Genomic DNA, 144,179 nt, shown 5'->3' with positions numbered 1-144,179 from the left:
CACACAATTGGCCCAGCGTCGTCCGGGTTAGGGTTTGGCTGGGGTATGCCGTCATTATAAATAAGAATTTATTCTTAACTGACTTGCCTAGTTAAATAAAGGTTACATAAAACAATTACTAGGGAAATTGTGTTTCCATAGCTAGGGCTGACAGTGAGGACTTGTGAAGAGAAGAATCAAAACAGTTGCTTTGTGAAAAGGTGTTGAAGGTCTAAGCCCATGTTCACAGTTTGCTTATTGTTACGTAAATGTTACATGAAAAGCCCCAGCAGCCTTGCCTTTGCCCCAAGTCAGTGCAGGTACACTGAGGCCATGGCCCAGTGTTCTAGGAGCCGGGCCGTGGAGGTGGAAACACAAAAGTCTTAACCTTTTTGTTAAAAAATGGGGTAAATCCTCAGTGAAAATGCACCATGAGTATTTTCCTCATTAGTCTCTGTTGGTCTTGTTCACACCTCATTGCCACCTCCATGCATTGCTATAGTTGGTGATAAGCTCCCTTTAGTAGGTCAATGGGGGCCTTTCAGATCTGCATTATTGCTCTCAAAAAGAATAAGACTGGGTAATGGTCAACTAGGTAGATACATTCTTTCTTGGGTTTTCTGTAACAAGCTTCAGTAAATACTACCTGCTCTAAACAGCCATACTTGTGGACGAGCCTGAAATTAGGTATTTGTCTTTCAGTAGCAGAATCTGTAGCATCTCTATCCAACCTGGACTCAGGGGTAGACGTAACATAGTAAATGTAAATCCGGAAACACTCCAATTAGTATGATATGTTACGTTTCGTATGGTATGTATTAATTTGTGGATTTCCATCGTCCATTTCATATGATATGTTATGAATTACAGTTCGTATGAGATGTTACAAATTGCAATTCGTACAATATGTTATGAAATGCAATTTGTTAGCTAGGTGGCTCAGTGGGTAACACTAATGTTAGCTATATGGCTAACGTTAGCTAGGCTAGGGGTTAAGGTTAGGGTTAAGGTTATGAGTTAGGTTAAAGGGTTAAAATTCGGGGAAGGGTTAGTTAACATGCTAAGGAGTTGCAAAGTTGCTAATTAGCTAAAATTCTAAAGTTGTCCGTGATGCGATTCAAGCACGCAACCTTTGGATTGCTAGACGTTCGCGTTATACGCCTACCCATCCACCCCGACCAACCAACCAAATGTTTGTTTTGCCTTACATAACCTTCTGTCTTATGTAACCATACCAAATGTAAAATATCATACTAATTTGAGTGTCCCGGATTTACATTTATTATGTCAGGTCTAATTGCCAACATATTGTGTTCTATACAGTTAAGCCTAAATGCCAAGCAGCTACTGTGATAAATAGAATGGTGTGGTTGTGTGTGTGTGTGTGTATATATGTGTGCGTCTTATATAATAAGTCTGTTCCGGGATAAATTCTGAGCATTGAAAAGAACATTAGCATACATGCAGTAATACAAATTAGGATAATTTCCTGTTTAAAAAAACCCAAACTGAAATGTGTTCAATCTGTGAGGGCAAAGAGCGCGCGTTTAGAACTACAATCCCATAATGCAAAGAGCGCTGAAAAACGTGGGTACAGAGGTGTTGTGGATGGCAGGGAGGCCAGGTTTGTTCAAACCGAGTGATGCGAATAGGCATTTGCTGCGATGGTCGGGGGGAAGGCTTCCACTAATCTGGAGTCTCGTTGTCTGTATGCAGTAATTTGGCCGGGGTTGGTCGAGGGCAGCCTGAGTTGAGAGAAGTTAGATAGACATGAACGCACAATTAAAACAATTTAATGTCGAGTCTTTCAGCCAGTAAAAGCCTAGCAAAGGAACTTTTGGAATCGGTTTGACTGTTTCTTCGTGAGCTAATGGATTTATGAAAACGACGAACGGATCTTCTATCGCTTCTAAAATCTCTTAGAATTGAAGTGGGGAATATTGCACACCTTTTCGTGCCGAAAGGTACAACTAGACTTAATCACATTTTATAGTAGCCGATGTAGTCATATCCTACTTTTTATTTTCTTTCTACGTTTTTACATTGTACATTTGGAAGTCTGGGTTTGGGGCAGACCTCTCCCTGGAGGAAGCTTTCTTTTGATGCTTTGCGCATTGTTTTATTTTCTTTTGGGCAGGTTGGGTAAACGTGGGAAAAGTATAATATATTGTAAAAGTTCTCGTTTAATACCGCATATTTTCGGGTTAAAATAAACTACGTTGGATATTCAAGCTTTTGTATTTTTATTTTTTTTTACATCAAATCTCGGAGTCCAACATTTTTCTACGCTGGCTGTTTCGTCGCCCCTCGAGGGTTTTGTCAAAAAGGTATGGATTTTTTTCAAGGTATAAATTGGAATAATTTGTATTTACATGTTCGGCACAGAGCGTGCTGCTAGAATTATTTTTGAGTGAAGTAGACCTATCTAACATTATTTAGATCAGTATCAGGTATCCACATTGTGACAGATGACTCTCAGAAAAAACACTTTTGTTTGTTTAAACATTTTTTTTCTTATTTTATAGCCTGTAGCACTAGTCCCCCTCCAAATGGAGTCTGGACATATGTTTCTGGTTTGGAAACCAACCATGCACCAATGATGTGATTGGACTTTTATTTTCCCCTTCAAGTTTTATTTTACGCATTTTAGAAAATTGCCTGTATATTCGGTTGAAAATTTTACATTTGGTGATGGTTTTGTAATTTAATTTGTTTGTCATGTGCTTAATTGGTTGGGAAGAGCATTTGGAGTAGTGGGGGGGCAATAACCATCAGGACGCTCAGTCACCTCTTCAAATACTTGGAACATTGGGAGAGAAGATTAAAGTTGTGAGTATTTATGTTGTAATTTATTTTGTTGCTTTTCCGGTTGATCTCTTCAATTAGCCCTAACATAGGCCTACATTAGGATTTAAGTTCCCCTTCCTCAGTGTGACATGCAAAATGTTATACCTTTGGTTAGAGGGTTTTGTATCAGTTTGCATTTTCAATGAAGAAATATTATGGCGTGGTGGCTATGCAGTGTATTTTACGGTCTTTAATGTTTATTTTGAAAATTAGTTTGTCATTCCCTTTTTATTAGATATATTATATTGCCTTTACCTCCGTCACCTGTGTTCCTGGCTAATTAAAAGATGCAAGTCAGTGCTTGTTTTGACATAACACGTTTGCACAAGATTTTGCTTGAGTGTGTCTTCAAAATAGCCCATCATTTGAAATTAACTTCTGAAGAAAACAAAAGTGTTCTTTGCATGATTTATTTACCTCAGATTAGAATTAGGTGCCCTTTTGCTTTAAAATAGCTATACTTTTGAGGGTTTCTAGGATCACACACCCCTGCTCTCTCTATAGCCTATAGTACTCTTATCTTTAATCTCCAACATTTCCAGAGGTCATCAGTAGGGCCTACCCATCCTGACATTCCCAAACTTTTCAAGAGGGAGGGATCCTGATTTATACCAGCCAAATCCCTACGCCCTCTCCTTCAGATTCAGTCTCTTTATATAGTTTTTAAGGAAAGATGCTTTAGTACTTGAGAGTTATGTGAAACAAACAAGCAAACAGGCTTCTGGGAATAAGCTTAGTCAACTACATTGACTTCCAAGAATGCACATGTCGAATGTTCACAACAAAAGTCTTTACAACGTGAAACAAAAATAAGATCAAGAGCATATTGATTGGAAGATGCTTTTTTTTGCTGTGAAATAATACTGCTTAGAAGTATCAGTTACAGGGTTTTGATTTCAGGCTGTCTGTTTACCCCAAGTAGTAAGCATACTTACTGGGAGAGTAGTACATACTGTACAATGCAAACGGGTAGCTGTTCTGCTTGCAGATTCATTCTTGCTTGTGGCTCTTCATGAAAACAACTGAGATCTACTGTCGATGTGGTGTGAGGAAAGTAGATTGCCCCATCACTTTTTATAGTACACACCTCTGTGAAACTACACTGAGCAGAAATATAAGTGCAACATGTGAAGTGTTGGTTCCATGTTTCATGAGCTGAAATAAAAGATCCCAGAAATGTTCCATACTCACACAAATATTATTTCTCTCATTGTGCACAAATTAGTTTAGCCTTGTTATTGAGCATTTTTTTTCTTTTGCCAAGATAATCCATCCACCTGACAGGTGTGGCATAGCAAACTGTATGCTCATTACATAGGTGCACCTTGTGCTTGGGACAATAAGGCCAGTCTAAAATGTGCTGTTTTGTCACATACAATAATGCCAGAGATGTCTCAAGATTTGAGGGAGCGTGCAATTGGTTACTGCAGGAATGTCCACCAGAACTGTTGCTAGAGAATTGAATGTTAAACTTCCCTACCATAGGCCACCCCCAACGTAAATTTAGAGAATTTGGCAGTAGGTCCAGACGGCCTCACAACCGCAAACCACATGTATGGCGTTGTGTGGGCGATCATTTTGCTGATGTTAATGCTGTGAACAGAATGCCCCATGGGGTTATGGTATGGGCAGGCATAAGCTACGAACAACAAACACAATTGCATTTTATCGACGGCAATTTGAATGCACAGATATCGTGATGAGATCCTGAGGCCCATTGTCGTACCATTAATCTGCCACCATCACCTCATGTCTCAGCATGATAATGCACGGCCCCATGTCGCAAGATTCTGTACACAATTCCTGGAAGCTAAACATGTACCAGTTCTTGCATGGCCTGCAAACTCACCAGACATGTCACCAATTGACCGTGTTTGGGATGCTTTGGATCAACATGTATGACAGCGTGTTCCAGTTCCCGCTAATATCCAGCAACTTTGCACAGCCATTGAAGAGGAGTGGGACAACATTCCACAGGCCAAAATCAACAGCCTGATCAACTCTGCAAAGGAGATGTCACACTGCATGAGGCAAATGGTGGTCACACCAGATACTGACTGGTTTTCTGACCCTCGCCCATACTTTTTTTGAAGGTATATGTGACCAACAGATGTGTTTCTGTATTCCCAGGCATGTGAAATCCATACATTAGGGCCTAATTAATTTATTTAAATTGACTGATTACCTTAAATGAACTGTAACTCAGTAAAATATTTGAAATTGTTTTATTTTTGTTCAGTATACATGAAATCATGTGTCCACCCCAAAAGCCTGCGTTGCCAATTTAGTCTTGCTAATGCTGACTTTGTATGGAAGCAGGTTTAGAATGGATAGTGTCAATGAGCCTTAAATGTTACTATCAAGTTGGTTTTAAATGGGAGGGAGAAGATGGATGGTTGAGCTAAGCAGCATTCCCTTAGGGAGTTCACCAGGAAAAAAAGTTGTTCTGTTGAGCTGTAGGAAAGGAAGTGAGGAATTGTCCTGCCCTCTAATTTACTAGGCTGCTGGGTTGGCACAGAGTTATTGTAGCTTACTGTTTCTGTGGAAAGTTGTTTCAGTGGTTAAATAATAGTTTGTGGTGAAATGTGGCATTGAATAACTTAGCCTACATTGAATATCTTATCTATAATTTATATGAAAAATACTCAAGTTGTACATCTTTTGAAATGGAGATGACCTTGTTACAATACTGAATGCACATGCATAGTAACTAAACAACATATTTAGAAACTTGGGAGAATTCATTCCTTTTATTTTAATTCCTTTTTATTTTACCAGGGAAGACCCATTAAGACGTAGGTCTCTTTTTCAAAATGTGCCCTGCACAATACAATACACACATATATGCAGGGTACATTTTGAAAAAGAGATCGACGTCTCAATGTGTCTTCCCTGGTAAAGTAAAAATGAATGAGTAGGTGTGTCCAAACTTTAGACTGGTACTATACATGCATACAGTTGAAGTCGGAAGTTTACATACACTCAGTTTTTCATAATTCCTGACATTTAATACTAGTAAAAATTCCCAGTTTTAGGTCAGTTAGGATCACCACTTTATTTTAAGAATGTGAAATGTCAGAATAATATTAGTGATTTATTTAAGCTTTTATTTCTTTCATCACATTCCCAGTGGGTCAGAAGTTTACATGCACTCAATTAGTATTTGGTAACATTGTCTTTAACCTTTCTGGCACAGGCGTTCCGCTAGCGACCCACCTCGACAACATCCGGTGAAATTGCAGAGCGCGAAAGTCAAATTACAGAAATAGAAATATTTAACATTCATGAAAATACAAGTGTCATACATCCAAAATTTAGCTTAATTTCTTGTTAATCCAGCCGCTGTGTCAGATTTCAAAAAGGCTTTACGGCGAATGCGCACATGCGATTATCTGAGGACAGCGCCCCGCATACAAAAGCATGAAAAACATTTTTCAACCAGGCAGGTGCGCCACGAATGTCAGAAATAGCGACATAATAAATGCCTTACCTTTGAAGATCTTCTTCTGTTTTGCACTCAAAGGTCCCAGCTACATCACAAATTATCCTTTTGTTGGATAAAGTCCTCCTTTATATCCCCAAAAACTCAGTTTAGCTGGCGCGCTTCATTCAATAATCGCCGGTTTCCCTCCTTCAAAATGCATACAAAATGAATCCCAAACGTTACCAATAAACTTATTCAAACAATGTTTATAATCAAACCTCAGGTACCCTAATAGGTAAATAAACGATACAATTTAAGACGGAGAATTGTTATTGTCTTTACTGGAGATAAACAACAAAATGCGCTCTCATCCACGCGCATGAAAACACTACAGCCAAAATGGGAGCCAAATTGAAAAACTACAGATTCTAGCTAATTTTTCCAAAAACAAGCCTGAAACTCTTTCTAAAGACTTGACATCTAGTGGAAGACCTAGGAACTGCAATCTGGGAGGTTTTCACCTCATAATAAACATGACAGCCATTGGAAACAGTGGAAGGCTGAACATTTTCTTTTTGGATGGTTTGTCCTCGGGGTTTCGCCTGCCATATCAGTTCTGTTATACTGACAGACATTATTTTAACAGTTTTAGAAACTTTAGAGTTTTCTATACAAATCTACCAATTATATGCATATCCTAGCTTCTGGGCCTGAGTAACAGGCAGTTTCCATCCAGATGTCAAAATACAGCCCCCTAGCCCGAAGAGGTTAAATTGTTTAACTTGGGACAACATTTTCGGGCAGCCTTCCACAAGCTTCCCACAATAAGTTGGGTGAATTTTGGCCCATTTCTGCTGACAGAGCTGGTGTAACTGAGTCAGGTACTTGCTCGCACACGCTTTTTCAGTTCAGCCCGCAAATTTTGTATAGGATTGAGGTCACGGCTTTGTGATGGCCACTCCAATACCTTGACTTTGTTGTCCTTAAGCCATTTTGCCACAACTTTGGAAGTATGCTTGGGGTCATTGTCCATTTGGAAGACCCATTTGCGACCAAGCTTTAACTTCCTGACTGATGTCTTGAGATGTTGCTCAATATATCCACATAATATTCCTGCTTCACGATGCCATCTATTTTGTGAAGTGCACCAGTCCCTCCTGCAGCAAAGCACCCCCACAACATGATGCTGCCACCCCATGCTTCACGGTTGGGATGGTGTTCTTCGGCTTGCAAGCCTTCCCCCTTTTCCTCCAAACATAGCGATGGTCATTATGGCCAAACAGTTCTATTTTTGTTTCATCAGACCAGAGGACATTTCTCCAAAAAGTACGATCTTTGTCCCCATGTGCAGTTGCAAACCGTAGTCTGGCTTTTTTATGGCGGTTTTGGAGCAGAGGCTTTTTCCTTGCTGAGCGGCCTTTCAGGGTATGTCGATATAGGATAGGTCTTGGCTAATATATTTTGATTTTCCCATGATGTCAAGCAAAGAGGCACTGAGTTTGAAGGTAGGCCTCTAAATACATCCACAGGTACACCTCCAATTGACTCAAATGATGTCAATTAGCCTATCCGAAGCCTCTAAAGCCATGACATCATTTTCTGGAATTTTCCAAGCTCTTTAAAGGCACAGTACACTTAACCTCTCTCGGGTATGTGGGACGAAATCGTCCCACCTAGTCAACAGCCAGTGGAATCAAGTGGCGCGAAATACAAAAACCTTAAAAATGCTAACTTCAATTTCTCAAACATATGACTATTTTACACCATTTTAGCCTCTATGGGCTAGGTGGGACGCAAGAGTCCCACCCGTGGTGCACTCCATCAACAGCAGGTGCATTTCAAGAGCGGCAAATTTGAATCCAAATAAATGTCAAAATTCAAATTTTTCAAACATACAACTATTTTACACCCTTTGAAAGATAAACATCTCCTTAATCTAACCACGTTTTACGATTTCAAAAAGGTTTTACGGCGAAAGCATAAATTTAGAGTATGTTAGGACAGTACATTTACAAGAGTTGTGTGTAATGTTTTGTCAATTCAAAGACAGGGTCACCAAAACCATAAAACCAGCTAAAATGATGCACTAACCTTTGACAATCTCCATCAGATGACACTCCTAGGACATTATGTTAGACAATGCATGCATTTTTAGTTCTATCAAGTTCATATTTATATCCAAAAACAGCGTTTTACTATGGCATTGATGTTGAGGAAATCGTTTCCCTCCAATAACCGGCAGTCAAGTCAGCAACACAAATTAAATAATTAAAATTAGAAAACATTGGTAAAATATTATATTGTCATTTAAAGAATTATAGATTTACATCTCTTGAACGCAATCAACTTGCCAGATTTAAAAATAACCTTACTGGGAAATCACACTTTGCAATAATCTGAGCACTGCGCCCAGAAAAATACGCGTTGCGATACAGACTAAGCGATACAGACTAACCGTCATGTTGGGGAGATCTAAAATCGAAAATACTATGTAAATAATCCATTACCTTTGATTCTCTTCATCAGATGTCACTTCCAGGTATCACAGGTCCATAACGAATGTAGTTTTGTTCAAAAAAGCTCATTTATGTCCAGAAATCTCCGTCTTGTTAGCACATGATCTAAGCCAGCCGGACTTCTCGTCATGAACGAGGGGAAAAAATATATTTACGTTCGTTCAAACATGTCAAACGTTGTATAGCATAAATCATTAGGGCCTTTTTTAACCAGAACATGAATAATATTCAAGGTGGACGAATGCATTCTCTTTTATAACGTATTGGAACGAGGGTACCCAACATGAACTCGCGCGCCAGGTGTCTAATGGGCCATCATCGTTCCATGGCTCTTGTTCGGTCAGATCTCCCTCCAGAAGACTCAAAACACTTTGTAAAGGCTGGTGATATCTAGTGGAAGCAATAGGAAGTGCCAAAATATTCCTCAGCCCCTGTGTTTTTCAATGGCATAGGTTTAAAGGTAATACAACACATCAGGTATCCACTTCCTGTCAGAAAATGTCTCAGGGTTTTGCCTGCCAAATGAGTTCTGTTATACTCACAGACACCATTCAAACAGTTTTAGAAACTTTAGAGTGTTTTCTATCCATATATAATAAGTATATGCATATTCTAGTTACTGGGTAGGATTAGTAACCAGATTAAATCGGGTACATTTTTTTTATCCAGCCGTGCAAATACTGCCCCCTAGCCCTAACAGGTTAAAGACAAGACGCTCCTTTATCTAACCACATTGTCCGATTTCAAAAAGGCTTTACAGCGAAAGCAAAACATTAGATTATGTTAGGAGAGTACCCAGCCAGAAATAATCACACAGCCATTTTTCAAGCTAGCATATGTCACAAAAACCACAGCTATATGCAGCACTAACCTTTGATCTTCATCAGATGACACTCCTAGGTCATTATGTTATACAATACATGCATGTTTTGTTCAATCAATTTCATATTTATATCAAAAACCAGCTTTTTACATTAGCATGTGACGTTAAGAACTAGCATACACACCGAAAACTTCCGGTGAATTTACCAAATACATAATTATTTAAAGAATTATAGATACAGAACTCCTTTATGCAATCGCGGTGTCAGATTTTAAAATAGCTTTTCGGCAAAAGCACATTTTGCAATATTCTGAGTAGATAGCTCGGCCATCAAGGCTAGCTAAACAGACACTCGCCAACATCGAGGCTCAGTAAACTACTAGTAGAAAAATTGGATAACCTTTGCTGTTCTTTGTCAGAATGCACTTCCAGGACTTCTACTTCAACCACAAATGTTGTTTTGGTTCAAAATAATCCATAGTTATGTTCAAATATCCTCCGTTTTGTTTGTGCGTTCAGGTCCCTATCCGAAGGGTGACGCGAGGACGCATGTCGTGACAAAACACTTCAAAATATTCCATTACTGTACTTAGAAGCATGTCAAATGCTGTTTAAAATCAATTTTATGCTATTTTTCTCGTAAAATAGCGATGATATTCCAACCGGCGACGTTTTCGTTCAAAGGCTGAAAGAAAAACATGGCCACTTCTCGTGGCCGCGCATCTCCTGTCTCTGAGCCACCAGCCTGACCACTCACAAACAGCGCTCCTGTACCTAGCCCAGAGACAGCAGAGATCTCATTCCACTTTCTGGCGCCTTCAGAGAGCCTATGGGAGCCTTAGAAATTGTCACGTTACAGCAGAGATGCTGTATTTTCGACAGAGATGCCACAGAATCACAAGAAATGGTCAGGGAGGGCACTTGTATGGAATCTTTTGGCCTGCCATATGAGTTCTGTTATACTCACAGACACCATTCAAACAGTTTTATAAACTTTAGGGTGTTTTCTATCCAAATCTACCAATTATATGCATATTCTCGTTTCTGGAAAAGAGTAGTAACTAGTTTAAATCGGGTACGTTTTTTTTATCTGGCCGTGAAAATACTGCCCCCTAGCCCTAAGAAGTTAATGTATGTAAACTTCTGACCCACTGGAATTGTGATACAATAAATTATAAGTGAAATAATCCATCTGTTAACAATTGTTGGAAAAATTACTTGTCATGCACAAAGTAGATGTCCTAACCGACTTGCCAAAACTATGTTTGTTAACAAGACACTTGTGGTGTGGTTGAAAAATTAGTTTTAATGACTCTAACCTAAGTGTATGTATACTTCTGACTTCAACTGTATATGTGTGTATATACTGTATGTATGTACCATCAAAAGTTTGGACACACCTACTCACTCATTCCAGGGTTTTTATTTTTATTTATTTTATTTTTATTTTTTCCAATAATAGTGAAGACATCAAACTATGAAATAACACATATGGAGTCATGTAGTAACCAAAAGTGTTAAACAAATCAAAATGTTTTATATCTGAGATTCTTCAATGCCACTCTTTGCTTTGATGACAGCTTTGCACACTCTCGGCGTTTTCAACCAGCTTCATGAGGTAGTCACCTGGAATGCATTTCAATTAACAGGTGTGCCTTGTTAATTTGTGGAAACTGGTTACCGTGAGGACTGCAACAGGAAAGGAATTTTCAGAGTTACCTCTGCTGCAGAGGATAAGTTCATTCGAGTTAACTGCACCTCAGATTGCAGCCCAAATAAATGCTTCATAGAGTAACAGACAGCTCAACATCAACTGTTCAGAGGAGGCTGCGTGAATCAGGTATTCATGGTCGAATTGCTGCAAAGAAACCACTACTACAGGCCACCAATAAGAAAAATATGCTTGCTTGGGCCAAGAAACACGAGCAATGGACATTAAGCCGGTGGAAATCTGTCCTTTTGGTCTGATGAGTCCAAATTTGAGATTTTTGGCTCCAACTGCCATGTCTTTGTGACGCAGAGTAGGTGACCGGATGATCGCCGCATGTGTGGTTCCCACCGTGAAGCATGGAGGAGTGGTATGGGTGTGCTTTGCTGGTGACACTGTCGGTGATTTATTTAGATTTCAAGGCACACTTAACCAGCGTGGCTACCACAGCATTCTGCAGCGATATGCCATCCCATCTGGTTTCCCTTACTCCCACTATCATTTGTTTTTCAACAGGACAATGACCCAACACACCTACAGGCTGTGTAAGGGCTATTTGACCAAGAAGGAGAGTGATGGAGTGCTGCATCAGATGACCTGGCCTCCACAATCACCCGACCTCACCCCAATTGAGATGATTTGGGATGAGGTGGACTGCAGGGGGAAGGAAAAGCAGCCAACAAGTGCTCAGCATATGTGGGAATTCCGTTAAGACTGTTGGAAAAGCATTCCATGTGAAGTTGGTTGAGAGAATGCAACTGTGTAAATCGGTCATCAAGGCAAAGAGTGCAGATTTACCTAGTTAGATAAGATGGAATTTGTAAAGAAATAGGGATTCATGTATAGATCTGTGGGTCTTTTATCAAAGTCCAGACAACCTTTTGATGCAGTGACGTGTATCGAAACTGTCACCTGTGACGAAGCGAATGGCACTTAGGTAGCTGGTGTCCAGTGGTTTGAGTAGTAGCAGCTGCACTTTGATAAATAATATCACCATAATAAAGAACAGATGACAAGATTGACTGAATTATCTGCTTCCTACTGCTTAGAGAAAGGTACGATCTGTTTCTGTAGAAATAGCTAACTTTAAATCTTAGCTTCTTAACCAGCTCATGTTTATAATTTTAACGTTATATCCATATCAATCCATGTGCCTAAGTATTTATATGCTGTAACATGTTGTTCATCTGAAACATTCTTACGAGAGTTTTATATAGCAATAAAATCTGTCTTTATAGTTCTAACAGCCAGATCAACAGTCGGGGCAATGGCATACTTAATGGTGAAAAGCAGACTAAACACATCTGACTGCTACCGCCTTGTGAAAAGCAACTTAACTGGGTGGAATGGGCAAACTGAGTAAGTCCCCTAAATTGAACTCCCATGGTGAGAAGCTTGGTGTCTCTGCTCTGTAGACTGGCTCTGGGAGGGGAGAAATGAGTGGGGTTGGACTACAGAATCTAACAGAGCTAAGGAATTTTATGCATGGATGGATACAGTAATTACGGGGCCATGCTTGGGCTTATACCCTGTCTCTCTACATGTTTAAATTCAACTTTATATTATAATAATATGCCATTTAGCAGGCCCTTTTATCCGAAGCGACTTAGTCATACTTTGTGAAGGCAGATCTCTTCGCATTCTGATTGCTAAAACATTTAACATTTTCAGATTTCTCTGTCTATTAAAACTCACAATTCTTGTGTGACCTGCATTATACATTGATCCAGCATCTCATTTCCGTCTCAAATGTGACTTGTGGATTCAGTGTGATTGTATGTTCAGTAGAGGCTATGTGACACTATAAGCAGGGACCCCACAGCTATTGTTTGAGAGATAATGTTTTTGTTTACTTGGATGAGTGTCTACTTACTTTTAGCGTAATTGTATTTTAGCAGCCTTACGGCCTCATTTCAAGAACACATATAACAATGCTAGTGTCAACTGCCAGAGACCACATCTCTTGTGACTGTATTTATTTCCAAACCCTAATGTTGCACAACATCTATGAGATGAAGGTATTTTACATGAGTCAAGCGGTGCTGCAGATGTGTAATGCATATGTCAGTATCTAGTGTTCTCTGTAGTTGTAGGAGATGGTGAGAATAAATTAACTGAACGTCTTGTTTATTTTGTGTGCTTTTCTCAAAATGTACCTGAAGAGTCTAGTGGACCACAAGATTAACAGTGTTTATTCATGTCAATAATCCCTTTTTGGGAATAGGTTTTTCACATTATATAATATTCAGAAAACATTCATTTAACCATTAGTGTGTTTTGTGCGGTATGTTTTTAGCATAGGCCTACAGTGAAAGTGCAGGTTGCACTTGACAAACTTGGAAATGGGAGTTGCGTGATATTTCACACTCTGACGACATCATTAGTTCCCTCATCATGGAGCGTTGTCTAAATGGTTGTGTAGTGATGAGCGCTCAGGGAACGTGGTTGGCCGTGTGCTGTGCGGACTTCCTTCTGTTTGGCAGCTGAAGTGGATTCTTGGAGCCTGACCAGGCACTGACTCACTGCTTACGGGTCTGTGCCGGAACACTAGGCCATTCTTGGAAAGTGAAATTGAATTTATTTTGACGACAGTACAGGGAACATGTTTAAGTGGAGAACGCTCATGAAGACCATTCAGACTTTGCCCATCATTATTGCCTGTTAGACAGCCAATCTGTTAACTCATATGGATTACCTGACCTCCCCTGGACGTTTCCCATAGATGTATATCTATATATTTTTGGGGGATCTATAGATTTTGGATTACTCCTACATGCTTTTACATCAGTGAACTATGTTCATATATGCATCCTATCTCATGTATATTGCTGATTTTAATTCCAAAGATGCTAATGCTTGATACTTTAGACAAAATTTATGTAGACTTCATTGTTTTCGACTAGGCATGTTCTCAGAATCCAGCACCCTACAACAACTTGACAGGGATGAGAACAAATTGTGGTTGGAGATTGCTTTGGGGTTGGGGCCAAAACCAACTATTGGGTGATAGATCTGCGAGTGTAATAAATAATAATTATGGCTTGGCTGCCTCTCTTCAGGGGTGTCACGTAGCACCCATGAGTTTTTGGGTCCTTAACAAATGCCTCTGGGGATTATGGGGGTGAGGGGCAAGCGTTAATCTCTTTGGCCAGATGCTGCAGGGTGTAGGGGCGAGCAGATGTGCATGTGAGGGTCAGCCACAGCAGTGTGCCCACATACAACACACGTCCCCAGCTTCAATTTGCCATCAACAGCCATGGGGGAGCAAGTCTGTGACATGAGCTCTGCCTGCCCAGTTATCTCTTGTCTTTTTTTGTATCCTCTCTTTATTCTTCTTAATTGTTTCCTCCTTGTTGTATCATGGCAACAAAGATGACTTTGTAGCACTCACATTGTTGCCTTTTTTAGAACAAGCTTATTTAAAGTTACTGCTTGTAAAGAAAGGTGTTTTAGCTACTCTTGCATATAAATACTTAAACAACTCTTTTAGAACTAGGTAATACAATTTCACTTGTTTGTTCAGGTATTCCAAAACAGTCTGATACATGCTTTGTATTTTCTTATCACACAGGGAGTATCTGCACATGCAAAAAATGCCAACACCAACCTTGAAATTCAAAAACAGACTTTTTTTAATCAAACAACAATGGAAAATCTGCTGTACTTGTTACACTGAACAAAAATATAAACGCAACATGTAAAGTGTTTGTCCCATGTTTCAGGGGCTGAAGTGAAAGATCCCAGAAAATTTTCATGCACACAAAAAGCTTATTTCTCTCATTTTGTGCACAAATATGTTTACATCCCAATAAGTGAGCTTTTCTCCTTTGCCAAGATAATCCATCCACCTGAGAGGTGGGGCATACCAAGAAGCTGATTAAACACCATGATCTGTACTAGTTATGCACTGAGATTACATTTTTGGCCGATTCCGATATTTTCCTTGCTCAAAAAATCTATACCGATATTTAAAATGTTAGTGGCCTTTTTAAGCATTCTAGTACAGTTAAATAGTTAATGCACACACATGAACGCAGCGGTCTAAGGCACTGCATCTCAGGGCAAGAGGTGTCACTACAGTCCCTGGTTCGAATCCAGGCTGTGTCACATCCGGCTGTGATTGGGAGTCCCATAGGGCGGCGCACAATTGGCCCAGCGTCGACCAGGGTAGGCCGTCATTGTAAATAAGAATTTGTTCTTTACTGACTTGCCTAGTTAAATAAAGGTTACACACACCACACTGACCAAAACGTTATTTTGTTGGCATTTACGTATGTCCCCATTACCAGAAAAACACAATCAAAACCTATTTCTTTCACTTACTTGCTGTGCTGTTTCGTTCAGTTGTTTCATTCTCAAACAGGATTTCTATGGAACACTGTTTGGGTCTTTGCCATGTCAAAAAAGATACACGTCAAATAACACTATTTGACATGTGAAATAAGCTTGTTGACCAATCAGGACCTGACTATAACTGCACGTCACATAATTTAACGCGTTCATATATTTTTTTTACGTAGGTATTGCACATTGATTACACTCACTCGTATTTCTTATGTCACAACGATTCATCGATACGTATGCTATGATGCTGGTAAAGTTGTCTCGCGCACCTACAGTGCTGGTCATAAAAAAACCGAGCTAGCTAGCTCATGGATGCAAACAATGTTCTTCCCCCGAACATAGCAAAACGACAAATGTTTCAGTAGCTATAGTTAGATAGCTAACTTTATAGCTAGGTGTCATCTAAAATAACCCTTTGATTTAATGGTGGTCGGACCCATCTATGTGAGGCTAACCACAATAGTGGACTTTGCAGTTAGCCTTCAAAATAAAAGTATGTCATTGACAGTGATGCAAATGAATACAAATACTATAATTATGCCATAATTGAATAGATCATGCTAAACGAGGTTGGAATGTTATATAAAATCAACGAAAGACAATTTTGTTAATTTGACAATCTGTTGAAATCACACTGGATGTATTATACTTTAGAATTGCATTGAGGGCATACTTATTTCACTCTACAGCCTTACCTATGGATTGTGGATCAATGACATGGGGTATGTCTACTCAGTGACACCTAGAGAGCATTAGCGTCGTAGCTCTTATTGCGGGACTCTGAAACAACTGTGAATTGAGCCACATTTATTGTCAATCTATGTGTATTGAACACTATTCCCAAGGAAAAACAATACTGCGTGGATGTTTTGGAGTTTAACTCTGAGGAGGACGTTGGGAAAAAAATATCTTGGGTATTGAGTAGACTGATACCCCATTTTTAATTGATCCCCAATCCTTAGGTAAAGCTGTACAGTGCAATATTAATGTCAATACACACAATAGGCTGACTGAGGAGGTGGTTTCACACAGTCACAATCCTGCGATAAGAGCTACAACGCTAATATTTGCATAAACTCTTCACAGTTGTGTTCTGTGGATGTCACCGAGTAGACCAGTGGTCACCAACCTTTTCTGAGTCAAGATAACTTTTGCAATCAAAAAGCAAACTGAGATCTACTGCTGAGAATTTTTTTTTACAATAACCTCACACAAACAGTTTTGTAGGAATGAGGTTTGGGCAGTAGGCCTAATACATTATCACAGCATATTAGATATATGATTGGCCTGCCAATATTGTTAATCAGACCATATTATATTTCAAAACTCGAGCTATGATAACAGCTGTAACCTACCGGCAACAGCTCAAAACAATTTTAAAAAAGGAGCGCTGGTCTTTATCGTTCGTTGGCTTTTCTACAGAAATATTTAGTGATCGACTAGGAATGCCTTGAAGGTCGATCTTGATCGACCGGTTGGCGACCACTGGAGTAGACTACTAACCCATTTCATTGCTTCACATTCCAACCTTGTTTAACATTATCTAGTCTAAATATGGCATGATTCCACCAATTGTAACCTTCTGCATCACTTTCAAAGAGGTACTTTTATGTTGAAGGAAATCTGCAAATTTCACTATTGTGCCTAATCCTTATTGTGGCTAGCTTCGGTCCGGTCGAGCCTCTCTAGCCACATGAAGCTAGCTGGCTGCTTATAACGTTAGTTTTGGGCAACAGGGTTAAGTAGCTGGCTAGCTATTTATTTTCATGAACTGAAATTCAATTTCAATAGGCGAACAAGTGGCTACCTAGCTAATACTTACTCACAAGGATTCCTAAATGAACATGACTGCAGTTTCTACTGGTCGTTGTTTTCAGGCTGGTTGTATTAGTGCTAGCTAGGTATCAAGCTAAAGCTAGCTAGCTACCCCAGAAGTTGCGGTCGAACAAATAATGCTTTCTACCAACGCGGTATTGTAAACACATCGTTCGTGGCCGATGTTTGCTGACTTTTTTGTACAGCTTTGACAGTGCTACTGATAGTAGTGGTGGCACTTGGCTTGCACGTGCAAATTCAGAACACACATTCTATAATAGAACTGTGTTATTTGACGTGTCAAATGTAAAAGCTTATTTAACGCTTGTTTTTTTTTTTTTTTTTTGACACGCGAAGACCCAAACGGTGTTCCATAGTATGCAGTGACGATATCACTGTGACTCCGGTAGGGCAACATCTGAGAAAGGGCGCACTTGATAGTGTGTACCGGTGCTCGACCAGTCGTGAAAGCCAACATCACCCCCGACAGACAACGGTTGATTGTCAAGGGCAAGGAATTCCATTATCTTGGCGTTAATGGATTTCACCTTTTGAGTTGCCTCTGAAATGTGCTTACTCTTTCAAATAACTGCTCGACTTGTTGACGACTCGATGCACAAAGCAGACGTGGGCTAGGTTAGGAATGCTGTGTTGCACGTGCAGGGCAAAATTTTACGTGGTCATTACGTCATGTGCATACCTAATATAACGTAGGTACGTCAGCTTTGACATCGGGTTTGCACTAGACAACAGGCCGATACGATGTTGGAATTTTTAACTAATATTGTCCGATTCCAATATGTTCACCGACATTTTCTGCATCCCTAATCATTACACAGGTGCCCCTTGTGCTGTGAACAATAAAAGGCCACTCTCTAAAATGTGCAGTTTTGTCACAACACAATGGCAAAGGTGTCAAGTTTTGAGGTGGTGTGCAATTGGTATCCTGACAACAGGAATGTCCAACAGAGCTGTTGCCAGAGAATGAAATGTTAATTTCTCTGCCATATGCCGCCTCCGTCGTTTTAGAGAATTTGGTACTACGTCCAACCGGCCTCACAACCGTATGGCGTCGTGTGGGTGAGCGGTTTGCTAATGTCAACGTTGTGAATGGAGTGCCCCATGGTGGCATTGGGGTTATGATATAGGCAGGCATAAGCTACGGACAACAAACAGAATTGCATTTTATCTATGGCAATTTGAATGCACAGAAATATGTGACGATCCTGAGGCCCATTGTGAGACCTTAAAAGAAAATGGCCATCTGTGATCAACAGATGCTTATCTGTATTCCCAGTCATGTGAAAACCATAGATTAGGGCCTAATTCTTTTCCATTGACTGATTTCCCTATATGAACCGAAACTCAGTAAAATATTTGAAGTTGTTGCATGTTGTGTTTTTCTATTTTCGTTCAGTATAATTCTCTGGTGTAGCGTTAGTCTTTCTAGGTGTTTGTTTTACATGAACATTAAATGCAACAGTTTTGCATTAAATGCAACAGTCATTGTGAGAGAAATCAAGCTGTGTTTCAGTTTTTAGCAAAGCTCAGCATCTACTCTTCCTCAGCATGCTAAAGGCATCTGCATACAGGTTCAGTTTGCTCCTAGCAGAACTCGACTAGGTGACGTGAATGTCTGTTTTTGCATACTCCCTTAAAATACCTTTGCTTGAAAAATGAGAAGAAATTGGCAATATTACTGTTTATCCCTCTTGAGATGCCGTACTCAACATACAGTAACTACCTCAATAATCAGAATCAATCTAAGATAAATCAAGAAATCTGTCATTAATTTTGATGATTTTGCCGAGGAGGTCTTAGTCAAGCAATTTTACATCTAAGACGTTTTGGTGCAGTATTTCTCAAGTGAAAATATTTGCATGAAAACTAGTCTGTCGCTGAATAAAAACAAACACTTCATTGAAGAATTCCTACTGTTGCCCAATCACCAACGAAGGGGCGTAGACTACAGCTTCCGAACTTTGGCTTGCATCAAGATTTTTTTTTTGTTCAAACAGCCGGGGGAAAAAACACAAACAAAAAAAGTGTCACAATTTTGTCTTCATATGCGCAGTCTGTTTCGAATGGGAAGCATGTGGGGTAAGCCCAACTCTCAGTTTAGGTCTCGTGGGTTTTCATGCAAGGCTCTCAAATCATAACTTTGCATTTTGTGTTTCACATGTCACGTGAGCACAGTTTCACCTTGTTGTTTTTGTTCCTCCAGTTTGGCACAGTAAATGGCTCAGTGCTGATGTCCCAGAGGTCCGGATGGAGTTCCAGTCACAGAGTAGTCAACAGCTGTAGCGCACCCCACAGGATGTTGGCGGTGCAGAGTATGCTGGTGGTTCTGGCCTTTCTTGCCCAGATTTTACCCTCCCAGGCCCGGCCTGCCATCCCAGATGAAGGTAAGGCTCCCCTCCCTGGCCCTTTAAAAAAATGTTTTTGGGGATTTTTTTTTTAAATATGGCGCCAGTCCATCACCTAAATTCTATGTCTACTTGTCACATTTCTCCTGATCATGTTTTTGTGGTCAAAATTAACCACAATATATTTGACTGGCTCTTATCCCAGACCCTTTTGAAATGGGTCATATGCTGCCCTTATTTGTTATTAATGTACTTCAGTAGATGGATTTAGAGAAGATGTAGTTACCAACATAAACGATGGTCTAAATTTTGTAATTTTATTTTACAAGCACTCCATCTTACCTGTAATGCTTTTATTCCTCTGGTTTCTATAGTTGTACTATAATCTAGAGACGTTTCCAATGTTTTAAGTTTCTTTGTAGTCTCAGTGCAGCCCCCACCCAATTCCCTGTATGATGTAGATGTAATGAGCCTAACTGGATCTAGTTTGACATGGCTCTCAGTATCTACTATGTTATATTGTCGTAGCACTGAAATAGCTATGTTTATAGGTTGCCTATGAAAAGTCAACCTAATGGTTGCACAAGCTGGGCTGAAAAAAAAGGAAAAGGGTCACTGAAACAGAATCCTGAAAAATGTGTATTTTGGATAAATTCCAATAGTGTAATGGCTGCCTGGATTTGTGGGTGTATAGTTCTGGATGCTTACACTCAGCAGTCGGAAGTAGAGTGCTGCAAAAGGAAAATAATAAAGCCCAGCATTATAATTAAAGTAATTATGAACGAGGGTATCTTGGGCTGTAAGCCTTCAAAATAAACTAGGCAGGGCTGTGTTTATCCCAATACAGAGAGTGGAGGGAGTAAATGCCTCCCATCTGTAGCCTCAGGCCCAGGCAGCTTCACTACCTAGCTAGCAGTCCCTACTCCTTTCCTTCTCTTTTGTAATGAAAATGTTTTTTTTGTCAGATGGAAGAGTAAACTACCAGGAAACTATAAATTAGCTGTTAAAAAAAGAAAAACACCCATGAGTCCTCTTGGAGCCCTTCCTAAACCAAAGAGAGAGGGTTTCTGAGAAAACAGTGTATATTCTTACAGCTAGAATGAGAAAGACTGGGGGATATATTGCCGGTGGAGTGGGGAGTTTGATGCATTCTCTCCACCCAGTTTTCAATCACCAAATGGCCAGGTATTATTTAGGGCCCCCTCTGCTTTTCTTCCAGCCCCCCTCTCCACACTACTTGGGAGTGCATCACTTTCCTCATGCTTCCCCGCTGGGTGACTAATCGCTTCAGCTGTTCACAAACAATCACGGCAGAATAATTTTGTCACATTCTTTTTGTCATGGGTGGAAAACAAAATTGCTTATTACGTGGAAATTGTCATGTTTTTATGCATGTCGCTTAGTTCCTTTAAAAAAAAAAGTGTCATTTTAGCTTACTCTTGAGTATTCGTTTGTGGCTTGTTTCTCTTGGAGGATTGGGTTGAAAAGGCCTTCCTCAAAGGAGATAAGTCTCTAAAGGAGACAAGATATTGAATGGTGGGGCCACATGGGAAAACTGTTTCCCGGTGGATTCCTTGAACTGTGAGATCTGCTTCCTGTACTGAGGCCTGTGGCAGTGTCAGTCAAAGCAGAAAAGACACTGACACTTCAGTAGAGGACTCAAAACCCAGAGCTGCCATGGACACCCTAATTCGGACTCTCCTCAGACATAGAGGGGTTTAGAGGCACTATACAGAGAGAGGGGTTTAGATGGAAATGTTGGCCATTACTGAAAGTTTTTCCAAAGGTTATCGCTTCCATGTAAACTTTTGGGTTTGCTAATAGACCGTGTTCTATCACTTCATGCAATTCCTGTCTGTTGTCACGATCAACCCTTCACTCACTCTGTCGGTCATATCAGTGGGGGGAGACTGGCCACCAAGAGAGTGGTCTTTCTGCTTACGCCATCTCCCTGCTTTCACTGGGATCTCTGTGCTGCACTCAACCATCACTTCGGCGAGAGCAGGAAATCCCAACAGTCATTCACGCGGCATATTGCTTCCTATCTGGAAGCCAGCGCAGGTTCTATAGACTGGAGCCAATGTGTTCAGTTTTTGGAGGCAGTCCTGTGCTCATACATAGACTCTATTTAATTTTTTTGTACAACCCCTGTGTTGCATGCATACTTCTCGGACAAAATCCCTTTCATGATTTTGTGTAATTAAGTTGATTTTCAGGGTTGTCAATCAATTTTTCCAAATGGTTGGAAGAAAGCATGCCAGCAGGACTATTCCAGCTGGGTTTCTTTCTGAAAATATGGTCCCTAATCCATCTTAATCCAACCATGGAAGTAGAAGGATTAACTGAGCCACAACTTCCTCATGGAAAGCTTACTACTTTGGTTTGACTGACTGTCTATTCACCTGTATTTTTAGTTACACACATTTCTTAATGAATGGAAATAATGATGGAATGACTGTAGACAATGTTAATGTAGGTCCCACTGTGACACAGGGTATACATTTAGATGACTCTTGATTTCTAAATACATAAACTAGACGTTGGCCTCAATTAGACATTGACTCAATGCTTCCCACTTGATTCTCCCATTTTGGAAGAAAATAAAAAACAAGGGTATGCAAAGTATGGCCTCACTATTGAGGGGCAGACAATGCTGCAACTTGTTGCTGTTTGTGATCCCAATTGTAATCATAAGACTGGATTGACTTTGCTCCACAACCGCAACAAGTCAATGGGTTATTTAAGAGCCGTCGGCAGCTAGATTGATAGCTGGAATGTTGACATAGCCTTATCAGCTTGATAGGTTTTTTTCCCTCCTAAAGTCTAAGCAAGATCATGGCCCCACATAGAGTGTGGTGGACCCCTTATGTTTTAGCCTGTCTCAATTAGATAGTTGTGGCCCATCCCTAAATGCTGCTGCTTCTTCCCGTTCCCCCCTTTGGTTTTTGAGGAGAAAGTTGATCCTACCCTCTGGCCCCTTTTTACTGCTGGGATTAAGGGCATGTCAGACATGTGATCCAGGAAATACCTTTACTAGGCTCAACTGGGGTCACCATGGCAACTGGCACAAGATCCTGCTGCTGCAGGCCCCCACTTGCTCTCTCTCCTTCTCTCTTGTGTACACGCTCTTGCTCTCTCACTCTCGTACTCCCTCTCCCCCTTATTGTTTAGAGCCTTTGTTGAGATGGAGTGCTTACCGTGATCAGGATTGCTAATGTTGTCCTGCGGGTATGGTAGACAGTATGGGTGTGGTCCCTGGTTGGAGGAAGAGCCTAGTATATGCTACATTGTACAGTGCATTCAGAAAGTATTCAGACCCCTTTTTCCACATTTTGTTACGTTACAGCCATATTCTAAAATTGATTTAAATATCATTTTTCCCTCATCAATCTACACACAATACCCCATGACAAAGTGAAAACAGGTTTTTAGAAATGTTTGTAAATTTATTACGAATAAAAACAGATACCTTATTTACGTAAGTATTCAGACCCTTTGCTATTATACCTCAGCTGCATCCTGTTTCCATTGATCATCCTTGATGTTTCTTCAACGTGATTGGAGTACACCTGTGGTACATTCAATTGATTGGACATGATTTGGAAAGGCACACCTGTCTATATAAGGTCCCACAGTTGACAGTGCATTTCAGAGCAAAACCCAAGCCATGAGGTCGAAGGAATTGTCTGTAGAGACCCAAGACAGGATTGTATCTAGGCACAGATCTTGGGAAAGGTACCAAAATATTTCTGCAGCATTGAAGGTCCCCAAGAACACAGTGGGCTCCATCATTCTTAAATGGAAGAAGTTAAGATCCACCGCCTGGCCAAACTGAGCAATCAGGGGAGAAGGGCCTTGATCAGGGACGTGACCAAGAACCTGATGGTCACTCTGACAGAGCTCCAGAGTTCCTCTGTGGAGATGGGAGAACCTTCCAGAAGGACAACCATCTCTGCAGCACTCCACCAATCAGGCCTTTGTGGTAGTGGCCAGACGGAACCCCTCAGTAAAAGGCACATGACAGCCCGCTCGCAGTTTGCCAAAAGGCACCTAAAGGACTCATACCATGAGAAACAAGATTCTCTGGTCTGATGAAACCAAGATTGAACTCTTTGGCCTGAATGCCAAGCGTCACGTCTAGAAAAAACCTGACACCATCCCTACGATGAAGCATGGTGGTGGCAGCATGCTATGGGGATGTTTTTAAGCGGCAGGGACTGGGAGACTAGTCAGGATCGAGGGAAAGATGACCTATACAGAGATCCTTGATGAAAATCTGCTTCAGAGTGCTCAGGACCTCAGACTGGGAGCGAAGGTTCAACTTCCAACAGGACAACGACCCTAAGCACACAGCCAAGACCATGCAGGAGTGGCTTCGGGACAAGTCTCAATGTCCTTGAGTGAGCCAGCCAGAGCCTGGACTTAAACTCGATTGAACATCTCTGGAGAGACTTAAAAATAGTTATGCAGCAACACTCCCCTTCCAACCTGACAGGGCTTGAGAGGATGTGCAGAGAAGAATGGGAGAAACTCCCCAAATGCAGGTGTGCCAAGCTTGTATCATACCCAAGAAGACTTGAGGCTGTAATTGCTGCCAAAGGTACTTCAAAGTACTGAGTTCCTCTGTTCTGCCTCGCCTCTGTTCTGGACCTGGGAAGATGCCAATTGCTTGAACAGACAGTTCGGTACCTTTTAACCCATCAACACCTTGCACAAAGACCAATAGTGATGCAGTCAATCTCTCAACTTTGAGCAATGAGATATTGACATCCATACCACTGACATTTGCTCTCCGTGTATACCTACAGTGCCTTCAGAAAGTATTCATACCCCTTGACTTATTCCACATTTTGTTGTTACAGCCTGAATTCAAAATGGATTAAATACACACAATAACCCCATCTACACACAATAACCCATAATGCTGAAGTGAAAACATGTTTTTAGAAATGTTTGCTTATTTATTGAAAGTGAAATACTGATATCTAATTTACACCCAAGTCAATAGATGTTAGAATAATCTTTTGGCAGAGTTTACAGCTGTGAGTCTTTCTGGGTAAGTTTCTAAGAGCTTTGCTCACCTGAATTGTACAATATTTGTCCCTTATTCTTTTCTAAATTCTCCAAGCTCTGTCAAATTGGTTGTTGATCACTGCTAGACAACCATTTTCAGGTCTTGCCATAGATTTAAGTAGATTTAAGTTAAAACTGTAACTCGGCCGCTCAGGAACATTCACTATCTATTTGGTAAGCAGCTCCAGTGTAGATTTGGCCTTGTGTTTTAGATGATTGTCCTGCTGAAATGTGAATTCATCTCCCAGTGTCTGTTGGAAATCAGACAACCAGGTTTTCCTCAAGGGTTCTGCCTGTGCTTAGCTCTGTTCTGTTTCTTTTTTTATCCTGAAACTCCCCAGTCCCTAACAATTACAAGCATACCCATAACATGATTCAGCCACGCTTGAAAATATGGAGAGTGGTACTTAGTAATGTGTTGTATTAGATTTGCCCCAAATATAACACTTTGTATTCAAGACAAAAAGTTGATTGCTTTGCCACATTTTTTGCAGTATTACTTGAGTGCCTTGTTGCAAACAGGATGCATGCTTAGATAATGTTTGTTCTGTATAGGCTTCCTTCTTTTCAATTAGGTTAGTATTGTGGAGTAACTTCAATGTTTATCCATCCTCAGTCTTCTCCTATCACACCCATTACATTATTTAACTGTTTTAAAAGTCACCATTGGCATTGTGAAATCTCTGAGGAGTTTCCTTCCTCTCCGGCAACTGAGTTAGGAAGGACGCCTGTATCTTGGTAGTGATTTTTTTTATTTATTATTTTTTAACCAATCGGTGCTCTTCTTTGCGAGGCATTGGAAAACCTTGGTCTTGTGGCTAAATCTTTGTTTGAAATTCACTGCTGAACTGAGGGACCTTACAGATAATTGTATGTGTGGGGTACAGAGCTGAGGTAGTCATTGAAAAATCATGCTACACACTATTGCACACAGTGTGTGTTCAACTTTATTATGTGACATGTTAAGCACATTTTCACTGCTGAACGTATTTAGGCTTGCCATAACTAGGGCCCTATGAAATGCGTGTTATTTTTTTCAAAATTCCTTTTTTTCCTTTTTAATTTCTGTGTTTTACGATTTACGGACATTTTATCAGAAAGCGTGTCTAAAAATGTGAATGAATAAAACGTCAACAATTTAATTTGTAATGATGCAACACAACATTGCACAATTTTTTTTATTAAGGCAAGTGCGTCAATAGAGTTCTAAGTGTTTCATTATAAATGGAAAAAAAGTAATGCAAGAGTCTAGTCAACATTGCAGCAAGCAATAGGCAAAACCTAGAGTTGTTATACTTATGTAAAAACAAAACGTTGCATTCATTGGTTTTTGTCAAATAAAGTGCTTCACAAGTGTTTCGTTTTAAATGGAAAAAAGAGTCATGTGATAATGCAACAATAGGCAAAACCTATGGAACTACCTTATGAGCTCCTATGTCTGTCCATTGTACGTTTTCCATCTATCACAGACATCTCCATTGAAGTACATGATTGTCAGCCTCTTTGTGTTGAGCTCGGTGAGTGCCTCTTGCTTGTCTGTGAGTCGAGTCTTGTATTTGGTGAAACTCCTCACAGTCGTCTGAGCTGACTGGGAAGTAGATGTAGGGCACTGCCACTTCTGCAACTCTTGGGAATCTCGCACTCAGGCGCCTCTAGTAATCAGCAAGCTCCAAAGCAGGTGAGGGCTCCCTGGACACACAGTGCTGATAGGCAATCCATTCTTCACTGAGCTCTGTTGATGGGCTTGCCATGGGTTTCAGTTGTGTGTAGGCTTCAATCTGCTTTTCCATGGCTGGGGCCTGCCTAGGATTGAATACCCTAGCCAACCTGTAGACCTCTCTGGCTGGATGTGTGGTCCCAGTGCTTTGAGAACTTTGACGGCCAAGTGGAATGCATCATGGAGATGGTCAAGCACCTCCCTCCTCTCTAAAATCCCCATCTTTCTCAATAGCTCATCTGCCTTGGCACCATACCCACATGTTTTTGCCGTTCCATTCACTAGGTAAGAGCCCAGATCCTCCATGACATTGTATGCAGACACTGCTGTGGGACGGTGGGTTCCTTCCAGGATTGACAGAGCTGTCATCAGTTTGGAGCAGCTCTCCGAGATCAAGGTTAGCTTAACAGTGAGGGCCTGCACCTTCTCCTCTGTTTCCAGCTGGCTGAGGATATTTGTGACTGCCTGGGATGACTTTTCTGCCAACAAAAACTCTGTACAGATGAACATGCTCTGCATGTTACTTCACTGCCTCAAAACAGCTATTCCATCTGGAGCTCACTGCTTCAGGAGGAGCCTTGTCCTGCACAAACTCCTTCATAATGAGGAAGCTCACCCGTCTTCCCTTTCTGGCAGGCTTCTTGAAGGAGACAGATCTCATCCATGTCACAGGTAATGCAATTTCAGAGAAGTATTTGTTGTGCTGCCAGGTCTCACCCACCAGATTGATGACATGGCAGAGACAGGTTATATGGACACTGTTGGGCATCACTCCTTTCAGAACCTCCTTGTATCTGTGACCACTGCCCAAGCATCATTCAGATGGTTGCTGTGGAGGGAGGCTAGTACAGCTTGGGAAAACGTTGAGTAGTTACATCTCTCCATGAAAATGACATCCACCAGAAAGTACTGGTTTTCAGCACCTGCAATGAAAGATGAGGAAAAACTTAAATTATGTTTCAACCAAAATAAGTCTTATTTAAATTCCAAGTGTAAACAGAATATAGATCCAGTCATAGTTAGCTAGATGGAGAGGCAGACAGCTTCTGACATTATGCATCACTATGTTTCACCACAATAGCTCGTCGTTTGGAATATCACAATTTGCATGTGGACAATTCACATTGCAGAAAGTAAATGTAGGCTATTACAACGGTATATTAATAGACTAACTCACCAATGACGATGTTTAGAACGCTGCAATCCCTTGCATCTGTTGTCTTGTCAGCAACCACTGCAAACTTCTTGCCACGGATCTTCTGTAGAATGGCAGTCATATGTTGGTCGAACACACGGGGCAGGTGAGTTTGACTGACACGGCTTTCATTTTCGGCAACGCTCCTCCCTGTTTGCAATACTTCACTAGAAACGGCCGTAGCTTAGCTTGTCAGACTCGGCGCACACAGCCACAAAGTCCTGAATAAATTCTCATCTTGAATCTGCTGATGTGCTTGCACTAGTAATGGTTGTTTGAAGAGGCATGCTCTGGCTAACACGGTGCTTTTCCTTGTTCTTAACATGGGCTTTACACTTTAAGTGGTCATCACACGTATTGTTGCGGGTCCAATCAATAGTATGTTGACAGAATTTGCAAAACAGCTTATCGCCTGACTCATAATAGTCCGTTGGGTATTGCTCTGCTCTGAATTTAGGGGTTAGGGTCAAATTGTTTAGTTTTTTTGACGACTTGGCCGTCTTAGACGGCCTCTGACATGTTTCTCAAAGTGACAGCCAAGTTGTGAGGTGAAAACTGAATTATTTCTCGAGGCCTACTCGTCTGTAATTTTACAAATATAAAATAATTTGGCTTACTACAATAATTAGGCCTACTTTTGATTTTAAAAAGTACCAGGTGGCTTGTCCTTATTTATAGACAATTTTTTTCCCCCTCTTCCACACCAACTTTGCGGAACCTACAGTGCTTGTCTTTCATTATTTGGTCCGTTATGCATGAATATGAAGGCTCAGCGTTTGTTGTTTGCATGTCATGCCTATCTTGTCAACAAAAAAAGTTATTCAAGTGGTTGGTAGTATCAAAGGGTTTTGTTATGAACAAGCCATCTGCCTCAATGAAGGATGAAGCTGAGCTAGCTTTTTTTTGTGCCTAGAATTTCATTTAAGCTACTCCAGAGATTTTTACTATCATTCTTTATATCATTTATCTTTGTTCCATACAGTTTTTCAATTCATCTATCAATGGGGATTTGGCTGTTTTAACAGTCACTTTCTTGATGGGCGCATGCCTATCAGTAACTGGAAGAAGCAGTTTCATAAATACTTCAAGTGTGGCATCAGGTTGATCCTCATTAAACATCAGACCAACAAATATTTTTCACATCTTTGACATAGGAATCATTGAAAAACCTCTTGTATGATCGCTTATACACAATTTCAGGACCAGTCATCGGAACTTATTTTATCTAGATATAGCTATTATGATTTACTACATCCGATAGGTGTGGATACTGCTTTAGAGCAGATTTCTGCCGCGTTAGTTAAGATGTGGTCAATACACGTGGATGATTTAGTTTCTGTTTTGTTTGTAAATACTATGGTATGTTGACTGAGCCTGAACCAGATTGCAGGCATCAGTTACAGATTGAAGCTTATTTTTGAATGGACAGCTTGATGACAACCAGTCAATATTTAGGTCACCCAGAAAATATACCTCTGATATTATTATCGACCATTTCACACACATAGTCGAAATACAAACTTTTAGCACTCAGTGGTCTATAGCAACTTCCTACGAGAATAGACTTTAGGTGAGGCAGATGAACCTGTTGCCATATTACTTCCATATATTCTGATATGAGATCCTCTCTCAGCCTAACAGGAATACTCTAAACATGTACTGAGTGTACAACACATTAAGAACAGCTTCCTAATATTGAGTTACAGCCCCCTTTTGCTCTCAGAACAGCCTCACTTCGTTGGGGCATGGACTCTACAAGGTGTCAAAAGCGTTCCACAGGGATGCTGGCCCATATTGACTCATGCTTCCCACAGTTGGCTGGATTTCCTTTGTGTGGTGGACCATTCTTAACAAGGCTTAAAAATCCTTCTTTAATCTGCTTCACCTACAGTAATTGAAGTGGATTTAACAAGTGACATCAATAGGGGGATCATGGCTTTCACCTGGTCAGTCTGTCATGGAAAGTGTTTTTTGTTTTTTTGTACACTCTGTGTATATAGCAACACAATTTGCATTTCAATATTTCCTGTATATATATATTTTTCAATTTTACCTTTATTTGATTAGGCAAGTCAGTTAAAAACAAATTCTTATTTACAATGACCGCATAGGAACAGTGGGTTAACTGCCTTGTTCAGGGGCAGAACATCAGATGTTTTACCTTGTCAGCTCGGGGATTCGATCCAGCAACCTTTCAGTTACTGGCCCAACACTCTAACCACTAGGCTTCTTGACATGGGCAGTCAATCCGGAACATTTTAAGAACTTTGAACGTTTCTTCAAGTGCAGTTAAGTGCAGCTGCACCATCAAGTGCATCCTGACTGGTTGCATCACTGCCTGGTATGGCAACTACTCAGCCTTCGACCACAAGGCACTACAGAGGGTAGTGTGTACAGCCCAGTACATCACTGGGGCCAAGCTTCCTGCCATCCAGGACCTCTATACCAGGTGGTGTCAGAAAGGCCCTAAAAATTGTCAAAGACTCCAGCCACCCTAGTCATAGTCTGTTCTTTCTGCTACCGCACGGCAAGCGGTACTGGAACGCCAAGTCTAGGTCCAAAATACTTCTTAACAGCTTCTACCCCCAAGCCATAAGACACCTGAACAGCCAATCAAATGGCTACCCAGCCAAATGGCTGCCACCCCTGCTACTCTATCTATGCATAGTCACTTTAACTCTATCGACATACTGCCTCGACTAACCGGTGCCCCTGCACATTGACTCTGTACTTGTACCCCCTGTATGTAGCCTCGCTATTGTTATTTTACTGCTGCTCTTCATTTGTTACTGGGTTGTTTTGTGTTTTTTATTTTATTTTTTACTTTACACTTTTTTTTCTTAACTGCATTGTTAGTTAAGGGCTTGTAAGTAAGCATTTCACTAAGATCTGCACCTGTTGTATTTGGCGCATGTGACAAATAAAATTTGATTTGAAAAACCATGAGGTGCTATGATGAAACTGGCTCTCATGAGGACCGCCACAGGAAAGGAAGACCCAGAGTTACCTGTGCTGCAGGGGATAAGTTCATTAGAGTTAACTGCACCTCCTCAATGGCAGCCCAAATAAATGCTTCAGAGTTCAAATAACAGACATATCTCAACATCAACTGTTCAGAGAAGACTGCTTGAATCAGGCCTTCATGGTCAAATTGCTGCAAAGAAACCACTACTAAAGGACACCAATAATAATAAGAAGAGACTTGCTTGGGCCACGAAACACGAGCAATGGACATTAGACCGGTGGAAATCTGGAGGGTGCTTTGCTGGTGACACTGTCATTGATTTATTTAGAATTCAAGGCACTCTTAACCAGCATGGCTACCACAGGATTCACCAGCGATACTCCATCCCACCTGGTTTGCTCTTAGTGGGAGAATTATTTGTTTTTCAACAGGACAATGACACAACACACCTCGGCTGTGTAAGGGCTATTTGTCCGAAAAGGAGAGTGATTGAGTGCAGCATCAGATGACCTGGCCTCAACCATCACTAGAACTCAACGCAATTGAGATGGTTTGGGATGAGTTGGACAGCAGAGTGAAGGAAAAGCAGCCAACAAGTGCTCAGCATATGTGGGAACTCCTTCAATACTGTTGGAAAAGCAGGGAACTCCTTCAATACTGTTGGAAAAGCATTTCATGTGAAGCTGGTTGAGAGAATGCCTAGTGTGCAAAGCTTTCACCAAGGCAAATGGTGGCTACTTTAAAGAATATAAAATATATTTTGATTTAACACTTTTGGGTTACTACATGATTACATATGTGTTATTTGATAGTTTTTAATGTTTTCACTATTATTCTACAATGTAAAAATAAAGAAAAACCCTTTAAGTAGGTGTGTCCAAACTTTTAAGTGGTACTGTATATTGAAAAAAGTCAGATTTACATGGTTATTAAAATGTCACGCCAGGGTAAGCCTACATGAAACACAGCCCTTATTTTAAGTGTTTATAAAATCCCCTATAGGAGTAATGTTATGGTGGAAAAACAAATGTAACCTTTTCCATGTTACCGCTAGGTTTTATGGGTATTATTACTCATACTGGGGTACTCTGAGACGAGAGCATGAGAATTTGTTTTGCTCAGTCATTGCAAAAAAGTGCTGAACATGTTGGTTCACTATTTAAGAAGAAGATGGAGAACAATCTTTTGGCGCAGCTACATTTACACTTTATAAATGTAGCATACGCTCGTATCCAGAGCGACATAGTAAATGCGTTAATCTAAAGATAGTTAGGTGGGACAACCACATCACAGGCATAGAAAGTACATTTTTCCTCAAGGTAGCCATCAGTAGAGCCTGAGCTGGGGGGCTTGATAGCACAAGTGTGGAGCCCAGCCAACAGTGAGTTGCAGTGTTGCGGTAGTCCAGACGGGAGAGAACAAGTGCCTGGATTAGGACCTGCGTCGCTACCTGTGTGAAGTTGGGTCGTACTCTACGGATGTTGTCAAGCATGAACCTGCAGGAGCGGGTCACTGCTTTGATGTTTGCAGAGAAGGACAGGGTGTTGTCCAGGGTCACGCCAAGGTTCTTTGCACTCTGGGAGGGCGACACTGGAGTTGTCTACCGTGACGGAGAGGTCTTTGAGTGGGCAGGCCTTCCCTGGGAGCAGTTCAGTTTTGTTGAGCTTGAGGTGGTGCCCTGGGGGACACCAGTAGTGAGAGTACGTGGTGCAGACGCATCCTCTCCACGTCACCTGGTAGGAGTGGCCTGCCAGGTAGGATGCAATCCAAGAGCATGCAGAGCCTAAGACGTCCAGTCCTGAGAGGGTGGAGAGGAGGATTTGATGGTTCAAGGTGTCAAAGGCAGCGGATAGATCTAGGAGGATGAGAACAGAGGAGAGTGAGTCAGCTTTGGCAGTGAGGAGAGCTTCCGTGACACAGCAGTCTCAGTTGATTGACCCCGTCTTGAAGCCTGACAGGTTAGGTACAGATGACTAGCTCTAACACTAGGCGTACATAGCAAATCGATACTTGGAGTCACGTATCTGAATAATATTGCAATATGTAACTATAAAAAAAAAACATTTCTCCCATCACTGCAAAGGATGATGCAGAAAATGTATTGTGACAGGTGTTTGTGCCAGACAATACCACTTGGAAAAGGCAAAGATGGCTTTTTCACTGTATAGCCAATCCTCAGCCTATAGCTAAGGTTTAGACCACGTTGTCCTCTAATGCTGTTCCAGTGTCTGGAACAGACAAATGTCCCCATAGACTCCCAGGAAAGTTTAGCTTGATGGACTATATGTCAACATAATTGGTTTACGCCCACCCCCTGGTCGTCTATGTCATCGTAGAAAACGGGACTCAGGTGTCTAGCTCTGTGTCTAGCTCGCCGCCTCCCCATTCCTCTAATCTAATTCCACCTTCCTCTCCCAAGGAGCTCCTTGCCAGCCTGACGATTGGCCCTTGACTAATTTGGGGTGCGATTGAATTTAATGGAGAGCATAGTCAGGGATTGGGTGGAGAAGGTAAGAGGCTGGAGCTCGATTTTCAGCTCTGCAAACAAGGGCTTAGATTCCAAAAACCATGCGTGACTGTGGATGATGGTTCTTTCAGGGACATCGAGGAATGAGCTGCTCCCTTGTCTTTTTTTGATTCCTTTTATCATATAGCTGGGCACAAGATTAAGTGTAAACCTCTGACATATGCCTTTTTTATCAATCAAATTGATTAGAACATAGATTGTTGCATCACAGTATGAGAGCTTTTTGTACATTTACACAATGTCAGATATGAGCTATATGCACTATTTAGATTTTTGTAATTTTTTTCCTCAAGACATTTTCTTATGACTGGTCATGTTGTAGATATTATATAATCTGTCTCCTGCTGTATACAGTTGCATACATTTTGATATGCATCTCCCAGTATCATATGAACAATTATTTTCTGTAGTTTTCCTATCAGCCCAGTGACTAAAGGGATACTTCAGGATTTTGGCAATGAGGTCCTTTGTCTAATTCCCCAGAGTCAGATTAAATCGTGGATACCATTTTTATGCCTTTGTGTCCAGTATGAAGGAAGTTAAGAGGTAGTTTCGCTAGCCACTGCTAACTGGCGTTAGCATAATTAATGGAAGTCTATGGGTATGTGCTAGCAGTATGTTAGTTGGAGCGTGCATGCTTTTTTTTTAATGTATACTATTGTACAGGAAGGTACTTAGCCCTCACTTTGCCCTGTTTTTTCCCCCTAGTCGTCCCTGCACCACCTGTGAAAATCCAAGCAGAGCTTTACACCCTGTACCCTGGAGACCGACTGGAGCTGAAATGTAACACTGAGTCAGTCAACTGGACCAAGGACGATGCATTGGTGGTGGATGGGGAGCACACACGTTTACGAGACGGCCAACTGGAGATCGAGGGGGTGGAGCCAGCCGACTCGGGCCTGTACACCTGTGTCACTTTTGGCAACCACAGCTCCTACTTCTCTGTCAATGTCACAGGTAAGGTTAAATATACAAAGCTACCACCTGAGCGCTCAAATCACTGGTCCCGTAGAGAGAAACAATTAAAGGTATATCAATGCAGGGAAGCCCAAGTCCTATGACATTTGTCCTCTTTTCCTATTCACCAGTTGATATCCTGGCATCCTCTGAAGATGAAGAAGAGGAGGATGAGTCTTCCTCAGAGGAGGCAAAGCTGTCTAGCAGTCAAAAGCTTTTGCGTAAGTGTCTCATCCTCCTAGTCCTACTACCTGTCACCATTGCTGTTTCCTTGAAATGGTAGAACAGAGCTTGGTCCAGATTCTGCTCCTGTTGAGGTTAATGCCTTAAGCTTAACATAACAAAGCCCTAACTAATTTGGTTATTTACAGTCTCAGCTACAGTTCGTGTGATTCACCTATTAGGCGTGTTAGCTGTTCATCTAAGAGTGATTTGTCCATGGTTGTGATTGAGGAACAATAGCAGCCCACAGTGGTGGTTACACTTGAGTAAGAAATGTCACGCTAGTGACTCAGCTCAGTCCATTCCAGACTTCCCCTGATTTAGTGTTTGAGTCTACGGAGCGTTATAAAGCCAGTCAGGCGTGGTCAGCTGGCATCTGGTGATTGCCTTGGGCCCACGGGGAAGTAAGCAGCTAGCGTGGCGGGCACCCCTTATGATGACCTTGGGGCCCCAGGAGACTAGTCAATCCTATACTGGTGTTTAGTATGTTTTTTTTGTTGTTGTTTTTTTTAACAGGAAATGGTCTTGACTGTTTTTGTGGTTTTATGAAATACTCCTTCGCCTGATGGAAACTACCTGCACACACAATTGATGTCAATTTTTGTCAGAAGAGGTGTTTAACTTTTCTGTCTTTCTCTCCCTTGTTCCTCAGCAATGGCCCCTCAGTGGGCTCAGCCAGAGAAGATGGAAAAAAAGTTGCATGCTGTCCCAGCCAGTAAGACGGTCAAGTTCCGCTGCCAGGCCAGTGGGAACCCTACCCCAACACTCAAGTGGTTCAAGAACGGCAAGGAGTTCAAGAGGGATCAGCGAATCGGGGGCTTCAAGGTAAACCCCCCCCCTGAATTCACCCCTTGGTACTAGACTGCCCAAAGACCATACTGTACATTGATCCTAATTGAATATCCCCAAACTCCTTGACCATGAGTGCAGGTGTGATGGTGATATCATCACTTTTAGATCACCAACCCTCACCCCACAGCATTAGATGCCTGTTAGATGGGTGTGAAACTAGCTCCTGCTTTCCTCTAACTGGGGAACAATGCAAGGTGAAATCCAATGCCACAAAGGGATGATTGTGCCACACAGCATTCCTCGAGGATAGCAATTTTAGCCCTCCTTAAGAGGCAGGATACACCTGGCTGTCCTCATTTTAATGCATCTGGGTAACTGCTGCTGCATTTGTTTTCCATCAAGATATATCTGCGTATAGCAAAACCAACTTCTCAAAAAGGGAACTCAATGTCATTTGTTTTTCATAGAGGAGACAGGATGAATCCTGCCGATTTGAGTTAAATCCATTTCACATCCAATTAAGTTTATTTTTTATATGTTTTTTTATTTGATGCCCGTTGACAAACTACATGTCTGACTCAATTGACATTAGGCAGTTTTCCTTCCATCTCTGTGTTGGAGAACAGAACAGAACAGGACAGCTCGCTGTCAGAGGAAGTGAGACCGTGTAAACAGTTCACAGTAATGGGCGTGGTGGTGATGAGTCCGTTTACTTATCTTTTCCCTGTTGCAGATAGCATCTGTATACTGTGCTTGGCTTTTAAAGTTGACCATATCCTCACTGCAGCGTGGACGGTTGTGTGTTGGCTTGCGACAGCCTCACGTGGTGTAAGATGTGCTGGGATATTGTAGGGGGCCATGGTCCTGTTCATCTGCTCTTCCCATCAAGGTGTTGTCCAGCCTTGTCCTCGGTAGGCCCCCCCCCAGCTGGGACACATTAAGGAGTTTCCTATCAGCTCCCTGCCTTCTCTCCCCCGCCCAGCTTTACCATCTGGCTGCTGTTTTTTCAGTCAAGGTCTAGATGGGAGGCTGGGGATGTCTATGAACGGGGCTCGCCAGCCACCCGGCGCTTTGGTTTTATGACCACGGCTGCATTGTTCATATAGTCTTAATGTATGGAGACGGCAGGAGGAATAATGCAGACCACATGTATTAACCCAAGCACAACACATCTGGCCAGAAGCAGCTGTAGAACCCCAGTACATTTTTAGCTAAATGAGAGAAAGCGTAATGCAGGGTCTGCGTGTTTGATGTTGCCATTGTCTGAGAGGTTTGTTCGAGTTTAATCACACACTACCGGTCTTGGCAGATTTATGGAAGAACAATTATAACTTGGAATATAGAGAGCAGGATTTAGCCTTAGATGTACATGGGCTGTAACCTGACTGTAGTCAACCGTAGGTTTTCCCGGAACAGATTGTGACATACAAGTCATGTAACCACCAAAAAAACAGTTTCCCAGCCTCAATATGTTTCCAATAGTGCATTAATGTACTATTCCTCAAGCAATGGACCACAATAGTTTTATACAACATGGGAAATAGTATCCTGATAGTTCCTCCTCCTTCCCATGGTGAATTTTTTTTAATCTTTTGATCTGGATTTCATTAGACATCATTGAACTCGTTAGTTATTTGTACAAAATGGGGAAATATTAACTAGCAGAATTAAATGTGCTCTTGAGAGGTTATGTAAATCCCAATGTCAGAAAATAATCATTCAAGAAATGAACTTATGAATCAGGCTGGCTTTACCACCTTCTTTATAATCTAAACAAGTCTCTCGCATTTTATAATATTGATAGGATGTCTTGTGAAAGTATGGGGCTTTGCGGATCTATTTAAGTCTTAGTGCTTTGGTTGGACCAGCTGTCATCTTCAAGTGCCTTCCATACTTCCTCCTTTGACAAAATATTGAACCTTCCTCTTCTCCAATTTGTAGGTTCGAGAACACATGTGGACCATCATCATGGAGTCTGTAGTGCCATCCGACAAGGGAAACTACACCTGTGTAGTAGAAAACCAACATGGAAGCATTAACCACACTTACCAGCTGGATGTTGTCGGTAAGTCTCTCTGATCGGGGTCGTTTTATAGGTGAAATTTCTTGCTAAGCATCCCGAAGCCTAACCCATTCCCCTGGTTTAATCATCAATTGGATATCCATGTAGCCTAAGTGTGTTGTTGGTTCAATATAGCTAATGGTTTACAACACTAGGCCCTAGTAATCGAAGTAATGGTGTCCCTTTTTCCAAGGAGAGTCACATGGTCTTTCAAATTAGTCTTTTTTTCCCAAATGAACCTTGTTTGCGTTGTGGCTCTGTCGATGAAGCTGTGTAAAAGGGTGAAATTAATATTCCCTCCTGGACCTGCCCTGTGACTTACTCACGCTCCATTGGTTCTATAAATCAAAGCTCCACCACAGACAGTGGTGTCTCCTGGGATATTTGCGGCTGGGCCTGGGGTTGGCGTGACTTCAGTCCCCAACCTTGATCAGCTGTGAGATCATTTTGGAGACGGAGTGTAATTCTACAAAATGTGTGCAAAGCACCACACTGATCTCTGTATCAGGAAAGCAACCGAAGCCTGACAAGTTGTTTCCCTGCCAGATGCTGGGCTCATTAGTACGGTTGGGGGAGTTATCAGTCATCAAAAGGGCGCCCAGAGAACATTTCTCTCAGGGCAGCGGCTTCAAACTTGTCTGCAAGCTTGTGTTTCCAGTCATTTGGGTCAAATGGCAACAATTATACAGGCGACAGAGTAGTAGGGGAACTGTTATATCCCTGGCTGTAAAGTATTTAAGTAGTGAAATGACATGAGATCAGGGTAACCTTGTAACCTGGCCTAGATCAGGCTCTACTCACAGAGCTGTCCTCTTCCAGTTGTCTGTTACTCTCCTAGTTCAGGCATGCCTCAATCCCTATTCATTACTGGAATTAACTAGAAACGTCACAAAATCATTTGCTGTTGTTTCCCCAATGGTAATCCATTGTTTTTACCAAGGTATTTCTGTTGCAATGACCACTAGGATTTTCCAAAAGTATGTGGTTGACATGTCTTTCAATGTGACTGACATGTGTCTGTGTGTATGTGTCGCAGAGCGTTCCCCCCACAGACCCATCCTGCAGGCCGGACTGCCAGCCAATAACACTGCGGTGGTGGGCAGTGATGTGGAGTTTGAGTGTAAGGTGTTCAGTGACCCCCAGCCTCACATCCAGTGGCTGAAGCACATCGAGGTCAATGGAAGCCGCGTGGGCCCTGATGGCTTACCCTACGTCCGTGTCCTCAAGGTAGGGGCTCGCAGTGCACTGACTGAGTCCACCACCAGACTGTACACACCACATGGCTGCAAGTATTATTTTCAGTCTGGAACAAAAGGTGATAAAATGTAGGTTATGGGTGCGTTCGTAACTCTGGCTATCTACTCCAGATTTCAAAGCACTCTAGTCTGACTGTGCCAGAGCGCAGAATAACTGCTGAATTTATGAACACGGAACACCCGTTGAATATGACCGGTGTCAGTAAACGTAGGCAAAACAATGTTATTAAATTGTTGTCAGCAGCACAGTTAGTCACCAACGGCTATAGATAACAGGACAACAGCCTAATCAGCTCTGCTAGGGCGCTTTGAACACTCTGAGATCAAAACGCACTGAATTTAGGAACAGACAATCTGCCAACATTCTGTATTTACGAATGCCTAGAGCGCACTCCAGAGTGAACTTACGAACACACCAAAAGTAAGAGATGGCACCCCATGTAATACTTGGGGAATACAGCCAAACAGTATTAGATTTCAATTAAATCTAGTTGATCATTTTCATTGTATCAGTTTCATTGTGTCTTCTCTATTTTATCAATTCAAGGCTATCTGACAAAGGAGGGAAAATAGTATCCCTCTCCTAGGATATGATCCCTCTATGTAAGAGGTAGTTTCCTGTGCCCTGTTGAGTAAAACTCTATGCTTGAGAGAGGAAAGTCCACACTAACAAATGATTGTGATCTCATTCAACAGAGACAACTGCTTTTTGACCCCTCAATCTGATTATTTAAATGTTTGTTACAACCTCATTGACTTCTTGCACGTGACTTGTTTTTGTTTGCAGCACTCTGGGGTCAATAGCTCGGACACTCAGGTGTTGACCCTCTACAATGTCACTGAGGAGGAGAGCGGGGAGTATATATGTAAAGTGTCCAATTATATAGGCGAGGCCAATCAGTCAGCCTGGCTGACCGTCATCAGGCATGAGGCCCAAGGTAACCGCCCCACGTAGCAGCAGTAGCTAAGAGCACACAGAGAGCCTCAGCCAGGGGCTGTTAGGGCCACCTGGAGACCTAGGGACTTATTTAGGGACAACCTCAGCTGTTTCTTTCCTCCCTCGCTCCCTCCCTCCCTCTATCCCGCCTCGGTGCTCCTGACTGTAAATGACTCTATGGAAAATTCCCAGCAGAGCGGTTGAATGTGTTTAGTCTTGGTTTATGTTGGACTGCTTTCTCTTCCCTGCCCCATGGCTCTCCTGTGCCATCCAAATAAGGGCTTCTCCTGCCATCCACTGCTATTACTTTCACTCCCTTGCACTTCAAAGTCTTATGCTCTTATTACTGCCTTGTTTTTCCCCCCACTGCTTTTCAGCTGTCTTACTCACCCATTCCATCTTTCAATGAGCTCCTTTTTTTCTTGTGGATTTGTTGTATGGTAGAGTGAGTGTGTGTGCTCTGCTGAGGGGTTTTCCATGTAGCTCATCTCTTGCATGTAGAGATGAGTCTATAGGGTATGGGATGTCTGTCCCTGCTTCTCCTCAAATGGTGATGGTACAGTGAAGGGGTTCAGTGCTGCGGTGCGGTCTCTACCTAACTAGCTCCTCCACTAACTGTCTGGAGGGCTGATTCTGTCAGCGCCCTCTAATGGCAGTGTGGGTTTTTACTCTTGGTAGGGGGGGGGGGATGGTGTTGGACTGAGAGGGGGGGGTGAACACCCCACCCACCCTCTGTCCTGTCCCCTCCACTACCAGAAGTTTTTCTCTTTTCAGAATCTTTTACTCATGCCTCCCTTTTTCCTCTGGGCCTCTTGTCGGGTCTGCTTCCATTGTTCTTTTCTAGACTGCTGGCCTTAACACCACGGACAAGGAAATGGAAATCCTACAACTGAGGAATGTGTCTTTTGATGACGCTGGGGAGTATACCTGCTTGGCGGGCAATTCTATCGGGTTATCTCATCACTCTGCATGGTTGTCCGTTGTTAAAGGTATCAATGGTTCTCTCCTCTGATCTCTACTTCCTTCTTCCTCTCCCCTTTGGCCTGGTCATCCACTTTCCACATTTCTCTGAATATGGTCTCTGTAGACCCTACTTCAGTGAACAATGTTAATGTGTGTGGAAGCCAGGCCAGGTTGTGCTACTAACCTTCACCCTCACCCTGTAAGCATGGTTCCAGGCCCATCCAACCTTTCTGGATGGGACAGTATGGTCCATGTTGAGAAATGTTTTTCTTCTGTCTTCTGTTTTATGGAATAACAGAATGCCAAACACCCTGTCTGACAACCCTTGAATAGGAAAGTTCAAGTGTTTATACCCTCAAAATTGGAAAGTAGAATAAAAAGAAATGACTACAATTAACATTATTTGGCCAATTTTATAAATTATTTGTCATTTTTGTGATTAACTTTACAATGCACTTCTACTTTATTGCTTTAAGCTGAAGTTTTACATTGAGAAGGGGTTGTTTGGCAGTACTGTTGGTGTTTTACGCAAACCTTTGTCTCTCCCATTCTGGTTTCAATATGGTGTTTACATTTGATTATGTGTAAGGCTAATGTTTTCTGACAAGCACTGCAAATGACATATATCCCTGATGTCATTTCCTGCTGTGAGGACAAAGCCTGCTCTTAAGGCTAGCTTTGATAATTGGCCCACTGTAGTGGACGGCTCATTCCTCAGGGTTGGAATTTGTCCAATTATCAAGCTGCTTGTCATTCAGCCTCTAGACACAAGGGCAGCTCACTTGTGTTGCTGGTGTTGGTATCATTCTGGTGTTTTTTGGAAAGCGAGGTAAAAAAGAAACGTCCAATATGATAATTTGAATCTATATTGCAAAATATTACAACACTGATCTGAATTGGAGTTATTGGAGATAAGTAGATTTTGATTAAACACATTTTATATTTTGTCTAGTCTACTTCAGTACCTAGGTGGTTTGCTTCTTATCATGAGAGTCAATGTCAAATTTTGTAATTACAAGGAAATCATAATGAAAATTGTTTGTACCAACAACCACCACACAAGCCATTTAAAACTGGGCTTTTATGCAGAACCACCATTTTATGTGCCCTAAGGAAGTCAGAATGGGACATTTTACTTTAGACAAATAATTTAACTAAACTTACTATTGAACATGTTTAAAATGTGTATTGGTGTTCAATGGCATGTTTTTTTTGTTTGTTTTTTTGCCTGTGATATCACATGTTCTCCTTAAAAACAGAGCCATTGCACACAAATAAATACATAAGTTAGTATATTTAATGTACATCCGGTTTAATGCTCATCAGTTTGCAAAAGGCTCTGTGTAATATATTTGGGTTTGTCCCAACTCAAGAGAACTTGGCTGTTCTCTGCCACTAGAGAATATGGCTGCGGGTCACACTGGAAAAGAATGTGGAGTGAAACCCTATGCCTGAAAGAAGTGATTATGGTGCCACAATAGGAGTTTGTGCTCTGCGCTTTGTGCCAGTGGTGTCAAGGGCTCTGTTTTTCTGTACATGTCAGCTGAGTGGTCTTAGTGTACGTGTCAGGGTGATTGTGTGTGTTACATGCCTGTGTGTTGTGTTGTGAAAGTGTGATTGGTATTTGAGAATGCGTGGACCTCTGTAGTTGCAATTTGACCCAGTGTGGCTGACCTCCTGCCCCCTATCCTATCGCGTTGCCCTCATCCAGCAGTCCCCCCTTCTCCACCACCCAACCAAACCTACCTGGAAGTGCTGATCTACTGTGTGGGCTTCTTCCTCATTGCTGTCATGGTGGCCGTGGCCATCATCTTAAAGATGCGCAGCTCGTCCAAGAAGAGTGACTTCAGCAGTCAACTGGCTGTCCACAAGCTGGCTAAAAGCATCCCCCTGCGCAGACAGGTAACAGAAAGTAGATAGGGGGTTTGAAATCTTTATACCTTTTCTTGCTCTTTTTAGTATTCTCATCCCATTTAGTGTAATCTTTATGGAATCTTCAAATTGGTTTAACTTGTTCTTTTGAAATGGAAGTGTTCATTATATTGTGAAAATAAAAAACATTAATTCCTTGAGCTTCTGGTTCCCCAAAGAGCCCATGGGCTGACTCAGGTTGGTGTGAGTGGAGGGCAGGTGTTCGTTCCATCCTGCTCTCTGCTTCCACTGGGATCAATTAGTTGTAGTTGTGACATTGTGTCTACAGACTTATTTCAGTAACATTTTGGGGGTTTAACAAATTGTACATGTACTTTCTGTCCACACTGGACATATTTCTGTCTGTTGTTCCTTTCCTGGCTCCACTATGAGAGAGTAACAGCAGGCTTCTGTATTCCAGGTGTCAGTGGACTCTAGCTCCTCCCTCCACTCCGGGGTGATGTTGGTGCGGCCCTCCCGCCTCTCGTCCAGCGGCTCTCCTATGCTGTCTGGGGTGTCTGAGTATGAGCTGCCCCAGGACCCACGCTGGGAGCTGCCCAGAGACAGGTACACAGATGACTGGAACACCTATCAAATACAGACATCACATAACACATGGAATGGGAAAATTGCCTGTCTGTCACAATCGTCTCAAATTTGTTTTTCTTCCTCATCCTTTGACCCACCCAGACTGGTGCTGGGGAAACCCTTGGGAGAAGGCTGCTTTGGCCAGGTGGTGATGGGAGAGGCTGTAGGGATGGACAAAGAAAAGCCAAACAGGATAACCAAAGTGGCTGTAAAGATGCTCAAATGTAAGGTGTTTTTTTCCCCCCTCATAAACCATATCAAACCTGTGATTTGGGCACATGGCTGAGTCTCCTATACTGCATGTTGGGAAGTTATTTAAAAGGAGCATAGAAGGTAGCAGAAAGCCACAACAGTAATTACAAGATGGGAGGAGAGTTTTACTCAGAGCCGTGATGCACAGACATAAGAGGCATCTCCTACGGGCTCCTGGCCGCTGTAAATGGGAGACCAGGATATGTGACTGTGTTAATAAAACTGTGACGAGTGGGGATGTAGGAAAATACATGAATGTCTCTTTGGAAGTAGACTGTAGCCTTTTGCGTATAGTTGGTGCCTTTGAAAACATTTTTAAATAGTTATGTAAATGTACTTTGAAATCATTTTGTGTAGCATAATCTACTTAGTTTTTTACAATCTTGGATTGTTTTACTGTACATGTGCAAATAATAAAGAATTCCCATCATAGAGGTTTCAGGATTGAGTGAATTTTATGAGTAAAACAAAATGGAATTTCTTTCCTCCCCTCAGCTGACGCTACAGAGAAAGACCTGTCAGATCTGATCTCCGAGATGGAGATGATGAAGATCATTGGGAAGCACAAGAACATCATTAACCTGCTGGGAGCCTGTACCCAGGATGGTAGGTCTCACACTGGCACAGCCCCCCCTTCTTCCCTTCAAATCTTTCATTCAGAAATGCTGAAAACATGTTTAGTTTTGAGAAAGTGTTTTGAGACCCTTGCATTGTTCAGTTGTTTAACAGCATGTTCAGATCAGCATGCAGAAATGTGTCCAATGTTATGGTTAAGGGATTCTGACACCTAACTTCCGAGCTCTCAGTTTGAGATGACCACAGCTGCTGCCAGGGTTGCCATATCTTTCAAATCTTCACTGACAAGCCCTGGCACCATGCACTGTGTTCTGACCCTGCTGTGAACATTGCAGAGCTTTCTGTCCTAAACACAAGGCTGGTATTTGTTCCACCTCGTCCCTTGAGAAGTTCTAGTAGAAGTTACTGTAGGAATCTGGTAGCATTGCACATATTATTCCCCCCGGCTTGGTTTGAAATACAAACTAAAATTTTTTGGCAAACTGTTTTCAAGTCAATACATTTTACTATAGTGATGTCGATTTTGTTTAAACACTTGAGTACACGCGTTAACAGACATTTCGATTATTTTTCTTGTTCTTTATTTACATCTTGTAGAGTCTTAATTCCGTGATTTGTAATGTTTTTTTTTTTTTTCCTGACCACAAAATGGCTGTCCAGAATACACCATTAGTCTTCTCTCTCTGTCTGTGTGGCATGTTAGGAGAAAGATACAGCTGTTGGTTATAATTCAGAGCTTAACTCTCACTATGACCCCTCACCCCTCAATGAAATCCTTCCTCACCACTTGAAATGCCGTTCTGCTCCTATCAGTCTGTCTTGTTGTTTCAGATGTCACAAAGTTATTCTAAATGCCACATCCTCTAGTGCTGTTGAATAGTGAGTGACCCTTGTCTCCCCATCCCTCCCCAGGCCCTCTCTATGTTATTGTGGAGTATGCCTCCAAGGGAAACCTCCGGGAGTACCTGAGAGCTCGGCGTCCACCAGGCATGGAGTACTGCTACAACCCTGACCAGGTGCCCATAGAGAACATGTCTATCAAAGACCTGGTGTCCTGTGCCTACCAGGTGGCCCGCGGCATGGAGTACCTGTCCTCTAAGAAGGTAACATCAGGATCCGACTCTACGTACATCAGCACAGTTAAGTATAGTACAGTAAAGATGCAGTGTATGTGCTGGGCCAGCTAGACCTAGTTCTTATGTGTCTGTGTACAGTGTATCCACAGAGACCTGGCAGCACGCAACGTGCTGGTGACCGAGGACAACGTGATGAAGATCGCAGACTTTGGCCTGGCCAGAGATATCCACCATATTGATTACTATAAGAAGACCACCAATGTGAGTGTGCTACTAATTACATGACCTACCTCAGCCATGCTAATTCATGTGAGAATTGCTTCCCCTTAGCTTATTCCATCTCCTGTGTAAATAAGCCAATTTACACTAGCATTTAACCCACAGGGTCGTTTACCAGTCAAGTGGATGGCCCCAGAAGCTCTATTTGACCGGATATACACGCACCAAAGTGATGTGTGAGTATGGAATAGATACCTTTATCATTTGTTGGAATGGGCAGAAGTTGGTCAGATTCATGTGACCGGTGTGTTGACTGGCGGGTTTGTTCATCTGACTCTGCAGATGGTCTTTCGGGGTGCTGCTTTGGGAGATCTTCACCCTGGGGGGCTCGCCGTACCCGGGGGTTCCTGTGGAGGAGTTGTTCAAGCTGCTGAAGGAGGGCCACCGCATGGACAAGCCCTCCACCTGCACCCACGAACTGTAAGCCTCCTTCCTCAGTGTTCTATCATTAGAATGGATACTATGGGATTATCCCAGAGCTCAGGGACACCGCAGTAAAGATATTGTCCCAGAGCTCAGGGACACCGCAGTAAAGATATTGTCCCAGAGCTCAGGGACACCGCAGTAAAGATATTGTCCCAGAGCTCAGGGACACCGCAGTAAAGATATTGTCCCAGAGCTCAGGGACGCAGCAGTAAAGATATTGTCCCAGAGCTCAGGGACACCGCAGTAAAGATATTGTCCCAGAGCTCAGGGACGCAGCAGTAAAGATATTGTCCCAGAGCTCAGGGACGCAGCAGTAAAGATATTGTCCCAGAGCTCAGGGACGCAGCAGTAAAGATATTGTCCCAGAGCTCAGGGACGCAGCAGTAAAGATATTGTCCCAGAGCTCAGGGACGCAGCAGTAAAGATATTGTCCCAGAGCTCAGGGACGCAGCAGTAAAGATATTGTCCCAGAGCTCAGGGACGCAGCAGTAAAGATATTGTCCCAGAGCTCAGGGACGCAGCAGTAAAGATACTATCCCAGAGCTCAGGGACACCGCAGTAAAGATACTGTCCCAGAGCTCAGGGACACCGCAGTAAAGATACTGTCCCAGAGCTCAGGGACGCAGCAGAATTATGACTCTACCTTTCCCACTCTCCTTCTCTCCCACTCTATTCTCTACATTTCTCCTCCCTCCCAAAGATACATGATGATGAGGGACTGCTGGCATGCTGTTCCCTCTCACCGGCCCACGTTCAAACAGCTGGTGGAAGACCTGGACCGCACCCTGGCCATGACGTCCAACCAGGTGAGTCCCCACATTTGAGCACACCTCAGCAGTTCACACACACACACAGTCAACAGAGCTGATACACTCATGTTACTGTCAGGAGTAAATGCAAAATGTTAATGTGTTTACCTCACATTTAAGCCACTTGTCTGTATGTGGGTGTAAAAGTAATGATATCCAAAACCAGATGACTGTTCTGGCCAGTGTCTAATCCTCTCTCATAAATGCCATCTGTGTGTGTTTGCAGGAGTACTTGGAGCTGTCTGTGCCTCTGGACCAGTATTCCCCTAGCTACCCCGACACACGCAGCTCCACCTGCTCCTCGGGTGAGGACTCGGTCTTCTCCCATGATGCTGGGGCTGAGGAGCCCTGCCTGCCAAAGTTCCCTCCCCACTCCAACGGGGTGGCCATCAAGAAGCGCTGATACCTCACTCCACTCAAATACCCTAACATTCCTTTTCCTGTGTTCTCCTCTGCACCGCTGGCCTGGTATGGATATTTCCCACCCTCCCAGAGACTAGGTAACACACCGGTGGAGATTGTGACAGGGGCTTACTTCGGAAATGTTTAAACTGACTGGTAGGGCATCAAGAACTCAAGGCAGTTCGCTGGCTCGTGGTTGAGGTGGAAATGTTTTCAGGGCACTTTGTATTGCTGGGATTTTCTTTCTGTTTGTGTCAAACAGTGCAGGAGAAGGAAACACTCACTAATTTCTCTACTCTGGGCATTCCATGGAACAAAGGAAACAGACAGGACTGAATTGAAAGGATTATGAATTGGACGGATCGGAGTTAGAATTATGTCTGTTGTATTTGTTAATCAATAATAAATTAAAGCATTTTGCTTTTGAGACCAATTCCAAGGAACATTCATACATTGTATACACTATATATACAAAAGTATGTGGGCATGCTTTCAAATTAGTGGATTCGGCCATTTCATCCACATCTGTTGCTGTCCGGTGTATGAAATCGAGCACACCGCCATGCAATCTCCGTAGACAAACATCGGCAGTAGAATGGCCTTACTGAAGAGCTCAGTGACTTTCAACATGGCACCGTCATAGGATGCCACCTTTCCAACAAGTCAGTTTATCACATTTCTGACCTGCTAGAGTGGAAACGTCTAGGAGCAACAAACAGCTTAGCCGCGAAGTGGTAGGCCACACAAGCTCACAGAATGGGAGTGCTGAAGCGTGTAAAAATCCTCAGTCCTTGGTTGCAACACTCACTACCGAGTTCCAAACTGCCTCTGGAAGCAACGTCAGCACAATAACTGTTCATCAGGAGCTTCAGGAAATGGGTTTCCATGGCTGAGCAGCTGCACACAAGCCTAAGCTCAACATGCGCAATGCCAAGCGTCTGCTGGAGTGGTGTAAAGCTCGCCCCCATTGGACTCTGGAGCAGTGGAAATGCGTTCTCTGGAGTGATGAATCACGATTCACATCTGGCAGTCCAGCGGACTAGTCTGGGTTTGGCAGATGCCAGAAGAACGCTATCTGCCCCAATGCATAGTGCCAACTGTAAAGCTTGGTGGAGGAGGAATAATGGTATTGGCTGTTTTTCATGGTTCAGGCTAGACCCCTTAGTTCCAGTGAAGGGAAATATTAACGCTACAGCATACAATTACATTCTACACGATTCTGTGCTTCCAACTTTGTGGCAACAGTTTGGGGAAGGATCTTTCCTGTTTCAACATGACAATGCCCCTGTGCACAAAGCGAGGTCCATACAGGAATGGTTTGTTGACATCGGTGTGGAAGAACTTGACTGGCCTGCACAGAGCCCTGACCTCAACCCCATCGAACACCTTTGGGATGAATTGGAATGCCGACTGCAAGCCAGGCCTAATCGCCCAACATCAGTGCCCGACTTTACTAATGCTCTTGTGGCTGAATGGACGCAAGTCTCCGCAGCAATGTTCCAACATCTAGTGGAATGCCTTCCAAGAAGAGTGGACGCTGTTATAGCAGCAATGGGAGGACCAACTCCATATTCATGCCCTTGATTTTGGAATGAGATGTTCGACGAGCAACTGTCCACATACTTTTGGTCATGTGGTGTATGTTGGTGCAGTGGTCAGTTATTTCTTTCAAACTACAATGTCTTTGTAAATACAGTTAGGAATTAATAAGAATATATATATATATTTACACTGTTCTCGTTTTTATTACCATATTTGTTTTGTTTTTGTACAAGGATGCTAATGTTTGAACCATTTGAGTATAATCCATAGAGGGAGTTTGCTACATGAAATTACTTTTAAATTGTATTGAATATTACATGGCCAGTTTTTGCTGTCTCAATTCTTTGTCAGCTTTGCTTTTTTTCCTTTAATCAATCGGCTGCTTAACCATTAGTGGAAACATTCTACGTATATTTTTCTTTTCAAGTACAAATGTTTTTCATGATAACCTGCAATACAGCGTTATTCTTAGCTCCACGTCCGCAGTTGATGTCGATTAGAGAAACCAGCAATGTTCTCTCACTGAAATCCATGCTGTAGTAGTTTGTGCCTCTCTCTGTCGTGTGTGTGTGTGTGTGTGTGCTTGTGTGCGCTTTTGTGCGCGTGCGTGCGAGGGTGTCAGTCTTTTATGTACCTCTTCTCATTGATGATCGGTCGTTTATTTTAAGTATGATCACAGCTGTACATTTTTCTAGTTAACCATGCTTAAAATAAAAACAGAATGATATGCTTCAGAAAACACCATGCACTTTCATTGTGCATGCCTGCCATGTAATGAACTGATCCCCTCCATGCTTCTACCAGGAGACCCATTTGTTTTCAGAGCACGTGTCATTGTAAAAGTTACATCAAATAAAATGCTATTGAAAAACTCTTAATTTAAAGCGTTCAGTTTGAAAGAACTTAATAAACGGGTCTGTAAATATCTTGATTTTGTTGTTTGTGATATAAATCGTGTTTACAGAGCGAGAACGATGGTCACTTCAATCTCCTCCCCATTTAGCTCAGGTTACTGGGGGCCATTAAATATGGTAATGTGCTGCTGACACCAGAAGAAATGTCCACTGGTGCAGAGAGCCATGGGCAGCTGTAAACATGTCATTTGTTGCAGTGTGAATGGCTTGGTTTGGCTGGCTCTCCAGCTCCATCCATCAGCCTCCACTGACCCTGATATCCACATCTGCCTCTGGCTTCCTGCCATGGACTGATGCATCACCTGGATTGCTGTTTCCACGCAACAGGCTTGAACCAGTCACACAGAGGGACAATTCCTGTTCCCCGTTAAGAGCTGGCTTTTACTGCTGGGGTCAATGGATCTAGCCTTTAGTACCTACTGTATATCATTGCTAAAGGGGAAAGGATGCAAGAACGAGTTGGGGTTTTGATTCTGTGTGAGCTATTTCATCCTTCAGGCCAGTGTACATGAACTGAAATATGAATGGTAACTAAGGACTAGTACTGGAGAGGGGATTAAGTGAAAGTTTCAAATGGCCCTATTATCAGAAAAGGCTTTTCCAGGGACATTGCCTCTCATCAGTCCTTAACCAGGAAATGAGACGCCACCTCTGTTCGCTTCCTGGATTCTGAGGCCAATGATGTCACTTCAATGTTGATTTTTGGGTGGAATTGTATTAATCCCTGGGAACGTGTACCAATAAAAGGGACTTCCGTGTGCTGTGGCTGTGACCATCAAGGGCTCCATATGGAAATAAAATGGACCCCTGGAACCTTGGTTTATAGCTGGCTAATGGTGCATCGCTAAGAAGGCAGGTGCAATTAAGTGGATGGTATTATCACTTCTGACAGATGGTCCAGGAAGAGTTGGGTGGGGCAAAGTTAATTAGTTAGTGTTCAGTATAGCAACAGTAATATGATCAGGGCTCTACTAATAGTTTCGTACTGGCTTGGGGTGCATCTGATTTATGAGCACATGTTAAAATTAGACTAGTGTTTAATATCTGTTTATTTTGCTATACAGGCTACACTGGATGATGTTTTCAAGCATCGTTTATTGTTCATTGTTGTTATTAGGATGTGCTATTGACCCTGCTGAAAAAGCCAGCATCAGACCAGCCAAAATGTCAGTGCTGGTCAAACTGGTCGGCACAGCAGGGCTGGGGAATAACGGATTAATCTCTTACTTGTAACTGATTACAAAAAACAAACTAATCTGGTATATCACAAGCAATATTGTGAGAAGATTAGATACTTTTGAAAAACTAGATTACTTCTAGGATTACTTTTGAATTCAGAAAGGATATTTGCGAAAGCAATCTTTGACACCTTTCTGTTTTCTGAATATCTTTCAAATCCGTATGGTAAAAAGGTCATACATGTAAGTTTGTTCTGCCTGAGCGAGTCTGACCACAAGTCAGAGACCTCTAACACACTAAATGCGTGTGATGGATTGTGGGAGAAGAGCAGGAATAGGCTTTTGTTGGCTACATGAAGGGCTATACCAAATGCAGCATTTGGAATACATTTTTCACATGCAAATAGCACTTCAGTAGTGCTCAAAGCATGCCATTCCATGAGAGTAGCATTTATTTTTCAACTCCAAGCAATGAGACCAATCAGTCCTCCATGACAACAAAATCATCAACAGCAGAGTAGGTTATAGGCTAATAAGTCCTTAGTTTATGGGTTACGCTAATCTATATTTACATATTTCCAAGTGATATTCTTTAAGATCAAGGGGTATTCAATTAATTATAATGACTGGAAATCTGACAGACTTTGGTTTTTAATGTAAAGATAATACGATTAGGTTATATCTGCAGTAGAAGGTAATGGGTTAAAAGAAGCCTACATAACCTACATATAAACTAAAATGGAACATCCATTTATGGCCAGCTATGTAAACTCGAACATTAATTTATCTTGGAATAGATGTAATTTGATTGGTAATATTCATTTGTGTCTTCTTCTAATGCCTCTTAAAGGGCAACTCCAGCACTTTTCAACCTCATTTTAAAAACTGATTTCAAACACATATGAGATTCACGGTGACGTGGGGAGCAAGAAAATACCCTCCCTCTGGCTAGGAACTCATTACCAGTTTTCTTTCTTTTAATCCTAACCTGTGATGTCACAGAGAAGCATGTTTTAGGACCTTTCTTCTGATATTTTTCACATGTAGACACTGGTATTGTGCTGGAGATAATGAATATGATGTTGAAAAGGGGCGGAATTGCTCTTTAAGGGGAAAGTAATCTAAAAGTAACAAAGTAATACGATTACGTTTCTGAGTTTGGGTAATCCAAAAATGTTATTAATTATTACAATTTTGGACAGGTAACTAGTGACTGTACCAGATTACATTAAGAAAGTAACCTACCCAACCCTGCTGAACAGCATGGTCTAGCTGATTATGCTGGCCGAACAGCATGGTCTAGCTGGTCGTGCTGGTAACTAGCTTATGCTGGTCCAGCATGGTCAAGCTGATCTGACCAGCACGGTCTAGCTGGCAAAACCACGCCCATCATGATCATATTTCCTAGAATAGGAATTGTAGTTACGTTTTTAGAATTGTTTCAATACTTGTCTTTTTGCGTGTTGATCGATTAATTGATTGATTAATTAATCTTATGCTACACAAAGATAAATAACAAATCTTGTTACTAATCCTATCTGTTAGTTGGACTTATTGCACTCCGTTACTGAAATGATTGCTCCAGTTTAGGTAGTCTCTTTTGTCTTTCTAACCCTGCCAGTCATTCTGAATGCAGATTGTGGGTGAATAAAAGTTTCAATTGTTGGATATCCCCACTTTCTGGATTCCAATAGGAATTAAACATACATTTGCAAGCCCGCGTAATGTCACTTTCTGGCCTGGTAATAATGGCCCCGGAGAAGAAGGCAGACGGTTTACGTGTCCCCAACCGATTTCGTTTTTTTGTTCATTTATTTGTATAAAAAAAAAATTATGTATTACTTATTTTGTACGTAATGTTGCCGCTACCGTCTCTAATGACTTCTGCTCTTTAATTATTTGTTACTTTTATTTCTTATTCTTATCTGTATTTTTTTTAAACTCCATTGTTAGTTAGGGGCTCATAAGTAAGCATTTACATTTACTGTCACCAGTGTCCAAAACACAGCGAAGGCTGGTCACCAGCAAAACCAGTAGTAGTCACCAGCATATGCTGGTCTATGCAGTTTTTTTTCACAGTGGAGTCTTTGAGACTGAGAAAACAAGCAAGAGTGTGAGAAATAACAGTCAATAATGAGTCTTCATATCTGATTTAAGATGTGTTATGATTCCACAGAGTGCTGGTTTAGTTATTGGTGTTTTAACACTGACCATGACTGTGGGGACTCAGATGAATTGATTTATTTTCTTGTTCACTTAAGTTGTCTTGATTTATTGAAGTTTGGGCTCCTTGTCTCTGTGTTTTTTCAAGCTACAGAAACCCTCCATTATTGTCCACAATTTGTGGCCTGTCAGGACTGACAGATGACCTGCTCTTCACCTTGCAGACTCCCCACGGAGGTGACGCATTGTCAATCAGCCATCATTACTCAGCTTCAATTGAGGGTGGGGCTTGGGAAGGTGGCGGGGGAAACTTGCTTAGTAAAGCCTCCACCAGAGAGAGGAGTGGTGACATCAGCCTGTTGTTGTGCGCCTCTGACTGTTTCATTGCAATTGAGACAATTATTTATGGGAACAAGGGAGGAGAAAGTGGAGGGGGTTGTCATTGCACATGAGGGGTAGAAGGGAACAAAAGGGAGTGGGACAATGCAGGGGCTCATGAATATAAATTCGGCCAGCTTCCATCTGCTATGTGTTGTGGAGGAGATTGAGGCCTGTCTCCTGTCTTAAAGGCAGAGTGTCTACACATGCAGGGCCCACAGAATGAGGGGGCACTGCCTAGAGCGAGGGGGGCACTGCCCATAGTGAAGTGGGCAGTGTCCAGAGCAAGGGGGGCTCTGCCCATAGTGAAATGGGCAGTGTCCAGAGCAATGGGGGCACTGGCACTTTCCAGAGTGTGGGGGCACTGTGCTGTCAGAGCTGTTAGAGCTCTTCAACAGCCACTAAGACCATGTCACCTATAATGAGCTGTAACCAACACAGACGAATCAAAATAACAATTTTGAAGCACAAACAAGGGAGAAAAATGTGGGCTGTGAATTACTCAGTAATGTTTTGAATCCTAAAATAACATCAGAAATGATATATTTTACTTTGTCTGGTGGGTTGTTGGTGGGTTGTTTCTCCATCCTCTTTATTGAGGGTTAGGAGTTGATGATCGTCTGGGTTTTTATCCAACTGTGGCCATTGTGGTTTTTGGGTGTAGTTCAGTTCTTGCAACATAGTTTGCAGTGGTACATTATTTGTCATTTTTATGATGTAAATGTTTTCAAAACAAAAGGATAAAGAAAGCAGCAGTCTCATCATTATAATGTAGAATCTCTAACAGCATACTGAGGTCAATATGACAGCTATTGGCAGGGAGTATACAAGCTCTTTGGCTGTTGATTCTGGGCTCTCTGTTGACGACTGGGCCCATGTCTGTGGGATGGCTGTGTCTGTGACAGGACGCCAGTGCCCTGGGACAGAACTGACAATCGGGGGTTAGCGTAGAGCAAGGCCTGTCCAGGAAAGGCCTTGCTCTACACTAACCCCAACTGTCAGTTAGGTTGTCCCTCACTGGCCGTCACAGTATTGTCTCTCACTTCCTGCCCTGCTCCTCCCTCCATGCTCATCATGGAAGCGGTCTTGTGCTCAAAGTGAAAGAATAAACCCTGGCAGTCACAGAGAGACAGAGAATGGGACAACTAACGCATGCAGTGACATTCCGTCACCTATTAATAGCCACTCTGAAAACATAGCCACTCTGTAAATGTAAAATGTTTTCAAGATCATGTTTTGTAAAAACATTTGGTGACTAATTCATTCCATAAATGAGGGATTATGACTGTGAAAGAGGTTGGACTGGAGGGGACACTGTGGCAAGAAGCTACTTGACTCAAGCATTTATGGAGTCTGGTAGTATGGGTGTGGTTGGGGAAGAGGAGATGGAGGACAGTGGTTTTGTGTAGGTGGGTGTAAAGCTACCAGCAGATGGCTGTGTCAGGTTGACAAGGCGTGTTGGCCTCCTCACAAAAGTGATGCCTGCAGGCATGGCCCCTCTTCTTTCTCACCGGATCAACTTTCTTCTGCGTTGGAATGAGTCAGACACCTCCTCCAGGCTAAGACATATAATCTGGGTTTGTCAGGCCCTTTATCAAACAGGATCAACTGGTGTTACAAGCCTTTCTCCTCTGTCCCCACTGGCAGGAGGATACCTGCACATGCATTCCTTCAACACATCCAACTCCCAAGAGGCATATCACCTATCTTTTATGACGGCTCAGCTCAAGGAGGGAGATGGTTGCTCTGCATAGTACTGCATGATATCAAGCTATGAAGCAAACATGATGTTTGGTTGTTGGAGGATTTCTGAGCTCATCTGGTAATTCAGTTTCAAAATATCAACATCAAAATGCTGCTCAACAGAAATGCCCTATCCCACTATCTTGGAAAGTTGGGTGGAAATTGAGATCTGGACGGACACGAGATTGATTAAAGTTGTTTACTTAGAACTTCAGTGGTATATGACAATAGTAATCTGTTTTCCCAGTAAAAGATGAAGACACCATGTACAAAACCCCTCCCACTCCCCTCCTACCTGGGGGGGGGAGCTCTCCCCTCATTGGTTGCCATACAACTCAATCGAAGCTCATTAAGAACGATCATGTCAATCTGAAAAACCTGGGGCTACCACTTTAAATACTTCAACCTTTTTAAACCAATCAGCACGGACCACTAGAGATGAGTTATTGACTCCACATTGCATGACTGTGGTGTGTGGCGGCAAAGGTATTTACTTTGTATCGTTATGTAGATTTATATTGTTTGATTGTTGTACGTAGAAGTGCACCTGTATTTGCTAATTGTGTAATGCTGTAGTGTTTGGAGTATTTCAGGTTGGGTGTTTGCCCTTTATTTACTGTGTGCTTCTGTTTTCCATTAATGCCAGGTTTCTGTTCATCCTAGTGTAACCATCTACATCCTCCTCTACATCACCATCTTTTATCATCTGTTACACTGTCTGAATCCTACAAAAACCGAAGATGCAAATCTAGTCAATAAAAGGTCAAAAGGTTGGCAGACATGCCCTTTGCGGTACCTCCCATCCGTCCTACCCAGTTTCTTTGAGCTATTTGACACACCAGTTATTGATGGTGTAACAGATTGGTGTGGATAGTGTCACATGTTTCCTGGATGATACTCTAGCCTACCCCAGGGCGCTTTTCTCAACTTGGTTCTATTTCCCGGCTGGCTGCAGCGAGCCTTTTGCATGTTCCCTCTGCTAGTCAGAGTGAGTGACGAGATTGGGAAGGGAATGAATCACAGCAGGGTCGTTGTTCTCAGAACTAATCAGATCACTTGGCCTGCCCTGAGCCATATATCTTTGTAAGCTCTTTAATTTAATTGAGTCGGGATGAGAGTGCCTGAATGAAATGCCTTCCTATGTGTAACTGAGCCCCAGCAAGACAACATACAGTATTAGATTTCTGTTTGAAAAAGGGTTTTGCCATGGTTTTGTATTTTATAGGATTTCTGTCACAAAACAAAGGGTCATATCCCCTTTCCGCAGAGCATGAGCATTACAACCTACCTGCTGCACCCCTAAAATGTAATATGCTCTGCAGCAAGCAGGTGACAAGGTTTTATCCTCAGTTTTTACCTGTATTGCCTAATATGAAATTATCTGAAGCTTTTTTTTTAAACATTTGAATTGGCTGAAAAAGACAGTCATCAAAAGTGACAGATTTGTCAGACACGACCTGTTACAAACACTTACCTTATTGGATTTCTTGGTCACCTGGTTTAGTGGTTGGATGCATTTGCACCCGACTCATTGGGGATGCTGTGGCTCCTTCAGGACTTTCTCTTTCAGCTCTATTAGCATGTTACTATAAGGTAAGGACTCATTTTATGGATGGGAGACGTAAACTCCCTGGCTGTTAGTTTGTGGCTGGCTGGCACCACTGTCTTTTTATATCCACTTTGGGAAACACTTCCAACCAGACTAGTTTAATTTGGGCGTACAAAAGACTTACTGTACTGGAATTACTATGTTGCTGGTATTACTTTGAGAAGTTTCTCCATAGCATAGCTAGTGACACCTGTGTGCATATGTCTAAGTGGAGTCTGAACATAGCTGAGTGAGACCACCTGTGCAAATGCATTACCTGGGGCAGCTGGATTTTCCAAGAGCACAACAGTAACTGAGGTGAAACAGGAAGCATCTTACTTCATATGTAGCCAGAGGGAGGCTGTGAAAGCCAGACATATGGCAGCAAAGACAGAGAGCCTTCTTCAGGCTGCTTGGCCCTGGCTTCGGATGTGGGTTAGAATATGAATTTTAAAAAGTCAATGTTAAACACTGAGTCATGCCAGTGACGCACAGTAGCAGTTATCCAAACATGTCTGATCCCCACAGGTAACAGGCCAGGGCAATGAGGTCACTGAAAAGGCTTCAACAGAGAGTTGAATAGCTTTAATTCAGAATACACGTGCCACACAGGAGGGGGAATGTTGGGGGGAGGAGCACAGTCTGGTAGAGGAGAAAAGAGGGCTCTGTAGTTCTGAACTCTAAACTTGCCAGACTTTACACCGTCAACTGCTTCTAATCCAAGGTCTTTAGATTTGGATCTCAATTGCAGGAAAGCCGATATGTTGAAGTCCAAAAGCACAACTGTTTATGCTATAACTGTTGGAGACGTGCTGACTGGACAGAGAAAGCTGCTGTGCTTGTAGGAACACGTCTAATCGCAAAGTTTTCTCCTCATGTCTGCTGCTGTGCTCTACAGCAGGCAGCCTGTTTTGTCTAAAGTATGGCACTCTCCACACTCAAACGTTGTTAGAATGTTCTCATTGTTATTTATTTTATGCATCGCTTATACTTGGCGCTAACATGGGTCCTTTGTCCTGATCTTGTTTACATTCTGATTGTGGCCACTTTTTCAGACATGCGTCGACACATGGTGCTAATGTTTTTTATCCACCCACTGTCTGCATTGTGACCAGATTTCCCTCTATGCTAATTATTTGTCAGATATTATTTCAAAATGTATATTTTTTAAGACATTGATGCCATAAGTCCATGTTGCCACCTGTCAATGATTTTAGAAGGCAGGAAAATTATGGAAATAGTTTTACTCCACATCTGTCTACACATGAGATATCCATACACATTGTGTACCTGATTACCTCCTGAGGTGGTCAAGAAGATCAGATCACAATGTGTTTTTTTTTGTCTACACCTGTCAAAACATGTGGGCACAATCAGAAAGTGAACAAGATTAGGACAAATGATGCATGTTAGCACCAGGTATAAACAGGGCTTTAGACAGCATAAACTGTGTTACAGCCCCTCTAGGTGTCGAAAGCGCTCCACAGGGATGCTGGCACATGTTGACGCCAATGCTTCCCACTGCTGTGTCAAGTTGGCTGGATGTCCTTTGGGTGATGGACCATTCTTGATACACACGGGAAGCTGTTGAGCGTGAAAAACCCAGCAGTGTTGCAGTTCTTGACACAAACCGGTGCACTTGGCACCTACTATCATACCTCGTTCAAAGGCACTTAAATCTTTTGTCTTGCCCATTCACCCTCTGAATGGTACACATACACAATCCATGTCTCAATTGTTTCAAGGCTTAAAAATATTTGTTTAACCTGTCTCCTCTACACTGATTGAAGTGGATTTAACAAGTGACATCAATAAGGGATCATAGCTTTGACCTGGATTCACCTGGTCAGTCTGTCATGGAAAGAGCAGGTGTTAATAATGTTTTTTCTCTCAATGTATGCTAGATGACATGAGATATAGGGCTGGGGCAGGGAGGCAGTAGTGACTGAAACACCTGACAGAGTGCCTTTTCATCAACTCTAAAGTATATGAATCTTCCAGGTAGACTTTAAAGGGGTAACAAATATTTATATGAAGATGTAATTAATAACACACACACAAACAATGCCATTGAATGCTCCTGTTCTGTCTCCTCTCATGGCTGCCACCAAACTACTGGCTGCTGGAGCCACACAGCTCCATTATATGGCCAACAGCTCCACTGTGTGGGGATGCAACTCCGTTTTCCATATTTTCAGATTCTAAAGGATTCAATGTAATTCCCTAGGTTCTAATATGGGTTGTTTTTGCTCCGGAGCATCCTCCAGATCTGCACACTTTGGCCTACGTGTAAATAAAAAGTAAGAGGCCAAATGTGTTGTTACTGCCTCCATCTGAAATCTGAACAAACTGTAAATTGCTGATTCATGTGATATACAGTACATGTTTTACAATACAAATGAACTTTCATATAAAAATATAACTTGGTAATGTATTGTTTCAAAAGTCTTATTTCTGATTTTGGTGTCTGTATACTGTCAAGTTGAGAAAGAGAGAGCTGTGCGTGTCCATGGCAGTGTGAAGATCCCAGAGCCTCCTCACCCTTCCATTCCCACCCAGCTACTGCCCTTGTTGCTCCTCTCCCCTCCCCCTGCCTGGCTGCCTCCCTGGCCATATTTTTAAGGCTTCTGTGAGATAGTAAATAATTCAGTCAGCGGCGCTGCGTACAGGTCCTAACGTGGGGAATTGCAGCCTCACTCCCGCAGTCTGCGCTCTGACCGCAGCTCTAGGGAGAACACACACACACATCCAGGGAAGCTGCAGAGCACACACACACGCACACAGTGAATATGCCCTCTCTCTGGCTCTGCTCTCTCACTCTCTGCTTCTCTCTCTTTTGATCTGCCTCTCCAAATCTTCAGTCATTTGAAATCTCAGCATCAACACTACTACTGCTGCTGCTGCTACAAGATAACCAGAGAAAACACAACTTCTTGAGGCTCAGTAGTCTTTGTCACTAGTCCCTGTCCATCTGTCTATCCAAAGAGGAAATATGCTGGATGCAGGATCGAGAAGGGTCCTGGGATGGCTGAGGCTGTTGGCCGGCCTAAGTCTGCTTCTCTGCCTAGTGGGGGAGACAGGGGCCAAGAGGGTCCCCAAAATCCCCCGCTGTCCTGTCACCTGCTCCTGCACCAAAGACAGTGCCTTCTGTGTGGATACCAAGGCTATCCCCAAGAGCTTTCCCCCTGGGATCATCTCTCTGTGAGTACAACATTGATCACTCTGTCTGTTTCTGTATACTCTCTCTGCTTTTTGGTCTATTCCTTACATTTCCTTCCAAAATGATAAAACCAGCTGTTGATAATGTACCTAAAGACTTACTAGATGGAAGATCTGTGATGTCATGCATGGTTTTTACAGATTACTTAATAAGTCATGGACTAGCCTGTTGACCTTACATTAGGCTACACTTTTACAACAAGGTCATTTGGGCTTTACAATATATTCTACTGTCTGGTTTCCAAAAGCTTATACTGTATAAAATCACTGATCCTTTTTTGGTAACTTCTTCAGTTATACCACGTTATCTTTTCCAAACAACAGTGAACCGTGTCTCTGAAAATGCCATTATCAAGAGAGCAAGATGGTGTTTGTGCTCCTCAAGAACGTGTGTCTGATTTTAAAGAGACTTAAGAGAAAGAAAGGAGCAGGTTCACCATGGCCTGTGTGTTTTGATGGACAGGGCTAGGTCAGCCACGACATGCTAATGAAAGATGACAAATGGGCACTTTGTGTCCCTGTGCCTCAGTCTCTCCTCATTCTTGGACAGAAGTCAGGGGGAGCTGGCAGAAATTAGACTACATTGATTGGAGTAGAGCAATGGGACGTGCCTTAGCCCTCCTGGGAGAGACACTTACAACAGATTCACATCTCACAGCAAAAGACATGCATGTCCTCCAAGGGATAGTAACCTTACAAAGGTTAGATAAATAGCACGCAGTAAATGGAATGACAATAATGTAATAGATACTGTAGCATAGGACTCAGTATGGTTACATTTTAGTTATATGTTTACTTTGATTTTAGTTGATATTGATGCAATGTATTATCTTTCTGTAATTGAACATAATGTTCTTGTATTTAAAGAGCTTGGGGAATTGAAGAGCACAAGCACTACAAGGTGGAGGTAGCCTCATTTTAAAGTGATGAATACACGAACCTGTGAATAAAGAAACTGTGTGTCCTAGTTTCAAAAGATTACAGAATGAGCCACATGAGCTCTTGGTAAAACATGCCGTTCTGCATGTTTAGTTCTGTCAATAGATTGACTGTGCCTGGGGACTTGGGAGGACATTCCCTTGCAGTCTCTGACCACTCATATTGATTAGGTGGGATGCAGCACCAACATCCATCAGGCCCTAACAATTCTTATTTCTCCCCTTCAAATGTACAAAAACTAAAAGTCTGTGACCAGATATTTTTTTTACCAAAAGCTATGCTCATAAACATGTTATTCTCATGAATACATCAGACTTCACAAAAACATATGTGGCTGACTGGCAACATATACACATTTAGCGTGGAACAACAAGCCCTTGTGCACAATGGGGGTTGGATTTGATATAATAAGCATGATGACATTGACTTAATGTTAGTTGATAGAGCCTGGATGATAAGTTGATTGTCTGTACTTCTCAGGACAATGGTGAATGCAGCCTTCACTACAATCCCAGAGGGAGCCTTCTCCCACCTGCACCTGCTGCAGTTCCTGTGAGTATTCATGCATGTCCCATCATCCTATCCTCACCCTTCCTGTCTGAGGTAGAGGAATTAGAGCAGTCTCAACTTAACTTCTGTGGCTTGGGTCAATGAAAATGCTAAACATGTTCTCTCCAAAACACATCTTCTGTACAACAACAAAAACTCAGCTCGACCAATCTCGCTGGTTGTTTTGGAGACAAATCAGGATAATAGATGTTGGATGGCTAAACATATACAGTGCATTCAGAAAGTATTCATACCCCTTGACTTACTCCACCATTTGTTGTGTTACAGTCTGTATTCAAAATTGAATAAATCAAGAAAAATCTCACCCATTGACACACAATACCACACAATGACAAAGTCAAAACATGTTTGTAGAAATTGTAGCATATTTATTGAAAATTATATAGAAATATCTCATTTACATAAGTTTTCACACCCCTGAGTCAATATTTTGTAGAAGCACCTTAGGTGGCGATTACAGCTGTGCGTCTTTTTTTGGTAAGTCTCAGAGCTTTGCACACCTGGATTGTAAAATATTTAAGTCATTCTTTTTAAAATTGTTCAAGATCTGTCAAGTTGCTAGAAAGCCATTTTCAAGTCTTGCCATAGATTTTCAATCCAATTTAAGTCAAAACTGTAATTAGGCCACTGGAACATTCAATGTCATCTTGGTAAGCAACTCCAGTGTAGATTTGGCCTTGTGCTTTATGTTATTGTCCTGCTGAAAGGGGAATTCATCTCCCAGTGTCTGTTGGAAAGCAGACTGAATCACGATTTTCTCTAGAATTTTGTCTGTGCTTATAGCTGTTCCATTTATTTTCATCCTATTTCCATTTTATTCAACCCTAATCCTTGGCAATGACAAGCATACCCAAAACATGATGCAGCCACCACCATGCTTGAAAATATGAAGAGTGGTTCTTAGTGATGTGTTGGATGTATCGCAACATAACACTTTGTATTCAGGGCAAAAAGTGTATTTCTTTGCCAATTTTTTTTTGCAGTATTATTTAAGTGCCTTGTTGCAAACAGGATGCAATGTTTAGAATATTTTTATTCTGTACAGGCTTCCTTCTTTCACTCTGTGGAGTAACTACAATGTTGTTGATCTATCCTCCGTTTTCTCATATCACAACCATTAAACTGACAATTGGCCTTATGGTGAAATCCCTGAGCAGTTTCCTTCCTCTCCAGAAACTGAGTTAGGAAGGACGCCTTTATCAGTGGAGGCTGCTGAAGGGAGGGTGGCACACTAATGTCTGGAGTGGAGCCAATGGAATGGCATCAAACACATATAAACCACGTTTGTTTTTGATACCATTCCACCCATCCTGCTCCAACCATTACCAGAAGCCCGTCCTCCCCAATTAAGGTGCCACCAATCTCCTGTATCTTTGTAGTGACTGTGTGTCCATCCAAAGCCAAATTAATAATGTCGCTGTGCTCAAATGGATGTTCAGTGTCTGCTTTTTAATTTGTTACACATCTACCAATCGGTACCCTTCTTTGCAAGCCATTGAAAAACCTCCCTGGTCTTTGTGGTTGAATCTGTGCTTTAAATGTCCTACTCGATTGAGGGACCTTACAGGTAATTGTATGTGTGGGGTACAGAGATGGGGTAGTCATTAAAAAATTGTTAACCACTTATTAAACACGGAATGAGTCCATTCAACTTACTATGCGATTTGTAAAACACATTTTTATTCCTGAACTTATTTAGGCCTGCCATAATAAAGGGGTTGAATACTTATCAACTCAAGACATTTCAGCTTTACATTTTCTATTAATTGTAAAAAAAAAAAAATAATCCACAAACAAAATTCCACTTTGAAATTATGGGTTATTGTGTGTAGATCAGTGACACAAAATATACATTGAATCAATGTTTTATTCAGGCTGTAACACAAAATATGGAAAACGTTCAGGGGTGTGAATACCTTCTGAAGGCACTGTAATTAGATAAGAAGTACAAGTTGTGAAGTAACATTTGTTTGACAATACAATCACTATAAATGTCTTGAAATAAACTGTTATTGAAAACAGTGGTGACATGGCATTAGTGAGTAAAGTGGCTCTGTATCAGTGTCATCACCCATGACTGACTCCCTTCAGTTCTCTTCTATTTAAACAATGGCTTATCTGTCTACGCAGATTCAATGGAGTGTGTGTGTTAAGATTAAGTGGTTTCAGTTTATATTAAAGCCGACCCATACTATGTATATTGAATACTTGATCGCTGCCTTGAAATTGAATACTTCTTCCTATGTCCACTTCACACGAATTCAAGTGATTTATTTGTTACTGGAGGAGATGCTTTGTACACTAATTGTGTCCATTTGCAATCAAGTGTAAATAAATACACATTTACAGTACCGGTATTGAGTAATATGTCTTCTAACCTCTCCAGCAGTATTTTTCTGGACATTAAATGGAAAGTGAAACATTTAATTCCAGTGTTTTGTAAACCTCTCCATTTCTCTACCTTTCTGCAGTCTTCTGAACTCCAATACCTTCACTGTGGTTGCTGATGATGCCTTTGCAGGTCTGTCACACCTGCAGTACCTGTAAGTGTCCTATTTTGTGCCTTCATTCAGTCACAGACATACACACATGTATGTATGTATGTATGTATGTATGTATGTATGTATGTATGTATGTATGTATGTATGTATGTATGTATGTATGTATGTGTGTGTGTGACTATATACAGTTGAAGTCTGAAGTTTACATACACTTAGGTTGGAGTCATTAAAATTCATTTTTCAACCACTCCACAAATTTCTTGTTAACAAACTACAGTTTTGGCAAGTCGGTTACGATATCTACTTTATGCATGAAACAAGTAATTTTTCCAACAATTGTTTACAGACAGAATATTTCACTTATAATTCACTGTATCACAATTCCAGTGGGTCAGAAGTTTACATACATTAAGTTGACTGTGCCTTTAAAAAGCTTGGAAAATTCCAGAAAATGATGTCATGGCTTTAGAAGCTTCTGATAGGCTAATTGACATAATTTGAGTCAATTAGAGGTGTACCTGTGGATGTATTTCAAGGCCTACCTTCAAACTCAGTGTCTCTTTGCTTGACATCATGTGAAAATCAAAAGAAATCAGCCAAGACCTCACAAAAAAAATTGTAGACCTCCAAAAGTCTGGTTGATCCTTGGGAGCAATTTCCAAACGCCTGAAGGTACCACATTTATCTGTACAAACAATAGTACGCAAGTATAAACACCATGGGACCACGCAGCCGTCATACCGCTCAGGAAGGAGACGCGTTCTGTCTCCTAGAGATGAACGTACTTTGGTGCGAAAAGTGCAAATCAATCCCAGAACAACAGCAAAGGACCTTGTGAAGATGTTGGAGGAAATAGGTACAAAATGATATATATCCACAGTAAAACGAGTCCTATATCGACATTACCTGAAAGGCCGCTCAGTAAGGTAGAAGCCACTGCTCCAAAACCGTCATAAAAAAGCCAGACTACGGTTTGCAACTGCACATGGGGACAAAGATCGTACTTTTTGGAGAAATGTCCTCTGGTCTGATGAAACAAAAATAGAACTGTTTGGCCATAATGACCATCGTTATGTTTGGAGGAAAAAGGGGGAGGCTTGCAAGTCAAAGAGCACCATCCCAACTGTGAAGCACGGGGGTGGCAGCATCATGTTGTGGGGGTGCTTTGCTGCAGGAGGGACTGGTGCACTTCACAAAATAGATGGCATCATGAGGCAGGAAAATGATGTGGATATATTGAAGCAACATTTCAAGACATCAGTCAGGAAGTTAAAGTTTGGTCGCAAATGGGTCTTCCAAATGGACAATGACCCCAAGCATACTTCCAAAGTTGTGGCAAAATGGCTTAAGGACAACAAAGTCAAGGCATTGGAGTGGCCATCACAAAGCCCTGACCTCAATCCTACAGAAAATTTGTGGGCAGAACTGAAAAAGCGTGTGCGGGCAAGGAGGCCTACAAACCTGACTCAGTTACCAAAATTCACATTCTTAAAATAAAGTGGTGATCCTAACTGACCTAAGACAGGGAATTTTTACTAGGATTAAATGTCAGGAATTGTGAAAAACTGAGTTGAAATGTATTTGGCTAAGGTGTATGTAAACTTCCGACTTCAACTGTATATGCTCAACAAACATTCTATCTGAAAGGATGAGGAAGTGGTGTTACAATGAAAGATGACTATGGTGTCCAGTCCTCAGTCAAACAAGGAAAGCTCAAGTAACATTGAATATTGAACCTCCTCCTACGAGAGACTAGTCTTCCTGCCTTTGTGGGGCCTGATAAAGCTGAGCATGCCGTTTTGTTAATTGACAGGAAGTTGGCCACCAGGAAATATTAAGTTGCTGATGCCATCACATTTGCTGCTTTCCATGTAAGCAATGCATTAGGCTCCATAAAGTGATTGTGTGGCTCTGGCTGCAGCCCAGCCCCAGAGCTCTGCAGCACCCAGCCAGCTCTACCCGAGGTAGCTCCTCACTGTGAATGCTAATGAACTCATATCTTCATATCCAGTGCTGCTCCAAATGGGAGACTGACTGCAGGCTGGCTGAGCTCACACTGTGTAGCCCTGGGATGCCTCACACATCCAGAATGAAGACAGAGAATGCACCTGTAGCCAATTGTCACTTGTAGTCATCTTTCATCATTCCATCAACTAAAATTATAGATTCATCATCCTAAAATAAGGAGATGTTGGTGATATGATGAGAAATTCTCATGTGTGCATTGTTTTGTAGAGATTAATTGTGGTTGTCATTTGTGTAGTACAGGTAGTTCACAGAGCTATGTTCGCATGAGTAACTTAAGCCAAATATTGTCTAATCGACAACTTGTTTGATAGTTGGTAACATTTGCACAGTAACATTATTTTAGTTTCTAAGTGGCTCAGTTCAAAGTCCAAATAGCTGAACTTTGATACAGGGCTCAGACTATATTTATTGCTGAACCCATGTAGAGGCACTCTACTAACTATCTGATGACAGGGCAGTTTTGCCAATAAGTCAATTCTCGATTTTAAGTATACCCAAGAGACGTACACCTGCTACGTTACCTTCATTAGAAAAATGTGAGCGGATGATTAATGGTTGTTTTGGACGCTTTGCACCATAGCCAGTAAAAGATTCCATCCCCCTCTTTTCTTTACAACTTGGCTTATCCTCAAGGTTAGTTCCGCTCTTACTGCAGACAGTCCAGCCAGCAGCCAGGTCCGTTCCCATTATAGCTGCTTAAGATTCAGGAAGCATTCCCTGGCAGCTAAATGAAATCTCTCAAAGTTTGCAGGACATGTTCCCCTTAGTAACAGGCTTTTGAAGTAAATAAATAAGGGAAAGACGGAGACACAATCAAATATCACACTCTGAATATGGAAAACAAGGCTGTGTACTGTCCATGAGTGACATGGCAATGTATTAAAATGGTCTTGATTGAATTACAGTACCAGTCAAAAGTTTGGACACAGATTCATTCAAAGGGTTTTCTTTATTTTTACTATTTTCTACATTGTAGAATAATAGTGAAGACAGATATGAAAAAACACATGGAATTATGTAGTAACCAAAAAAGTGTTAAACAAATCAAAATATATTTTAGATGTTAGATTCTTCAAAGTAGCCAACCTTTGTCTTTATGACAGAAATAAAGAAACCCTGGAATGAGTCGGTGTGTCCAAACCTTTGACTGGTACTGTATGTTGGAAAATGACCCCCAGTTCTACCACAAAGCATGTTTTTTATTATAAGGATCTTGATTATCATGATCGCTTTCTTCAGAAGTCTACTATCTATCTGTGATACAGTATATTGACTGATCCTGTGTCTCTGTATGCCCATCAGATTTATAGAGAACAATGATGTCCAAGCCTTGTCAAAGCATACCTTCAGAGGGCTCAAATCCTTGACTCACCTGTGAGTACATCTTCTGACTTTTTCTCTGTAAATATCAATGGAAGGATACTAGTTGCGCATTGCATGGACATGTTATGATTTTTTTTTTTCTTCTTCTAATTCTTATCTCTGTCTCTTGTAGTTCTCTGTCAAATAATAACCTGCAGTTCCTTCCACGAGAACTCTTCAAATATCTTGATATTTTGACAGACTTGTAAGTACACTACTTTTTGAAAGGGAACACGTTAGCCTTATCATAGGTTTCATCTTGTGATATGTTTTCGAAACGAGTAACTAAGTTATTACCATGTTATTACAACTTTATTCAGCGCTGTAATTGAAAATGCGCTACCAAGAATCCTTACTACAGACAGTTTTATAAGAACTGTCATTCTATTGTTCTGTGTGTTATCCAGAGACCTGCGGGGTAACTCGTTCCGCTGTGACTGTAAAATCAAGTGGCTGGTGGACTGGATGGAGAAGACCAACACCTCTGTCCCTGCCATCTACTGTGCCAGCCCATTTGAGTTCCAAGGCCGCAGAATTCATGATCTCACCCCACGAGACTTCAACTGTATCAGCGCAGGTTTGCCCCCAATCATCTTGAAATGAATTTCACAGGACAGCGAGGCACTTAATTGATAGATTGATAATCCTCATTGCTCTCTTTCCCTGTAGACTTTGCAGTTTATGAGACTTTTCCCTTCCAGTCTGTGTCAGTGGAGTCCTATGAATTCAACGACAATCAGTTTGTGGCCTTTGCCCAGCCTGATACTGGGTTCTGTACACTGTTTGTATGGGATCATGTGGAAATGGTCTTCCGGAGGTACCATAATATAACAGGTAAGTTTCTCCTTTTACTTCAGTCTTTTTTAATATAACAAATCATGCCACAAGACAACCAATGCATTCAACTGTTATCACTTAATTATAGACCAAGGGATTTTACATTGTATCTTTAAGTACACAGAGGAGACTGAAGTCAGCTAAACCTGCTACTTTCGGCTTCTTTGTTTCTCCTAGCTCGCTCCGCTGTCTATTGCAAGCCTGTGGTCATAAACAACACTCTTTACATGGTTGTGGCTCAACTTTTTGGAGGATCCCACATCTACAAGTGAGACTTATTCCAATTCTTTATCATTGATTTGTTCATTTTCCTAGCCATTGGCACTTTTCCATTAAGACTTACCCACACACCAGCGAGCCACCAGTGTTTTATGTTATTGTAAGCTCTGGTGTAATTGTGTTTCCATCAGAGTATGACACTTAAGACTTCCCACTGGGCACAGACGTCAATTCAACGTCTATTCCACGTTGGTTCAACGTAATTTCATTGAAATTACGTGAAAACAGCGTTGATTCAACCAGTGTGTGCCCAGTGGGTTGTGGCGAACACAATCAACAACTTATGCATCATTCAAGACTGTTGATTTGTGAGAAGGTGTTAAAGTTCAGTTATCAAGTGTTATGTAAATGACAGCTGAAAAGTACCAGCCGCCTGGCTTGGCCCCAAGTTAGAGCAGGTCTGCCGGAGCCATGGCCCAGTGAGACACGGGTGCCAGCCCTTGTAGATGGAAACAGAAAAGTCTGAACCTTTTGGGTAAAACACTGGGGTAAATCCTTATTGAAAATGTGCCAAAATTGTGTTACGATTAGATGTTTGTGATGATGATTTCGGGATGGCTGACCTGATTGACACCTTTTCAGGTGGGAAGAGGACCCACAGCGATTTGTGAAGATCCAGGACATTGACACCACACGTGTGAGGAAACCCAACTTTGTTGAGACCTTCCAGCTGGATGATGAGTGGTACTTTGCCGTGGCAGACAGTTCCAAGGCAGGCTCTACGAGCATATACCGCTGGAACAGCAACGGTTTCTACTCCCATCAATCCCTTCATCCCTGGCATCGTGACACCCATGTGGAGTTCCTAGATGTGGAAGGGAAGCAGCGTCTCATTCTCTCCAGTGCCTCCCAGCCCCCAGTGGTTTACCAGTGGAACCGCAGCCTGCGCCAGTTTGCCTTTCATTCCCAAATCACTGAGACTTTCGACGTGCAGATGGTCAAGCATTTCTGGGTGCGCAACGTCCTCTACCTTTGCCTTACACGCTTCATTGGTGACTCCAAGATTCTCCGATGGGAGGGGCAGCGCTATGTTGAGATTCAGACCTTGCCCTCACGTGGCTCCATGGCTGTGTATCCATTCACTGTGGGTCCCCGCCAGTATCTTCTCCTAGGGAGTGATTTCTCCTTCTCTCGAGTTTACCTGTGGGATGACCTCACCCAGCGCTTCCAGCCCTTCCAGGAGCTCAACATGAGAGCACCCCGGGCCTTCAGCTTGGTGTCAGTGGACAACAAAGACATGCTGCTGGCAGCCAGCTTTAAAGGCAACACCCTAGCCTACCAGCACCTAATAGTGGATCTCAGTGCCAAATAGACCAATCCAGCCGAATCTACAGTATGAGACCATTCATTAATCTGTGCTGTTCTTGTGGAGAAGACATCTAAGCCATGCAACTAAATGCCTGTTAAATTGGCAAAACAAAATGTAATAGTACTAATGAACAGGAAATGCATGATATTTTCTGATGTGTCTGATTGAATCAATTAAAACTAGATGTGTAATGACAGAACATATCACCATAAGTAATACATAGTACATCACTATGCAACATCACTACTTACTTGACCTACCATTCATTTATGCTATGTGGGAAATATAATGGGAGGTTCCAATGCAGATATAGTACAAATATAAGTAACATCAGATTATGTGAAATGCATGTGCATCTACTGAACTTTTCTATTGGATGTTATAAAATCCTTTAATTCATGAATATCAATATAGGAAAATAACTGTTCACATCAAATAGTTGGACATTCTATGAAATGATAGTTAAGATATTTTGTTCAAAGCAATACTGTAATCTGCATGCCATAATGTTCTCTTTACAGTAGATAATCTTTTATAAAATTATTCTGTATACATTTTATATTGCATCAAGGTAATAATAGCAATACGTGTTAATAGGTTTCGCTCTGTTGATCCTGAATGATACCAATATATTTTTGTTTAATTACAATGCATGTGTACATGGAAGGTTGTCAAGCTCCTGTCATCACCGTGTGTATGTGTGTGATATATATGTAGTTGTGATGTCTTCACTATTATTCTACAATGTAGAAAATAGTAAAAAAATTAAGAAAAACCCTGGAACACCTACTCATTCCAGGGTTTTTCTTAATTTAAAAAAAAAACTATTTTCTACATTGTAGAATAATAGTGAAGACATCACAACTATGAAATTACACATATGGAATCATGTAGTAACCAAAAAAGTGTTCAACAAATCAAAATATATTTGAGATTCTTCAAAGTAGCCACCCTTTGCCTTGATGACAGCACACTCTTGGCATTCTCAAGCTTTGGACTGGTACTGTATATATTTTTGAAATATCTACAAGCCTGTTTTTGCTTTGTCATTATGGAGTATTGTGTGTAGATTGATGAGGGGGGAAAAACTATTGAATCCATTTGAGTAAGGCTGGAACGTAACAATGTGGAAAAAGTCAAGTTGTCTGAATACTTTCCGAATGCACTGTACAATACTGTTCGTTGCCTTACATTTGTTTTGGACTTGGGGACTGTGAAGAGACCCCTTGTGGCATGTCTAGTGGGGTAAGTATGTCTGTCAGAACTGTATGTTATTTTCAACAAAGTAATGTTTCTCATACAAACAAGAAGTGATGCAGTCTATCTTTCCTCTACCTTGAGCCAAGAGAAACGAATGCATCTTGTTGATATTAGCCCTCTGTGTGAATGCTGCTCACATTTATATAACCAGACAATACTCAAGATGTGATAAAACCAGAGCCTGCAGGACTTGTTTGGTTGAATGGGTTGTTAAAAAAAGCAGAGCACATCTTTATCATAGTCCTCCCCATCTTTACAACAACAGAATCAATATGCTTAGACCATAACAGTTTACCTTCTAAGGTAAAACCAATAAGTTTAGTCTCCGCTACTTGCTCAATAGCCACATTACTCATTATCAGATTCAGCTGAGGTCTAGTACTTATGGAATTATTTGTACCAAATGCAATGCTTGTGGTTTTGGTGCATGCTTATTGATAACTGGAAGAATGCATCAAGTGCAGCATCTGGATGCTGATCATTACAGGTAATTGTAAATAAGAATTTGTTCTTAATTGACTTACCTGTATAAATAAAGGTGAAATAAAAAAATGAAATAAAAAATATCTTCATAAGAATCACTACAGAACTTTTTGTATGATCTCTTATTGGCTCACACTATTTTAAGCCCAGCCTTTGGAACCCTGACTTTTCTGGATATAGCTACTATATTATGGTCACTACATCCAATTGGTGTGGACATCGCTTTATAATAAAGTTCTCCAGCATTAGTCACATTTATGTAAAAATAAAATAACTTGTTTCAACATTACTCTTCGAATAGCCTATACCGGTATATACACATTGTTAGTAGGATATTATGAGTGTTGTGATTGTATGGTCCACTACTGTATTTTACCCTTACCACCATGGAAGGGGGTATAGTGTGATCAGAGTCTGAATTACAGGGGGCCCAGGGGGGACCAGACCCCCTGAATGAGTCACGAGTCCCCGTAAATGCAACAAAGTCAACAACAACAAAAAATGGGGGGGGGGTCTCTAAATAATACTCATTTAACCATTGGGTCGTTTCACCTCAAAAAGCACAGAGGATTTTGACACCCATCATCTCAGATTGTTCTGAAATCGTTTCTGTAGTTAGTAACAGGTATGATTAGCATTCCTGAATTCAGCATTTTAATTTATAGGATTCAGATAATGTTGTGATCTATTTATTAAACACAAGAGACCAGCAAAATGGATAAAGGTGTGGTGATATTGCAGGAACTGTGGCAGCTAGTGGTCAAAACCTGGTACTTTCACACTACTTTATGGTAAATAAAGCAAGCGACTTCCAAATACTAATTTCTCAGAACAGGGGGAAAAAACATCACCAGATTCATAGGGAATACATTACATCGTATGGAGAAGCAATACTCCAAGCCGCAGCTTCATACTACTTGTCAAACAGAGAACTGAAACTTTATACTGGTTGTTGGAATGGGTTGTGCAGGGAGCTTATTGGCATTTGCCAAAAAAAATGTATTCTTCATGTCTTACTCATTGGTAGGAAAATGTTTGGTCCAAATCGTATATTCGGTACTATATTTATTGAATATTATCTGAATCCTATAAATAAAAGAAATTGCAAAATTGGGTGTAATCAATCTCCGGAATACATTTTAATTTCAACAAAATTATGTTTCAGGAATGCCAATCTTACCTGTTTGTAACTACAGAAACAATTGCAGAACAATCTGAGATGGTGGTTGTCATGGCTTGCTGAAATGACATGGAACAACTCCATTCTCCTATTTGTTTAAAATGCAATTTGTACAGCTACAGTGGTAAATTAGTGCCTGTCATACGTGTTACCCTGAATCAACAACATAAGTGTTAATTAGTATTACAGAGCTCAAGAGTAACATTTTCCCCTGGTATCACTGGTGCCACTAACTTTTACAGTTGGTAGCACCAGCACATAATTTGGTTGGACGGACCAAATCATGAGTAATGATCTTATAAAGTCATACAGAGTGCTTTATTAAGAAGTATAATAAAAGAAAACTGAGATATTCAAGAAACAAGTTGTTTCAATTAACATGTCCAAGCAGGAATGCAAGATATTTTGATATGCAACATCATCCAGTGATTGTCATGAATATTTAGTATAGTTGCTATATTTGACTATCAAAACAGTAAATGACTGTAATAATAATAATAATATATTGAATGCATTAACAGAAATGACCATAACCAAACACACATTGCAGATTAGAAATTATGGAAATGAACGGTAAATGTAGGCTATGTAATGGGGAATTGAGACACAGCAAATAATGCACACAATTAAGATAGGAAACAATGAATACCCACGAAATGGTGGGAGATGGCACGTCTCTCCAAAATGCGCTTTGTGCATCTGAGCCACAATCCCTATATTCAATGGATTAGTCCACTGAGGCAGGCTATCACGCCCTGATCTTTCACCTGTCCCTGTGATTGTCTCCACCCCCTCCAGGTGTCACTTATTTCCCTCCACTATGTGCTCCGGGACATGCTAAACTGTTTTGTGTTCGTTTACCTTGACGACATCCTGTTTTTTTCCCGATCTGCCCAAGAATATGTACTTCATGTCAGACAGCTCCATCAGTGCCTCCTGGAGAACAAATTTCTGGGATATGTCATTGCTGAGGGCAATGTTCAGATGGATCCTGGAAAGGTGAAAGCAGTGGTGGATTGGCCTCAACCAACATCCAGGGTGCAGTTGCAATGGTTTCTTGGTTTTGCTAACTTCTACTGCTGTTTCATTTGGGATTACAGCACCCTGGCGGTCCCCCTCTCCGCACTCACCTCTCCCAAGGTACCGTTCAAATGGTCTCCAGCTGTCGACAAAGCCTTTGTGGACCAGAAGCATCGGTTCACAACAGCACCCATCCTCATCCATCCGGACCCCTTGCATCAATTTCTGGTGGAAATTGATACTTCGGATGTTGGAGTGGGGGCCATCCTGTCCCAGCGATCTGTCCAGGACCAAAAGCTTCATCCCTGTGCCTTCCTGTCCCATCATCTCAATCCTGCAGAGAGGAACTACAATGTAGGCAACCGAAAACTCCTGGCAGTTAAGATGGTGTTGGAAGAGTGGAGGCACTGGCTGGAAGGAGCAGAACAGCCATTCTTGGTCTGGAACGACCATAAAAACTTGGAATATCTCCGTACAGCCAAGCGCCTCAACTCCAGGCAGGCCCAGTGGGCCCTCTTGTTTACTAGATTCAACTTCACCATTTCCTACCGCCCAGGGTCAAACAATGTGAAGCCTGACGCTCTCTCCCACCTATACAGTTTCTTTGCCACACCCTCGACCTCTGAAACCATTCTCCCTACCTCATGCCTTGCTGCCACTGTGGATTGTGGTATTGAGAACCTGGTTCACGAGGTGCAACGTTCCCAGCCTGGACCTGAAGGGCCCGGCTAACTGGCTGCTTGTCCCTAACCCAGTCCGGTCACGGGTCCTGGAATGGGCTCATTCCTCCAGGCTGACCTGTCATCCAGGGTCCCGTTGTACACTAGCCTTCCTCCGACATTGTTTCTGGTGGCCCACAATGGTTCCTGACGTCTCTGCCTTCGTCGCCGCATGCACAGTGTGTGCTCAGAACAAGACTCCACGGCAAGCTCCTTCTGGCCTCCTTCAGCCACTACCGGTCCCTCATCGTCCCTGGTCTCATATCTCTGGACTTTGTCACTGGGCTCCCTCCGTCTGATGGCAACACTGTCATTCTGACGGTAGTCGATCGGTTCTCCAAGGCCACCCATTTCATCCCTCTCTCCAAACTACCTTCTGCCAAGGAGACGGCCCAGCTTATGGTGCAGCGTGTCTTCCGGCTCCATGGACTCCCAGTAGACATGGTCTCCGATCGGGGTCCTCAGTTCTGGAAGGCATTCTGCACTCTTATTGGGTCGTCGGCCAGCCTGTCATCCGGATTCCATCCCCAAACCAACGGTCAGTCGGAGCGAGCCAACCAAGACCTGGAAACTACCTTGAGATGCCTGGTCTCAACCAACCCCACTACCTGGAGCCGGCAACTGGTCTGGGTGGAGTATTCCCGGAACACCCTTCCCTGTTCTGCCACGGGACTCTCCCCTTTCGAGTGCTCCATGGGTATCAGCTTCCACTCTTCCCGGAACGAGCAGGAGGTCAGCATACTCTCGGCCCAGATGTTTGTCCGTCGCTGTCGATGTACCTGGAGAAGAGCCAGGGTGGCTATTCTCAAGACCAACTCCAGGTATCGTCGACAAGCGCACCGTCACCGGACCCCAGCTTTCCGCTACCGCATTGGGCAGAGGGTTTAGCTTTCCACTCGGGACCTGCCCCTGCAGGTAGAGTCCCGCAAGCTGTCTCCCTGTTTCATTGGTCCTTTTCCCATGTCTAGAGTCCTTAGTTACATTGCTGTCTGTCTTGTGTTATCCCGTACCCTCCGTATCCACCCTACTTTCCATGTGTCCAGAATTAAGCCTGTGTCTCACTGTCCTTTGACTTGTTTCCAAGCCCATCCCTCGCTAGCCAGCGTATACGGTGAGATGCCTCCTGAGGGTTCGACCACGGGGCAGGGGTTTCCAGCACCTGGTTGACTGGGAGGGTTATGGCCCGGAGGAGAGGTGCTGGGTTCCTGCTAAAGACATCTTGGAACAGGCCCTCATTGCCGACACCCCGGTCAGCCAGGTATGCATCCAGGTAGGATGCCAGGTGGCGTCCCTGGGGGGACGGGGGTACTGTCACGCCCTGATCCGTTTCACCTGTGATTGTCTCCACCCCCTCCAGGTGTCACTTATTTTCCCCAGTGTATTTATCCCTGTGTTTCCTGTCTCTCTGTGTCAGTTCATCTTGTACGTTTAGTCAAGTTAACCAGCGTGTTTTTTTTCCTTTTCTATTCTCTTTTGCTAGTCTTCCCGGTTTTGACCACTGCCTGACTCTGGACTACTTTCCAGCATGCCTGATCATCCTGCCTACCCTGCCCTTTAATCTGCCTGCCCTTCGGTGCCTATTGGACTCTGAACTGGTTTTGACCTTTTGCCTGTACACGACCATTCCCTTTTGGATTAATAAACATTGCAAGACTCCAACCATCTGCCTCCTGTGTCTGCATCTGGGTCTCGCCTTGTGCCTTGATATAGGCAGAGCCCCATTTGTGCATTCAGAAAGTATTCAGACCCCTTGACTTTTTCAACATTTTCTGACGTTACAGCCCTATTCTAAAATGTATACAATTAATTGTTTTCCTCATCAATCTACACACAATACCACATAATGACAAAGTGAATATAGGTCAAGAAATTTTTCCAAATAAAAAATAGAAATACCTTATTTACATAAGTATTCAGACCCTTTGCTATGAGACTTGAAATTGAGATGTTTCTACAACTTCATTGGAGTCCACCTGTGGTAAATTCAATTGATTGGAAATTACTTGGAAAGGCACACACTTGCTATATAAGGTCCCACAGTTGACAGTCAGAGCAAAAACCAAGCTATGGGGTCGAAGGAATTGTCTGTAGAGCTCCGAGACAGGATTTCTCCCGAGTGGCGCATCGGTCTAAGGCCCTGCATCTCGGTGCTAGAGGCTTCACTACAGACCCTGGTTCTATCCTGGGCTGTATCACAACCGGCCGTGATCGGGAGTCCCATAGGGAGGCGCACAATTGGCCCAGTGTCGTCCGGGTTAGGGGAGGGTTTGGCCGGGGTTGGCAGTCATTGTAAAATAAGAATTTGTTCTTAACTGACTTGCCTAGTTAAATAAAGGTTACATTTTTAAAAAAGGCTACAAAACATTTCCTAACACACAACAGCTGTTAGAGACTAGAGCTGAACTTGCTGTAGTAGCTACTAGTTAGCTAGTTAATTATCTTTAGACATAACTTCAGTGGAGAGGGGATGAAACATTAGCTAACATTACATGTCAGTTACACTACTAACTCAGCACTGGGAATATTTTTTTCCCCCTTTTTCTGTTAAGTCAAACATGTCAGTTACACTACTGGCTCAGCACTGGGAATACATTTGTTTTTCTTCTGTTAAGTCAAACAGCAGTTACCTTGCCAGCTACATCAGTCAAATAAAGAGCAGCCAGTTTCTAATCTGCTTGCTTTTACATCTCTGAGAAAAAGCACAACACAGAGACAGCAGCTGCTGCACCATGCTGGACAGAAGCTTTGCCATATAAAATACATATTTGTGTGTGTGTCAATTTCTACCAGCCCACCCAAATTTAAAAAATGGTCCAGCCATTGATGATGGCCAATCCGCGCCTTCAGTATTCAGAATCTGACCAGCGTCTCCGCTCTGACCCGGTCATGTCTAGATGGGATACAGTTTATGTTCAATTTATGTTAATATTTTTTTTGTTGCATTTTAGCTAACCCTAACACACTTCTCTTAACCTGCTACGTTAATTCACCTAACCTGCTAGTAGCAGGCTGCTACTCAAAGTATATTTTCACATAAACTGTATAACTTCTAGACAAAACCCTCGCTGCTGACTGTGAACCTTGTTATCCCGACCATCGTGAACATGCGCAGAAAAAGCGCAAATCTGACGTTTGAGGAAGTTAGCTGCTAGCAACAAGCTAACTTCAAAACAACATGTTGTGGAGCACACAGCAGGCATTGGTTAGTTGTTTGCTTTGTGATCATCATGGTGAAAATATATCATAGACTACTCTAGTGTAATTGGACATGTCTGAGATTGAATTTACTACGGAGCTCAGCTTGATAGCCTTGGTCAGCTGATGACGTTGTTGTTATTCTGCCTGCTAGCTAGCTATGCATTCCACACATTCTCTGTGTCTTTTGTTCTACAGAAATGGTTCCATCAAATCTTGGGGAAGAAATGTCTACTGAAGTAACGTTGCCACCTGAGTGGGAGGACGATGAACGGATGAATTTCCTATTCTCTGACTTCAAAGAAAACCGAGATGTCAACACAAAAGATTGGGACAGTAAAATTGATTTCTGGACATCACTCATTCTTAAAATCTGCCGAAGTCGCGGAACCGTCTGTTTTAATTTGCAAGAGCTGAACAAGATTTTTCAGAGAAAGGGATTTGTACCTTTGGGTTTGGGTACTGTGATTCAGTGCATGGCTAGGTAAAATATCAATGCAATGCCATCTGCTAAAGTGTGAGAAAAACATAACCTACCTAGTCCCACTATCCTTACCTTACTTGTCTGTATTCCTGGCAGGTGCGGCAAGATACAAAGGGAGTCAGAGTTTGCAGCAAATGTGGACTGTGGGTGGGTGTCTTGGGGTTTTGGCCTGTTGCTGGTGAAGCCTTTAAAATGGACCTTTTCAACTCTTCTGGGTAGCAGTGGGGTTACTTTGGAGGAGTCGTTTGTGGTCATTGAACTGGTAAAGGTGTGTATAGCTAATTAATTAATTCAAAACATGACCATGGGGCTAGCAGGTTTATCCATTTAACAGTAACCTTTTATTTTCTGTATGTTTCCTTCAGGAAAAGGCAGCAGAATTGCTTGGTGTCTACTGGAGTTCCCCAGTGGCCAACTGCTCTCTCCTGTCCTTCCAGGAGCTCCAGACACTGTCGTCCCATGTCTGTATTGATGAGAGTACCCTGTGTATGGCTCTGCTACAGCTGCAGAGGGAGAAGCAGGTGACAGTATCACTGCATGAAGGCGAGAAGGTGAGGATATGAGAATGCTTAATTGAAGTGAGCATATTATTAGGCTACATTGTAGGCTGCAGTAACTCAGACCATTATCCATGAGATTTCACACACATTGTTATGAGGATAATGTCACTGTATCAATGTGTTGCATTGAGCCAATGTTTTGTTTGTTTTCACAGATTGTTAAGTTTTCTCAGCCAGGACAGGACCGTGTGTCTTTAGTCAGTGATGTGGACCTAGGCATCTACCAGCTACAGCGCAGTGAGAGACTGCTTGAAGTGCGGGTGGAGGCATTGGGTCTAGAGGCAGAGAAGTGAGTCCCTGACACATCATTTAGCGTTGTCTCGTGCAGTGTCTCTAATCTTCAGTCTTACATTTTTTGGGGGGGTGAGTTCTGCTTGTGCTCTATTGTCTTTTTGTAGGTGCAAAGAAGAAGCTAGGGTGTTGCTACGCGAAGGGAAGAAATCTCAGGTATATTTACAATCCTCTGATCCTGTGTTGACTTTTTGTCCTGCACCAAAACTCAAATGCTATCTGGGAAACCTCAATACATTTTTCTCCCCCAGGCCCTGAGGTATTTGAGAAGCCGAAAGAGAGTCGAGAGGAAAGCAGACCGCTTAAATGCCCAGCTGGAGAATGTGAAGGGAATCTTGGACAGGATAGCAAACTCGGAGACAGACAAACTGGTGAGTATGCAACAACAAAAGATCTAGCCAAAACAGAGCAAGCACTAAAGTTAACCTAAAATTTGCAATATGAGTAATTTGTGGCTGTTGTCATCACTCTTCTTAGTTCTACATGCAGTAACTAAGGTATTCTGTTCTCTATGCCTCTTTCTGCTTGCCTCTATAGGTGATACAGGCATATCAGGCTGGAGTGTCAGCCCTGCGACTCTCTCTGAAGGATGGGACTGTAGAAGGAGCTGAGAGCCTTGTGGATCAAATCCAAGAGGTCAGACTCTTCTTCACTGGGACTGCATTTAGTTGCTGTTACTGACAGTGGTGTAAAAATGCTTTGAAGTACTACTTAGGTAGTTTTTGGGGGTATCTGTACATTACTATTTATATTTTCTACAACTTACTTCACTACATTCTTAAAGATTTTTTTTTTCTTACTCCATACAATTTCCCTGGTCATCCCTACTGCCTCAAATCTGGCAGACTCACTAAACACATGCTTCATTGGTAAATTCTGTCTGAGTGTTGGAGCGTGCCCCTGGCTATCCGTAAAAACAAGAATGGTGCCGTCTGGTTTGCTTAATAAAAATGATTTGAAGTGATTTTTACTTTTGATACTTAATTATTTTTAAAACCAAATACTTTTAGTAGTATTTGTATTTTATTGGGTGACTTTTACTTGAGTCATTTTCTTTTAAGGTATCTTTTACTTGCACTCAAGTATGACAATTTGGTACTTTCTCCACCATTAACTATTAGTTGTTGCATGTCCACATCAATCTAAATGTATTTTCTTGCCGTTTGGTATTACAGTTGTGTGACACTCAGGATGAAGTGAACCAAACTCTGGCTGGTGGAGCGCTCAATTCAAGTATGTCCTATCCCATATTATATATCTACTTGGTTGTAGTGCCTAACTTAGACATTTTCATAATTACATTTCCAATATCCAGAGGGTCTGAGAAATGATCAATTATCCTATTGATATTTGTTTAGCGGATGCCGACACAGACGAGCTGGAGGATGAGCTGAGATCTTTATTGGAGAACTCTACTCTGGATAGGCCTTCCACACTTCCTGAAGTACCGTCACACCCTCTTTCACCTGTCAGGGAATCTGGTTCCCTTTGTGATGATCTGCTGTGTGCTTTGCCCTTAGTCCCTCAAAGCCAATTCAATATCACAGATGAGGAACTGGACAAAGAGCTGAGCCGTCTAACCCTTGCAGATACATGTATGCCTCTCTTGTTCCTTTATCTTTAAAATACTACCTCAAAAGAGGCTACTGAAGTAACCTTTGTTTACGCATCACTCCCTTAGGTCTTCAACAAAAAGATCGTACCTCGCCAGTGAAGAGGGCTGAGTCTGCACAGTGACAACACTAATAAAAGAAGTCAACTGCAATATTACCATGACCTTCAGTGTTTGACCACAGTGATCAAAAATAGTGTGATCTGTCTTTTGTAACATGCTTATCGATGTCTCTGATCACTGCGATACACTTTTAAAATGTACTTATGTGGCCTTTTCGAAGTTAATTTATCATTCACTCTAATAAAGATATCGGTAACAATCATGATGCCAAATTATAAAGCCACTATTTCAGATTGACTAATGAGGTTGGGTTGTATGATAACTATGCCAAATACAGTGCATTCGGGTTAGTATTCAGACCCATTGATGTTTTCCACATTTTGTTACATCACAGCCTTATTCTAAAATGTATTAAATGATTTTCCCCCTCATCAATCTACACACAGTACCCCATAAGGACAAAGTGAAAATAAGTTTGTGGAAATGTTTGCAAATGTATTAAAAACAGAAATACCTTATTTACATAAGTATTCAGAACCTTTGCTTTGAGACTTGAAATTGAGCTCAGGTGCATCCTGTTTCCACTGATCATCCTTAATGTTTCTACAACTTGAATGGAGTCCACCTGTGGTAAATTCAGTTGACTGGACATGATTTGGAAAGGCACACACCTGTCTATATAAGGTCCCACAGTTGACAGTGCATGTCAGGATTGTTGGCGAGGTAGAGAAAGAGCGGTTCCAGCTAAAGGTGGATCACGGACAGAGCTGGTGGAAGTCAAGGACCCTGGGGAATAGACCCTGAGAGCGCACTTGTTTGAAATTGAAATGTGTTGCGGTAGTGTTTGAAAAAGAATAACATCAAGCTGAAGCAGCTGCATTATTAGTGGGATGCACTGTTGAGCTCTACATCCTGAGGGGTTTGTGCTGCTTGTATAGATTATGACAGCTGGTTAAATGGTGTCCTTTGAGAAAGCAAGAACAAGATGTATGTTAGGAGAAGTTCAGTATTATCATAAGGAGACGTATATGGAGGGGAAAAAGAGGGAGGAAGATGGTGAGCATCAGTCAGTTAAAAATGGCAGGAAAAAGGGAGATGGCTTGTTGAAGAATGGTAGAAAATGAGTGAGCTGAAGACCGGAGGAGAAATGGAAGTGAATGAGGGTGAAGTATCAGAGGTGGTAGGTGTGGTGAAGTTCTCGGAGCCCAAGGCTTGCACCGAGGTTCAGGATAAAGCTGAGTCTGACAGGAGTGACGTTTTTGGAGAAAGTGGACCCTTGCCTTTTGGCTGATTCATTTGTGGTTTCAGGGTAGGTGAAAACAGAGTTGGCTGCTGTGGAATTGGTGAGGGTAACCAGAAGTGGTCTTGTGATAATTGTTTCTGCTGGTAAAAGGGAGAAGGCACTCGGAGTTAAACGAATGGGGGCAAGAAATTTGATTGTTTCGCTTTCAAGAACAGGGCACCATTGAATGGAGTGATTGCAAGGGTAGCAGTTCATTTAAAAGTTGACCAACTGAAGGGGAAGATTCCCAGTATTTGTGATGCTTGTCGTTTTTTTGCGACTCAGACGGGGTGGTGAAATGGAAGTCATTGTCTGTTCTTTTGAGTTTTGCCCAACAAAGTGATGTTAGGATGTAAGTTAACCGATGCGAGCTTTTGTAACGACTACACTACGTTGTTACAGTTGTCAAGCTGATGAGCATGTGGCAGCAGTCTGTAGGAGGGAGGTTCCTAGGTGTGAGAAGTGTGCAAAAGGGCATGAGACAAAGGAATGTGTAGCATTGGGGAAAGTAGTGGTATCTGTTAATTGTAGGGGTGCCCATGGGGCTGGGGATCAGAAATGTCCCATGAGAGAGAGGCAGGTTGAGGTTTCCAGGGTTAGAGTAGTGCAGAAGTTGTCATATGCTAAGGCAGTGAAGAAAGTAGGGGGAAAATGGATCAAGGGGGAGGGATCCTGAAAGGAGTGGTGTGAGTAGTAGATCTGTACCAGTACAGAGGGATAGGACAAAAAGTGACTACTATTTCAGTAAGATTGGATTTTTAGCATTTATAGCAATGGTTATCAACTACTGCAGGGATGGAACGTAAGTCGCAGAATATTGAGGTTGTGGTGGCGGCTGCAGAGAAGTATTTGGGTGTGCGTGACTTGACTTCAGAAGAGTTGCAGGGTGTGTTAAGTGGTGATGTCCCATCATTTCAGGTTGTTGGCATGAGGTCAGACTAAATAGATCTAAATAGTGGAGTAGGGTGGTTTTATTTTTTTTGTGAGGATTTAGATGGTAGGTTTAAAAAAAAAATTATGTTTAAATTAAGCAAAGTACAAGGGAGGTGTACTCCAGTCTAGTAGGTGGCGGTAATGCAACATATTAGATGCCAACTGCCATTAAACCTCATCGAAGAAGTGCAGGTCAGAGCAAAAACCAAGCCATGAGGTAGAAGGAATTGTCCCTAGAGCTCTGAGACAGGATTGTGTCGAGGCACCGACATGGGGAAGGGTACCTAACATTTCTGCAGCATTGAAGGTCCCAAGAACACAGTGGCCTCCATCTTTCTTAAATGGAAGAAGTTTGGAACCACCAAGACTCTTCCTAGAGCTGGCTGCCAAGCTGAGCAATCGGGAGATAAGGGAATGGTCAGGGAGGTGACCAAGAACCCAATGGTCACTCTGACAGAGCTCCAGAGTTCCTCTGTGGAGATGGGAGAACCTTCCGGAAGGACAACCGTCTCTGCAGCACTCCACCAATCAGGCCTTTATGGTAGAGTGGCCAGACGCAAGCCACTCCTCAGTAAAATGCATGACAGCCCGCTTCGTGTTTGCCACTTTATTTTTTATTTCACCTTTATTTAACCAGGTAAGCTAGCCTGTTAGGGCTAGGGGGCAGTATTGACACGGCTGGATAAAAAAACATACCCGATTTAATCTGGTTACCACTCCTACCCAGTAACTAGAATATGCATATACTTATTACATATGGATAGAAAACACCCTACATTTTCTAAAACTGTTTGAATGGTGTCTGTGAGTATAACAGAACTCATTTGGCAGGCAAAACCCTGAGACATTTTCTGACAGGAAGTGGATACCTGATGTGTTGTATTACCTTTAAACCTATCCCATTGAAAAACACAGGGGCTGAGGAATATTTTGGCACTTCCTATTGCTTCCACTAGATGTCACCAGCCTTTACAAAGTGTTTTGAGTCTTCTGGAGGGAGATCTGACCGAACAAGAGCCATGGAACGATGATGCCCCATTAGACACCTGGCGCGCGAGTTCATGTTGGGTACCCTCGTTCCAATACGTTATAAAAGAGTATGCATTCGTCCACCTTGAATATTATTCATGTTCTGGTTAAAAAAGGCTCTAATGATTTATGCTATACAACGTTTGACATGTTTGAACGAACGTAAATATATTTTTTCCCCTCGTTCATGACGAGAAGTCCGGCTGGCTTAGATCATGTGCTAACAAGACGGAGATTTTTGGACATAAATGATGAGCTTTTTTGAACAAAACTACATTCGTTATGGACCTGTGATACCTGGAAGTGACATCTGATGAAGAGAATCAAAGGTAATGGATTATTTACATAGTATTTTCGATTTTAGATCTCCCCAACATGACGTCTAGTCTGTATTGCAACGCGTATTTTTCTGGGCGCAGTGCTCAGATTATTGCAAAGTGTGATTTCCCAGTAAGGTTATTTTTAAATCTGGCAAGTTGATTGCGTTCAAGAGATGTAAATCTATAATTCTTTAAATGACAATATAATATTTTACCAATGTTTTTTCTAATTTTAATTATTTAATTTGTGGTGTTGAATTGACTGCCGGTTATTGGAGGGAAACGATTTCCTCAACATCAATGCCATAGTAAAACGCTGTTTTTGGATATAAATATGAACTTGATAGAACTAAAAATGCATGCATTGTCTAACATAATGTCCTAGGAGTGTCATCTGATGGAGATTGTAAAAGGTTAGTGCATCATTTTAGCTGGTTTTATGGTTTTGGTGACCCTGTCTTTGAATTGACAAAACATTACACACAACTCTTGTAAATGTACTGTCCTAACATACTCTAAATTTATGCTTTCGCCGTAAAACCTTTTTGAAATCGTAAAACGTGGTTAGATTAAGGAGATGTTTATCTTTCAAAGGGTGTAAAATAGTTGTATGTTTGAAAAATTTGAATTTTGACATTTATTTGGATTCAAATTTGCCGCTCTTGAAATGCACCTGCTGTTGATGGAGTGCACCACGGGTGGGACGCTAGCGTCCCACCTAGCCCATAGAGGCTAGCTGAGAACAAGTTCTCATTTACAACTGCGACCTGGCTAAGATAAAGCAAAGCAGTGCGACAGAAACAACAACAGAGTTACATGGAATAAACACGCGTACAGTCAACACAATAGGAAAAAAAAGTCTATATACAGTGTGTGCAAATGGCATGAGGAGGTATGGCAATAAATAGGCCATAGTAGCAAAGTGATTACAATTTAGCAGATTAACACTGGAGTGATAGATGAGCAGATGATGATGGTGTGTAAGTAGTGATACTGGTGTGCAAAAGAGCAGCAAAGTAAATAAAAACAATATGGGGATGAGGTAGGTAGATTGGGTGGGCTATTTACAGATGGACTATGGACAGCTGCAGCTGGCACCTAAAGATTCTCAGACCATGAGTAACAAGATCCTCTGGTCCGATGTCACCATGATTCAACTCTTTGGCCTGAATGCCAAGCGTTATGTCTGGAGGAAACCTGGCACCATCCATACGATGAAGCATGGTGGTGGCAGCATCATGCTGTGGGGATGTTTTTCAGTGGCAGGGACTGGGAGACTTGTCAGTATCGAGGTAAAGATGACCGGAGCAAAGTACAGAGATCCTTGTTGAAAACCTGCTTCAGAGTGCTCAGGACCTCAGACTGGGGCGACGGTTCACCTTGCAACAGGACAACGACCCTAAGCACACAGCCAAGACCATGCAGGAGTGGCTTCGGGACAAGTCTCTGAATGTCCCTGAGTGGGCCAGCCAAAGCCTGGACTTGAACGCAATCGAACATCTCTGGAGAGACCTGAAAATAGCTGTGCAGAGACACTCTCCATCCAACCTGACAGCGCTTGAGAGGATCTGCAGAGAAGAATGGGAGAAACTCCCCAAATACAGGTGTGCCAAGCTTGTAGCGTCATACCTGAGAAGACTAGAGGCTGTAATCACTGCAAAAGGTGCTTTAACAAAGTCCAGAGTAAAGAGCCTGAATACTTATGTAAATCTGATATTTATTTTTTTTATATAAATTTGCAAAGAAAATCCACCTGTATTTGCTTTGTCATTATGTCAAGAAAGTACACTTTATGACACTGTCAATAAGCATTATGAACATCATATTCACATAAGCCAGATTGGCCTATTATGTACATTCCCTTATGTCAGTCATCAGTCAAAAAGAGGGTGTCTTGTCCTGCGCCTGCTCCTTTATCCACCCCAATCATCAGCAACAGCATTAGGGTAGGTGCATGTCTGTCATCATTGTGCGCAATTACAGTGATAATTTAATATGGTCAATTTCAGAATTTTATAACATAAACATACTGTTGACAAGTAGGCTATACTGTAATTGAATGTTTTGCCTTGTGTGGTAGGTACTGGGGTTTTGACTCTTTATGTAGGTGTCATTACCAGCCATAAAATAATGCAATTTGTCACAACAGGTCTAAATAGATGTGCCATGACAGTATTAAAACCATGTTATGTCAGCTGTTATGAGGTGTCATGACACTGGGTGTCAAGTGTTACCCAGTTTTCTTTGTTTCCAGTGTAGTTGTACATTTTTCTTCATTTGTGGCAACTTTGAGTTAGGTGACTGCCACAGTTAATTTGCTAAATTACCCAAATCAGATTTGCTTTAAGAATGACACTGTCTGACTACTTAGAGCAGGTATAGGTAACTTTGTTGGGGGTGGGGGCCACAAATCTAAACTCATGAGGGGCAGCAAGAAAACTGATGCAAAACAAAATTTCGAAATTGCACCTTGTGTATTCTAGCTCGCAACAGTAAGCAGAGTCCCCCTCCAAAAAGGATCAGAGGACCTTCAAAAGGGGGGCCCGCATGCTGCCAGTTTCCCAACCCTGAGCAAGCAGGCTATACCAGTGAAAGCCGCCAGGGAGTGCCAATGATTAAAAACATTCGCACCGCACCTTTTACTAGCTACGTCACATCTGCCTGACCTGCGCACTGAATACTAGCTAGTTAGGGTGCTGTTAGCGCATCCTCCCAATAGTATTAGAAACAATATTCAGCAGCAAACGAGCTAATGTAAATGTTATGCAATTAAGTCGTTCGAAACGCAATGGTAAGTACATTTTAAGTTTGGTTGTAGATGGACCGTGGGCATAGCATACGCCTAGTACAGGGCAGGGCTAACGGTAGCCTAGCAATACCCCGGCTATCGTCGTTGGTTATCCAGTGATCTGTTTGTTTCGCTAACAAGAATCCTAACATTCGCCCGCTTAATCAGCTTGCTAGCTAACTAACAGGTATATTGTTTACCCAATAGACTAGGAAACGCTACCTAGCCAGCTAACGTATTGTCTTAGCTAACTAAACCAGCTAGCAAGCTAACTAGTTGAAATCGGACCAGTATCATTATATTATTATGCAATGCTGTACGGTTACTACGTGGCAGTTATGCCGGTGGATGCGCTAGTGGCCAAATGTCACCATTGGTATTGACACGCGTTGGTATCGATGTCATAAGTAATAATTACTGCTTAGCTTGTAGCTAACGTGTTTATTTTATTTTATCAAGACAATGAGCAGATGGAGAAATGGTGAGGCTCTGAAGCCAACACCCCAGACTCGTGTCCCCTTTGAATGATTTTTATCCAGTGAACTAGGACAGTCCACGTCATGGGAAGGTAGGCTCGACCGACTGAGTAGAGGACTAGGAAGTGTTTTGGCAAAATGTGTCACATTTTGCTCTACCCTTTAATTATTATGCCATGGTCGGCATGCATGCCGCTATTGCATAGACTAGTCAAAGTGTATTTAACCATACATACCAAGGTCTCACTTGTCCTTACAGGATCAGCTTCTCGTGCCTCCCAGCCTCCTGGCACTTCAGCCTGTCACCCCTGGTTCTTCCTCGTCTACTGCTACCTTCATTCAGGCAGCTACTCTTATTTGGTCTGCTGGTGGGATTGCTAGGACTGCTTTACCTGTTGTTGGTAACAGGAAAGGGCCAGGACAGCTGGATCAGAAAGGACAACTACTTTCATAGGTGAGTCACTAGTAGCGGCACATTAGAAGATATCATTACGTATTCCTGTAAAGACAAGGAAGAAAATATTTGGCTGAATTTTGCTTAAAATTGTCAACTTTTCATTCACATCTGATCACCAGACACTTGGCGAGAGTCACAGATGTGGAGGCCACCGACACCAGCAATCCCAACCTGAACTACGGTTTGGTGGTAGACTGCGGCAGCAGTGGCTCCAGGGTCTTTGTGTATTGTTGGCCCCAGCACAATGGTAATCCCCATGATCTGCTTGACATACGACAGATGAGAGACCAGCACAGGAAACCAGTGGTCATGAAGATCAAGCCAGGTGAGACATACCTGGTTGCTGATGACTGGTGTGCTGCTGGGAAGAGCCACATGTATACATTTCCACTCTGGTTTCATAATGTAAACTCAGCAAAAAAGGAAACGTCCTCTCACTGTCAACTGCGATTATTTTCAGCAAACTTATGTGTATGAACATAATAAGATTCATCAACTGAGACATAAACTGAACAAGTTTCAGACATGTGACTAACAGAAATTGAATAATGTGTCCCTGAACAAAGGGGGGGGGGTCAAAATCAAAAGTAACAGTCAATGCAGCTGGTGGCCACACCAGATACTAAGTACTGTAGTGCATTTCCTCCTCATGGACTGCACCAGATTTGCCTGTTCTTGCTGTGAGATGTTACCCCACTCTTCCAACAAGGCACCTGCAAGTTCCCGGACATTTCTGGGGGGAATGGCCCTAGCCCTCACCCTCCGATCCAACAGGTCCTAGACGTGCTCAATGGGATTGAGATCCGGGCTCTTCGCTGGCCATGGTAGAACACTGACATTCCTGTCTTGAAGAAAATCACACACAGAATGAGCAGTATGGCTGGTGGCATTGTCATGCTGGAGGGTCATGTCAGGATGAGCCTGCAGGAAGGGTACCACATGAGGGAGGAGGATGTCTTCCCTGTAACGCACAGCGTTGAGATTGCCTGCAATGACAACAAGCTCAGTCTGATGATGCTGTGACACACCGCCCAAGACCATGACGGACCCTCCACCTCCAAATCGATCCCGCTCCAGAGTACAGGCCTCGGTGTAACGCTCATTCCTTCGATGATAAACGCGAATCCGACCATCACCCCTGGTGAGAAAAAAACGTGACTCGTCAGTGAAGAGCACTTTGCCAGTCCTGTCTGGTCCAGCGACGGTGGGTTTGTGCCCATAGGTGACGTTGTTGCCGGTGATGTCTGGTGAGGACCTGCCTTACAACAGGCTCACAAGCCCTCAGTCCAGCCTCTCTCAACCTATTGCGGACAGTCTGAGCACTGACGGAGGGATTGTGTGTTCCTAGTGTAACTCGGGCAGTTGTTGTTGCCATCCTGTACCTGTCCCGCAGGTGTGATGTTAGGATGTACCGATCCTTTGCAGGTGTTGTTACACATGGTCTGCCACTGCGAGGATGATCAGCTGTCCGTCCTGTGTCCCTGTAGCGCTGTCTTAGGCGTCTCACAGTACGGACATTGCAATTTATTGCCCTAGCCACATCTGCAGTCCTCATGCCCCCTTGCAGCATGCCTAAGGCACGTTCACGCAGATGAGCAGGGACCATGGGCATCTTTCTTTTGGTGTTTTTCAGAGTCAGTAGAAAGGCCTCTTTAGTGTCCTAAGTTTTTATAACTGTGACCTTAATTGCCTACCATCTGTAAGCTGTTAGTGTCTTAAAACCTCTTAGTGCAGAAATCCCATTAACTGGATCAAATTCGTCAACATCCGGTGAAATCGGAACGCGTCAAATACAAAATCGTAATATTAAACATTCATGAAAATACAAGTGTTTTACATCGTTTAAAAGCTTAACTTGTTAATCTAGCCGCTTTGTCAGATTTCAAAAAGGCTTTACAGCGAAAGCATACCATGCTATTATGAGGACAGCACCCCGCGTACAAAAGCATGAAACATTTTCCAAACAAGCAGAGGCGTCACAAAAGTCAGAAATAGCGATAAAATAAATCACTGACCTTTGAAGATCTTCCTCTTTTTGCAATCCCAATGGTCCCAGCTACACATCAAATGGTCGTTTTGTTCGATGAAGTCCTTTATATCCCAAAAAAGTCAGTTTAGTTGGCACGCTTGATTCAGTAATCCACCTGTTTCCCTCATTCAAAATGCATACAAATGAATCCCAAAAGTTACTAATAAACTTTGTCCAAACAAGACAAACAACATTTCTTATCAATCCTCGGGTACCCTAATATAGAAATAAACGGTCAAATTTAAGACGGAGAATAGTATGTTCATTACTGGAGATAAATAACGAAGTCATCCACACACGCCACAATACTACAGTCAAAATGGGAGCCAACTAGAAAAATTACAAATTCTAGCTAATTTTTTTTAAAAACAAGCCTGAAACTCTTTATAAAGACTGACATCTAGTGGAAGCCCTAGGAACTGAAATCTGGGAGGTATTACTTTGATTTTCCCATAAACAAGGATTTGGATGGGCAGACACCTCGGGTTTTCGCCTGCCATATCAGTTCTATTATACTCATACATTATTTTACAGTTTTAGAAACTGCAGAGTGTTTTCTATCCAATACTACCAATTATATGCATATCCTAGCTTCTGGGCCTGACTAACAGGCAGTTTACTTTGGGCACGTCAGTCATCCGAATTACCGAATACTGCCACAGGCCCTCAAGAAGTTAACGACCGTTCCACAGGTGCATGTTCATTAATTGTTTATGGTTCATTGAACAAGCATGGGAAACAGTGTTTAAACCCTGTACAATGATGATCTGTGAAGTTATTTGGATTTTTACAAATGATCTTTGAAAGACAAGGTCCTGAAAAAGGAATGTTTCTTTTTTTGCGTAGTTTAGAAGACATTGGCTTAGTTTAAAGCACTTATCCATTCCACCCAATAAAGACGGAGCCATGGTCTTAATACTTTCTGATATTTTTTTGTAGGCATCTCAGAGCTTGCAAAAACACCAGAGAAGGCCAGTGATTACATCCACCCACTGCTGAGCTTTGCTGCCCAGCACATCCCCAAACACAAGCACCAGGAGACCCCTCTGTACATCCTGTGCACGGCTGGAATGAGGGTGCTGTCTGACAGGTACACCCCAACTGAGTATTTCTCATCTTGAGATAGAAACTTGCAAGTGTTATTTTCTATTACCGCTGTGACCTCCCATGTTAACATTGGCTTATTTTGCTATTTTTTAGTCAACAGGAAGCACTTCTGGAGGACCTACGGACCGATATCCCTGTACAGTTCAACTTCCTCTTTTCTGATTCCCATGTGGAGGTCATTTCTGGCAAGCAGGAAGGTGAGCTAACCTGTTTAGAGTAGCAGGCAAGCTAAACACTGGCCATTTAACACTGAGATGTCACCATCTGTGTTGAAAATGTGTAACACAACAGTGGAAATGCTGGAATATATAAATTGTCCTTGTTTTTGGACAGGTGTGTATGCATGGATTGGAATCAACTTTGTCCTTGGAAGGTTTAATCATGTGTCTAGTGGTAAGTATCTAAATACATTTCCTTAAGAGATCTGCATATCTTCACACTGAATACTTTAATTCCCTTATTTTACTTACCTCTGACACCACTTTTTGTCTTCCATTCTTTTCTTCAATGGGACCCTTGGCTCTATCCCCTATCCTTCCTATAGAGAGGGATGCAGTAGTAGAAGTGCAGGTACCTGGAGGTGACCAGCAGGAGGCGCTGGTGAGGAGAAGGACTGCTGGTGTTCTGGACATGGGGGGTGTCTCCACTCAGATAGCATATGAAGTGCCCAAAACTGTAAGCTTTGCTTCTCCACAACAGGTTATTATCAACAACAATTTCCCTTTTTTGTGCTCTTTTAATTTGTCACTCACTCATTTTCTCTTCCCACCACTCATTCCCTGGTTAAACCTGTAAACATCATGTTTGTCCTCTGGAGATGAAGTCCTCTCCATTCAGAGTGGACTGTTGGAGGTCTGCTCTAAAGATAAGCCTGCTGCATTGCTTCATAGCAGAATGTCTTAGTTCAAACTCTAAAGGTAGACTCCGCAATTTGATGTAGAGGCATACAATAAACCGCATAGTGGGTTAATTTCTGCAACGGCTAAGAGCCTAAAGTACAAGAATCAACTTCTTGGCTGTTTTTGGTACTCTGGCTACCATGCTGTAACAGCATGAAGCGAACCCATACACACATGCGCAGATCTTGTGTCTGTAGCTAGCTTTCCATCCAATTGGCAACAGGTTTTCATGTAAATATTCTAAAAATCGCATTTTCCCACCAGATTCCATCAAATTGACTTGTGGATAAATGGCTGTGTGATGACGTAGTGCACATAAAACAAAAAATATATACTTTTGCGGTTAAATGGGTTTCAATTGCGTTTAACTCTAATGGTTTTCTCTCAAAAATGTTTGCATTATATAGCAAGTTTGCCCACAACAGCTCGCAGATACAGTGTGGGTAGGGCCTACATTAGATGTATTATTATGGACAAAATAGATCATGTCACCTGAATAAGATCCTCAATATTTATTGGAAAGGAGCATCAAGCTCATCACCTTGCAATTTCACCTGCCTGTGAAGTTTCATCTGTAGCCTAACAAACTGCATGGTTTCCCGACGAGTCGTAGGAGGACCACACGTTATTGTGTGACTTTACTCCAATATGATGGTTATAATATCAATATTTGTGCGTAAGTGTTAACACCGACATTTCTTGCATAATTTTTCCGACAAAAAGATCCCACCTTGTCTAGCTTATTTTATCTTGTCGACATTTGGAAAGTTTACCGACAAATCTTCTGTTTCCATCAGGCCTGTTATGACTTTTTTTTTATCCGACATGTACTTGCATAAAAAGGTTGAATGGAAACCTGGTTACTGTGTGAGAGCAAAGTCTTCTTGCATCTCGCTCATCTCAATATCTGCGCTGCTGCTCGTGGCAACGTCATTTCGCTGAGTCTACTTTTAAGATCACAGATAATGCTTAAGAGCCATCGTGCAAAACATCCATGACCAGATAATAACACATTCATCTAAAGCAGTCCAAGTCCATCAGCTTTTCAGTCCTGCTCAATTATTTTTGCCAGTTCACAAAAATGTTTGGTTTTTAATTTACTATGACAATTTGCATGCGCTCTTACGCTGAACGTAATTAACCTGCGGCTTTTTCTAAATGCGGAACTTTATAGAACTGTCATCTTGATCAAAGTTTAAGTAAATGGTTGTTATACATGTAGCCTTTCTGTTATCAATTAATATGTTGGATATTAGTGTAGATATAGTCCTAGATAAAAGAGAATGTAATTTCCATAGGAGGAAGTGGCCAAGAACTTACTTGCGGAGTTCAACCTGGGTTGCGATGCCCACCGGACAGAGCATGTCTACCGGGTGTATGTGTCCACCTTCCTGGGCTTTGGAGGCAATGCTGCTCGACAAAGATATGAGGAGAGCATTGTCAGGAACACTCTCACTAAAAACAAGTAAGAACCTTTAACACAAATGCTATGATAGCTAATGATACTGATGGTTTACTAGTTTGACATTGCTCAGTGCTGTCATTATGGAGAGCTCATTTTAGTTGGTTTGTCCAGGCTCCTGGGTCAGCATGTAGGTGAAACGGCAGAGTCCCCCCTGCTCGACCCGTGTCTACCCACAGACCTGCAGGACGAAGTGGGGCCAGCCACACAGAAACTCTACCTGCGTGGCACAGGGGATTTTGATCACTGCAGACAGCTGCTTCAGCCCTTCCTCAACCGCACCAACGAGACTCACTCCTCCCTCAATGGCATCTACCAGCCTCCCATCGACTACCCCAACAGCCAGTTCTATGGGTTCTCTGAGTTCTACTACTGCACAGAGGATGTGTTGCGCATGGGCGGTGATTTTAACTCCTCAAAGTATTCCGTTGCTGCCAAGGTGAGGCCTTACCACAGCAAAGCAGCACTTCTTCAATGTAGATGGCACTCCTAACTGCATGGAAATGCATGTATTTCACCATAGCTTAGGCTAATTGCAGTAAGATGGTGGCTGTGTTTACAATCTACGTTGTGCTTCATCTCCAGGGTTACTGCGCCACCCAGTGGAGATCTCTGAAAGAGCGATTTGACTCAGGCTTATATGCATCTCACGCTGATGTTCACAGGCTCAAGTAAGTCCCACCACCAGCTCTGGCTCTTTACTATTACTGGTCTCAAGTCTTACTAAAGAGTTGTCGGGGAGAATTCATGTAAACTTTTGTCTTGTGTGCAGGTACCAGTGTTTTAAATCAGCCTGGATGTATGAGGTATTCCACTCAGGCTTCTCCTTCCCTATAGACTACAAAAACCTGAGGACTGCCCTCTTAGTTTATGATAAAGAGGTGCAATGGACTCTTGGAGCCATCCTTTACAGAACCCGCTTTCTACCTTTAAGGTAAGAGAACACTTGCTGTGTCACAATTCATCATGCTTTAGCACTGTGATAAGCCAATATATTTTTGCTGATTAGGATATGGAGAAAACTCAACACTATTTTACATTCCTTTCCAAGGGATATTCAGCAGGAAACCCTCAAAGGAGTCCACGCCCACTGGCGTCACAGCTTCTCCTTTGTCAACAACCACTACTTGTTTCTGGCCTGCTTCCTGGTTGTCCTCCTATCCATCCTGCTCTACTTGCTGCGACTCCGACGTATCCACAGCTGTACCACGCAGCGCTGCACCCCCTCTACTGTTGAGTGGTTAGAGGAGGGTCTGGGATCCCCCTCACTCCCTATCACCCTCTAGACTTCAACTTTCACGCCAAAACCAGCTCCTTTCCCTAGCTGGAGTCCCTATGCCTGCACTTTTATGTTCAGGCCTTCATTTGTTAGCTGGTAATGACGAAAAACTCTAAAACCGAGTTGGATTTTGAATGAGTCCAATGAACAGAGAAACAGCACTGGGTGGGACTCTTATGGGAGATCTTGCATGTTGAGTTTGCATACTTGAGTTAGCCATGAGATTGTCTTATTTATTTTTAATGATGTCAAAATCTGCCTTTTTTATGTTGCTGGAAATATGAACTAGGTACTAAGTGTGTAACTATCCTTGCCTGAGGTTTGAGAGCTCCCCATGCATACTTTATCCAGTCACACAGGTTTCATTAAAGCTTCCTATAAGGTTCGAATGGCAGCTGCCTCATAACTTCCCCTAATTAGTCAATCAAAAACACATTTTTAAAGAAAGTCCCTAAATTACTGTCTTTTCCAATTAGTGCACAGAATTGAATCAATGTGAATAGACGAGCAGGTTCGAGGATGATAGTGAAACCGTTACTGTTTAGGGTACATACTGTATTAGCTCATATGTATAGATTCTCTGTACTTGAGTGGAGTTTCACTTCCGTTCCTGTCACATTATCCTGATGCAATTTAATTTGTTTGTGTACTAGCGGCTCTGTTTGCCGTTTGGGTGCATGATTAGTGAATGTGTATTTATTGTGTGGAGGAATGGTGTATGCCTCTGCTTACCCTATGTGTAGACAGACACCTGTCATAATTACTTTGATTGTCACCGCTTCTTTTTTTACTTTAGTTTCTTTGTATCCTTTGTTCTGCCTTTATTGCAGAACAGGCAGCATTTATCAAAGCTTCAATGGTGCAATATTTATTGTCTTATCACTGGAGACACACTCCAGCCCACATCAGCTGAATCCACACAGGGCTCAGAGCTACAGTATGGTAAAAATGTCTGTCTTTTCAGCTCAATGGTGTCAAGTGATGGGGTGCAGATAATTTAATTTGGAATCTTGACAAACACACTGGGCTTCGTTTTCAGAAGCTGTGATATCACTGCTGTAAAGGGGTTAGTTTATGAAAGCATATAGGCCATATTTATATTGAAGGGTGTACTTAAATCAATTCACAGTTTGCACAGGATTTTTGTTTTGTTTTACAATACCATTGGTGTTGAATAAGAGATTATTTTGAAACTTATGGTTCAAAATAAACGAAAGCTACAAAAATCATCAAATGCAATCTGTTGATTTTCACGTGGAATATATTGGGTGCCCTCGTCTTGAGAGTTGGACGGAAATTGCTGATGAGTTTGAGTCCCCGCGGGTGACGTTAAGTATTGAGTAAATAAACATGCATATTTACAGCAGCCATGGTCAGGGTTTACACGTCCCCAGTAGCACGGGAAGAAAAGGAGTGTACCACAAGGATATCAATCAAGACGAGTAAGCTGCAGACAGCCACTAATGACCAGGTCACCCAAGCTCATTAGAGGCCATGTTGTTGTAGCCGGCCTGTCTCAGAGTCTGGGTGACCAGGTTTGAAACACACTGCACTGTGGGGGTTTGTTTTCACTCCTCTCCCTATCTGTCCTGTATTACATTTCAGGTCTGCCAGCTGGTGATGGATGAGTCTGACAAGGACTTTAGTTTAATACAGGTTGACCATTAAGATGGGAAATGTAAATACTGCATTGAACAGATTACATGCAATGCATTTTACAGATTCATCTATTTTCACTATGAATTGTCCTTATCTCTTTGGCCACTTGGCTATTGTCATGTCCTGTAATTGTGAGAAATGCTTAGAGCTGAAACAACAGTATTTAATTGGTAAAATTGTTTAGCTTAGCTAGTGGTCATTAATTCAAAGTGCCAGAGACTAGAGACAGCTGTCTTGAGATGTCTGCACTTCGCATTTGTAAATTCAGTAAAGGTCTAACCTCACAAACCTCCTGCTGGCCTATACTATTCCTCTGTCACAGATAACCTCCTCGCAATGTCCATATGGAATTATAGAAAATACATACTGCATGCATAATTGCACATCACCAGATGCTTTTTCATGCTCTGTCTGCACCCTAGAGCATTTTAAACCCCAGGAAACAGTGCGGTCTCAGCAGCCAATGGTTTTAACTCCAATAGGGGGCATTGTCACCCATGGTAGCATTTTACAGATACATTTAATTATATAAGACTACTTACAGGGTATCAAACCAAGCAGAATGTTACAAATCAGAAATAGTCATGTAACAGCCACAGCATATGTGAAAGAGGGAATATAGTCCAATAGTTGCTCTAATTTGTAAATTCCCTCTCAGATCATTGTTGAAAGTGTATACCAGCTGTAGTTGTCACCAGCAGCATTTGTGTATAAGTGGTGCAGGTGCTTCAAGAGGCTGCTCTCCATGTGCTGAGTCATCCTCCGTCTACACATACCACTTCAGCATTGGTTACGTGATGAAGTTTGAAGGCGGGATATTTGAGGAGCTTACGCTACAACTTGTGAGGTGGTGGCGGTGATAGTAGGGCTGTGGGAGGGATCCCATCTGATTCTGCCTCTGCTGCACCTCATTCACCGTCTTAAACAGAGTAGGCCTTATAAACAAACTAATGAGATTATTTATTTCCACAGCTTTACCACTTGGATTAGATTGGGATAAATTTGTTGTGGCAGAATATTACATTTTAATATATATATATATATATATAATGAGACATAGGCATACAGTTTAAAGTACACTACATGACCAAAAGTATGTGGACACCTGCTCGTCGAACATCTGATTTCAAAACCATGGGCATTAAAATGGAGTTGGTCCCCCCTTTGCTGCTATAGCTTCGTCCACTCTTCTGGGGAGGCTTTGCACTAGATGTTGGAATATTGCTGGAGGGACTTGCTTCCATTCAGCCACAAGAGCATTAGTGAGGTCGGGCAATGATGTTGGGCAGTTAGACCTGGCTCACAGTCAGCGTTCCAATTCATCCCAAAGGTGTTTGATGGGGTTGAGGTCAGGGCTCTGTGCAGGCCAGTCAAGTTCTTCCACACCGATCTCGACAAACCTTTTCTGTATGGACCTTGCACAGGGGCATTGTCATGCTGAAACAGGAAAGGGCCTCCCCCAAACTGTTGCCACAAAGTTGGAAGCACAGAATCATCTAGAATGCCATTGTATGCTGTATCGTTAAAATTTCCCTTCACTGGAACTAAGGGGCCTAGGCTGAACCATGAAAAACAGCCCAAGACCATTATTCCTTCTCCACCAGAGTTTCCACTACTCCAGAGTCCAACGGCAGCAAACTTTATACCACTCCAGACGACGCTTGGCATTGCACATGGTGATCTTCGGCTTATGTGCAGCTGCTCGGCCATGGAAACCCATTTCATGAAGCTCCTTTGTGCTGACGTTGCTTCCAGAGGCAGTTTGGAACTCGATAGTGAGTATTGCAACCAAGGACATACAATTTTTATGTTCTACGTGCCTCGGCGATCCCGTTCTATGAGCTTGTGTGGCCTACCACTTCGCAATGAGCCGTTGTTGCTCCTGGATGTTTCCAATTCAGAATAAAAGCAATTACAGTTGACCGGGGCAGCTCTAGCAGGGCAGAAATTTGACAAACTGACTTGTTGGAAAAGTGGCATCCTATGACGGTGCCACGTTGAAAGTCACTGAGCTCTTCAGTAAGGCCATTATATTGCCAATGTTTGTCTATGGAGATTGCATGGCGGTGTGGTCGATTTTATACACGTCAGCAACGGGTGTGGTTGAAATAGCCAAATCCACTAATTTGAAGGGGTGACCACATACCTTTGGTGATGTAGTGTATACTGTGTCTGGACAGGTGTCTAGACTAGGGAGAACAATGTTGATAACAATTTAAGTAGCCTAATCTTAAATGTTTTATGATTGATAATGAGTAGATGATCATTCTATCTTTGCAACACTAGCCAGGTTTCCATCCAACCTTTTTATGCAGTAAAGTAGGCTAAATGTTGGACAAAACATTTCAAGACAGCCGAAACGTCAACAAAACATGCTAGACAAGTTGGTGTCACTTGTGTTGGCAAAATTAATTATGCGGGAAATGGCAGTGGAATTTCCTTTATGCGAAAATATTGACATAATAACCATCATATCAAAGTAAATTTGGAGTCACGCGATTATGTGTTGTGTGGTCCTCCCACTTCGATTTGGGAAAGCATGCTGTTTATTAGGCTACAGATTAAATAAATGATGATCAACTTCACAGGGTGGCGAAAGTGCACGGTGATGAGCTTGACGATCCTTTCCAATAAATACCGAGGATCTTATTCTGGTGACATGATGATAGATGCTTGGCTGCCATTTGACAATTCAAAATAGTCTTGCTCTTTTGTCCATAATAATCTCATCATGTAGTAGGCTATACCCGCACTGAGTGGTCACATTCGCTGTATAACCCCCACAAAAATTGTGATAAAATGATCAGTAGAGTTGAAAATGAGATGGAAACCCATTTAAATTGTATTCAGTACATGGGAATTTAACCGCAGCAGTTAGTTTTATGTGCACTACTCAACACGCACAGCCTTTTATAAAGTACATTTGATGGAAACATCTCTGGTGGGAAAATGCTTTTAGAATATTCACATGAAAATCTGTCGGCAATTGGATGGAAACCTATTTTATGTGGCGTTCTTTTAAACTACATATGTAGATCAACATTTGGTCCTGTTCAGTGGCAGAACTAAAGTTTTATACATGTGGTGGCCAAGGCTACTTCAGGGGGTCCATAGACCATGACAGAAAATTAGTGTGTAACCCTAACCTAGCATCTAAGGAGCATGAATGAATCCTATAATTGCTGATTAGAGGTAGAAGTGATAATTCACTTAACCCGGAGTTCTTCAATGTGGCAGATAGTGTGGTCCAAAAGGGTTACTTCACTAGAATTCTTTAACATACTATAGTCAGTGTCTCTACCTGCAGCTCAATTTCTTTCTTTCTTTCTCACACACACACACACGAGAGACTTGGGTCACTCTGTTTTCATGAATAGATCATCTGGGTCTATAAGTGTTGAACATCCAAAATATTTCCAGAAAATAAAGCTCAAGCACCAAGGAGATAAGATAGCATTTTTGTGTTACATAAATTGCATAGTTTATTTACAAAAAGGTAAACTTACTGCAATTTGACATACCAGGTATCAAGCAGAAATGGACTTGAAAAATTAAAACCATTTTGGTGCCCAGCAATATTACAAACTTACAGTATCATATTTATGCTCATATATATTATGTTAAGTAATAGCAAAGTAGAGTTTTGGAATTGGCCTAATCAAGACCAAATTAAATCTGTGTGACATGATACCCTTTGGATTGATCATTTTAGAATGTCAGTGTACTAGCTAGTACACAGTGCAGGTTTTAATCATGACCAGAGGGACCGAATTATCCTAGGTAGATTTAAAAACAGCATAATTCTGCGGTTCTGGTGAGAACTAACTCATCCATGTTCAGGGAGCGTGCCCTCCTTGACTCAACACTGACAATTCCGAGGTGACTTAACATGTCATCAACCATTGTTGTCCTAAAATGGGTTTTAATTCGTTTTAAAGCTGAGAAGCTTCTCTCGCAAGAAGCACTGCTGACTGGTGTAACAGAAATCTTACAAAGTCGAAATAGCTCATGGAAGACCTCTTTATAAGGTTCTAGAAACACAACAAAGTCAAGGAGAGTAGACGGTCTGTCCCTTCCACCTTTCTCTCTCCTATCAAGAAGCCGCTTGGTTTGATGAACCTCATGTTGAGGTCCTCTAAATCTGACTCAAAGTTCTGAGCAAAGGCAAACAGAGGCTCCTCATTCAAGAACGTTGTATTCTTTGGATTGAGAGACTGGACCCCTTGCATTATCTTGCAATTCTTCTTTGAAAAACACCTCTGCAGCTCAGCTGTGAGACTGTCAAGCACCTGGTGAGAGCTTGGTGAGAGCTTCTTTGGAGGCTCTCACCATCACTTTGGTCACTATTTTTCTGTCCTACAGTGCTCATCATCAATGAGTCGTGAAATCTTAAGCTTGTTTTAGGCTGGGTTTTTTTACACACTGTTTGTACACTTATTTTGCAGTGCTCGGCAATCTCTTCAACCTCTTTCCATAGTTCTCCAAAGTAACACTCACTTCTATAGTCCTGAAATGTCTATAAGGGCACCTACTAGATCCACAGCCCTTGCTAGGTCAAGAGAGCTTGATTGGAACATGTCAGAAAGACATTTGGCATCACCAAGCACTTTACAAAAGGTAACCAAAAGCCCTATGAAATGTAAATCTATCTGAGAAAAATGCCCCTTGCCTCCACTGATCCATCACCACTATTTTCAAGTGTGATATCCTGTAGCACTCTCATAACTGCTGGAAGACTGTCCCTCAGATTATGGCATGCCATGTAGTCCAGACCATGTTTTTCAAGGCAATCAATTATCATTTTTGTGAGACCTGCTGCGTGGATGGCCCCATTGTAATTGTACCTCACAACTAAAGCCATTTGTTCTTTTTTCTTTAAATCTTTGGTTTCATCTGCAATTACACTAAAAACTTCACTTTCTTTTACTTCTCTTATTATTTTACTTTGTACCATCTCAGCTAAGCCCTCAACAACTTCCTTCTGGATTTGGTGGCTTGTGTACTTAGCATTGCCACATGCATTCATCTTTTTCTCTATGAGAGGGTCCTACATTGCTATTTCTTCTAAGATTGTCAAAAAATGACCCTTGTTGTGAGAGTCATTAGACTCTCGATGACCTCTGCGCTATATTTTGAGTGGCAATTAGTAGGAGCACATCTGCAATTGTTTTAAGGTAAGTACAGTTTTCCTTCACTTTCTTTTCCCGGTCCTCATTTATGACATCTAACATTGATGAGTTGCTGTCAATGGCCCTTTTATACTGATCCCAAGCATACATAGCATTGATATGATGCTCTGCCTTCGAATGGAGCTTAAACCCAGAATCTTTAAACTGCGACTGTGATGTGAAGGCAGATTCAGGTGTATTGGGCAGAGAAAAATTAATCTTGATTTACAGAATATTCAAGCCATGAATTGTCCTTATACCAGGAGCTGTTGAAAGCTCCTGAAAGAGTTCTGGGAAATGTTTGCAAACATGTCTGAAATAGACGTTAAATAATGTGTCATATCTCTATGGAAATGTATAATTAAAGGATCCACAAGATTAGATACTAACAGCTACTAACTAAAATGTGTAGTTTAAAGTATAGGCCTGGCTTACCATTGGGCCCATTTGGAACAGAAGTCTGATATCTCTCCCTTTCTTTTCCTGTTTAATTGACCCTATGCAAAAATAAGACAGTCTATGGTTACATCTAAGCATCCAATTACCCACATTTTAGTCCAATCTCAATTACAAATCTCCATTATAATAACTGTACGTTAAAATCAACTACCAGCCTAAGTTACTAGTTAGACCATGGCTAGCCCTACTCTGCAGTAAGTAACTTAGCGAGCTATAATTTCTTACAACTTTACGATAGCAAACAGGCCATCTGCAAACTGTGGTAATCTTCTGAGTAATGTTAACATGTTGATAATAACAATTGTTCGTTTTGAGTTCAAGTATGAAAATCTAACTGAGTTAAAGGATTTCAAATTGCTGAATGTTAACTTGCTGAACGCTGACAGCTGTAGCCTACTAGTTACCCCACATGAGCTAAACATTCGTATACTGTAATTTTTGACACTGCACTGTATGCGTGTATTACTAGCACAGATGTAAACATAATGTTAGGCTAAATTGGGAACCGATCTCTCTTATCTGGTTAACTGTCTGCCAAAGTTCTAACGTTAACTTACACAGCGAATCAACTTTCGTAAAAGTTGTTCAGGAAACCTAAACCCGATGCGAAACCTTAAAACTTACTTCAAATATGATGCTTTCGCCAATCGCTTTAAAGAGTTCGTGGAGCTGTGGAAATATTCTCTCTTCTTCTGTATGTTCTTCTTATTCATATGTATTTCGCAACTAACCTTATTAATATTCTCTCGTCCTCGATTTGAAAAATGCGCTGCCTAACGTTGAAATGAGATGTCAATCAGCATCAAACTGCCAGAAGCGAATTAAATGTTCCTGTTGCCACAACTAAGGTTTGCACTGGTGGGCCTAATTTGATCTCAAAGTGAACATTTTACTTCTGGTCTGCAACCAGAGTCAGTGGATAGCAGAAAGCCAGATAACAAATGACTGACAGATGTAATGTAGAAAATGTGAGAATGGGTTTTGAACACACGTGTTGAGCTTTTTTGGTTGTTGAGGCCATTTTGAACCAAAACTACATTACAGAAGATTTGGAGCAGTAAACCTCCCATTGAAAGATCCCAGACCAACTGTGATTGATAAACTCCTGTTCTGGTATTTCTAGAGTATCTGAAACTAAAGGATTGATATGCTGCTCCTCTTTGTTAAAATGCTGTACACTGTAAAGGGCATGAAATTGATACAAGCCTAATTCATATGACTACCACATGACCAGTAGTGGGGCTGAAAGTCTGCATGTGGTGTTGGTCAGAGGCAATCTAGGCACTTGAATAGCTACATTTAATTTGGATATAATTTTAAATTATGAAAACAATTTTATTTTTTACCTTTATTTAACTAGGCAAGTCAGTTAAGAACAAATTCTTTGCGTAAACGGGTGGAAGACGGCTAGTGATGGCTATTTAACAGTCTGATGGCCTTGAGATAGAAGCTGTTTTTCAGTCTTTGATGCACCTATACTGACCTAGCCTTCTGGATGATAATGGGGTGAACAGGCCGTAGCTTGGGTGGTTGATGTCCTTGATGATCTTTTTGGCCTTCCTGTGACATTGGGTGCTGTAGGTGTCCTGAAGGGCAGGTAGTTTGCTCCCAGTGATGTGTTGGGCAGACCGCACCACCCTCTGGAGAGCCCTGCGGTTGCGGGCGGTGCAGTTGCTCATCCTGTCGCCTGATACAGCCCGACAGGATGATCTCAATTGTGAGGGTTTTAGGGGCCAAGCCAAATTTCTTCAGCCTCCTGAGGTTGAAAAGGCACTGTTGCTCCTTCTTCACTCACCACCCTGTTTGTGTAGGTGGACCATTTCAGATCGTCAGTGATGTGTACGCTGAGGAACTTGAAGTGTTTCACCGTCTCCACTGTGGTCCCGTTGATGTGGATAGGGGCGTGCTCCCTTTGCTTTTTCTTGAAGTCCACGATCAGCTCCTTTGTTTTGTTGATGTTGAGTGAGAGGTTATTTTCCTGGTACCACTCTCCCAGAGCCCTCACCTCCTCCTTGTAGGCTGTCTAGTCAATGTTGGTAATCAGGCCAACTACTATTGTGTCGTCTGCAAACTTGATGATTGAGTTGGAGGCGTGCGTGGCCTCGCAGTCATGGGTAAACAGGGAGTACAGGAGGGGGCTGAGCATGCAACCTTGTGGGGCCCCGTGTTGAGAATCAGCAAAGTGGAGGTATTGTTTCCTACCTTCACCAGCTGGGGTGTAGCCCGTCAGGAAGTCCAGGACCCAGTTGCACAGGGCGAGGTTCAGACCCAGGGCCCCGAGCTTAATGATGAGCTTGGGGGGTACTATGGTGTTGAATGCTGAGCTATAGTCAATGAACAGCATTCTTACATAGGTATTCCTCTTGTCCAGATGGGATAGGGCAGTATGCAGTGCAATGGCGATTGCATCGTCTGTTGATCTATTGGGGCAGTAAACAAATTAAAGTGGGTCCAGGGTGTCAGGTAAGGTAAAGGTGATATGATCCTTAACTAGCCTCTCAAAGCACTTCATGATGACAGAAGTGAGTGTTACAGGGCGATAGTCATTTAGTTAACTTATTTTTGCTTTCTTGGGAACAGGAACAATGGTAGACATATTGAAGCAAGTGGGGACAGCAGACTGGGATAGGGAGAGATTGAATATGGCTGTAAACACTCCAGCCAGCTGGTCTGCGCATGTTCTGAGAACACATCTTGGGATGCCGTCTGGGATGGCAGCCTTGCGAGGGTTAACATGCTTAAACGTCTCACTCACGTCAGCCACAGAGAAGGAGAGGCCACAGTCCTTGGTAGCGGGCCGCGTAGGTGACACAGTGTATCCTCAAAGCAGGCGAAGAAGGTGTTTAGCTTGTCCAGAAGGAAGACGTCAGTGTCCACGACATGGATGGTTTTCCCTTTTGTAGTCCTTGATTGTCTGTAGACCCTGCCACATACGTCTTGTGTCTGAGCCGTTGAATTGCGACTCCATTTTGTCTTTGTATTGACGTTTGCCTGTTTGATTGCCTTACACAGGGAATAACTACACTCTTTGTATTCAGCCATATTCCCAGTCACCTTGCCATGGTTAAATGTGGTGGTTTGTGCTTGGAATTTTGCATGAATGCTGCCATCTATCCACAGTTTCTGGTTTGGGTAGGTTTTAATAGTTACAGTGGGTACAACATCTCCTATACACTTCCTGACAATCTTGAAGCATGGATTCTGATTGGTCAGACCAGCATTGAATAGACCTTAGCACGGGTACTTCCTGTTTGATTTTCTGCATATAGGAGGGAGGAGTAAAATGGAGTCGTGATCAGATTTGCTGAAGGGAGGGCAGGGGAGGGACTTGTAGACATTTCAAAAACTTGAGTAGCAGTGGTCCAATGTCTTTCCAGTGCGAGTACTACAGTCAATGTATTGGTAGAACTTCAATAGCGTTTTACTCAAATTTGCTTTGTTAAAATCTCCAGCTACACTCAGGATATGTGGTTTCCAGTTTGCATAAAGTACAGTGTAGTTCTTTGAGGGTTGTCGTGGTATCGGCTTGAGGGGGAATATACACAGCTGTGACTATAACCGAAGAGAATTCTCTTGGGAGGTAATACGGTCGTCATTTGATTGTGAGGTATTCTAGGTCAGCTGAACAAAGGACTTGAGTTTCTGTATGTTATCAGAATCACACCATGAGTAGTTAATCATGAAACATACACCCCTGCCTTTTCTTTCTTTATTCCTGTCTGCGCGATGTACTGAGAACCCAGCTGGCTGTATGGATGGGGACATTATATACGGAGAGAGCCATAATTCCATGAAACAGAGTATGTTACAGTCCTTTATCTCTCTGGAAGGAGATCCTCGCCCTGAGCACATCTACTTTATTATTCAGAGACTGAACATTAGCAAGTAATATACTCGGAAGCGGTGGATGGTGTGCACGCCTCCTGAGTCGGACTAGACGTCCACTCCGACTACCTCTTCTCCGCCAGCGGTGTCTTGGAGCAGCCTCTGGGATAAGTTTACTTGCCCTGGGGGGTACGAACAAAGGATCCAATTCGGCAAAGTCATATTCCTGGTCTTAATGCTGGTGAGTTACCGCCGTTCTGATATTCAAAAGTTATTTCCGGCTGTATGTAATAACATAAACTTTCTGGGCTAACAATGTAAGAAATAACAGACAAAAAAATGAAATACTGCAAAGTTGCTTAGGAGCTAGAAGCAGAGCTGCCATGTCTGTCGGCGCCATCTTGTCTCTTCGTCCTAAAAATGGAAGTCGTGGTCCACAAAGTGGCATAGTAGTCTGTCTAGCTCCCACCTATCCTCTCTTTGGATTGGTGGATACATCTCATTATTGTAATCCATTTTTTAATATTTCGATGAGGGTTGTTGACGTCAACTTCCTGTATTCAATGGAGAGAGATGCTATGCTACTAGCCTCATGCTATGAATATGCATGACCATCTCGAGACAACTCCGATGTAGTGTTTTTTTCTCACGTGTCCTACTTATATCAGTACACTTGTTACAATTTAAGAAGTATGAAACTTGTATTTAATCAAATAAACATTTTTTATTTTTTTTTACCAAATTCAACAGTCTTATAGAGCCCCACAGTGGAGGTGTCATAATACACATACATCTTAGCGGTCAAACAGGGAAATGTTCCCGTCATTTTAAAATAAGGGCTGTGTTTCATGTAGGCTTACCCTGGCATGACATTTTGTTAACCATGTAAATCTCTCTTGGACAAGGTTACATTTATCAATACATGGGTAAGCCTACACAAAACACAGCCCTTATTTTACTTGTTTCTAAAATCCCCTATGAGAAAAATGAATGGTGGAAAAATGATTGGAACCATTTCCCTGTTTGACCGCCAGATTTTATGGTAATTATGGCTCATACTGTGGTACCCTATTGACCTCCATACAAAAACTCCTTTCTTGGAGGGAGACAGCTAGATTTTCTGCCGAGTTGGGCCTCTCTCTTCCTCTTTGGTTTAGCTAATGTTCCACTCCTTGTACTCCATGCTAGCATCAGCCTTCAGCTAATGTTGAGGAGATTTTAAGTGCTTCCTCATGCCACATGCGGTATTCTAGTGGCATTGTCGGTTATTATTTAGTAAGGGTAAAAATGACCAAAATCACATAAAAATTTATTACTTTTGAAATAGACAAGGGATCAATGACCTTTGTGACCTTTTTGTGCTCATATTGGTCATTGAAAATAACTGTCAGTACGCGGACTCCATTATGCTGAGCCGCGGGGGACGAGGGAGGAGCGCCATCTCAAATCGAGCAGTGCTGCTCGGTCATTTTGTCAAGAAGGCAGCATGGTGCATAGTCCAAAAACATACATCTCTCTCTTTTCCATAAAGTAAATGTTTGAATTTTCTAACAAATTTTCATTGGAAAGGTAGATAAAGCGTTTTTATTTAAAGCAAACACTTTTGCATGGGAAACCCAGAATCATACTAATTGCTACACGTACTTAATTGCATCACTTTTGTTTTGAGCCGACTTCGCCGAATGAAATTAACTTTCAGCCGATGCAAAACATGCCTACACGGGCCCCCGGGGAAGATCAATCGAACACCCTCATTTTGGTAGTAGGGTATGCCTAGTGGGGCTACTTTCATTGGCTGTTGGTCCCGCCTCATTTTCGGTTTTCTGGATGTTCATTGCTCAAACTAGACAGCCATCGTGTTTACCGCCGACGTCATCTAGGCGCTGGAACTCGGTAATGATGTTGTGGTTATCCATGCCTCCCACTCTGTGCTTGTGTCTGAAGATCTCCTTTTGACCAGTCTGCCTCGCATGGAGTTGCGCGCTGACGGCAACCTTGGAGATGTCGGAGATTAAAGGTAAAGATGAGGAGCCTTTGGAAGGCGACGGTGACTACGAAAGTTTACCACCTCATGCCTCATTGACAATCCACATGACAGCAGGGGCAGTGGCTGGAATCCTGGAGCACACGGTGATGTACCCAGTGGACTCTGTCAAGGTAGGCGGGCTAGCTACACCATGAACCAAGTGATGGCTCAATAGCCCATTTCATTCGCATCATTATGCATTTCTGCTTTCCAGCTCACCAACAAGCATAGGAGGAAATAACCTTACCAGATTTGCTTGTGTGAAAACTAGCTATTTGGCTAGCTAGCTGCTAACTAGCCAGCTAACTAACGTTATGAGACATACAAGACACTGTTGCTAGCATATGTGAAATCCTCCCTGTCTCCCTGAAAATACTCACCCTGTTAACGAAACATGCAATTGAACGTTTCCAGTAAGCTATTCAGCCGCACACTTAGCTACAGTTGCTAGTTAGGTAACGTATAACAGTTAGCTTGTTTGCTAAAACTTTCAAATCCAACAACCATCAAGTTCTGGTTGACGCTTGCACATGTTGCGATAGCTCTCTGACATTAACCACACAGTGCCCATTTGTTCAATATAATTCTTTATCGTACCCACAACCGACCTTTATTAAACTAGTTGTCAGGCAAACAGGTGAAGGTCAAAAGCTGTCAAACGGGCTCAATTGTAGGTGGCTTTGGAGGAAAGGTGTTCCTAAAGGAACTGGACAACTGTAGTTAGTGGTCAATATTTTTTTCCATGTTAAATATACAAAACCAAGTGGTTTAGTTCTGGGCTGGACTAGTCAAAGCTGAAGGGCATGTAAGTAGCCTATAGTAAGACATACAAGTAATGAGTTGTGAACTTTGTTCCCTGCTATGCCCCCTCTCATTGCATACCGGTAGTTATTGTTTTCCAGCTCATTCAGTGAAGTTCATTCATACACGTTTATCTAAGTACATTGCTGGATAGCCCTGTGTACATAAACACTTGACTTGACACATCAACAGAATAAAGTTTGTGGCAAAAAAGGCATACAACTTTTTATCTTAATCAAACCATTAGAATGAGACAATCTGACATGGAGCCAAACTAGGTTGTGTGTCAATTCAACAGGCTCAACAAGTCATTGTCGCCACTTCCTCAGTAGCTGCCAGAATCTGGTGTTGGACCTTTCACGCTGTCTATTTTACAGCTCAAGGTTTAAGAGCCAGACTTGACATGTTTGATCAACACATTGCCACAGTGTTTCATTAACTCAGATGCTATGAACTTCATTTTAATATATGAATAGATAAAATTTCAGTAGATATTCTGTACCCCTTACTTTAAATTGTCCACTGAAAGATTGCCTCTTCGTCACTAAGTCTGCGTTTAGATTAGGGGACGCAAAAACCGTCATATGTATCGGCGTAGCGGGACAAGAAAGCAATAAAGAGGGTGACGGCAAAAGCAAGCCAGCACGAGGGTATGCGCTGCTATGGTGATTTCAGTAAACAATGAGTGCAAATCAACATCTGTTAGAAAACAATGCTATGGCAAAATATGATGTATTCAAACGTTTGCGGCAATGTCCGTCTACTGTGGCGACTGACAGCATTCACTGCCAGTCTCAATGGCATTTACCGTCATGCTCTCATTGAAAACAATGACTTCGGGTTTGCCGTCTACCGTGAAGGTTAGGCCTAAAAGTTGAGTGACTACTGACAAGGAAAATAACCCTGACAACTAAGAAGCCGCTCATCACTTCAATTGTTTGTCATTGGGCTAGGCCAATTCAGTGGCTGCAGAAGACATTACTCATACTCTAGAAAAATATTATGAGAAGAAAGATGGTACCAGGGTGATTTCCCCACTTAGGAGACACAAGACACAGCAGAAATCTATTTACTGAATCTCTGTAAAATTAAGAAACAATAACTTAGTTGTTGATGTCCCTGTGATAAGGATTGCCAGTACAGGATAAACACAGGCTACATTAATTAATAAAACAATAACCCTTGTGCTTTTATGTAGGAGAAAGTTGCAGGGAGTTACCTATACGTTCCTACTTCTAGAAGTGTCGGGTGTTATCTTCATGTCCCAGCGTGGAAGTGTTTCGAATTATTCACTTGCAGAATAATGGTGTGCGCACTATCCCCCTCTTATACAAGCCGATTAGCAAACAGCTTGTGCCAGCCATGGGATGCACTCATGAAATGCATTTACACACATGCTATGAGCACATATTTAGTCATGATTCTCCCCAATTTCGTGGAATCCAATTGGTAGTTACAGTCTTGTTCCATCGCTGCAACTCCCATATGGACTCGGGAGAGGCGACGGTTGAGAGCCGTGCGTCCTCCGAAACACGACCCGCCAAGCTGCACTGCTTCTTGACACAATGCCCGCTTAACCCGGAAGCCAGCCGCACCAATGTGTCAGAGGAAACACCGTGCACCTGGAAACTGTGTCAGTGTGCATGCACCCGGTCCGTCACAGGAGTCGCTAGAACGCAATGGGACAAGGACATCCAGGCCGGCCTAACCCTCCCCTATCCCAGACGACGCTGGGCCAATTGTGAGCTGCCTCATGGATCTCCTGGTCACGGCCGGCTGCGACACAGCCTGGATTCGAACCAGAATCTGTCTCCCAGTTTTATCATGGTAGGGTGATTTAAAAAAAAAAAAATATATATATATATATTTTTTTTTAACCCCTACAATGTGTGAGGTTTCTCAGGCTTCTGAAGTTAGCTTGCTACTGATGAAGTCACTCCCTTCTGAACAACTAAAGCAGCTGTGTCACACAGAAACAGGGATTCCCTGCCCCATGTCTAAACTGCAACCTCCATACATTGTCATGGAAGAGTAAAAGAACAGCATGTCTTATGCTTCCCATAGAGCCCAGATTAATTTTGCTCCTTCCAGACCTGCTTTTCTCTCCTGCCCAAAACAAGCAGGATGAGCTGGTGGGGTTTTTCCACTCCAGTGCCAAATGGGTCCTTTTTTCCCCCTTGCCAGTAGGAAGGGTGAACATTATTTATTTTTTTACAAAAATATTTTGAAATAAAGAGTTAATCGAAAAAATGTGAGTTTCAGGTGGATATATTGGAGATAACTTTACAGTTAGCCTAACCCTAGATCCTGGTAGCATATATTTACTAATCGTTTTATTACTGTGTGCCATCTCCAAAGGGTGTGTTTTATTACATTTTTTAATTTATCTACTTCTTGTTATGAAGTATGTCTTAAGCCTATCATGAATGCATTTCCTGGTGGTAAACTAAGATCGATGGCAGTAGAACAATGCAAACAAAGGACTCATTGTGTGTTATGCAGCAGATTTATTTTATTTATGTTATACAGTTGGCCTAAATATGAGTTATTACATTGTTGGAGATTTTACATTAGTTGCTTGTTGGACAAGGTGAGAAAATAAACCAAATGATGTAAGGTCACCAAGTTTGAATATTAGACAATCAATAGGCTAGTTTCCTGGTTCTTTGGCACTGCACAGCCAGAAAGAGTAGCCATTTTAATAGCCTGAAGCATTGTACTGTCACTGTGAGACCCGCCAATTGGGATAAAGCTAGCTCTGTTTTGTCAAGTGGACTCGTGTGTGCAGACGGAGGCAGTCTCAGTCTCTCTCTCTCTCTCTCTCTCTCTGTCTCTCTGTCTCAGGCTGAGCCTAGAGAATCAAAAAGTAAGATGTTTGACAGTACAGTCTCATTCTGTACACTTCCTTCACCACTTTGTGATTGCTCAATTTTGTATGTCTCACTTCATTAGTGCTTAAGAGGGAAGAGGACACTTTTACTAATCACTTAAAGTAGGCTCTGAAAGAGGATGTCCAACGTGTATCAGTATTACAGATCTGAGATCACAATAATCACTGATCTGGCTTTCAAGTCTCTTTAAAAATATCCTTTTGGTAATTCTTTTTTTTACCAGAACCATGCATAATGCACATTCACTAATAATGACTAATGCCTTGATCACACTGATAGTGTCATAGCGCAAGATGGTACACAGCATCATCTGGATATGTGTGCAGCAGAAGTTCAACATTCACCTTCTTCCACCATTTCCTTCAAGCCGTCTACGCGTACAGTTTGACAAATACGTTCGATAAATCCAACGTATGCACCACACAGGACACACTGCAATTGCCTCTGCAACGCAATGCTGCAAGGCAAACGCAGCGTTCCATTGGAAATGAATGTACTTCTGGTGTACCAAAATGCGATAAGGCTGTCGGTGTGATCGAGGCGTAACTTCTTGTAGCAGGCATTATAGAAAATTAACACAGGTCTCATTAACACAGGTCTCATAAACAATCTCTCAAGCACAAGCCTATGTGCTAGTGAGTAGCAACATAGGCCCAATCTTTATATTTCAAGTTTAGCCAACTTGTATCTATTTGCTAGCGAACAGGGTAGAACAATTTAATTGTTATGCACACACCCTTCTGTCCATCTCCAACTGTTTAAACAGCATGCTAGCCTGTGCACTTTGTTCAGATGTTGAAATCAAGGAGCCTACCCTTTTTCTCAAAATGAGAACAAGTTGCCAATTCCTTATATCATTTTGTTTTATGCTTAGTGCATTAAAACACGCACTTAACAGCCAATATAAGTCTTTGGCAAAAAATGCTGCTGGCCGTACATGGTACAACAAACTGAATTAATTTTCCAGAATCAATGTTCATTGATACCTCCCCTATTTTAGTAGTGTCTGCATGCAATTTGAGTTGAGACATAAAAAGTGTAACTTCTCTATTACAGTAAAATGTGTTTCTGTGTCCATATGACTGATTCTGTTGGACCAAACCTCAAATGCGAATAGCGAGTTGTCAGTGGAGGAAGTGATCTTTGTTGTTGTGAGTGGCAGGGGGAGGGGCTTGATGTGTGTAATTGGAAGATGCACCCAGCCTACAGTCATTGCACGCAGCACAGAAGGAGTGAAAGAGACAAGACCAGAAAGACATGAGAACAAGCGGACCTAAACGCTCATAAAACTGAAATAAAAAAGACATTGATTCTTGAGATACAGGCATTTTAAATATTGCGCAAAAACATTTGAATTCAAAACATCACCCAGCCTTACATCACAATCATTTTTATTTGCCAAGTACATTTATACACCGTGGTGGAAAAAGTACCCAATTGTCATACTTGAATAAAAGTAAAGATGCCTTCATAGAAATTGACTCAAATAAAAGTCACCCAGTAAAATACTACTTGAGTAAAAGTATTTGGTTTTAAATATACTTAAGTATCAAAAGTTAATGGAATTGTTAAAATGTACTTAAGTATCAAAAGCAAAACCATTTTTCTTTTTTATTTACGGATAGACAGGGGCACACTCCAACACTCAGGCATAATTTGCAAACTAAGCATGTGTGTTTGAGTCCGTCAGATCAGAGGCCGTACGAGGTGTTCTCTTGATAAGTGCATGAATTGGACCAATTTCCTGTACTGCTAAGCATTCAAAATGTAACGAGTACTTTTGGGTGTCAGGGAAAATGTGAGTAAAAAGTACATTTATTTTCTTTAGCAATGTAGTAAAGTAAAAGTTGCCAAAAATGTAAATAGTAAAGTACATAAACATCCCACTTAGTATTACTTTAAAGTATTTTTACTTAAGTACTTTACACCACTGTATAAACATACACAGAATTTGCCTTAGTGAGAAGATACTGCCTAGTGTTTTGACTTCGATACCAGGTTTAATATCACAATACTCGATACCGTCACGATACTCAATACCAAAACGATATAAAAACAATACCACAAAAAAATACATATTTAGCAAAAGTCACAGAATAGCACTTGATCCAGACAGATATAAACTCAGCTACTGCGCTGTAAAATCATTGGGCATCTGAGTTCAATATCATTGCATTTGAACATAATTTACATAATGTTAAGACAGCCATGTAGGCATTGAGTCAATTGTCCAATTTTTATATATATATTTTTAACCAATCTAACTACAAAACAATGGTAATCATTTATTTGAATGGTAAATCTCTATTGATAAACTGGGTAAATCAAAATGTAGCCTAAGTCTATTCACAATACAGGTAAATGCATATTATTCAATAGGAGTGTGTGTGAATGAGTTATTGAGCTTGTTTTGGCTGATTTCATGGGGATACCGACGAGAAACAATGCCTTCCATTTAGGACTTATGTTCTCTTAGCAGCTGCTAACATATTTTATTGGTACTGATTTTAAAAACATTTGCAACATTTGAATTTTAAAAACATTTGCACACCGCACACACTTTTCTAAAAGTGTGCGCAGTGTCTTTAAGAAATGAATGACTTCATTGCCAGTTGGGTCACATGCATTGGCATACTGTTATGTTCAGCTGGTAACTGTTTTCTTTCATTCATTCGTCTGGTGGTCAAACCAAGAGTGTTAAAACAGTCTGGACAAACTTTCTCCCTTCCTTTCTCCCTTTCTCCCTTCCTTTCTCCCTTTCTCCCTTCCTTTCTCCCTTTCTCCCTTCCTTTCTCCCTTTCTCCCTTCCTTTCTTCCTTTCTCCCTTCCTTTCTCCCTTTCTCCCTTCCTTTCTCCCTTTCTCCCTTCCTTTCTCCCTTTCTCCCTTTCTTTCTCCCTTTCTTTCTCTCTCCCTTTATTTCTTTCTCTCTCCCTTTATTTCTCTCTCTCTCCCTTTATTTCTTTCTCTCTCCCTTTATTTCTTTCTCCCTCCCTTTATTTCTTTCTCTCTCTCTTTCTTTAACACTACAGTTAATGTCAGCTCTCCCAGAACTTACTGACACCTCCAATGAGCCCTGTCTCTTTCCATTTACTGTAACCAGCATCCTTACCAACTGAGCACCGACCGATACCGGACGTGCATGGACGTTGAAATTTGGTCTGGCCACTCTTGCCTTGATGGTAACAAAGACGGACCCGACTGGACCAAATCTGAACCTAATCTGAACCTATCATTGATGAATGTTTCACAAGTTTGGACAGAACAGTGAGTAGAGTACAGTCAATACATTACATTGAAGAAAAGTAAAGTACAGTGTCCTGTGCTGTATTGTACTATGCTCTGCTGTGATGTCCAAACTTGTGAAACATGAGGAGTATGACCATATCCATAATTATGCATTTCTGTGAAGTACAGATCAGGGACCCATGATGTAATTCCATTGCCACTTCCTTTAATGTAGTTCAATAGCCTAACTAGATTTTTTTCTAAATCAGTGTGCCATGTCGTAGCTGAAACTCTGTTCTTTCCGCAGACATCTTTGAATCTTAATTCGGAGCAGATATTGACTAGTTTTTAAAACAAGAAGTGGTTCTCAACATTGACAGAAGGGTCGCATAAAAACCATAATTCTGTTCCCAGTTTTCACAGTTCTTCCACTAAATTAGTTTATGTTCATTTTTCAGTTGAAATTGTTAACAGTAGACCTTGTGCATAGAGTTGTATGGATTGTTAAACTTTGAAATCAATGATTTTTGTTTGGCATACATTTTTAAAGTAAAAAAATAAAGAGTGAAAGTATAATTTCGTTAACGTGGAATTTCCCTCGGGGTCTCTACTGGCAGATGGAGTCCGATACATTCAGCTTGGGTAAATTTGTACTCTTAGCTGGCCGGAATGATTGTGTTGAAGGCTGAGCTAAAGTCCTCAAACAATATCCTTACATATGTCCTTGGGTTGTCGAGGTAGTGAAGGCCCATGTCGGCGTTGTCCACAACAATGTTTTATATAGACTTCCCCCCAACCTAAATATGATGGACTGCCTGTGAATTCTGAAACATTTTAGGGCAGGCTACTCTCCCCAAAAATATTACAGTACTTACAGTAGGTAGTTATTTTTCTCGTGTGCTTTTGTTCTACTTGACTTTTTTGTTGATGGCAGTACTGATATTCATTACTGCATTATTGGGAACGAGCAAGCAAAGGCATTTCAATTGTGCACGTGACAATAAAAACTTGAAACTTGATGCAAAGGCCTACTTCAATGTAAAAGATCAGCTGTTTAATTTTGACTGTATACCAGTATTATAAACCGCCCAGCCTATGATATTGCAAAACCTGAAATACATACAGCTTATCTATTTACTAGGCTAATAGGTCCAATTAAATGAGAGATGCCCATTGTCATTTGTTGTATGGCTCCGACGGGAATATGAACCCATCACGGCCAGAAAAGGTGAGGAATATATTCTGCAGTGGTTATGAAACAAAAATAAATAGGAAAAAGATTCCTATGTCTAATTATACAATTCTTATGTGTAATTATTTTAGATTTTAAAAAGAATAATTAAAAAGCATGAGCTGGCGCACACCCAGAGAAGATTATTTAGTGTAGAGGTGCTGACTAATGGTGAATAAACTGTAAGCTATAAAAACGAAGTCACACACTCATGTATAAACTCCCAGTGATTTATTGGGTAGAACACCAACGTTTCGGCATCACTGTGCCTTCTTCAGGGTCATGTCATGAATGCTTGAACCAGGTTATGTAGACAAAACAGTGCAATTAGTGAAACCAATGACAATAGTGAGGGTTGTCATAATTATTAGGGTGATTAGAATTAATTGTTAAACTGTTAAAAGACAATAGTTTAAAGCATATTGAGTATATCAGGCCATTATTAGCATCAACATTGTTTTTAATTTCACATATATTTAATTGTTTACAATTTCATTACGTTTCTTTTTACATATCTTTTGGTTCAACCATAATGCAAAATAAGCATCATTAACAGGGGGAATATATTGGGTGTACGCTGATATGCTGTAGAAAGAATATATTCATATTTAAAACTTGTACATAGAAAATATAATTGTTCATAAGGGCCTGAGATCAAAGTTATAAATAATTATTTTTAATTGAGATAATTGTGTCCTTCAAACTTTGCTTTCGTCAAAGAATCCTCCATTTGCAGCAATTACAGCCTTACCTTTGGCATTCTAGTTGTCAATTTGTTGAGGTAATCTGAAGAGATTTCACCCTATGCTTCCTGAAGCACCTCCCACAAGTTGGATTGGCTTGATGGGCACTTCTTAGTACCATACGGTCAAGCTGCTCCCATAGCAGCTCAATAGGGTAGAGATCCGGTGACTGTGCTGGCCACTCCATTATAGGCAGAATACCAGCTGACTGCTTCTTACCTAAATAGTTCTTGCGTAGTTTGGAGCTGTACTTTGAGTCATTGGCCTGTTGTAGGAAGGCCAGCATCCCGGAGTCGCCTCTTCACTGTTGACGTTGCGACTGGTGTTTTGCCGGTACTATTTAATGAAGCTGCCAGTTGAGGACTTGAGGCGTCTGTTTCTCAAACTAGACACTAATGTACTTGTCCTCTTGCTCAGTTGTGCACCGGGGCTTCCCAATCCTCTTTCTATTCTGGTTAGAGCCAGTTTGCGTTCGGTGAATGGAGTAGTACACAGCGTTGTTCGAGATCTTCAGTTTCTTGGCAATTTCTCGCATGGAATAGCCTTCATTTCTCAGAACAAGAATAGACTGAAGAATTTCAGAATCAAGTTTATTTGTTTCTGGCCTGTAATCGAACCCACAAATGCTGATGCTCCAGATACTCAACTAGTCTAAAGGCCGGTTTTATTGCTTCTTTAATCAGAACATTTTTCAGCTGTGCTAACATAATTGCAAAAGGGTTTTCTAATGATCAATTAGCTAATCCAAGTTTATCATTTTAAAAAGGCTAACACAACGTGCCATTGGAACACAGGAGTGATGGTTGCTGATAATGGGCCTCTGTACACCTATGTAGATATTCCATAAAAAATCTGCCGTTTCCAGCTACAATAGTCATTTACAACATTAACAATGTCTACACTGTATTTCTGATCAATTTGATGTTATTTTAATTTCTTTTCAGCAGTTAGACCATGAAGGCCTGATTCAGGCAGTCTCCTCTGAATAGTTGATGTTGAGATTAGAGGGCGACCGATTTATATATATATTTTTTTTTCAACACCGATACCGATTTATTGGAGGACCAAAAAAAGCCGATGCCGAATATATATTTTAGTAAGTTTTTGAATTTTTTTTTTTAGAGATTTTTCTTAGAATTTAAATTATTTTTTTAAATATATTTGTTATAATGACAATTACAACAATACTGAATGAACAATGAACCCTTTTATTTTAACTTAATATAATACATAAAAAAAATCTATTTAGTCTCAAATAATTAAACATGTTCAATTTGGTTTATATAATGCAAAAACACAGTGTTGGAGAAGAAAGTAAAAGTGCAATATGTGCCATGTAAAAAAGCTAACGTTTGAGTTCCTGGCTCAGAACATGAGAACATATAAAAGCTGGTGGTTCATTATTCCCAGTTAAGTAGTTTTATAGGGACGGCAGGTAGCCTAGTGGTTAGAGCATTGGACTAGTAACCAAAAGGTTGCAAGATCGAATCCCCGAGCTGACGAGGTAAAAAATATGTCATTCTGCCCCTGAACAAGGCAGTTAACTCACTGTTCTTAGGCCATCATTGAAAATAAGAATCTGTTCTTAACTTGCCTAGTTAAATAAAGGTAAAAATAAAATAAATAAAAAATAGGAATTATGACACATCAGCTATTTCTCCCTATACCATTTGTATTCCATATACCTTTTGATTATTGGATGTTCTTATAGGCACTTTAGTATTGCCAGCCTAATCTCGGGAGTTGATAGGCTTGAAGTCATAAACAGGGCTGTGCCTCAAGCACTGCTAAGAGCTGCTCGCAAATGCAGTAAAGTGCTGTTTGAATGAATGCTTATGAGCCTGTTGCTGCTTTCCACCGCTCAGTCAGACTGCTCTATCAAATATCAAATCATAGACGTAATTACAATAAACACACAGAAATACGAGCTTGAAGAATATGGTCAAATCCGGAAATGATCATTTCGAAAACAAAACATTTATTCTTTCAGTGAAATACGGAACCATTCCGTATTTTGTCAAACGGGTGGCAACCCTAAGTCTAAATATTGCATTTACATTGCATAACCTTCAATGTTATTTCATAATTATGTAAAATTCTGGAGAATGAATTAGTCTTTGTTAGGAAGAAACACAGTTCGCAACGAGCCAGGCGGCCCAAACTGTTGCATATACCCTGACTCTGCTTGCACTGAACGCAAGAGAAGTGACACAATTTCCCTAGTTAATATTGCCTGCTAACATGCATTTATTAAAACTAAATATTCAGGTTTAAAAATATATACTTCTGTGTATTGATTTTAAGAAAGGAATTGATGTTTGATGATATTACTAGGTTAACTAGTGATTATCTGAAGATTGATTGTTTTTTTTATAAGATAAGTTTAATGCTAGCTAGCAACTTACCTTGGCTCATTGCAGCCACAATGTCCTTTTGACACTGCACTCGTGTAACAGGTGGTCAGCTAGCCACGCCGTTTCCTCGTGGATTGTAATGTAATCGGCGTCCAAAAAGGCTGATTACCGATTGTTTTGAAAACTTGAAATCGGCCCTAATTAATCAATCGGTCGACCTCTAGTTGAGATGTCTGCTACTTGAACTCTGTGAAGCATTTATTTGGGCTACATTTTCTGAGGCTGGTAACTCTAATGAATTTATCCTCTGTAACAGAGGTAACTCTGGGTCTTCCTTTCCTGGGGCAGTTGTCATGAGAGAGTTTCATCATAGCTCTTGATGGTTTTGCCACTGCACGTGGAGAAGCTTTCAAAGTTCTTGAAATTTTCCGGATTGACGGATCGTCATGTTTTAAAGTAATGATGGCCTGTCGTTTCTCTTTGCTTATTTGAGCTGTTCTTGCCATAATATGGACTTACCAAAAAGGGCTATAAGATCCACCCCTATGTGAACCACCCCTACCTTGTCACCACACTACTGATTTGGCTCAAACGCATTAAGAAGGAAATTCCACCCACAAGGCACACCTGTTCATTGAAATGCATTTTTAAATGTAACCTTTATTTAACTAGGCAAGTCGGTTAAGAACAAATTCTTATTTACAATGACGGCCTACTGGGGAACAGTGGGTTAACTGCCTTGTTCAGGGGCAGAACGACAGGTCAGCTTGGGGATTCGATCCAGCAACCTTTTGGTTACTTGCCCAACACTCTAACCACTAGGCTACCTGCTGCATTCCAGGTGACTACCTCCATGAAGCTGGTTGAGAGAATGCCAAGAGTGTGCAAAGCTGTCATCAAAGCAAGGGGTGGCTACTTTGAAGAATCTCAAATATAAAGTATATTTTGATTTGTTTGACACTTATTTTTTTGGTTACTACATGATTCCATATGTGTTATTTCATAGTTGTGATGTCTTCACTATTATTCTACAATGTAGAAAATATTACAAATAAAGAAAAACCCTTGAATGAGTAGGTGTCAACTTTTGACTGGTACTGTACATAAACGCATATCTTTTTAAAATGTATTTTTCTTAATTTTTCTGCTAACCCTACCACCCCCTTTAAATGGAGTAAACTAATGAACAACAACATTTAGGCTTCTACTTCCAGCTTATACATACTATATACATTTTACGGACACAATCTATTTCATATTTTGTTTGTTTTTAGTCCTGTCCTTCGTCTCCCATCTATTTCTGATGTCCATCCAGTTTGATTTCTATTTGCCATATATTTTTAACTGTGCTGATTTCACAAAAGTTCTGAACCTATATATGTTTTACAGACACAGAATATTTAACACTTGTTATGTTGTTATTAGTCCCACCCTTCAGGTCCTCTAGTAGTAGGATCTCGATGTTCAATGTCCTTGGTAGAGCAACATGTTCAATGCCTGTGTATTTGAGGGAGGAGATGTGATGGTTAGCTTCAACAAAGTGAGCTGCTACTGGTCAGCAGGAACTAAATGAATTGCAAACTCTGCTAAACAAGAGCTCTAAATATCTCATTCACCATGCAGACTGATGATAGGAAAAAGTTTGCGTGGAGGTGAGCACATTCTCTCTGGCGCGCGCACATTTTGGGGTATATTATGTACGTACGCACAGTTTATCAATGAGGTCCCAGGGGCTCAAAGGATTTCATGATGACCGAGGTGAGCGCTACAGGTCTGTCGTCATTCAGGCTGGTCACCTTTTTGTTTCTTAGGGACGGGGATGATGGTGGAGGATTTGAAGAAGTCCGGTACGGTGCATAGTTCCAGAGATTTCTGTCAGTGAAAACAGGGGAAAGCTGGTCAGCGCAGTGCTTTAGTGTAGCTGAAGAGATATGGTCTGAGCCTACAGCCTTCTTGCTGTTTTGCCTCTTATAGAGCTTGTTCACTTCCTGTTCTGTGGTGACGAGGGGGGAGGGTAGCCTGGGGTGGGAGGGAGGGGGGAGGTTAGTGTGTAAATCGATGGGTTGTGGGGTAGGGTGGCAGGGGGTTTTCAGGGAAGTTAGTCCTGAAGGTGTTGTCAGTTGAGGGTCAAGATGGCTGAAAATACTATTGATTCAGAACAACTGTAGTGCTCATTCAGCTGGTTTGGCAGTAGTGGGTCGTAGAGGAGCAGTGCAGACTTATTGATATCACGAAGAGACCATGAAGCTGTCCTGTGTGGTGGTTTATCTCTAGAGCAAAATTGCTAAATAGATGGAATTACTTGGAATAGGAGGCTGAGATAATAGGGAGGTAAACTATAGACATGCAGTTGGCCTATTGCTGGTAAGTAAGGGACAAATCTTAACTCGCTCAAGGATTAGGTTTACTTTATTAAATAGTGAGCCACTTTTTTATTTTATTTTTATTTCACCTTTATTTAACCAGGTAGGCAAGTTGAGAACAAGTTCTCATTTACAACTGCGACCTGGCCAAGATAAAGCAAAGCAGTTCGAAACATAACAACAGAGTTACACATGGAGTAAAACAAACATACAGTCAATAATACAGTAGAAAAATACGTCTACATACAATGTGAGCAAATGAGGTGAGATAAGGGAGGTAAAGGCAATAAATGGGCCATGGTGGCGAAGTAAATACAATATAGCAATTAAAACACTGGAATGGTTGATTTGACAGTAGATGAGTGTGCCAAGTAGAAATACTGGGGTGCAAAGGAGCAACATAAATACAGTAGGGGAAGAGGTAGTTGTTTGGGCTATTTATAGATGTGCTATGTGCAGGGATCTGTGAGCTGCTCTGACAGCTGGTGCTTAAAGCTAGTGAGGGAGATAAGTGTTTCCAGTTTTAGAGATTTTTGTAGTTCGTTCCAGCCATTGGCAGCAGAGAACTGGAAGGAGAGGTGGCCAAAGGAGGTGGTCCACTTAAGAAAGAACAAGATGGCGCCGACAGTAGGGTTGCACATTTTGGGGAATATATGGGAATTAACGGAAATATATTGTTAGGGTTGAACTAGCTATTTGTATGCATAACCTTTATAATATTCCGGGGAAGCTATGCTACAATATTAACTACATAAACTACGGGGAAATCAACTGTTGAAGACAAGAAGCACTACAACCGGCAACAGGAAGTGCGTCACGACGCTGGGATCAGCCTGCACGCCGACGGCAGGAGGAGCAAGTTTAAACCACGCTCCTCCTCCCTCGGACAGGCCAGCATTGAGCGGGAACTATCTCTGTCAGAGTATAAAAGCGAGAACAATAGAATGTGATGCCCTCTTCTCTGTTTTGCCCTGCGAGGTAAAACAGCGAGACCGTATATACGAACAACCCATTTACCACACACGTGTTTGCATTAATTAAAGTACAGCTAAATCAGAAGTTACTATGTGCTGACTATTTTGTTCTGATACCAGAAACGAACTGTCGCAACATTAACAATATGAAAATGAATATTAATACAATTTAAATGTAGATTTTTTTTGCATTGGATATATTTACCATATCATATATTGATTATATATATCTATAGTTTATATTTACCATATCATATTGAGAAAGAAACAAAAACATTTTACCTGATCATAAGTAGACATAATTGCAAATGATTAAATTCTTCTAATAGAAATAAAGAAAACAATTTAGTTACGAATTGAACTTGAGTTGACCCTTCACATGGGATGATTTTACTGAACAACAAAATAAGGGAATATTGAATGATCCCCAATAATCCATCGCATCTCCCAAAAATGTTTTCAACATACATCTGTAAAATTATGTCTTCTCCCTGGACCTCCTCAATGTCCAGCTCTTGAACATCAGACTCCGAGGCCTCATCTTCACTGTCAGTTTCCAACCTTGTTGAGGATGGCTCGTTGTCAGGCTCAAAAAACCTGAAATTTGCCCGGATGGCTACCGATTTTTCAACCCTTGTATTGGTCAGCCTGTTGCGTGTTTTGGTGTGTGTGTGTGTGTGTGTGTGTGTGTGTGTGTGTGTGTTCCCAAACAAGGACCAGTTGCGCTCTGAGGTGGCTGATGTTGGTGGGATTTGGAGGATAATTGAGGCAACAGGGGAAAGAGCCTCATATCCACAAAGTCCCTTCCACCAGGTGGCTGTTGAGGTATGTTGGCACGACTGCCATATTGCATCTCCATCCCAAAGCCCTTGCTTGGAAGTGTACTTCACCAGACTGCCAAGAACCTTGCCCTCATCCAGGCCAAGGTGGTGAGACATCGTAGTGATAACACCATAGGTCTTGTTGATCTCTGCACCAGACAGGATGCTCTTGCCAGCATACTTGGGGTCCAACGTACGCTGCGGCATGCATGGGCTTCAGGCAGAAGTCTTCACGCTTTTTGATGTATTTCAGAACTGTAGTTTCCTCTGCTTGGAGCAAAAGTGAAGTGTGCAGGGCAGTACGGATTTCTTCTCTTACATCAGACAGGATGGCATTGTCTTCCTCGATCCGTGCAATGGCTGCTGCTATAGGTTTCAGGCTGCTTACCACTCTCTCCCAAAATACATCATCCAGGAGGATCGTCTTGATGGGGCTGTCCATATCGGCAGTGATATGGCCATTTCTTGGAGAGACTCCTTCCCCTCCAGGAGACTGTCAAACATGATGACAACACCACCCCAACGGGTGTTGCTGGGAAGCTTCAATGTGGTACTCTTCTCACTTTGCTTGGTGAGGTAGATTGCTGCTATAATTTGATGACCCTTCACATTCCTAACCATTTCCTTGGCTCTCTTGTAGAGTGTATCTATTGTTTTCAGTGCCATGATGTCCTTGAGGAGCAGATTCAATGCATGAGCAGTACAGCCAATGGGTGTGATGTGACGGTAGGACTCCTCCACTTTTGACCAAGCAGCCTTCATGTTCGCAGCTCATCTGCAATGTAGAGACCGGTGTGTCTGTTGTCCCTTGTGTCTGTGCTCTTGTGGAATACTGGTTGAGGGGTGGAGATGATGTAGTTAATTATTCCTTACCCGCGAACATTTGACCACCCATCAGAGATGATTGCAATACAGTCTGCTTTCTCTATGATTTTCTTGACCTTCACTTGAACTCTGTTGAACTCTGCATCCAGAAAATGAGTAGAATACGCATGTCTGGTTGGAGGGGTGTATGCTGGGCGAAGAACATTCAAAACTCTCTTCCAATACACATTGCCTGTGAGCATCAGAGGTGAACCAGTTGCATACACCGCTCAAGCAAGACATTATCAGCATTTATCTGACTACGTTCCTCCATTGAGTCAAACTTCTGATTCCAGGAGGACCATGAGCTGTTGCTATCGATAAGGTGTCTGATTCATCCTTTTCACATCGAATTGAAGTAGAGGGACGTTTGTCAGAGGTTGCTTGTGAGCGCTGAGGGAACTTTATGCACTTGGCTAGATGATTCTGCATCTTTGTTGCATTCACATTTGATTTGGCACAGTATTTGCAAATGTACACAGTTTTTCCTTCTACATTAGCTACAGTGAAATGTCTCCACTCATCAGATAGTGCCTGTGGCATTTTCCTGTAAAGATTAGAAAAAATGAGTAAAAATAATAACACATACAATTCCATGTACAGATACAGTTGACGTAGGAAGTTTACATACACCTTAGCCAAATACATTTAAACTCAGTTTTTCACAATTCCTGACATTTAATTCTAGTACAAATACCCTGTCTTAGGTCAGTTAGGATCACCACTTTATTTTAAGAGTGTGAAATGTCAGAGTAATAGAGTGATTTATTTCAGCTTTTATTTCTTTCATTATGTTCCCAGTGGGTCAGAAGTTTACATACACTCAATTAGTATTTGGTAGCATTGCCTTTAAATTGTCTAACTTTGGTGAAACGCTTTGGGTAGCCTTCCACAAGCTTCCCACAATAAGTTGTGTGAATTTTGGCCCATTCCTCCTGACAGAGCTGGTGTAACTGAGTCAGGTTTGTAGGCCTCCTTGCTCGCACACGCTTTTTCAGTTCTGCCCACAAATGTTCTATAGGATTGAGGTCAGGGCTTTGTGATGCCCACTCCAATACCTTGACTTTGTTGTCCTTAAGCTATTTTTCCACAACTTTGGAAGTATGCTAGGGGGTCATTGTCCATTTTGGAAGACCCATTTGCGACCAAGCTTTAACTTCCTGACTGATTTCTTGAGATGTTGCTTCAATATATACACCTAATTTTCCTCCTGCAGCACCAGTTCCTCCTGCAGCGAAGCACCCCCACAACATGATGCTGCCACCCCTGTACTTCACGGTTGGGATGGTGTTATTCGGCTTGCAAGCCTCCCCCTTTCTCCTCCAAACATAACAATGGTCATTATGGCCAAACAGTTCTATTTTTGTTTCATCAGACCAGAGGACATTTCTCCAAAAAGTACGATCTTTGTCCCCATGTGCAGTTGCAAACCGTAGTCCGGCTTTTTTATGGCTGTTTTGGAGCAGTGGCTTCTTCCTTGCTGAGCGGCCTTTCAGGTTATGTCGATATAGGACTCGTTTTACTGTGGATATAGATACTTTTGTACCTGTTTCCTCCAGCATCTTCACAAGGTCCTTTGCTGTTGTTCTGGGATTGATTTGCACTTTTCACACCAAAGCACGTTCATCTCTAGGAGACAGAATGCGTCTCCTTCCTTAGTGGTATGACGGCTGCGTGGTCCCATGGTGTTTATACTTGCGTACTATTGTTTGTACAGATGAACGTGGGACCTTCAGGCATTTGGAAATTGCTCCCAAGAATGAACCAGACTTGTGGAGGTCTACAATTTTTTTTCGGAGGTCTTGGCTGATTTCCCCATGATGTCAAGCAAAGAGGCACTGCGTTTTGAAGGTAGGCCTTGAAATACATCTACAGGTACATCTCCAAATGACTCAAATTATGTCAATTAGCCTATCAGAAGCTTCTAAAGCCATGACATAATTTTCTGGAGTTTTCCAAGCTGTTTAAAGGCACAGTCAACTTAGTGTATGTGAACTTCTGACCCACTGGAATTGTGATACAGTGAAATAATCTGTCTGTAAACAATTGTTGGGAAAATGTGCTTTTGTCATGCACAAAGTTGATGTCCTAACCGACTTGCCAAAATTATAGTTTGTTAACAAGAAATTTGTGGAGTGGTTGAAAAATGAGTTTTAGTGACTCCAACCTAAGTGTACAGTGGGGGGAAAAAGTATTTGATCCCCTGCTGATTTTGTACGTTTGCCCACTGACAAAGAAAGGATCACTCTATAATTTTAATGGTAGGTTTATTTGAACAGTGTGAGACAGAATAACAACAAAAATATCCAGAAAAACGCATGTCAGAAATGTTATAAATTGATTTGCATTTTAATGAGGGAAATAAGTGATTGAGAGGGGGACAAGTAAAGATTTCTGGCTCCCAGGTGTCTTTTATACAGGTAACGAGCTGAGATTAGGAGCACACTCTTAAAGGGAGTGCTCCTAACTGCAGCTTGTTACCTGTAAAAAAGACACCTGTCCACAGAAGCAATCAATCAATCAGATTCCAAACTCTCCACCATGGTCAAGACCAAAGAGCTCTCCAAGGATGTCAGGGACAAGATTGTAGACCTACACAAGGCCGGAATGGGCTACAAGACCATCGCCAAGCAGCTTGGTGAGAAGGTGACAACATTTGGTGCGATTATTCGCAAATGGAAGAAACACAAAAGAACTGTCAATATCCCTCGGCCTGGGGCTCCATGCAAGATCTCACCCCGTGGAGATGCAATGATCATGAGAACGGTGAGGAATCAGCCCAGAACTACACGGGAGGATCTTGTCAATGATCTCAAGGCAGCTGGGACCATAGTCACCAAGAAAACAATTGGTAACACACTACGCCATGAAGGACTGAAATCCTGCAGCGCCCGCAAGGTCCCCCTGCTCAAGAATACATATCCATGCCCGTCTGAAGTTTGCCAATGAACATCTGAATGACTCAGAGGACAACTGGTGAAAGTGTTGTGGTCAGATGAGACCAAATGGAGCTCTTTGACATCAACTCAACTCGCCTTGTTTGGAGGAGGTGGAATGCTGCCTATGACCCCAAGAACACCATCTCCACCGTCAAACATGGAGGTGGAAACATTATGATTTGGGGGTGTTTTTCTGCTAAGGGGACAGGACAACTTCACCGCATCAAAGGGACGATGGACGGGGCCATGTACCGTCAAATCTTGGGTGAGAACCTCCTTCTCTCAGCCAGGGCATTGAAAATGGGTCGTGGATGGGTATTCCAGCATGACAGTGAACCAAAACACACGGCCAAGGCAACAAAGAATGTGCTTCTTCTTGAGCCAATCAAGGTCCTGGAGTGGCCTAGCCAGTCTCCAGACCTTAATCCCATAGAAGATCTGTGGAGGGAGCTGAAGGTTCGAGTTGCCAAACGTCAGCCTCGAAACCTTAATGACTTGGAGAAGATCTGCAAAGAGGAGTGGGACAAAATCCCTCCTGAGATGTGTGCAAACCTGGTGGCCAACTACAAGAAATGTCTTGCCTCTGTGATTGCCAACAAGGGTTTTGCCACCAAGTACTAAGTCATGTTTTGCAGAGGGGTCAAATACTTATTTCCCTCATTAAAATGCAAATCATTTTATAACATTTTTGACATGTGTTTTTCTGGATTTTTTTGTTGTTGTTATTCTGTCTCTCACTGTTCAAATAAACCTACTTAAAATTATAGACTGATCATTTCTTGTCAGTTGGCAAATGTACAAAATCAGCAGGGGATCAAATACTTTTTCCCCCTGCTGTATGTAAACTTCTGACTTCAACTGTAAATAGTTAAGCAGTTAGATTAAACAACTCCTTTGTTAGATAAATGTTTTAAAGTGAAACATGTATGGAAACAGGTGAATTAACACTCCCCAGTTAGCACGCTCAAGCAAGCTAAAACCCACATGGTAGCAAAACTAACTAGCAGAAGTTGTTAACCAGTTAGACATGATTTAAACACACTTTGCTGTAGCCTACTATTTACCAGTTAACAAAAAATCATGTATGTCGTATAAAATATATTCACCCCACCCAGTATTGTAGTCAAAACTTACCAGAAAGCATGTAGTCCTTGACTCAGACAGTGTAGTAGTGTGGGCTCAATAGCATTTCATTAGTGTGCAACAGGGTTGCAATTCCATTGAATTGGGGATAGTTCAAACAAAATGCCACGAGCTAGAATTGCCTTGTGTATCCGACAAAAAAGGTTTACTGTTATAAGCTAACTTTTTTTTTGATGAATGTAAGCAAAATTCCCCAAATTCCAGGGCTTAACTTCCCATGGAAAATGTCTGGAAATTTACTGGAAAGTTTCTGACCCTTTGCAACCCTAGCCGACAGACATGGTTTCCCTGTTTCTATCTCCTAGCCAACTTTGCATTATTTCATTTTTTTGTTATTTCTTACATTATTTGCTCAGAACGTTTCTTGTATTGTTACCACCAGCCGAAAATAACTTTTGGATATTAGATCAGTGGGCTCACACCAGAAATTCGAGCTGAAATTTGACCTGGATCCTTTATTTGAAATTCCCGAGGCAGCTCTATTTATCCCGGGCTCTGCACCAAGATGCCGGAGAAGAGGAAGAAGTAGGACCCTAGTCAGTCTCCGGTGGCGTGCATACCATCCACCGCTTCCAAGTATATTACTTGCTAACTTTCAGTCCCTGGATGATAAAGTAGACGAGCTTAGGGCGAGGATATCCGTCCAGGGAGACATCAGAAACTGTAACATACTCTGTTTTACTGAATCATGGATCATTGCTACTCTCTACTCCGGGATGCCTACAAGTCCCTCCTCCACCCTCCCTTAGGCATATCAGATCATGCCTCCAATCTGCTCCTCACCAGAGGAGGAACTTAAGCAGGAAGCTCCCGTGGTAAGGATGTTGTTTCCACTGTGACGATTACAACTTATACAAACCAAAAACTGAGGCATATGGCAGCTTTCGCTCAAAAATGAAAGCACGAACCACCACATTTAACTATCGGCGTGTACAAACAGACAAGCTGACCTCAGTAAGGCAATCGGAGGCAAAAGGACAGTACAGAGACAAAGTAGAGTCACAATTCAATGGCTCAAACACGAGATGTATGTGGCAGGGACTCCAGACAATCAGAGATTATAAAGGGAAAGCCAGCTACGTCGTGAAAACCGACAGCTCGCTCCCGGAAGTGCTAAACACATTCACCCGCTTTGAGAAAAACAACATTGAGCCGCTGACGCAGGCCCTCAACGCTCACAAGGAATGTGTGCGCTCGTTCTCCATGTCCGACGTGACTAAATAATTATAAGCATGTTAACCCCTGCAAGGCTGCCGGTCCAGATGGCATCCCAAGCGGCGTCCTCAGAGCATGTGCAGACCAGCTCTCTGAAGTTTTTACGGACATATTCCATTTCTCCATATCCCAGTCTGTTGTCCCACTTGCTTCAAGATCTCCATCATTGTTCCTGTACCCAAGAAAGTGAAGGTAACTGAACTAAATGACTCTCGCCCCGTAGCACTCACTACTTTCATCATGAAGTGCTTTGAAAGGCAGGTTAGGGACCATATCACCACCACCTTACCTGACACCCTAGACCCACTACAATTCACATATAGCCCCAACAGATCCATGGACGATGGAGTCGCCATTTCACTGCACACTCTCTTATCCCAACTGGACAAGATAAATACCTACTGTATGTAAGAATGCTGTTTGACTACAGCTCAGCCTTCAGCACCACAGTGCCCTCCAAGCTCATCACTAAGCTCAGGGCCCTGGATCTGAACACCTCCATGTGCAACTGGGTCCAGGACTTCCTGACGGGCTGACCCCAAGTGGTGAAGGTAGGCAAAAACACCTCCGCCATGCTGATCTTCAACATGGCATGGCCACGTACATCTCCAACTCAATTATCAAGTTTGATGACGACACAACAGTGGTAGGCCTGATTACCAACAATGACTAGACAGCCTACAGGGAGGAGGTGATAACCCTGGCAGAGTGGTGCCAGGAAAATAACCTCTCCCTCAGCGTCAACAAAACAAAGGAGCTGATCGTGGACTACAGGCGACAGTAGAGAGAGCACGCACCCCTCATCGACAGGGCCTCAGTGGAGAGGGTCAAAAGCTTCGAGTTCCATCACTGATGACCTGAATGGTCCCTTTACATAGACAGTGCCTGAAGAAGGTGCAACAGCGCCTCTTCAACAGGAGGCTGAAGAAATCCGTCTAACAGTGCATTCGGAAAGTTTTCAGACCCCTTGACTTGTTACACATTTTATTACGTTACAGCCTTATTCAAAAATGTATTAAATCGTTTTTTTCTCATCAATCTACACACAATTCCCCATAATGACAGTGAAAACAACAGGTTTTTAGAAATGATGTACATAAGTATTCAGACCGTTTGCTATGAGACGCGAAATTGAGCTCCGATGCATCCTGTTTCCATTGATCGTCCTTGATGTTTTTAAAACCTGTAATAAATATAATTGATTGGACATGATTTTGAATGGCACACACCTGTCTATATAAGGTCCCACAGCTGACAGTGCATGTCAGAGCAACAATCAAGCCATGAGGTCGAAGGAATTGTCCGTAAAGCTCCGAGACAGGATTGTGTCAAGGCACTGAGCTGGGGAAGGGTACTAAAACATTTCTGCATCATTGAAGGTCCCAAAGAAAGCAGTGACCTCCATCATTCTTAAATGAAAGAAGTTTGGAAGCGCCAAGACTCTTCCTATAGCAATCTGGGGAGAAGGGCCTTGGTCGGGGAGGTGACCAAGAACCCAATGGTCACTCTGACAGAGCTTCAGAGTTCCTCTGTGGAGATGGGAGAACCTTCCAGAAGGACAACCATCTCTGCAGCGCTCCACCAATCAGGCCTTTTGTGATGGCCAGACGGAATCAGTCCTCCAGTAAAATGCACACTTCCGCCCGCATGGAGTTTGCCAAAAGGCACCTAAAGACTCTGACCATGAGGAACAAGAATCTCTGGTCTGATGAAACCAAGATTAAACTCTTTGGCCTGAATGCCAAGCATCACGTCTGGAGGAAACCTGGTTAATGTTGCATAGGCTTATGTTTTTTTTTAAAGTCATGTTTGGAAAACATCTGAGCGGTAGATCTGACTCAAACTGATCTCGACAAAGGTTGGTGACCACTGGTCTAAGGGTGTCTGAGATGGAGTTAATGTGCCATAACCATCCTCTCAAAGCACTTCATAATTACAGAAGTCAATGCTACAGGGCTGTGGTCATTGTGCCTTTTAGAATTCTTAGGGACAAGAATTTTGGTGGTCATCTTAAAACAGGTTGAAAGTTACCGCATGCTCTATGAACGCACCCTGGAATACTGTCGGGCCTTTCCGGTGTTGACCTGATTCAAGATGTTTCTCGCATTGGCCTTGGAGAGCACGTTCCCTCTGGGTTGGTGACAGTCCTTACACCCGGTACGATGTTGTCAAAGCGTGCCTAAAATGCATTGAGTTTGTCTGGTAGAGAGGCATCGTTGGTCAGATCACTGTTGGGTCTTCCTTTGTAATCCGTAATGGACTGTAGCCCCTGCCACATGCGGCAGGCGTTGGAGCCTGTGCAATATGATTCCACCTTTTTCCTAATATGTCCTTTTGCTTGTTTGATGACTGCGTAGGTCATGGCGGGACCAATGCCTGTCCTCAACCGTAGCCTCGAGTGGTCTACGGCAGCTCTGTGTGTGGTAGCCATGTCCTTTTAGTTTAGCACCAACCTCAGTGTTAATCCAGGGCTTTTGATTGGGGAAGCAGCAAACCCTCACCGTGGGGACAACGTCGTCGATACATTTTCTAATGAAGCCGGTGACGGAGGTGGTTAGCTCGTCAATGTTATCTGCGGCGTCTCGAAACAACATATTTCAATCAGGGCTAACAAAGCAGTCCTGTAGCATAATCTTTGATTCCGGTGACCCTTTCTCAATGGAGAGAGACGTATGTACTTCCTGTTTTTAGTTTCTGCTTTTAAACAAGAAGCAGGAGTACAGAGTCATGATCTGATTTGCCGAATGATGGGGTGCCTTATGCTTGCCTGTAGGGCTGGGTGATATGGCCAAAATCTCATATCCCGATATAGGGCACTTCTTATATCCCGATAACGATACATGTCACGATATAGTACATTTTCTGTAAATTCAATGAATAAATAGTTTATAAAATGACCACATGTAAAGGCCTATTTCTTATTACATTTTGAATTATACTCAACAAATATAAGGTACTTACTCATATTTGGTTATTTCTCCTTTTATTTAGAACCTTTGTGCAAATTTTAAATTAAGCATGTAACAAAATATTAATGTAGAAAATCTAAAAAGGTAAATAGAAAACACTTCAACTATAGTTGCAAACAAAATAAACATAGGCCTTGTATATATTGGGGGCTTACCTGTTTTGCATGCTATTTTGGCATTAATAAGTGTCACATCAATTTGGTACCTTCAGTCGAGTGTTGGCACCAACTCATGAAACCCCTGTTTCTCGACCGTGTAAATTGGGGCCACGTCTTTGCAGATGTAAGTTGTAACGGCAGCTGTTATCTCCTTCCATCTTTGTGATTCTTTGCCATATGGTGTGCCGCGGGCAAAAGCCTCTTGCAACGTCTGAGTCGGGTTTGTTTTGAGCACTCGACTGTACTTTTTGGGGTCTCATCCGTAGACTCTCTCCGTACTGTTTCACATGATTCTTGCGTAGGTGGTAAGAGGTTAGTGGTGTTTGAGCCTGTTGTTGGGACCGACCTACGGCATATTTTGCAGAGGACGGTTTTCTGGTCCGTGTCAGACTTTTCATAACCAAACCACGTCCATTTGACCGAAGTAGCCCCTCTTTTAGGTACGAGCTCCGTGTGTCCGTGCTCTGTGTCATGTTCACTCTCCTCCATTTTTGTTTGTGCTGCAAATTTCAGAACGCAAAGCGTTATCCAATTTCCGAAAAATATTGCCTTAGAGTGTGATTTGCGACACAACGAAATAGACAATACAGCATAATATGAAACGATATGAAGCGTGAAAATGCTAATATAGCTACCATTGAATTGGATTTGTGCCACAAATACTAAATTTAAAAAAGAATGCCCGGAACAGCACTATCTAGTGGTCAGAACCTGGTAATATCAGGATACTTCCTACTGGATAGGACAACTTCAATGACAAATTTCTCTGGACGGGGGAGAAACATCACCAAATTCAGTGTGAATAGATTACATAGGATGAAGAAACAATACTCCGAACTGCAGCACCATACTACTTGTGAGACATAGAGAACTGATACTATATACTCATTGTTGGGTGGGATTGGCGTGGGTGGCTTTTCACCATTTCTTTGGATTCCTCATGTCTAACTCATTGTTAGAAAAAGGTTTAGTCCAAATCGGATGTTGGGTGTAATATTTATTAAATATATGAATTCTTATAAATTAAAATGGCCAATTTGGGTGCAATCAATTAGCTTAATTTCTTAGATCAAATCATATTTCAACACAATAAAGCTGCAGGAATGCTAATCTTTTTCTAACAATATAAACAATTTCAGAACAATCTGAGATGGTGTCAATCCTCTTTCTTGTGCTCTTTGAGGCGGAACGACCCATTGGAATCCCCCTTTCAAAGACTTGTTGAGAGATTGATGCAAGATAAGTAATATCACATGTAAGTAAAAGACAACTACACAAGCTAGTCTTGAGGGCACATGCAGAATTCATTGTCTCCAGAATTCATCTTCAACAATGTGTGTGTGATTCGTGTAGAGTTTTAGTTCAATTTGACAACTTAAACTAAGTTGTATGAGTCCCTCAAGCATCCAGATGTATCTGAAGGAAATGTAATTGATATTGTATTGTTTGGGGAAAGGACAGAAACACAAGGCAATGTGCTGAGGAAGATAAATGGGCTGCCCTACATTTTAGGCCAAATTCAAAACATTCTTTGTGCTGTTCAAATAACTTGGCATGGCAGGGTATAACAAAGAACTGCCACAGCACCCCACCCTAGGCCTGGGACAGAAACGCACCAGGACATGAGTTCTGCCAAGAACAGACATTAACAGAAACATCAGATCACTGGAGAAACAATAACCTCAGAAACAGACAGCCCAGGTGAGTGTGTGGAGGTTTGACTACGGTCTTTAGTTTAGCTTTAGCAGGTTGTATGAACCACGTCATGAGAAGCTCGGGTCTCTCACTTCAAATGACCCTCTTCTTTCTCCAGACCAGGATGCAGAGTTTGCGGCCAGACCCGAAGGCTCAGTACAGCAGCGTATACGAGGCCCTGAGAAGGATCATCCAAACAGAGGGTCTCCTCAGACCCTTGAGGGGCCTCAACATCACCATGCTGGGGGCTGGCCCTGCCCACGCTCTCTACTTTGCCTGCTACGAACGGGTCAAGTGCACACTCAGCGAAGTAATTCAGAATGGAGGAAACAGCCACATAGCCAATGGTACAGTACAGTTCTGTTTCCCTTGGAACTCTCATGTTTCACACTGACCACTGGAAGGTGACCACTGGAACATGGCACAGAAAGAAGTTAATTGTTTTGGCAGTTTTGATAAACTTACAGTATAAATAATTGGCTTGAGACAGTTGAGGTGAAAACTGATGTAGTATCACATGAGCTATTGTATGTTGATGGGTGGTAACATGTGGAGGCCTGACTGACTGATGACTCTGTCCCAACTAGGACTGGCAGGCTGTGTGGCCACTGTGCTGCATGACGCAGTCATGAACCCAGCTGAAGGTAAGGCTTTCAAAGGGGGCATTTGGGTGTTCGATTTAGATTTTTGTGAGGTTCTCAATTAGAAATGAGTACAGAATATGAACCCCCTTTTCTTTGTTCCCCTGTCTGTGTGACGATGCTGTCCTGCATGGTGTCTTAGTGGTGAAACAGCGGATGCAGATGTACAACTCTCCCTACCGGAACCTGTTGGACTGTGTTCGGACTATACGACATACTGAGGGGCTCGCAGCCTTCTACCGCAGCTACAGCACACAGCTGGCCATGAACATTCCCTTCCAGGCTGTCCACTTTATGACCTATGAGCTGATGCAGGAGCGACTCAACCCCCACAGACAGTACCACCCCGGCAGCCACATACTGTCTGGGGCTGCGGCGGGGGCCGTGTCTGCAGCCATAACCACCCCACTGGATGTGTGTAAGACCCTGCTCAACACACAGGAGAACGTAGCGCTCAGCTCCATGCACATCAGCGGTCACCTCACAGGCATGGCCAATGCCTTCAGGACAGTGTATCGCTTTGGCGGCATGGCTGCCTTCTTCAAAGGGATCCAGGCCCGGGTCATATACCAGATGCCCTCCACTGCAATTGCCTGGTCAGTCTATGAGTTCTTTAAGTACTTCCTGACCAAGCAGCAGATGGAGGGAGAGGCTGGGACAGCAGGCCCAGTCTGAGGAAGGGCTGTGGACGGTGTCGACCATCCACCACACGTATTCTGGAAGCTCCTGGTTCTCCAATGGAATCAATGGCAAAAGTCTCATCGTGTACGCAATGTCGTGTTCATAATTTATATCTGTGTGCTGTTGTGTAATAATCTCTGTGTTTTCTCAAAGGGAAGTCACTGCAATGGAGGAAGTTTGAAAGACTTGCTGTGGGAGTGGTAGACTGTGGCACTCCTTACCCTTCTTACCTACTCAGCAAGCCCTTCCATTGTACAGTGTCATTCATTAGAGGAATGGAGGCTGTTACATAAACAGGAAATGCACAGAGATGGCTTGTCTTTCCATTAATGCAGAGAAAAGGGCATCTTCATATGGCAACAGGCTTTTTTCACAAATCACCTGTTCACTACGCGCACAACACTCCCAACTTCGTCTATCTCTATCTGGTGATTGTGTTTGGCTACATTCATACAGTATGTATACTGAACAAAAATATAAATGCAACATGCAATTTCAACGATTTTACTGAGTTACAGATCATATAAGGAAATCAATCAATTAAGAGATTCATTAGGCCCAAATCTATGGATTTCACATGACTGGGCAGGGGTACAGCCATTGGTGGGCCTGGGAGGGCATAGGCCCACTCATTGGGGAGCCAGGCCCAGCCAATCAGATTGAGTATTTCCCAACAAAAGGGCTTTATTACAGTCAGAAATACCACTCAGTTTCATCAGCTGTCCGGGTGGCTGGTCTCAGACGATGCTGCAGGTGAAGAAGTCAGATGTGGCGGTCCTGGGCTGGTGCGGTTACACGTGGTCTGCGTTTGTGAGGCCGGTTTGCGTACTGCCAAATTCTCTAAAACGACGTTGGAGGCGGCTTATGGTAGAGACATTAACATCTCTGGCAACAGCTCTGGTGGACATTTCTGCAGTCAGCATGCCAATTGCACGCTCCTTCAAAAATAAAGGGCCACATTTTATTGTCCCCAGCACAAGGTGTACCTGTTTTAATGATCATGCCGTTTTAATCAGCTTCTTGATATGCCACACCTGTCAGGTGGATGGATTATTTTAGCAAAGGAGAAATGTTCACTAGCAGGGATGTAAAGAAATTTGTGCACATTTGTGCTTTTTTTGTGCGTATGGGGAAAAAAATGGGATGTTTTATTTCAGCTCATGAAACAGAGGACCAACACTTTACATGTTGCGTTTATATTTTTGTTCAGTATGGATCTGATATGGGAACACTTTTTTTAAATGTACTTTTCAGTGCTTGTATTTTATGGATTTGGAAGAGACACGTGGCTATTTGCTTGATTTTATTTTCTTGTGTATTTATAAAGGACTGTTTGAACACATTCCTGAGTCTCGCTGCACAGTAAACACAGAACAATTGCGCTTTCAAAGTGCCTCTTTAGTAATGAAGTCCGCTACAAGCTAAGCTTTTTATGTTGTTCAGGTCCTAAATAGAAATAGATTGGACTGATCATCATTATTTCCATGATCATAATCATTGTTTGCCATTAAAAGGGCTTATCATTCTGTGGATTGAATCTCAAATGGTCTTTTAAATGTTACCTCTGGAAGCCAGGTTTGATCAATCATAGCAAGAAACCACTCATGTCAAAACCAAATGTACTGAAATGGTACCATATTGCTATTTTTCCTTGGTCAGAAGGTTGGCATCATGCAATGTGGCTGTAGTCTGAGCTGAACCTTTCAAGATTAGGGATATTTTCTATTCTGTGTTAGAAATGCAGTTCTGAGAATTACATACAGTAGTGCATTGGTTCAACCCGCAAATGTTGGTTTATTTTAATTTTCATGTTGGGTATTTTCACATTATATTGGTCTTCATTCAAACCTCTGCACCTCCCATACTCAAGACTGCAGTAGTTTAGTTTCAGTAATTTATTTTAACCACACAGTGAAGTGAGTCGGCCTCCTTTTCCTGAGCTTACTGGAATCCCTCGAAATAAGCCGTAACGGCCCAAATATTAGCCTTGTTTGAGCACGGTAGTAGGCTTATGCACTGGAATCATGCACAATGATCAAGAGTGTTAGTGTAAATTGTATAACGATCTTCTATGTTGCAGAGAATAAGCTTTTTAAAAATATTTTTATGCAATCCCTTTAAGCAGTGGATTCTGTCTGTGACAGTGAGACCAGTACTAATGGTTGACCAGATGAGCTGTTTGTTCTCTGGCATGTTTTAGCCAGTTACTGTGCTCTCCCTCTTCCCAGCATCTTGGCTCAGTGTTTTCTGCTCCGAAGACAAGACATTTCTCCACATATTGCTGTAACCACAAAGCTGCGAGATTTGTTTGTTTTTAAATAAATGCTTATGTTTTATTTTCATTCACCATAAAGTTCTATGAGATCTCCAAAGATCAGTCCCTCAAATGTAGGCTAATTCATTCCTTGTTAAAATCCTAAAGATATGCATTGTATGCTTCCACTCGCAAACTTGTATTTTTGAAGTTAGCGGTGTGAAATAATAATAAATTAAAGGACTGCTTATTGGAAGTCCTTTCATTCCAAGCATCATCTCCAGCCAAAATATCTTTAGCGTCTTTTTCTTTGGATTTCTTCATTTAAGCTTGTAATTTAGCTGTCTTGAGGTTTATTGCCTTATGTTTGAAAAGTATCTGTGGGTGCCTCAGCATTTTTATGAAGGGTAGCGATATGGTCATTTCTTCTCCAAATGTACTGTATCTGTGGAGGCTGACGTGTTTGATGGAAGGGGATATTTTAGTCTAAACTGGGACTACCAGGTAAACAGTGGTAGAGAGAAGTTGGCACAGTACATGACCATTTCTTTTCATTTAAATTGTCACTCTCTTAATTTGAGCCTTTTCTGTGTGTTTTATAGAATTACACCTATGTTTTTGCTAAATATCACAGCTATTGTTTATGTAAATGTAAACAAATATGCAACACTAACACATTTAGGTCAATTAAATTCAAGCTTTTTTACAACTATTGGACAGCTGAAGGTTAATTCATTTGATGTTAGTTTATGGCATATTGTTGGTTCATATTTCTGAAAAGTGAATTCAAGACTTGTCTTGTATGATTCTGTACAAATCAAATGTTATTTGTCACATGCACCGAATACAACAGGTGTAGACCTTACTGTGAAATTCCTTAACCAACAATACAGTTCAAGAAATAGAGTTAAGAAAATGTTTACTAAATTAACTAAAGTTAAAAAAAGAAAAGTAACACAAGAATATACCGGGATTTCTTAGAAGCGTCCGGATTAGTGTCCCGCTCCTTGGAAGCGGCAGCTCTAGCCTTTTTAGCTCGGTGTGGATGTTGCCTGTAATCCAAATGCAGAACATGCAATTTCTGTACTGACTTTTATTCAATTTGTATTAATCTTATGCTTAAATGCTTGTCATTCAGTTGATGGAATTCAAAAGCACTCACCAGGTTATTTAACCCCTCTTCAATAATACTGCTCTTATACATTGTTAAATGTTTAGCAGGACTGATATTCTATTTAAGAAATAGATGGGTTGGTTGATAATTCAAGATTAATTAGAATATTGGAAACATTTGATTAACTAATATTGTTCACAGATTCAGTCTGAAGTACCTTTTTTTTAGCTTATGATAAAATATCCACAGAATACAGGTCTTGCCTTGTTTAGACACATTGCATTACAGCCCTGGAGATATAAGGAAAAATACTTGAAGAAAAAGCCTTGCTTAATTATCTAGCTTGTCTAACTTGACCGTAAGATCATTTCAACAATGTACATTGTAAGTATTATTATGTATGCCACATTAAGTGATTTTATATATTTCAATGGAGATTGGGTAATTAAAATCTTATCCAGGTATGTTCATCATGTAACGTTGTTGCTGCTTTTTTGCACACAACAAAACAAGGGGGGAACCTGGGATGATATGACTAGAGTGCCATCTACAGTAAAATTTATATTTTAGATTTGGGGAAAAAAACACCATGCAAATGTTAAAATGATTGTGGTTATGCTGCTACAGTATGTAACACTGGAGCTCAAATAAAATGCAAGTGGTCAATGCTGTGTTTATTGGATAAACCTATTATTTTTGTTGACAATGATGTAAAGGAGTATCACTGAGGGCTCAATCTAAAGTAGTCTGATCAGTCTACCTTAAACTTTGTTGCATTAGAACCAATAGAGGGCACTATAGTTGAAAGTTAATCTCATGGATAGCCTCCTTAATCCAGCCTGCACCCATGAGGGCACTGCTAGAGTTGTTGGCCTATATCCAAGATAGACCAGAGCTTGTCCTTTCCAAATTGAGTACCACTGTATGAGTCCTAATATCTTTATAAATCCTAGCGGTAAAACCCGGTAATAGTTACAATCCTTCTTTCACCATTCATTTTTCTGTTTGGGATTTTACTACTACTTCATATAAATCAAATGTTATTTGTCACATGCGCCGAATACAGCAGGTGTAGACCTTACTGTGAAATGCTTACTTACAAGCCCTTAACCAACAATGCAGATTTGGTTAATAACAAATAATTAAAGAGCAGCAGTAAATAACAATAGCAGGGCATACCGGTACAGAGTCAATGTGCGGGTGCACCGGTATTGAGGTAATATGTATGTGTAGGTAGAGTTATTAAAGTGACTATGCATAGATAATAACAGAGTAGCAGCAGTGTTAAGGGGGGGGGAATGAGAAGAGTCTGGGTAGCCATTTGATTAGCTGTTCAGGAGTCTTATGGCTTGGGGGTAAAAACTGTTGAGAAGCCTTTTTGTCCCAGACTTGGCACTCCGGTACCGCTTGCCATGTGGTATTAGAGAGAACTGTCTATGGCTGGGGTCTTTGACAATTTTTGGGGCCTTCCTCTGACACCACCTGGTGTAGAGGTCCTGGAAGGCAGGCAGCTTAGCCCCAGTGATGTACTGGGCCTTACGCACTACCCTCTGTAGTGCCTTGCGGTCGGAGGCCGAGCAGTTGCCGTAGCAGGCAGTAATGCAACCAGTCAGGATGCTCTCGATTTTGCAGCTGTAGAACCTTTTGGGGATCTCAGGACCCATGCCAAATCGTTTTAATTTCCTGAGGGGGAATAGGCTTTGTAGTGCCCTCTTCACGACTGTCTTGGTGTGTTTGGCCAATTCTAGTTTGTTGTTGATGTGGACACCAAGGAACTTGAAGCTCTCAACCTGCTCCACTACAGCCCCGTCGATGAGAATGGGGGCGTGCTCGGTCCTCCTTTTCCTGTAGTCCACAATAATCTCCTTAGTCTTGGTTACGTTGAGGGATAGGTTGTTATTCTGGCACCACCCGGTCAGGTCTCTGACTTCCTCCCTATAGGCTGTCTCGTCATTGTCGGGTGGTGCCAGAATAACAATCTATCCCTCAACGTAACCAAGACTAAGGAGATGATTGTGGACTACAGGAAAAGGAGGACCGAGCACGCCCCCATTCTCATCGACGGGGCTGTAGTGGAGCACCACTGTATGAGTCCTTTTCATGAAGACTGTTCCAAGTCGGGAGAAGAACCAAACGTGCTTGCCTGCGTCTTCTCAGGAGTCCAGCAGAAACTGCAGGATGGTCATTGACTGTACTGACATTGAAGTTGCTACTCCAAGTCCGATGGATCTGCAGAATCAAACCTACTCTGTGTACCATTCAATGCACTCCTTCAAGCTACTCCTGGGAGTTGCACCTAATGCGATGATAACATACTGCAGTGATCTGGATCCGTGTCGGACAAAGCCATTGTCCAGAAGTCAGGGTTTGAGAAGATCTTCACACCTGGATACATGATTTTGGCAGACAAAGGTTTTGATCCAGAGCTTGATGGCTGCAGTAGTTACTGTGAAGTTTTCTCCATTCCTGAACCACGGAAGGTTCACAGAGTGCGATACATCTCACAAAAGACATGGTGAAAAACAGGATCCATGTTGAGAGGGAAAATGCTTGACTAGCATTGTTAAATACCCACCACTGAGTGCATCCCTCAGACCATCTGATGCATGGACATCCTGTGGCAGTGTGAGCAGAGCACAAGTGTCCAGTTGTGGAGACTGCAGCACATCGAGCCTGTGGACGAACAGGTCAGTAACTCATCAAATATGATACAATATTGTGTAAAACATTGAATTTGGCCTACCAGACGAGCTAAATAACGTCTATGCTCGCTTCGAGGCAAGTAACACTGAAACATGCATGAGAGCATCAGCTGTTCCGGACGACTGTGTGATCATGCTCTCCGCAGCCGATGTAAGACCTTCAAACAGGTCAACATTCACAAGACCAGACCGATTACCAGGACGTGTACTGCGAGCATGCGCTGACCAACTGGCAAATGTCTTCACTGATATTTTCAACCTCTCCCTATCCGAGTCTGTAATACCAACATGTTTTAAGCAGACCACCATAGTCCCTGTGCCCAAGAACACTAAGGTAACCTGACTACATTATTCTTATTTTTCTTCACATATCTTTTTTATATATTTTTCTAAACTCAACTTCAAAACACTCTCCTGCAACCCGCCTCACCCAATGTGGTGTGGATCTGTTTTTTTTCCTAAAGTGTTTTTATTTACCTCGAATCCGGAATCCCCCAACAGAAGCTAGCCAGCTCACTAGCTACTAGCTAGTAGTCAGCTAACCACTGCTAGCGGTCATCAGCTAACCTTTGGCTCGGAAAGCTCTCGCCAGTTTGTACAACGCGACTCAAACCAGAGCATACCGGACCTATTTTCTCACCATATCCCTGGATTCCTACCGCAAGCTCTGGACATTTTCACCTGGATCATCGCAGCTAGCTAGCTGCTATCCGAGTGACTACTGGCTAACGTCGGTCCCGGAGCAAGCACCAATTAGCCTGGAGCTAGCCCATGCTTGGCCCTTTCTCCCGGCTGGCTAAAGAGGCCCATCAGCCACTCCTGGGCTACAATACCTGGACCCCTTCTACTGCCGGTATGGGGCAGTATGGAACCCCGCCGATCCTTCACAACTGGACTACAATGTAATCTGCTCGAGGGGATACTCAACTGGCCTCTACATCGCCACGTCCCCTGAATGCCCATCTGCTAGCCGTGCCCCGCTAGCTGCTAGCCGCAGCCCACTAGATGTCTAGAGCATATTGGACTGTTAGCTGTATAGATCCATCGGCCAATTTATTGGGCCACTATACCTTTTTTGCCAATTGGACTTGGACCCCTCTGCTACTCGGAACCCTACTAATCCATCACGACTGGTATATCGACGTCACCGCAAGCGGAGGCTAAAACAGACTTTCCATCCATCGAGACGTCCCTCTAAGGCCCTTCTGCTAGCTTGCTAGCCCCGGCCTGCTAGCTGTCTGAATCGCCGTGTCTCCAGCCAGCCCAACCACTCACTGGACCCCTATTGATCACCCAGCTACGCATGCCTCTCCCTAATATCAATATGCCTTGTCCATTACTGTCCTGGTTAGTGATTATTGTCTTATTTCACTGTAGAGCCTCTAGCCCTGCTCAATATGCTTTAACCTACCATTTAGTTCCACCTCCCACATATGCGGTGACATCACCTGGTTTAAACATCTCTAGAGACAATATCTCTCTCATCATTACTCAATGCCTAGGTTTACCTCCAATGTACTAACGTCCTACCATACCTCTGTCTGTACATTATGCCTTGAATCTATTCTATCGCGCCCAGAAACCTGCTCCTTTTACTCTCTGCTCTGAACGCACTAGACGACCAGTCCTGATAGCCTTTAGCCGTACCCTTATCCTATTCCTCCTCTGTTCCTCTGGGGATGTAGAGGTTAATCCAGGCCCTGCAGTGCCTAGCTCCACTCCCACTCCCCAGGTGCTCTCATTTGTTGACTTCTGTAACCATAAAAGCCTTGGTTTCATGTATGTTAACATTAGAAGCCTCCTCCCTAAGTTTATTTTATTCACTGCTTTAGCACACTCTGACAACCCGGATGTCCTAGCCGTGTCTGAATCCTGGCTTAGGAAGACCACCAAAAACACTGAAATTTCCATCCCTAACTATAACATTTTCCGACAAGATAGAACTGCCAAAGGGGGCGGAGTTGCAATCTACTGCAGAGTTCTGTTTTACTATCCAGGTCTGTACCCAAACAATTTGAGCTTCTACTTCTAAAAATCCACCTTTCCAGAAACAAGTCTCTCACCGTTGCCGCTTGCTATAGACCACCCTCTGCCCCCAGCTGTGCCCTGGACACTATATGTGAATTGATTGCCCCCCATCTATCTTCCGAGCTCGTGTTGCTAGGTGACCTAAACTGTGACATGCTTAACACCCCGGCCATCCTACAATCTAAGCTTGATGCCCTCAATCTCACACAAATTATCAATGAACCCACCAGGTACAACCCCAAATTCATAAAAACGGGCACCCTCATAGATATCATCCTAACCAACTTGCCCTCCAAATACACCTCTGCTGTTTTCAACCAAGATCTCAGCAACCTATTCCCCCTCGGGAGACTGAAAAATTTGGCATGGGTCCTCAGATCCTCAAAAAGTTTTACAGCTGCACCATCAAAAGCATCCTGATGGGTTGCATCACTACCTGGTATGGCAACTGCTCGGCCTCCGACTGCAAGGCACTACAGAGAGTTGTGTGTACGGTCCAGTACATCACCGGGGCCAAGCTTCCTGCCATCCAGGACCTCTATACCAGGCGGTGTCCGAGGAATTGTCAAAGACTCCAGCCACCCTAGTCATAGAGTGTTTTCTCTGCTACCGCACGGCAGGCGGTACCGGAGTGCTAGATCCAAGAGGCTTCTAAATAGCTTCTACCCACAAGCCTTAAGACTCCTGAACAGCAAATCAAATGGCTACCCAGACTATTTACATTGCCCCCCCCACCCCCATACGCTGCTGCTACCCAAACGGCGTTCCTTACAGGTGAAGGGTGGCTATTTGAAGAATCTCAAATATAAAATATAATTTCATTTAACACTTTTTTTGGTTACTACATGATTCCATGTGTTATTTCATAGTTTTGATGTCTTCACTGTTATTCTATAGTGTAGAAAATAGTAAAAATAAAGAAACTCTTGAATGGGCAGGTGTTCTAAAAC

The 144,179-nt window shown here is 42.1% G+C and overlaps 5 protein-coding genes and 1 long non-coding RNA gene across 22 annotated transcripts; 5 read left to right on the top strand and 1 right to left on the bottom strand.

Annotated features, from left to right (window-relative positions):
- The first annotated feature begins 1,593 nt into the window (after positions 1–1,593).
- Positions 1,594–47,574, top strand: LOC106585563 (fibroblast growth factor receptor 1-A). Of its 11 annotated transcripts, none has more exons than XM_014171920.2 (18): positions 1,595–2,306; positions 19,681–19,861; positions 34,008–34,256; positions 34,388–34,477; positions 35,131–35,303; positions 37,212–37,335; positions 38,369–38,559; positions 39,376–39,526; positions 42,203–42,396; positions 42,821–42,966; positions 43,090–43,211; positions 43,735–43,845; positions 44,728–44,954; positions 45,030–45,152; positions 45,276–45,346; positions 45,453–45,590; positions 46,297–46,402; positions 46,632–47,572. In XM_014171920.2, exons 2-18 carry the CDS (start codon positions 19,708–19,710, stop codon positions 46,806–46,808), a joined length of 2,547 nt encoding a protein of 848 aa, XP_014027395.1. In that variant the 5' UTR covers positions 1,595–2,306; positions 19,681–19,707; the 3' UTR covers positions 46,809–47,572. The 11 variants fall into 11 exon arrangements, with proteins under 11 accessions (XP_045562661.1, XP_014027395.1, XP_014027400.1 ...); XM_014171925.2 differs by having other exon boundaries at positions 42,200–42,396; positions 44,728–44,918; positions 46,632–47,571; XM_014171926.2 differs by having other exon boundaries at positions 42,200–42,390; positions 44,728–44,918; positions 46,632–47,570.
- A 7,564-nt stretch (positions 47,575–55,138) lies between these two features.
- Positions 55,139–70,128, top strand: LOC106585567 (leucine-rich repeat LGI family member 3). The gene is made up of 10 exons (XM_014171937.2): positions 55,139–55,211; positions 59,299–59,514; positions 60,952–61,023; positions 63,513–63,584; positions 66,873–66,944; positions 67,066–67,137; positions 67,340–67,509; positions 67,602–67,766; positions 67,947–68,037; positions 68,631–70,128. The coding sequence occupies exons 2-10, from the start codon at positions 59,306–59,308 to the stop codon at positions 69,358–69,360; spliced, it is 1,653 nt and encodes a 550-aa protein (XP_014027412.1). The 5' UTR covers positions 55,139–55,211; positions 59,299–59,305; the 3' UTR covers positions 69,361–70,128.
- Positions 70,129–76,929: 6,801 nt separating this feature from the next.
- LOC106585569 (charged multivesicular body protein 7) lies at positions 76,930–80,746 on the top strand. Of its 2 annotated transcripts, none has more exons than XM_014171939.2 (11): positions 76,930–77,221; positions 77,413–77,698; positions 77,795–77,966; positions 78,064–78,249; positions 78,414–78,547; positions 78,627–78,705; positions 78,801–78,920; positions 79,087–79,185; positions 79,725–79,782; positions 79,908–80,144; positions 80,231–80,746. In XM_014171939.2, exons 2-11 carry the CDS (start codon positions 77,415–77,417, stop codon positions 80,284–80,286), a joined length of 1,425 nt encoding a protein of 474 aa, XP_014027414.1. In that variant the 5' UTR covers positions 76,930–77,221; positions 77,413–77,414; the 3' UTR covers positions 80,287–80,746. The 2 variants fall into 2 exon arrangements, with proteins under 2 accessions (XP_014027414.1, XP_014027415.1); XM_014171940.2 differs by having other exon boundaries at positions 77,159–77,221; positions 78,657–78,705.
- A 5,660-nt stretch (positions 80,747–86,406) lies between these two features.
- LOC106585564 (ectonucleoside triphosphate diphosphohydrolase 4) lies at positions 86,407–95,514 on the top strand. 2 transcript variants are annotated; one of them, XM_014171931.2, is made up of 13 exons: positions 86,407–86,579; positions 87,036–87,144; positions 87,312–87,506; positions 87,629–87,834; positions 90,478–90,628; positions 90,739–90,842; positions 90,979–91,038; positions 91,190–91,320; positions 92,843–93,009; positions 93,121–93,445; positions 93,592–93,677; positions 93,779–93,940; positions 94,058–95,514. In XM_014171931.2, exons 2-13 carry the CDS (start codon positions 87,137–87,139, stop codon positions 94,290–94,292), a joined length of 1,830 nt encoding a protein of 609 aa, XP_014027406.1. In that variant the 5' UTR covers positions 86,407–86,579; positions 87,036–87,136; the 3' UTR covers positions 94,293–95,514. The 2 variants fall into 2 exon arrangements, with proteins under 2 accessions (XP_014027406.1, XP_014027405.1); XM_014171930.2 differs by having other exon boundaries at positions 91,190–91,344.
- On the bottom strand, positions 87,358–102,351 carry LOC106585581 (uncharacterized). The gene is made up of 3 exons (XR_001323980.1): positions 102,196–102,351; positions 101,548–101,609; positions 87,358–87,444 (listed from the first exon to the last, which is right to left on the bottom strand). It is a non-coding gene; the product is annotated as an uncharacterized lncRNA (long non-coding RNA).
- A 4,838-nt stretch (positions 102,352–107,189) lies between these two features.
- LOC106585578 (mitoferrin-1) lies at positions 107,190–139,165 on the top strand. Of its 5 annotated transcripts, XM_014171957.2 has the most exons (6): positions 107,192–107,553; positions 133,254–133,369; positions 133,676–133,815; positions 133,928–134,156; positions 134,397–134,453; positions 134,593–139,165. In XM_014171957.2, the coding sequence occupies exons 4-6, from the start codon at positions 133,934–133,936 to the stop codon at positions 135,123–135,125; spliced, it is 813 nt and encodes a 270-aa protein (XP_014027432.1). In that variant the 5' UTR covers positions 107,192–107,553; positions 133,254–133,369; positions 133,676–133,815; positions 133,928–133,933; the 3' UTR covers positions 135,126–139,165. The 5 variants fall into 5 exon arrangements, with proteins under 5 accessions (XP_014027431.1, XP_014027434.1, XP_014027432.1 ...); XM_014171956.2 differs by lacking the exons at positions 133,254–133,369; positions 133,676–133,815 and having other exon boundaries at positions 107,190–107,413; positions 107,495–107,553; XM_014171959.2 differs by lacking the exon at positions 133,676–133,815 and having other exon boundaries at positions 107,191–107,553.
- The last annotated feature ends 5,014 nt before the right edge of the window (positions 139,166–144,179 follow it).

This window comes from Salmo salar, chromosome ssa24 (assembly GCF_905237065.1).
Source record: "Salmo salar chromosome ssa24, Ssal_v3.1, whole genome shotgun sequence".
In the NCBI taxonomy this organism is placed as follows: Eukaryota; Metazoa; Chordata; class Actinopteri; order Salmoniformes; family Salmonidae; genus Salmo; species Salmo salar.
Note: the sequence above shows the minus strand (reverse complement) of the source record. Positions and strands in the feature narration are given on the sequence as shown.

Coding starts and splice junctions, on each gene's coding strand:
- LOC106585569 (XM_014171939.2), top strand. CDS start 77,415: ATGGTTCCATCAAATCTTGGGGAAGAAATGTCTACTGAAGTAACGTTG. Junction 77,967..78,063: donor TGGTCATTGAACTGGTAAAG/GTGTGTATAGCT, acceptor TGTTTCCTTCAG/GAAAAGGCAGCAGAATTGCT. Junction 79,783..79,907: donor TGGTGGAGCGCTCAATTCAA/GTATGTCCTATC, acceptor ATATTTGTTTAG/CGGATGCCGACACAGACGAG.
- LOC106585564 (XM_014171930.2), top strand. Junction 87,507..87,628: donor AAGGACAACTACTTTCATAG/GTGAGTCACTAG, acceptor TCTGATCACCAG/ACACTTGGCGAGAGTCACAG. Junction 93,010..93,120: donor AACACTCTCACTAAAAACAA/GTAAGAACCTTT, acceptor TGGTTTGTCCAG/GCTCCTGGGTCAGCATGTAG.
- LOC106585567 (XM_014171937.2), top strand. CDS start 59,306: ATGCTGGATGCAGGATCGAGAAGGGTCCTGGGATGGCTGAGGCTGTTG. Junction 66,945..67,065: donor CTCAAATCCTTGACTCACCT/GTGAGTACATCT, acceptor TGTCTCTTGTAG/TTCTCTGTCAAATAATAACC. Junction 67,510..67,601: donor CTTCAACTGTATCAGCGCAG/GTTTGCCCCCAA, acceptor CTTTCCCTGTAG/ACTTTGCAGTTTATGAGACT.
- LOC106585578 (XM_014171954.2), top strand. CDS start 107,398: ATGTCGGAGATTAAAGGTAAAGATGAGGAGCCTTTGGAAGGCGACGGT. Junction 107,554..133,927: donor ACCCAGTGGACTCTGTCAAG/GTAGGCGGGCTA, acceptor TTCTTTCTCCAG/ACCAGGATGCAGAGTTTGCG. Junction 134,454..134,592: donor AGTCATGAACCCAGCTGAAG/GTAAGGCTTTCA, acceptor ATGGTGTCTTAG/TGGTGAAACAGCGGATGCAG.
- LOC106585563 (XM_014171919.2), top strand. CDS start 19,708: ATGTCCCAGAGGTCCGGATGGAGTTCCAGTCACAGAGTAGTCAACAGC. Junction 42,967..43,089: donor TGGGAGCTGCCCAGAGACAG/GTACACAGATGA, acceptor TGACCCACCCAG/ACTGGTGCTGGGGAAACCCT. Junction 43,846..44,727: donor GGGAGCCTGTACCCAGGATG/GTAGGTCTCACA, acceptor ATCCCTCCCCAG/GCCCTCTCTATGTTATTGTG.